The 144179-nt window shown below is 41.3% G+C and overlaps 2 protein-coding genes across 3 annotated transcripts; one reads left to right on the plus strand and one right to left on the minus strand.

The window, feature by feature from the left end:
* Positions 1-10616: 10616 nt before the first annotated feature.
* On the minus strand, positions 10617-71084 carry LOC139765871 (trehalose transporter 1-like protein). 2 transcript variants are annotated; one of them, XM_071693736.1, is made up of 11 exons: positions 71012-71084; positions 68455-68575; positions 68250-68349; positions 60079-60327; positions 42980-43108; positions 38517-38726; positions 35250-35446; positions 23088-23238; positions 20098-20241; positions 13349-13452; positions 10617-11109 (listed from the first exon to the last, which is right to left on the minus strand). In XM_071693736.1, exons 2-11 carry the CDS (start codon positions 68545-68547, stop codon positions 10936-10938), a joined length of 1551 nt encoding a protein of 516 aa, XP_071549837.1. In that variant the 5' UTR covers positions 68548-68575; positions 71012-71084; the 3' UTR covers positions 10617-10935. The 2 variants fall into 2 exon arrangements, with proteins under 2 accessions (XP_071549837.1, XP_071549838.1); XM_071693737.1 differs by lacking the exon at positions 71012-71084 and adding an exon at positions 70586-70608.
* Positions 71085-84016: 12932 nt separating this feature from the next.
* Positions 84017-108821, plus strand: LOC139765872 (uncharacterized). The gene is made up of 7 exons (XM_071693738.1): positions 84017-84586; positions 95871-98917; positions 99732-99966; positions 100244-100350; positions 104297-104446; positions 105248-105439; positions 105638-108821. The coding sequence occupies exons 2-7, from the start codon at positions 95885-95887 to the stop codon at positions 105914-105916; spliced, it is 3996 nt and encodes a 1331-aa protein (XP_071549839.1). The 5' UTR covers positions 84017-84586; positions 95871-95884; the 3' UTR covers positions 105917-108821.
* Positions 108822-144179: the final 35358 nt, after the last annotated feature.

Genomic DNA, 144179 nt, shown 5'->3' on the forward strand with positions numbered 1-144179 from the left:
ATGTGGTTCCATGGTTCGAGGTGTGGGTATGGATAGGTTGTGCGCAAGAGGGTGGATGTGCTGGAAATGAGATGTTTTTAGGAAATATGTGGTGTGAGGGGGTTTGATTGGGGTAATAATTAAAGGGGAAGAGAGATGTGTGGAATTTAAAAAAAGGTTTGGGTTTAGAGAGCAGAAAAGGGTGTTTTGAAATGGTTTTTGGGGGCATGGAAAAGAAGATGAGGAAAGAAATTTACCAAGAGGATAATGTGTCGGGGGGGAGGGAACGAGGAGAAGTGGGAGACCAAATTTAAGGGGGGGAAAAATGGGGTGAAAAAGATTTTGAGTGATCGGGACCTGAACATGCAGGAGGGTGAAAGGCGTGCAAGGAATAGAGTGAACTGGAACGATGTGGTATACCGGGGTCGACGTGCTGTCAATGGATTGAACCAGGGCATGTGAAGCGTCTGGGGTAAACTATGGAAAGTTCTGTGTGGCCTGGATGTGGAAAGGGAGCTGTGGTTTCAGTGCATTATTACATGACAGCTAGAGACTGAGTGTGAACGAATGGGGCCTTTGTTGTCTTTTCCTAGCGCTACCTCACACACATGAGGGGGGGAGGGGGTTGTTATTTCATGTGTGGCGAGGTGGTGATGGGAATGAATAAAGGCAGACAGCGTGAATTATGTACATGTGTATATATGTATATGTCTGTATGTGTATATATATCTGTATACGCTGATATGTATAGGCATGTATATTTGCGTGTGTGGACGTGTATGTATATCCATGTCTATGTGGGTGGGTTGGGCCATTCTTTCGTCTGTTTCCTTGCGCTACCTTGCTAATGCGGGAGACAGCGACAAAGCAAAATAAATAAATAAATAAATAATGTCAATATGTGTTAAAGTGTGTGTTACGTACCATAATGCATAAATGATGATATTATAAGATGTTTTTGATGAATGTTTATGAGATGGCTACAAAGGGCTGCTTAGCATCCCTGTAAATCCTACACTTTAATTTTCTTCACACCATATATAATTTGTTCATCATCATGTGTTATGTATCATAATGCATTAATATAAATATAAAATGATAACATACAATGTTTTTGAAGTGCTCATGAGTTGGCAATGTGGTGATGCGGTGTCTCTTTAAATTTGTTTGTTTGATTTTCTTCATACCCTGCATAGTTTGTTCATCATTATGAGTGTAGGGTCAAGAATCTGTTTACACTTGAGGAAGTTTATGCCATCCTGCAGGCATCAGCCATATATAATGCATTTTCATTTATCTTCATTCACACTCTTGCAGTTAGATATTTTTAAGAAATATAAATTCCAGGGCATGGGAAGTGTTCAGAGTAAACAATGGAGATATTTTTAAGAAATATAAATTCCAGGGCATGGGAAGTGTTCAGAGTAAACCATGGAAAAGTCTGTGGGGCCTGATTATGGATAGGGAGCTGTGGTTTTTGTGTGGTACAGATTACAGCTAGAGAATGAATGAGTGAATATGGCCTTTCTTCGTCTATTCCTAGCGCTATCTCATTATCGAGGGAAACAGTGACCAAACTATGTTCTCACTGGTCCCTTTTTCACATCTATTTATAATCTCCACTCACAATTACGATTCAAAGGTGGTGTGATTGCTTACTCCAACATCAACTAACCCGTTGCATGTCTCAAGGCCCTTGAATCTCCAAACTTTGATGTTATGTGGCTCAGGGTTTGCCTCCCTATTTCCACTTTTTTCCTGTTTCACCCATTGCTCTCCTTATTCTTTAAACCTTATATCCTTCTCCGAATATCTAAACTCCTGCCATGAGATGGTGACATCCTCTCACCTGCAGAGATCTTCTTTCTTGAGGATTTCAGCATTCACCATAGGTAACGTTGAATTCCTCCCGTACAGATGATGGAGGGATTGAAACCCTCATGTTCTCTGTTCTCAGTGATTTGGAGAAAATTATCTCCCATCCTAACCATAATCCTGACTGCTGAGACCACTCTCCCAATATTCTGGATTTCTTTTTCACCTATAATTCATCCTGCTATAAGTACACAATCTTGCCCCAATTGGTTAATCTGATCACTCTCTCATGAATATATCTATTCTAATGGCACCTTTCCCTCCAGTAGCCCCTTCTAAACATATATACTGTTACCTCAACATAGCTGACTGGAGTAATTTACATAATTTCTTTTTCATTGGGCAAATTACTGTCTCTTACATGGTGATGCTTCTGCCTCTGCCAAATGCATAGCAGAGCTTATTCTACCTCCAAGAAGACCTCTTCATCTAATCCCTGGTTCAACTGTTTATGTTCTGAGGCCATTCAGGCAAGGGATCAGGCATATAGGGCTTGGAAAAACTCTCCTTCCTCTGGCTCCCATTCAGGCCATAATTGCTGCAAGCATGTTATCTGAGGCAAAGTATTCCTTTGTTCAAAGGAAGTGCAATAACTTCTCCTTGTCATCTACTGGTAGGTCTTTCTGATCTTTATTAGCTAAGGGCATCTCTAACAACTTTTGTTGCTCTACCTTCCCTTCACTTTTTCACTCTGACAGTACTATAGCTGTCTCTTCTATTGACAAAGCAACTCTCTTTGGTTCCTGTTTCTCTTCTAACTCCACCTTAGATGACTCTAACATTCCTTCATGCCCTGATATCCTCTAACTAATCCTATGCCCCTTTCATGTAATCTCTTTTCAGACTGTCCGAAAAGCGCTTCTTTCTCTGGACACAAGCAAGGCTTATGGTCCTGATGGTGTCCATCCCTGTGTACTGAAAGAGTGTGCCTCTGAGCCTGCACCTGTGTTTGCTTGTTTGTTCTGTTTCTGTCTAAAAACCAAAACTTTTCCTTCTCCTTGGAAGCATGCACTGATACATCCCATCCGTAAGGGTTACTTTTCTGACCCCTCTAACTATCGTCCTATTGCTTTGACATCTACCATTTCCAAAGTCCTCTAATCCATCCTTAACTCCATATCTTAGACACCTCAAAATCCAGTCTTCTCTCTGATCACCAGTATGGCTTCTGTTAGGCAAGATCCACTGGTGATATTCTTTCTTATCTTACTAATGTCTGGTCATCATCCCTGAAAGATTTTGGGGAGTCATGTGTTGTTGCCCTTGATATATATTTAAGGCTTTTGGTGGGGTGTGGCATTGGAGTCTCATCTTTAAGCTTCCCTCCTTTAGCCTCCCTCCCTCACTTTGCTCCTTCATATCTAGCTTCCTCTCTGGCTGCTCTATCTCTGTGGTTGTTGGTGGATCAGCCTCACCCCTTTCTTCCATTATCAGTGGCATCCCTTAAGGTTCTGTCCTGTCACCTACTTTTTCTCTTTTTTCAACAATTTCCTCTCTTCAACAAATAATCCAATGCATTCATACACTGGCTATGCAACACTGCATTCATTCACATCCTTCAATTCTACCCCTTCTTCTTGCACTCGATCTGCATCTCATCTTGACAAAGCTTCCTCAATAAACTCTGACTGGACAGGATATCTCCGTGGGGTAGACAAAATCTTAAACTTAATGCCTCCATGATCCAGTTTCTATTTAAATCTCCATCAAAAACTCCTCACAACTCTTGTATCTCCTTTGATGGTTCCATAATTCCACTTCGACTCAGTGATTATACATTACAGGAATAGCTAAGTCTGCCTCTGAGAAACTGGGTGACCTGTTTAGATGTTGAAACTTCTTCTCGTCCAAACAGTTGTTCCATTTATACAAAGGATTGATTTGTCCCTGTATGGAGTATTGCTCTCACATTTGGGGTGGTTCCACCTCTACATCCTTACTTGACAGAGTTGAGTTGAAAGTGATCTCCCTTATGAGCTGTCCCAGGCTGACTTCAAATTTGACCCCCTTTGCCCTACATTGCAATGTTGCTCTACTTTGCCTCTTATATAGATATTACTTTGGATTTTGCTACCGAGAGCTGGCTGCTTGTGTGTCCACACCACTAGCTAGACCATGCAATACTCGGCAAACTGCTGCATCATGTGATTATTGTGTGGCCATCTGCAACGTAAGGTTGGGCTGTTTTGATACCTGCTTCTTTCCATTTGCATCGAAACTTTGGAACTCTCTACCTTCTCATGTCTTTCCCAATAATTATGATCTGGCACATTTTAAAAGACAGGTTTATCACTTTCTCAAAAATTCATAAATACTTTCTCTTGTCTTTCCTTTTTCTGTTTCATAATTCTTTCCATACTTCAATTAAGGCCCAACCTTGATGTGGATTTCTATCTGTGACTGGAGCCTTAAGCATAAAAAAAATACATTCCAGATATGAAAAAAAAGTAGAGGAGGTAATAACAAGTAGTGTTGAAGTGACAGGGAGATGGAGTGAGTATTTTCAAAGTTTGTTGAATGTGTTTGAGTGGCAGATATAGGGTGTTTTGGTCGAGGTAGTGTGTGAAGTGAGAGGGTCAGGGAGAATGATTTGGTAAACAGAGAAGAGGTAGTGAAAGCTTAGCGGAAGATGAAAGCCGGCAAGATGGCAGGTTTGGATGGTATTGCTATGGAATTTATCAAAAAAGGGGGTGACTGTGTTGTTGACCGGTTGGTGAGGATATTGAATATATGTATGGTTCATGGTGAGGTGCTTGAGGATTGGCAGAATGCATCGATAGTGCCATTGTACAAAGGCAAAGGGGATAAAGATTCAAATTACAGAGGTATACGTTTGATGAGTATTCCTGGGAAATTATATGGGAGGGTATTGATTGAGAGGGTGAGACATGCACAGAACATCAGATTGGGGAGGAGCAGTGTGGTTTCAGAAGTGGTAGAGGATGTGTGGATCAGGTGTTTGATTTGAAGAATGTATATGAGAAATACTTAGAAAAGCAGATGAATTTGTATGTAGCATTTATGGATCTAGTGAAGGCATATGACAGAGTTGACAGAGATGCTCTGTGGAAGGTATCAAGAGTATATGGTGTGGGAGGTAAGTTGCTAGAAGCAGTGAAAAGTTTTTAAAGTTTTTACTGAGGATGTAAGGCATGTGTACGAGTAGGAAGAGAGGAAAGTGATTGGTGCCCAGTGAATGTCGGTTTGCGGCAGGGGTGTGTGATGTCTCCATGGTTGTTTAATTTGTTTACGGATGGGCTTGTTAGGGAGGTGAATGCACGAGTTTTGGAGAGAGAGGCAAGTATGCAGACTGTTGTGGATGAGAGGGCTTGGGAAGTGAGTCAGTTGTTGTTCGCTGATGATACAGTGCTGTTGGCTGATTCGGGTGAGAAACTGCAGAAGTTGGTGAATGAGTTTGGTAAAGTGTGTGGAAGAAGAAAGCTGAGAGTAAATGTGAATAAGAGCAAGGTTATTAGGTTCAGTAAGCTGAGGGACAAGTAAATTGGGAGGTAAGTTTGAATGGAGAAAAACAGGAGGAAGTGAAGTGTTTTAGATATCTGGGAGTGGATTTGGTAACGGATGGAACCATGGAAGCGGAAGTAACCACAGGGTGGGGAAGGGGGTGAAGGTTCTGGGAGCGTTGAAGAATGTGTGGAAGGCGAGAACATCATCTTGGAGAGCAAAAATGGGTATGTTTGAAAGAAAAGTGGTTCCAACAATGTTATATGGTTGTGAGGCATGGGCAATAGATAGGGTTGTGCAGAGGTGGGTGGATGTGTTGGAAATGAGATGTTTGAGGACAATATGTGGTGTGAAATGGTTTGATCGAGTAAGTAATGAAAGGGTAAGAGAGATGTGTGGGAATAAAAAGAGTGTGGTTAAGAGAGAAGAAGAGGGTGTATTGAAATGGTTTGGTCACATGGAGGGAATAAGTGAGGAAAGATTGACAAAAAGGATATGTGTGTCAGAGGTGGAGGGAACGAGGAGGAGGGTGAAAGGCGTGCAAGGAATAGAGTGAACTGGAATGATGTGGTATACCGGGGTCAACGAGGTCAATGGATTGAATCAGGGCATGTGAAGCATCTGAGGTAAACAACGGAAAGTTTTGTGGGGCCTGGATATGTAAAGGGAGCTGTGGTTTCAGTGCATTATACATGACAGCTATAGACTGTGAACGAATGTGTCCTTTGTTGTCTTTTCCTAGTGTTACCTCACACACATGCGGGGGGGAAGGGGGTGTCATTTCATGTGTGGCGGGGGGAATGGATGAAGGCAGCATGTATGAATACGTACATGTGTATATATGAATATGTCTGTGTATGGGAAGTGAGTCAGTTGTTGTTCGCTGATGATACAGCGCTGGTGGCTGATTCATGTGAGAAACTGCAGAAGCTGATGACTGAGTTTGGTAAAGTGTGTGAAAGAAGAAAGTTAAGAGTAAATGTGAAGGTTATTAGGTACAGTAGGGTTGAGGGTCAAGTCAATTGGGTGGCAAGTTTGAATGGAGAAAAACTGGAGGAAGTAAAGTGTTTTAGATATCTGGGAGTGGATCTGGCAGCGGATGGAACCATGGAAGCGGAAGTGGATCATAGGGTGGGGGAGGGGGCGAAAATCCTGGGAGCCTTGAAGAATGTGTGGAAGTCGAGAACATTATCTCGGAAAGCAAAAATGGGTATGTTTGAAGGAATAGTGGTTCCAACAATGTTGTATGGTTGCGAGGCGTGGGCTATGGATAGAGTTGTGCGCAGGAGGATGGATGTGCTGGAAATGAGATGTTTGAGGACAATGTGTGGTGTGAGGTGGTTGAGAGAGCAGAAGAGGGTGTTTTGAAATGGTTTGGGCACATGGAGAGAATGAGTGAGGAAAGATTGACCAAGAGGATATATGTGTCGGAGGTGGAGGGAACGAGAAGTGGGAGACCAAATTGGAGGTGGAAAGATGGAGTGAAAAAGATTTTGTGTGATCGGGGCCTGAACATGCAGGAGGGTGAAAGGAGGGCAAGGAATAGAGTGAATTGGATCGATGTGGTATACCGGGGTTGACGTGCTGTCAGTGGATTGAATCAGGGCATGTGAAGCGTCTGGGGTAAACCATGGAAAGCTGTGTAGGTATGTATATTTGTGTGTGTGGACATATGTATATACATGTGTATGGGGGTGGGTTGGGCCATTTCTTTCGTCTGTTTCCTTGCGCTACCTCGCAAATGCGGGAGACAGCGACAAAGCAAAAAAAAAAAAAAAAAAAGAAAAAAAAATGTATGTATACCTTGAAATGTATAGGTATGTATATGTGCATGTGTGGGCACTAATGTATATACATGTGTATGTGGGTGGGTTGGGCCATTCTTTCGTCTGTTTCCTTGTGCTACCTCGCTAACATGGGAGACAGCGACAAAGTATAATAATAATAAATTAAAAAAGACCAATTACTATCTTAATATTTTGCTGGAGAAATGGGAATTCAGGAATGCAGCTGGAAATTCATAATGCAGAGAAAGGCTGATTAGTGTTCATTCGGTCTTTCTGACAGTTTCGTTATACATCACGTCTTATCTTCATTCTTTGCTTTACTTATTCCCTAAAATGTAACTAAACTAGGAATGTTATCTCTCTCTCCTGTTCTGAAGGCTTTAAAACTGAATAGAAAAGTCACTAAATGCTAAAACATAACTGCTGAATAATTCTGTTTCTTGCTTTTGTTTTTGTAGAGCGAGCAATGACCTTAAATTTTACTATTATTCTTATATTTATTATACTTTGTCGCTGTCTCCTGTGTTAGTGAGGTAGTGCAAGGAAACAGACGAAAGAATGGCCCAATCCACCCACATACACATGTATATACATACACGTCCTCACACGCACATATACATACCTATACATTTCAACGTATACATATGCATACAAACACAGACATATACATATATACACATGTACATAATTCATACTTGCTGCCTTTATTAATTTTTACTATGAGGTGTAAATCAAAATGATGGGTAGCATTTAAGCACATAAGAAAACGAAGAAACAAAGACAATGCAAGATGAAGATATGAAGAAGAAAAATGGTGAATAATGTGGAGGTCGTATGGCAGACTATTTTGGGGTCAGTTATGTGTATCTAGTACAGTGTAAGTGACTGAAGGAAACTATCTTAGGAGAAAGGAAGCCTTAAGTATAAATATTTCCTTCTAGCAGGCATTCAATTCATCCATTGTTACTTCCTCAGGCAGAGGACAACCTATCTGCTGCAAACTAAAATAAATGCTAATGTTTTCATTTACTTGGAAAGTTAAATTGATGAAAACTGGAGGAAGTAATGTGTTTTAGATATCTGGGAGTGGATCTGGCAGTGGATGGAACCATGGAAGCGGAAGGGAATCATAGGGTGGGGGAGGGGGCGAAAATCCTGGGAGCCTTGAAGAATGTGTGGAAGTCGAGAACATTATCTCGGAAAGCAAAAATGGCTATGTTTGAAGGAATAGTGGTTCCATGGTTGCGAGGTGTGGGCTATGGATAGAGTTGTGCGCAAGAGGGTGGATGTGCTGGAAATGAGATGTTTGAGGACAATATGTGGTGTGAGGTGGTTTGATTGAGTAAATAATGTAAGGGTAAGAGAGATGTGTGGAAGTAAAAAGAGCATGGTTGAGAGAGCAGAAGAGGGTGTTTTGAAATGGTTTGGGCACATGGAGAGAATGAGTGAGGAAAGATTGACCAAGAGGATATATGTGTCGGAGGTGGAGGGAACGAGGAGAAGTGGGAGACCAAACTGGAGGTGGAAAGATGGAGTGAAAAAGATTTTGAGTGATCGGGGCCTAAACATGCAGGAGGGTGAAAGGCGGGCAAGGAATAGAGTGAATTGGATCGATGTGGTATACCGGGGTTGACGTGCTGTCAATGGATTGCATCAGGGCATGTGAAGCGTCTGGGGTAAACCATGGAAAGTTCTGTGGGGCCCGGATGTGGAAAGGGAGCTGTGGTTTCGGGCGTTATTGCATGACAGCTAGAGACTGAGTGTGAATGAATGGGGCCTCTGTTGTCTTTTCCTAGCGCTACCTCGCACACATGAGGGGGGAGGGGGATGGTATTCCATGTGTGGCGAGGTAGCGATGGGAATGAATAAAGGTAGACAGTGTGAAGTGTGTGCATGTGTATATATGTAGGTGTCTGTGTGTGTATATATATGTGTACATTGAGATGTATAGGTATGTATATTTGCGCTGATGATACAGCGCTGGTGGCTGATTCGTGTGAGAAACTGCAGAAGCTGGTGACTGAGTTTGGTAAAGTGTGTGAAAGAAGAAAGTTAAGAGTAAATGTGAATAAGAGCAAGGTTATTAGGTACAGTAGGGTTGAGGGTCAAGTCAATTGGGAGGTAAGTTTGAATGGAGAAAAACTGGAGGAAGTAAAGTGTTTTAGATATCTGGGAGTGGATCTGGCAGCAGATGGAACCATGGAAGCGGAAGTGGATCATAGGGTGGGGGAGGGGCGAAAATTCTGGGAGCCTTGAAGAATGTGTGGAAGTCGAGAACATTATCTCGGAAAGCAAAAATGGGTATGTTTGAAGGAATAGTGGTTCCAACAATGTTGTATGGCTGCGAGGCGTGGGCTATGGATAGAGTTGTGCGCAGGAGGATGGATGTGCTGGAAATGAGATGTTTGAGGACAATGTGTGGTGTGAGGTGGTTTGATCGAGTAAGTAACGTAAGGGTAAAAGAGATGTGTGGAAATAAAAAGAGCGTGGTTGAGAGAGCAGAAGAGGGTGTTTTAAAATGGTTTGGGCACATGGAGAGAATGAGTGAGGAAAGATTGACCAAGAGGATATATGTGTCGGAGGTGGAGGGAACGAGGAGAAGTGGGAGACCAAATTGGAGGTGGAAAGATGGAGTGAAAAAGATTTTGTGTGATCGGGGCCTGAACATGCAGGAGGGTGAAAGGAGGGCAAGGAATAGAGTGAATTGGATCGATGTGGTATACCGGGGTTGACGTGCTGTCAGTGGATTGAATCAGGGCATGTGAAGCGTCTGGGGTAAACAATGGAAAGCTGTGTAGGTATGTATATTTGCGTGTGTGGACGTATGTATATACATGTGTATGGGGGTGGGTTGGGCCATTTCTTTCATCTGTTTCCTTACGCTACCTCGCAAACGCGGGAGACAGCGACAAAGCAAAAAAAAAAAAAAAAAAAAAATATTTCCATGTGTGGACGTGTATGTATATACATGTGTATGGGGGTGGGTTGGGCCATTTCTTTCGTCTGTTTCCTTGCGCTACCTCGCAAATGCGGGAGACAGCGACAAAGCAAAATAAAATAAATAAAAGAATATATTTGGAATATCATATATCATGGTGAAATTTAGATTTTGATACCATTTGTATGAAACTGAATTAGATGACTAAGAATAAAGAAAGAAACAAGAAGTATCACCCATCACTTAGTGAAACAGGACTACAGTACTTTCTTAGAAATTGGAATGATTTACAATTATATAGGAATAATTTTTTCACACATATTTGCCTTATCCCACATTAGCAAGGTAGTGTTAAGAAAGAGGAATGAGCCTTAGAGGGTATATCCTCACTTGGACCACCTCTCCTTTCCTTCTTTTAGAAAATTATAAAAGGGAGGGGAGGATTTCCAGCGCCCCACTCCCTCCCCTTTCAGTCGCCTTCTATGACACTCTGGGAATACATGGGAAGTATTCTTTCTCCCCTATCCCAAGGGACAAGGAATAAATGTACTTAACACTAAATTCACACTACAATATTCCTTTTCAGAAGCCTATTTCATTTATTTGTGCATATTCTGGTACAATAAACTGTAACTACATAAAAATCAAGATTACTCACACAGGAACAAATTTCATTTAACATGTCAAAATAAATATTCCATTTCATTCCTACTTGATGTGGACTTTTGTCCATGACTGAAGCCTTCGACATCCACAAAAAGAAAAATAAATAAAAATGGAATAAGTCACACTGCCTAATGACTCATTCTTTCATATCTTTAAGTCAACTGTAACAAATAATAAGAGTCATCTGCACTTCTAACAGCACTTTATGAAACAAAAGACAGCCTAAAACTAGTTGGTCTCTCTTCTATTTGAACTTCCTGAAGATGAAGAACCCCCAAAATATGCATTTATTTCTTCTAGTGTCTTCCCCTTTGTCTCTGGCACAAAGGTAACACAGAATATGAGGTTGATGACACATACACTGGAGAAGAACCAGTACACTCCATGGTCCCCTATGGCAGACTGCGGGAAGTATATATCAAAGTTAATACTATATAATTGTCAAAAATCTCTGTTGTAAATATATTCTTTATCATTATCAATTTACATGTCTTTTAATCACTGCACATCTGAGATGACACTGAAATGCAATTACTTGATCATAATTTCCCACTTTAGCAAGGTAGTGTTAGGAAGAAACAAAGAAAGTTCTAGGGGATGAACCATCATTTCCCTGAAGGAGGTTGAGCCTTATGTGCTTACAAAACTCTTGCATTTACCTCCCTAACCACCACATCCAAAAGCAAATTAAACAACCATGGTGACATCACACAGCCCTACTGCAGACCAACCTTCACTGGGAACCAATCACTCTCCTGTCTTCCTACTCGTACACACACACACACACACACACACACACACACACACACACACACACGCACACACACATATATATGTACATGTGTGTGTGTGTATATATATATATACAGTTGTTGTCTGCTGATGATACAGCGCTGGTGGCTGATTCATGTGAGAGACTGCAGAGGCTGGTGACTGAGTTTGGTAAAGGGTGTGAAAGAAGAAAGTTGGGGGTAAATATGAATAAGAGCAAGGTTATTGGGTACAGTAGGGTTGGGGGTCAAGTCAATTGGGAGGTAAGTTTGAATGGAGAAAAACTGGAGGAAGTAAAGTGTTTTAGATATCTGGGATTGGATCTGGCAGCGGATGGAACCATGGAAGTGGAAGTGAATCATAGGGTGGGGGAGGGGGCGAAAATCCTGGGAGCCTTGAAGAATGTGTGGAAGTCGAGAACATTATCTCGGAAAGCAAAAATGGCTATGTTTGAAGGAATAGTGGTTCCAACAATGTTGTATGGTTGCGAGGCGTGGGCTATGGATAGAGTTGTGCACAGGAGGGTGGATGTGCTGGAAATGAGATGTTTGAGGACAATGTGTGGTGTGAGGTGGTTTGATCAAGTAAGTAATGTAAGGGTAAGAGAGATGTGTGGAAATAAAAAGAGTGTGGTTGAGAGACCAGAAGAGGGTGTTTTGAAATGGTTTGGGCACATGGAGAGAATGAGTGAGGAAAGATTGACCAAGAGGATATATGTGTCGGCGGTGGAGGGAACGAGGAGAAGTGGGAGACCAAATTGGAGGTGGAAAGATGGAGTGAAAAAGATTTTGAGTGATCGGGGCCTGAACATGCAGGAGGGTGAAAGGCGGGCAAGGAGTAGAGTGAACTGGATCGATGTGGTATACCGGGGTCGACGTGCTGTCAATGGATTGAATCAGGGCATGTGAAGCGTCTGGGGTAAACCATGGAAGGGTCTGTGGGGCCTGGATGTGGAAAGGGAGCTGTGGTTTCAGTGCATTATTACATGACAGCTAGAAACTGAGTGTGAATGAATGGGGCCTTTGTTGTCTTTTCCTAGCGCTACCCTGCACACATGAGGGGGAGGGTGTTGTTATTCCATGTGTGGCGGGGTGGCGATGGGAATGAATAAAGGCAAACAGTATGAATTATGTATATGGGTATATATGTATATGTCTGTGTGGGTATACATATGTATACATTGAGATGTATAGGTATGTATATTTGCAGATGTGGACATGTATGTATATATATGTGTATGTGGGTGGGTTGGGCCATTCTTTCGTCTGTTTCCTTGCACTACCTCACTAACGCGGGAGATAGCGACAAAGTAAAAACAAATAAATAACCAATATGATATCAATCACTGCTTAGATTGAGTCTACATTGTATACACATTTTCTTACCATAGAGTAGGGTTTCTTTTTGAACCCCTCCTTATACCATCATATTATTTGCACATTCCTATTTTCTAACACCACTTTCATGCACATATTCCTCAGACTGTCTTCCAGCCTCATAGATATTACCTCAATATCTGTTCCTACTATACTGACTATCAATTAAGTTTGAGTGATACACTGTAGTGAAAGGCACAAAGAGACATGGAAATATTGACAAAATCACCAAGTACACAAGGAATAATTACAGAAATAGTGTAAGAGTTGCGCAATAACTATGCTGTCTAGAAAAAAGTCTGTATAAAATGATTTGCTAAGGAGATAGGTATCTATATCAAATGAGCTCATCACTTAAATTAGCACAGGATTATTGAAGTGACTGAAGCGCTGCAAACGTGAGCTGTACAGAGAATCATGTCTAAACTCACCTGTATTCAGAATACAGTTTCTGTTACCTGAATAAACTGTAGTCGTTATAAATGATAACATACCTCCAGTGGAACAAAAGTTAGGGTGGCTACAAATGACAGAGTCCAATTGACCATGGTAGCTACACCTGCAGCTGTTTCCTTTATGTTAGGTGGAAACAGCTCACCTAGATAAAAATATTACATCAGATATAGTAATTTATATATACATATCTTTCATATCATTTTTGTTATCATATTTGATCACCGTTTCCTGTGTCAACAAAGCAGAGCCAAGAAAAAGACAAAGAATTGCCCATCCACCTACATACACACACTTTTTTTTTTTTTTTTTGCTGTCTCCCGCGTTTGCGAGGTAGCGCAAGGAAAGAGACGAAAGAAATGGCCCAACCCACCCCCATACACATGTATATACATATGTCCACACACGCAAATATACATACCTACACAGCTTTCCATGGTTTACCCCAGACGCTTCACATGCCCTGATTCAATCCACTGACATACACACATATATACATAAATGCCCATACATGCACATATACATACATATACATATCAACATATACACATATACATACACATATACATACACATACACAGACATATACACCTGTACACATTCACACTTGCCTGCCTTCATACATTCCTGGCACTACCCCGCCCCACACTCAGTCTCTAGCTTTCATGTGTAATGCACAGAAACCACAGCTCCCTATAAACATCCAGGCCCCACGGACCTTTCCATGGTTTACCCAAGACGTTTCACATGCCCTGGTTCAGTCCACCTCCAATTTGGTCTCCCACTTCTCGTTCCCTCTGACACATACATCCTCTTTCTCAATCTCTCCTCACTCATTCTCTCCATATGTCCACACCATTTGAACACACCTTCTGTTCTTTCAGCCACACCCTTTTTATCACCACACATTTCATCACCACACATCACTCTTGCCCTAGCATTACTTATTCGATCAAACCACCTCACACCTCACACTGCCATTAAAGATTTTATTTCCAACCCATCCACCCTCCTCCGTACAATCCTATCTATAGCCCGTGCCTTGCAACCATATAATATCATTGGAACTACTATTCCTTCAAACTTACCCATTTTTGCTCCAAAGATAATGTTTTCTCTCTTTCCACACATTCTTCATCACCCCCAGAACCTTTGCCTGATCCCCACCCTATGACATATTTCCACTTCCATGGTTCCATTTGCTGCCAAATCCACTCCCAGATATCTGAAACACTTCACTTCCTCCAATTTTTCTGCATTTAAATTTAAATCCCAATTAACTTGTCCCTCAACCCTGCTGAACCTAATAACCTTGCTCTTATTCACATCTACTCTGAACTTTCTCCTTTCACACACATTTCCAAACTCAGTCACCAACTTCTGTACATTCTCAGTCAAATCAGCCACCAGTGCTGTATCATCAGCGACAACAACTGACTCACTTTCCAGTCCCTCTCAACCCTAATAGACTGGGGAGGAGCAGTGTGATTTTAGAAGTGGCAGAGGATGTGTGGATCAAGTTTTTACTTTGAAGAATGTATACTGGGGTCGACATGCTGTCAGTGGACTGAACCAGGGCATGTGAAATGTCTGGGGTAAACCATGGAAAGGTCTGTGGGGCCTGGATGCAGATAGGGAGTTGTAGTTTTGGTGCATTATACATGACAGCTAGAGACTGAGTGTGAATGAATGTGGCCTCTGTTGTCTTTTCCTAGCGCTACCTCGCACACATGCTGGGGGAGGGGTTGTTATTTCATGTGTGGTGGGGGTGGCGACAGGAATGAAAAACAGATGGATTTGTATGAGATATTTATGGATCTGGAGAGGCATATGACAGGATTGATAGAGATGCTCTATGGAAGATCTTAAGAATATATGGTGTGGGAGGTAAGCTGCTAGAGTCAGTGAGAAGTTTTGGTCAAGGGTGTAAGGCAAGTGTACAAGTAGGAAGAAAGGAGAGTGATTGGTTCCCACTGAAGACTGGTCTATGGCAGACATGTGTGATGTCCCCATGGTTGTTTGATTTGTTTTTCTATAGATGGGGTGGTTAGGGAGGTAAATGCAAGAGTTTTGGACAGAGGAGCAATTTTGCAGTCTGTTGGGGATGAGATAGCCTGGGAAGTGAGTCAATTGCTCTTTGCCGATGATACAGCACTGGTGGCTCATTCGAGTGAGAAACTGGAGAAGTTGGTGACTGGCTTTGCAAAAGTTTATGAAAGGAGAAAGTTGAGAGTAAATGTGAATAAGAGCAAGGTTATAAGGTTCAGCAGGGTTGAGGTACAAGTTTGTTGGGATTTATGTTTGAATAGAGAAAAATTGGAGGAAGTGAAGTGTTTTAGATATCTGGGAGTGGACTTGGCAGCAAATTCAACCATGGGAGCTGAAGTGGGTCATAGGGTGGGGGAGGGGATGAAGGTTTTAGGAGCAATGACTAATGTGTGGAAAGAGAGAACATTATCGCAGAAAGCAAAGAATGGGCATGTTTGAAGGAATAGTTGTCCAACAATATTATATGGATGTGAGGCATAGGATATAGACAGGGTTGTACAGAGTATGGTGGATGTGTTGGAAATGATATGTTTGGAGACAACATGTGGTGTGAGGTGGTTTGATTAAGTAATGAAAGGGTAAGAGAGATGTGTGGAAATAAAAAGTCACTGAGAGAGCAGCAGAGAGTGTTGAAATGGTTTGGACCATATGGAGAGATTAGGTGAGGAAAGATTGACAAAGAGGATATACATGTCAAAAGTGGAGGGAATAAAAAGCAGGAGACCAAATTGGAGATGGCAGGATGGAGTGAAAAATATTTTGAGTGATAGGGGCCTGAACATGCAAGAGGGTAAGAGGCATGCAAGGAATATAGTGAACTGGAACAATGTGGTATACTGGGGTTGACATGCTGTCAGTGGACTGAACCTGGGCATGTGAAATATTTGGGGTAAACCATGGAAAGGTCTGTGGGGCCTGGATGTGGACAGGGAGTTGTAGTTTTGGTGCATTACACATGACAGCCAGAGACTGAGTGTGAACAAATGTGGCCTTTGTTGTCTTTTCCTAGCACTACCTTGTGCACATGCGAGGGGAGGGGGTTGTTATTTCATGTGGCGGGGTGGCGACAAGAATGAATAAGGGCAGGCAGCATGAATTACGTACATGTGTATATATGTATATGTCTGTGTGTATATATATATGCATACGTTGAGATGTATAGGTATGTATGTGGGTGCGTGTGGATGTGTATGTATATACATGTGTATGTGGGTGCGTTGGGCCATTCTTTCGTCTGTTTCCTTGCGCTACCTCACTAATGCGGGAGACAGCGACAAAGTAAAATATCAAAAAAAAATATATACATGTATAAGTCTGAGCATGTGTATGTATATGTATATGTGTATATGTTGATATGTATATGTTTTTTTTTTTTTTTTATACTTTGTCGCTGTCTCCCGCGTTTGCGAGGTAGCGCAAGGAAACAGACGAAAGAAATGGCCCAACCCCCCCCCATACACATGTATATACATACGTCCACACACGCAAATATACATACCTACACAGCTTTCCATGGTTTACCCCAGACGCTTCACATGCCTTGATTCAATCCACTGACAGCACGTCAACCCCGGTATACCACATCGCTCCAATTCACTCTATTCCTTGCCCTCCTTTCACCCTCCTGCATGTTCAGGCCCCGATCACACAAAATCTTTTTCACTCCATCTTTCCACCTCCAATTTGGTCTCCCTCTTCTCCTTGCTCCCTCCACCTCCGACACATATATCCTCTTGGTCAATCTTTCCTCACTCATCCTCTCCATGTGCCCAAACCACTTCAAAACACCCTCTTCTGCTCTCTCAACCACGCTCTTTTTATTTCCACACATCTCTCTTACCCTTACGTTACTCACTCGATCAAACCACCTCACACCACACATTGTCCTCAAACATCTCATTTCCAGCACATCCATCCTCCTGCGCACAACTCTATCCATAGCCCACGCCTCGCAACCATACAACATTGTTGGAACCACTATTCCTTCAAACATACCCATTTTTGCTTTCCGAGATAATGTTCTCGACTTCCACACATTCTTCAAGGCCCCCAGAATTTTCGCCCCCTCCCCCACCCTATGATCCACTTCCGCTTCCATGGTTCCATCCGCTGCCAGATCCACTCCCAGATATCTAAAACACTTCACTTCCTCCAGTTTTTCTCCGTTCAAACTCACCTCCCAATTGACTTGACCCTCAACCCTACTGTACCTAATAACCTTGCTCTTATTCACATTTACTCTTAACTTTCTTCTTCCACACACTTTACCAAACTCAGTCACCAGCTTCTGCAGTTTCTCACATGAATCAGCCACCAGCGCTGTATCATCAGCGAACAACAACTGACTCACTTCCCAAGCTCTCTCATCCCCAACAGACTTCATACTTGCCCCTCTTTCCAAAACTCTTGCATTCACTTCCCTAACAACCCCATCCATAAACAAATTAAACAACCATGGAGACATCACACACCCCTGCCGCAAACCTACATTCACTGAGAACCAATCACTTTCCTCTCTTCCTACACGTACACATGCCTTACATCCTCGATAAAAACTTTTCACTGCTTCTAACAACTTTCCTCCCACACCATATATTCTTAATACCTTCCACAGAGCATCTCTATCGACTCTATCATATGCCTTCTCCAGATCCATAAATGCTACATACAAATCCATTTGCTTTTCTAAGTATTTCTCACATACATTCTTCAAAGCAAACACCTGATCCACACATCCTCTACCACTTCTGAAACCACACTGCTCTTCCCCAATCTGATGCTCTGTACATGCCTTCACCCTCTCAATCAATACCCTCCCATATAATTTACCAGGAATACTCAACAAACTGTATACAAACTGTATGTACACATATATATATGGTGTGGGAGGTAAGTTGTTAGAAGCAGTGAAAAGTTTTTATCGAGGATGTAAGGCATGTGTACGTGTAGGAAGACAGGAAAGTGATTGGTTCTCAGTGAATGTAGGTTTGCGGCAGGGGTGTGTGAAGTCTCCATGGTTGTTTAATTTGTTATGGATGGGGTTGTTAGGGAGATGAATGCAAGAGTTTTGGAAAGAGGAGCAAGTATGTAGGCTGTTATGGATGAGAGAGCTTAGGAAGTGAGTCAGTTGTTGTTCGCTGATGATACAGTGCTAGTGGCTGAATCGTGTGAGAAACTGCAGAAGCTGTTGACTGAGTTTGGTAAAGTGTGTGAAAGAAGAAAGCTGAGAGTAAATGTGAATAAGAGCAAGGTTATTAGGTACAGTAGGGTTGAGGGACAAGTCAATTGGGAGGTAAGTTTGAATGGAGAAAAACTGGAGGAAGTGAAGTGTTTTAGATATCTGGGAGTGGATTTGGCAGCGGATGGAACCATGGAAGCGGAAGTGAAGTATAGGGTGGGGGAGGGGGTAAAAGTTTTGGGAGCATTGAAGAAAGTGAGGAAGTCAAGAACATTATCTCGGAAAGCAAAAATGGGTACGTTTGAAGGAATAGTGGTTCCAACAATGTTATATGGTTGTGAGGTGTGGGCTATAGATAGAGTTAAGCAGAGGAGGGTGGATGTGCTGGAAATGAGATGTTTGAGGACAATATGTGGTGTGAGGTGGTTTGATCGAGTAAGTAATAATAGGGTTAGAGAGATGTGTGGTAATAAAAAGAGTGTGGTTGAGAGAGCAGAAGAGGGTGTTTTGAAATGGTTTTGTCACATGGAGAGAATGAGTGAGGAAAGACTGACCAAGAGGATATATGTGTGACAGAGGTGGAGGGAACGAGGAGAAGTGGGAGACCAAATTGGAGGTGGAAAGATGGAGTGAAAAAGATTTTAAGTGATCAGGGCCTGAACATGCAGGAAGGTGAAAGGCGTGCAAGGAATAGAGTAAACTGGAACGATGTGGTATACCGGGGTCGATGTGCTGTCAATGGATTAAAGCAGGGCATGTGAAGCGTCTGGGGTAAACCATGGAAAGTTCTGTGGGCACTGGATGTGGAAAGGGAGCTGTGGTTTCGGTGCATTATTACATGACAGCTAGAGACTGAGTGTGAACAAATGTGGCCTTTGTTGTCTTTTCTTAGCGCTACCTCATGCACATGAAGGGGGAGGGGGTTGTTATTTCATGTGTGGTAGGATGGCGATGGGAATGAATGAAGGCAGACAGTATGAATTATGTACATGTGTATATATGTATATGTCTGTGTGTGTATATATATGTATACGTTGAGATGTATAGGTATGTATATGTGCGTGTGTGAACGTGCATGTATATACATGTGTATGTGGGTAGGTTGGGCCATTCTTTCATCTGTTTCCTTGCGCTACCTCGCTAACACAGGAGACAGCAACAAAGCAAAATAAATAAATATAATAAATAACATATATATGAGTGAATGGGCCATTCTTTATCTGTTTCCTGGCACTACCTTGCTGACATGGGAAATGGCGATCAAGTATAATAAATAAAATATAAACTATTTTCATTTATGAATATATAGCATTAATGAGATGGCCTTGGCCTACATTAGGGTCTCACTTAACTGTGCCATCCCAGCTAACATAAAAAAAGGAATTATATGATTATTTGACACAGAAAATCATGATGGAAATATCCATACTACTAAGAACTTCGGAATAAAAACCCAAAACAAGTTACATCCTACAGAATACAACACTGTACTTAATAAAAATGCTTGATTTATCCAATGAATCAATACAGTGTGTGGATTAAGGCTCTTAGTGTACCACTTACCCAACATAAGCCAAGGAATAGGTCCATACCCAAGGGAGAACACTGTTATGAAGACAATAAGTGAGACAAGAGGCAGCCATCCCAAGTTTTCTATGGCCCATTTTTTATCTTCCATCTTTAAATAAAAGAACTCCCCAAGTGAAACTGAAAAAAGAAAGTTGATAAACTGTATGACGGGATGAGTACTTCACTTCTTATAAAATTTTGCAAAACAGATGATAGCAACTTACTGAGACAGGATAGCTGTGACAATTCTGCCAAACCATTGATTCATTAGATTCCCTAATTCAGGTAGTCAGTTGAAATTTACATATCCATTGAGCTATTCAACATATGTACAGTCCAAGCACAGCTGCCTGCAGACTAGCAGAATGCCTGTATTGTCCCATTATTAGGAAAAAAGGGGCCAAAAATAAATGCACAAATTACATAGGTATAGGTATGCTGTAGAAGGCCTTAAGAATATACAGTGTGGGAGGAAAGCTGCTGGAAGCAGTGAGAAATTTTTTTAAAGGGTGTAAGGAAGGTGTACAAGTTGTAACAGAGGAGAGTGAATGTTTCATAGTGAAGGTTAGTCTGTGGCAAGGTCTGTGATGCCACCAAGGTTATTTAATTTGTTTTATGATGAGGTAGGGGGGATCATAAATGCGAGTCTTGGAGGGAGAGAGGCGAGTATGCAGTCTGTGGGGTGTGAGAGGATCCCGGTTTGATTTCAGTATGAAATAAAAGGGTAAGATAGAGGTGTGGAATAAAAAGAGTATGATTGAGAGAGCTGAAGAGGGTGTGCTGAAATGGTTTGGGCAAATGGAGAGAATGAGTTGAGAAAGGTTGTCAAAGAAGATATAGGTGTCAAAAGTGGAGGTAACAAGGAGAATGGGATGACCAAACTGGAAGATGGAGTGAAAAAGATTTTGAGTGATCAGGGCCTGAATGTGCAGGAGCATGAAAAGCATGCATGAGATGGAGCAAACTGGAGCAATATGTTATATTGGGGCCGAAATATTGTCAACGGACTGATTCACGGCATATATGCATCCAGGGTGAATCAAGGAAAGGTATGTGGGGCCTGTTTGTGGATAGGGACCTGTGGTTTTGGTGTATTACACATGACAGCTAGAGAATGGTTATGTACAAATGTGGCCTTTGTTTGTTCCTGGCACTACCTCGCTAATGTGGGAAATGGCGATCAAGTATGAAAAAAAGTATGTTGAGTATATTAGGTGCATTATATATGACAGCTAGAGACTGAGTGTGAATGAATGTGGCATTTGTTGTCTTTTCCTAGCGCTACCTTGTGAGCATGTGGGGGCAGGGGGTTGTCATTTCATGTGTGGCGGGGTGGCGATGGAAATCAATAAAGGCAACAAGAGAACAGAGAATTGGGCCAGGTGAGGGTATTCCCTCAAAGGCCCAGTCCTCTGTTCTTAATGCTACCTCGCTAACGCGGGAAATGGCGAATAGTTTAAAAGAAAAGAAAAAGAAGTATATATGTATATGTCTGTGCATGTATATATATATGTATACGCTGAAATGTATAGGTGTATATGTGCGTGTGTGGATGTGTATGTGTATACATGTGTATGTGGGTGGGTTAGGCCATTCTTTCGTCTGTTTCTTTGCGCTACCTCACTAACGCGGGAGATAGCAACAAAGTATAATAAATAAATATGAATATACAAGAGTGGTGGCTGAAATGGTGGTGGAATGCACAAAGCATCAGATTAAGAAAGTGCAAAGTGGCTTCAGGAAAGAAAAATCATGTGTGGACTACAGCTTTGCTTTGAAAGCTCAGTGTGACAAACACTTGGAGAAAGAGAGGGATTTACATGTGGCATTTACTGTCCTGGAGGAAGCATATGAAGCATCATAACTAAACAACTTATTCATTCCACAGATACTTGTTGCACATGTTGCACCTCATTATAAAATCCGTTTGCTGCCTTTAGTAGGTTTTCTCCAATCCTGTACACTAAATAGATATGCATGCACTTCTATAATGCATCACAAGATTCCAAAAGCAGAAATTGCCTTTCTTTTTCTTTTTCTAGCAACTGTTCCCTATCTCTGGTTTCCATAAACACATTTTTCCATTAATCCTTATTTCTTGTTTCATCACCTGCAATCCAATTTTCTTTTACCATCTTGGCATACACTCTACTTCCTACATTACAAATGGAGATATCACTATATTCATTCCATTCATTCCCTACTTCTTTTCCTTTACAGTGGAATTTTTTGTTTCCATTTGGCTGCTGGCACAGTATCTCCCTTCTGTACTCTCATCATGCAAAAGAAAAAATGAAAAACTCTGCATTGTATGTCCTTCTGCACTATTCATCTTTCCAATTACTTGGGCTATTACAGGTGCCTTATCCTATTTCATTTTTTGTAAAACATTTTTTTCACGAACTCACTCTCACCATCTGTACTTGTTGCCTACTTAAGGAGAATATTTCTCTTTACTTCTGTCTTTAGCAGCATAAAAAATAATCAAAATATTTCTATTTTTTACTGATGCCACTTGGTTCACCCATTTCTCCTTGGGCAACTCATTCTCCTTTCCTAACCCCACATTACACTTTAATACATCCATCATTCCTCATTATATTATTCTCTTTCAACATGGGTCATTCCCACCCTCTTGTCACTATTCCTCCCAGCCATTTTTTCACCAAAATCATACTTCCTCTGATGTAGTCACCTCATCTGATATGCATCATCATTCTTGCATGGCTTAGCTAAACCCATCTTTGTTCCAACATGCTGCTTTATCTATTTTCACTTTAAGTTTTTCATTGAAGAATTCTAGTATTATTTCAAAGCACGACATATTCTATATCTACTAACCCTGATTAAGTAATACTGTCAACAAACCTGGAAACAAAGCTAAAAACTTCCTAACCACCAAATTCATGCATAATTGATAATTACTGTGAAATGGTTCAAAAGAACCTATTAGTCAATGAAGTAAATAGAATTAAAATGCTAACCAAGAGAGAGAGCCATGATGGATGAAGACACAATCAGCAGCAATTTTCGGCCAGCTCTGTCCATGAGAAGAGCAGCAAGAAATGTTGCAACCACTTGCACGGCACCAATACTGATGGAACTCACATCATCCGAAATACTAGACCCTGAGTCCTGGTGAATAACGTTTCACCATTAGTGACAGATGGACTTAGTCATAAATGTCTGTAGAATAATGGTTATCATGAAAATTTATGCAAAGTCATATCAAAGAAATATTGCTTTGAGAGAGAGAAGCTAAGAAGCTACTTTCAGTCTGTGATGTGAGGGGTAGTTGTTCCTAAAACCAGTAACAAGAGTCCTCAACTTACAAGTGTCCAACCTACAGAAACCCATATTTATGAACAAGCTCCAGAAAATACTATTCAATTCCTTGTCCAAAATATAATAATTATTCACTTAAGAACTGTGTAACTACTTGAATGTGCATTTTTTTATTAGATGTTGTTCAATATGATGCTTTATCAACTTTATATATTTCAGAATAAGCCTTATTCTTTACCTGTTCCTTGTGCTACCTCGCTAATGCAGGAAATGGTGAAAAAGTATGAAAGAAATGAATAATGTTCAACACATACTCTAATGTTAAATGAGTTATCATTTCCTTATATTTTCTAACTTACAAACAGGGTCTAGGAACTTAGCCAGTTAACAAGATGGAGATACCCACTATTATATATGACACTATATGACACGAGATCCTTGAGACAGGACTAGAACAAAATTCCTAACAAAATATCTACTGAGAAACTTTATGATTATCAAGCTATCTGAAAGTGTACTAAAACTCAGCTTACACCCCTACATATAATTAACAAAATTCCAGAAACAAAGGTCAGCATGGAACTGTACTAGACAGACAAAAGTAAACAAATACAACTAATAGTTCAATACAATGGCATATACGAAATTCTTTTGCAAAGCTTGATAACTATCAATGGCTATCAAAGTTTGTATGTAATATACTTCTATCAAATTACAACTATCAAATCTGTGTATCACATGCACAGTACTTGCATGTCACTTCTAGAAACTTCCATGATGAAGTAAAAGGTCACAAAAGAATGCACTCCTACCAAAACATACAGTCAGCATTATTTGTACTCCCACTGGTCTGTGGAAAATAAGAGCTAGATAGGTGTGAGGGTGACACTGGTGTTGGTCATCTATTACCTTTATGGACAGTGTACATATAATATTCATTCATGAATACCAAGGATCTGTGGTTTCGGTGCATTACACATGACAGCTAGAGACTGTGTGAACGAATGTGGCTTTGTTGTCTTTTCCTAGCGCTACCTCACGTGCGCAGGGAAGGGGCGTACTATTTTATGCGTGGTGGGGTGGTGATGGGAATGGATGAAAACAGCAAGTATTAATATGTACATGTGTATATATGTATATGTCTGTGCATGTATATGTACACGTGTATATATGTATATGTCTGTGCATGTATATGTACTTGTGTATATATGTATATGTCTGCGTATGTATATGTATGTATATGCTGAAATGTACAGGTATGTACATGTGCGTGTGTGGGCGTGTATGTATATACATGTGTATATGGGTGGGTTGGGCCATTCTTTCATTTGCTTCCTTGCGCTACCTCGCTAACACAGGAGACAGTGACAAAGTATAATAATAATAATATCCACATATATCCAAGAGGATATATGTGTCGGAGGTGGAGGGAACGAGGAGAAGTGGGAGACCAAATTGGAGGTGGAAAGATAGAGTGAAAAAGATTTTGAGTGATCGGGGCCTGAACATGCAGAGGGTGAAAGGCGGGCAAGGAATAGAGTGAATTGGATCGATGTGGTATACTGGGGTCGACATGCTGTCAATGGATTGAATCAGGGCATGTGAAGCGTCTGGGGTAAACCATGGAAAGTTCTGTGGGGCCTGGATGTGGAAAGGGAGCTGTGGTTCCGGGCATTATTGCATGACAGCTGGAGACTGAGTGTGAGCGAATGGGGCCTTTGTTGTCTTTTCCTGGCGCTGCCTCGCGCACATGAGGGGGGAGGGGGATGTTATTCAGTGTGTGGCGGGGTGGCGATGGGGGTGAGTAGGGGCAGACAGTGTGAATTGTGTGCATGTGTGTATATGTGTGTGTCTGTGTGTGTATATATGTGTGTACGTTGGGATGTGTAGGTGTGTGTGTTTGCGTGTGTGGACGTGTGTGTGTGTATGCATGTGTATTGGAGGTGGAAAGATAGAGTGAAAAAGATTTTGAGTGATCGGGGCCTGAACATGCAGGAGGGTGAAAGGCGGCCAAGGAATAGAGTGAATTGGATCGATGTGGGTTGGGCCATTTCTTTCGTCTGTTTCCTTGCGCTACCTCACAGGCGCGGGAGACAGCGACAAAGCAAAAAAAAAAAGATAATAATAATAATGATAGAAATAAAATAATATATCTCTATCCCCAGGGGATCGGGTAGAAAGAATACTTCCTGCGTATTCCCTGCGTGTCGTAAAAGGTGACTAAAAGGGGAGGGAGCAGGGGGGCTGAAAATCCTCCCCTCTCATTTTTTTTTTATTTTCCAAAAGAAGGAACACAGAAGGGGGCCAGGTGAGGATATTCCCTCAAAGGTCCAGTCCTCTGTTCTTAACGCTATCTCACTAAACGGGAAATGGCGAATAGCATGAAAGAAAAAAAAGAAGAAATAAAATACACAGGCAGTAGAGCTTTGGTGTCAAATTCAAACTTTTAATATAGCGTATAAAATCTATACCCAAAAAAACAATGAAAAACTACTGAATCTCATGAAGCACATCACTGAAATATCATTAAGTACTGTTTTACATATGTTGACCCTCGCTAGAACTCAGCAAAGCTAATATAATTGACCCTTTTTTCTAAATACTAATAAGCACTTAAGAACATAAGAAGTAAAGACACTGCAAGAGGCATATTGGACCATGCCAATAGTTCCATTACAGAAAGTGGCAGAACAAGATATGAGATATAAACTAGGAAAAATGAATTAAAGACTTTTTAACAGAATACTCGAGAACAGTGGCACAGGAAACATGTCTACTGGAGAGGACTTCTTGTCGGATGTACCACATGGAACATACTAAGATCAATGATGTTTGTAGCAATGATTTTGCAGATGTTACAGGAGTGAAATGGGAGCATCAGAAGATGACCAAGAAAAATGGCAGACCTGGATATAGTCTACAAACACACAGAAGAGAATCAAATGAAACTTGATGAAGAGAGCTTTGAGCAAGTGAGTCATGGAAAGAATAAAAATATGTCAGGATGCTTTTACTACGGTAATGGTTCTCATACTCATTTGTCTATTATACTTTGTCGCTGTCTCCCATGTTAGTGAGGTAGGGCAAGGAAACAGACGAAAGAATGAAACAACCCACCCACATACACATGTATATACATACACGTCTACACACGCACATATACATACCTATACATTTCAACGTATACATATATATACATACACAGACATACACATATATACACATGTACACAATTCATACTAGCTGCCTTTATTCATTCCCGTCGCCATCCTGCCACACATGAAATGACAACACCCTCCCCCCGTACGCACACAAGGTAGCGCTAGGAAAAGACAACAAAGGCCACATTCGTTCACACTCAGTCTATAGCTGTCATGTATAATGCACTGAAACCACAGCTCCCATTCCACATCCAGGCCACACAAAGCTTTCCAAGGTTTACCCCAGATGCTTCACATGCCCTGCTTCAATCCATTGACAGCACGTCGACCCCGGTATACCACATCATTCCAATTCACTCTATTCCTTGCACACCTTTCATCATCCTGCATGTTCAGGCCCCAATTGCTCAAAATCTTTTTCACTCCATCCTTCCATCTCCAATTTGGTCTCCCACTTCTCCTTATTCCTTCCATCTCTAACACATATATCCTCTCTGTCAATCTTTCCTCACTCATTCTCTCCATGTGACCAAACCATTTCAATACACCCTCTTCTGCTCTCTTAACCACACTCTTTTTATTACCACACATCTCTCTTACCCTTTCATTACTTACTCGATCAAACCACCTCACACCACATATTGTCCTTAAACATCTCATTTCCAACACATCCACCCTTCTCTGAACAACCCTATCTATAGCCCATGCCTTGCAACCATATAACACTGTTGGAATCACTATTCCTTCAAACATACCCATTTTTGCTTTCCGAGATAATGTTCTCGCCTTCCAAACATTCTTCAATGCTCCCAGAATTTTTGCCCCCTCCCCCACCCTGTGACTCACTTCCACTTCTATGGTTCCATCCGCTGCCAAATCCACTCCCAAATATCTAAAACACTCCCTTCCTCCAGTTTTTCTCCATTCAAACTTACCTCCCAATTGACTTGTCCCTATACCTAATAACCTTACTCTTATTCACATTTACTCTCAGCTTTCTTCTTTCACACATTTTACCAAACTCAGTCACCAGCTTCAGCAGCTTCTCACGTGAATCAGCCACCAGCGCTGTATCATCAGCAAACAATAACTGACTCACTTCCCAAGCCCTCTCATCCACAACAGACTGCATATTTACCCCCCCTCCAAAACTCTTGCATTCACCTCCCTAACAACCCCATCCATAAACATATATGTATATAAATGAATGATGAAGAATATGTGGAAGGAAAGAACATTGTCTCAGCGAGCAAAATTGGGTATGTCTGAAGGAATAGTAGTTCCAACAATATTATATGGTTGCGAGGGTTGTATGGAGAAGGGTGGATGTGTTGGAAAGGAAATGTTTGAGGACGATATGTGGTGGGAGGTGGTCTGACCAAGCAATTAATGAAAGAGTAAGAAAGATGTGTGGAAATAAAAAGTGTGGTTGAGAGAGCAGAAGTGGGTGTGTTGAAATGGTTTGGACATATGGAGAGAATGAGTGAGGAAAGATTGACAAAGAGGATGCATGTGTCAGAGGTGGAGGAAAGAAGAAGAAGCAGGAGACCAAATTGGAGGTGGAAGGATGGAGGGAAAAAGATTTTGAGTGGTCAGGACCTGAACATACAGGAGGGTGAAAGGCGTGCAAGGAATAGAGTGAACTGGAATGATGTGGTATACTGGGGTTGACATGCTGTCAATGGACTGAGCCAGGGCAAATTAAACGTCTGGGGTAAACCATGGAAAGGTGTGTGGGGTCTGGATGTGGATAGGCAGCTGTGGTTTCGGTGCATTACACATGACAGCTAGAGACTGATTGTGAACGAATGTGGCCTTTTTTTCTGTTTTCATGGCGCTATCTCGCTGAAGCAGGAAGTAAGCAATGCTGTTTCCTGTGGGGTAGGGTAGTGCTGGGAATGGATAAAGGCAAGCAAGTATGAATATGTACATGTGTATATATGTCTGTTTTGTATGTATTTATATGTATATGTGTACATGTTGATATGTATATGTATGTATATGTGTACAGGTTGATATGTACATGTATGTATATGTGTGTATATGTGTGGATGGGCCATTCTTCGTTTGTTTCCTGGTGCTACCTCGCTGACGAGGGAAATGGTGATCATGTATGATAACAAAATATATATATATTATCATTATTACACTTAATTGCTGTTTCCCGTGTCACTAAGGTAGCACCAAGAAACAGACGAAGAATGGCCCATCCACTCATATACATATATCTATTATTTATCATACCTTGTCGCCGTCTCCCTTGTTGGCGAGGTAGCACAAGGAAACAGACGAAAGAATGGCCCAAACCCTATCCCTGGGGATAGGGAACAAAGAATACTTCCCACTCATTCCTCACGTGTCGTAGAAGGCGACTAAAGGGGACGGGAGCGGGGGGCTAGAAACCCTCCCCTCCTTGTATTTTAACTTTCTAAAAGGGGAAACAGAAGAAGGAGTCACACGGGGAGTGCTCATCCTCCTCGAAGGCTCAGATTGGGGTGTCTAAATGTGTGTGGATGTAACCAAGATGAAAAAAAAGGAGAGATAGGTAGTATGTTTGTGGAAAGGAACCTGCATGTTTTGGCTCTGAGTGAAACGAAGCTCAAGGGTAAAGGGGAAGAGTGGTTTGCGAATGTCTTGGGAGTAAAGTCAGGGGTTAGTGAGAGGACAAGAGCAAGGGAAGGAGTAGCACTACTCCTGAAACAGGAGTGGTGGGAGTATGTGATAGAGTGTAAGAAAGTAAACTCTAGATTGATATGGGTAAAACTGAAAGTGGATGGAGAGAGATGGGTGATTATTGGTGCATATGCACCTGGGCATGAGAAGAAAGATCATGAGAGGCAAGTGTTTTGGGAGCAGCTGAGTGAGTGTGTTAGTAGTTTTGATGCATGGGACCGGGTTATACTGATGGGTGATTTGAATGCAAAGGTGAGTTATGTGGCAGTTGAGGGAACAATTGGTGTACATGGAGTGTTCAGTGTCGTAAATGGAAATGGTGAAGAGCTTGTAGATTTATGTGCTGAAAAAGGACTGGTGATTGGGAATACCTGGTATAAAAAGAGAGATATACATAAGTATATGTATGTAAGTAGAAGAGATGGCCAGAGAGCGTTATTGGATTACGTGTTAATTGATAGGTGCGCGAGAGAAACTTCTGGATGTTAATGTGCTGAGAGGTGCAACTGGATGTCTGATCATTATCTTGTGGAGGCGAGGTGAAGATTTGTAGAGGTTTTCAGAAAAGAAGAGATTGTTGGGGTGAAGAGAGTGGTGAGATTAAGTGAGCTTGGGAAGGAGACTTATGTGAGGAAGTACCAGGAGAGACTGAGTACAGAATGGAAAAAGGTGAGAACAAAGGACGTAAGGGGAAAGGGGGAGGCATGGGATGTATTTAGGGAAGCAGTGATGGCTTGCGCGAAAGATGTTTGTGGCATGAGAAATGTGGGAGGTGGGCAGATTAGAAAGGGTAGTGAGTGGTGGGAAGAAGAAGTAAGATTATTAGTGAAAGACAAGAGAGAGGCATTTGGACGATTTTTGCAGAGAAATAATGCAAATGACTGGGAGATTTATAAAAGAAAGAGGCAGGAGATCAAGAGAAAGGTGCAAGAGGCAAAAAAGAGGGCAAATGAGAGTTGGGGTGAGAGAGTATCATTAAATTCTAGGGAGAATAAAAAGATGTTTTGGAAGGAGGTAAATAAAGTGCGAAAGACAAGGGACCAAATGGGAACTTCAGTGAAGGGGCTAATGGAGAGGCGATAACAAGTAGTGGTGATGTGAGGAGATGGAGTGAGTATTTTGAAAGTTTGTTGAATGTGCTTGATAATAGAGTGGCAGATATAGTGTGTTTTGGTCGAGCTGGTGTGCAAAGTGAGAGGGTTAGGGAGTATGATTTGGTAAACAGAGAAGAGGTAGTAAAAGCTTTGCGGAAGATGAAAGCTGGCAAGGCAGCAAGTTTGGATGGTATTGCAGTGGAATTTATTAAAAAAGGGGGAGACTGTATTGTTGACTGGTGGGTAAGGTAATTTAATGTATGTATGGCTCTTGGTGAGGTGCCTGAGGACTGGCGAAATGCTTGCATAATGCCATTGTACAAAGGCAAAGGGGATAAGAGTGAATGCTCAAATTACAGAGGTATAAGTTTGTTGAGTATTCCCAGGAAATTATATGGGAGGGTATTGATTGAGAGGGTGAAGGCATGTACAGAGCATCAGATTGGGGAAGAGCAGTGTGATTTCAGAAGTGGTAGAGGATGTGTGGATCAGGTGTTCGCTTTGAAGAATGTATGTGAGAAATACTTAGAAAAGCAAATGGATTTGTATGTAGCATTTATGGATCTGGAGAAGGCATATGATAGAGTTGACAGAGATGCTCTGTGAAAGGTATTAAGAATATATGGTGTGTGAGTAAGTTGTTAGAAGCAGCGAAAAGTTTTTATCGAGGATGTAAGGCATGTGTACGTGTAGGAAGAGAGGAAAGTGATTGGTTCTCAGTGAATGTTGGTTTGCGGCAGGGGTGTGTGATGTCTCCATGGTTGTTTAATTTGTTTATGGATGGGGTTGTTAGGGAGGTGAATGCAAGAGTATTGGAAAGAGGGGCAAGTATGCAGTCTGTTGTGGATGAGAGAGCTTGGGAAGTGAGTCAGTTGCTGTTCGCTGATGATACAACGTTGGTGGCTGATTCGTGTGAGAAACTGCAGAAGCTGGTAACTGGGTTTGGTAAAGTGTGTGAAAGAAGAAAGCTGAGAGTAAATGTGAATAAGAGCAAGGTTATTAGGTACAGTAGGGTTGAGGGACAAGTCAATTGGGAGGTAAGTTTGAATGGCTGGGAGTGGATTTGGCAGCGGATGGAACCATGGAAGCAGAAGTGAATCATAGGGTGGGGGAGGGGGCAAAGGTTCTGGGAGCGGTGAAGAATGTGTGGAAGTCAAGCACATTATCTCGGAAAGCAAAAATGGGTATGTTTGAAGGAACAGTGGTCCCAACAATGTTGTATGGTTGCGAGGCATGGGCTATAGATAGAGTTGTGCGGAGGAGGGTGGATGTGCTGGAAAAAAGATGTTTGAGGACTATGTGGTATGAGGTGGTTTGATAGAGTAAGTAATAATAGGGTAAGAGAGATGTGTGGTAATAAAAAGAGTGTGGTTGAGAAAGCAGAAGAGGGTGTTTTGAAAGGGTTTGGTCACATGGAGAGAATGAGTGAGGAAAGATTGACAAAGAGGATATATGTGTCAGAGGTGGAGGGAATGAAGAGAAGTGGGAGACCAAATTGGAGGTAGAAGGATGGAGTGAAAAAGATTTTGAGCGATTGGGGCCTGAACATGCAGGAGGGTGAAAAGCATGCAAGGAATAGAGTGAATTGGAATGATGTGGTATACTGAGGTCGACATGCTGTCAATGGATTGAACCAGGGCATGTGAAGCGTCTGGGGTAAATCATGGAAAGTTCTGTGGTGTCTGGATGTGGAAAGGGAGTGGTTTCAGTGCATTATTACATGAAAGCTAGAGACTGAGTGTGAACAAATGAGGTCTTTGTTGTCTTTTCCTAGCGCTACCTCACACACATGTGGGGGGAGGGGGTTGTTATTTAATGTGTGGCGGGGTGGCAATGGGAATGAATAAAGGCAGACAGTATGAATTATGTTTTTTTTTTTTTTTTTTTTTTTTTTTTTTTTACTTTGTCGCTGTCTCCCGCGTTAGCGAGGTAGCGCAAGGAAACAGACGAAAGAAATGGCCCAACCCCCCCCCATACACATGTACATACACACGTCCACACACGCAAATATACATACCTACACAGCTTTCCATGGTTTACCCCGGACGCTTCACATGCCTTGATTCAATCCACTGACAGCACGTCAACCCCTGTATACCACATCGCTCCACTTCACTCTATTCCTTGCCCTCCTTTCACCCTCCTGCATGTTCAGGCCCCGATCACACAAAATCCTTTTCACTCCATCTTTCCACCTCCAATTTGAATTATGTACATGTGTATATATGTATATGTCTGTGTGTGTATATATATATATATGTATACTTTGAGATGTATAGGTAAGTATATTTGCGTGTGTGGACGTGTATGTATATACATGTGTATGTGGGTGGGTTGGGCCATTCTTTTGTCTGTTTCCTCGCGCTACCTCGCTAACGCGGGAGACAGCGACAAGGTAAAATAATAATGATAATAATAATAATTATATATCATATTATATTTATACATACATAAGCATTCACACCTACTTACCTTCATCCATTCCTGGCATTATCTTGCACCACAGGAACCTCCATCACTACCCCCTGCTTCAGCGTGGTAGCAACAGGAAAACAGACAAAAAAGGCAACATTCGTTCACACTCAGTCTCTAGCTGTTATGTATAATGCTTACCTTCATCTATTCCTGGCATCATCTCATCCCACAGGAACCAGCATCACTACCCCCTGCTTCAGCATGATAGCAACAGGAAAACAGAAAAAAAAGGCAACGTTCGTTCATACTCAGTCTCTAGCTGTTATGTGTAATGCGCTGAAACCACAGCTCCCTATCCACATACAGGCCCCACAGATCTTTCCATGGTCTACCCCATACATTTCATATGCCCTGGTTCAGTCCATTGACAGCCCATCAACCCCGGCATACTACATTGTTCCAATTCACTCTATTCCTTGCACGCCTCTTATCCTCCAGTATGTTCATGCCCCTATTGCTCAAAATGTTTTTCACTCCATCCTTCCACATCCAATTTGGTTTCCTGTTTCTCCTTGTTCTCTCCACCTATGACACATATATCCTCTTTGTTGATCTTTCCTCACTCATTCTCTTCATATGTCCAAACCATTTCAACACACCCTCTTCTACTCTCTCAACCACATTCTTTTTATTTCCACACATCTCTCTTACCCTTTCATTACTTACTTGATCACACCACCTCACATCACATACTGTCCTCAAGCACTTCATTTCCAACACATCCACCCTCCATACAACCCTATCTATAGTCTATGCCCCGCAACCATTTAACATTGATGGAGCTACTGTTCCTTCAAACATACCCAATTTTACTCTCCCAGATAATGTTCTCCCCCTCCACACATTCTTCATCGCTCCCAGAACCTTTGCCCCCTCCCCTACCCTGTGACTCACTTCCGCTTCCATGGTTCCATTCGCTGCTAAGTCCACTTCCAGATATCTAGAACACTTCACTTCCTCCAATTTTTCTGCATTCAAACTGATTTCCCAATTAACTTGTCCCTCAACCTTACTGAACCTAATAACCTTGCTCTTATTCACATTTACTCTCAACTTTCTCCTTTTATACACTTTTCCAAACTCAGTCACCAACTTCTGTAGTTTCTCACTTGAATCAGCCACTAGAGCTGTATCATTGGTGAACAACAAATAACTCACTTCCCAGGCCCTCTCATTCCCAACAAATTGCATTCTCACCCCTCTCTCCAAAACTCTTGCACATACCCCCTAACCACCCCACACCCCATCTACAAACAAATCAAACAACCATGAAGAGATCACACACTCTTGATGCAGACTGACCTTCACTGGGAACCAATCACTCTCCTCTCTTCCTACTTGTACACATGCCTTACTTCCTTGGTAAAAACTTTTCAGTGCTTCTAGCAACTTACCTCCCACACCATATACTCTTAAGACTTTCCAAAAAGCACTTATTAACCCACTATGCATTCTCATTTACACAGTCAAGGATTTTGATGGATAAAAATGAAAAATCTTTTAGAAATATAAATGTAAAATTAATGTCAGCATAAATCTACTCACCTCTCTATTAAGAAATGAAAGGACACCATAACAGAGCTACCACCATTCTTCTTAAATTCAAATAAAACATCCAAGGCCAAGGACTGTATTCATCTTTACAAGCACTACCAGGCATCTTGCTTGTATGCTAGACTGCATTAACTGAGAGTTTGGGTGGCAGTGTGATTGGGAAAGGACAAAACAAAAGATGGCCTCTTATCAGAATGAAATCTGCTCCTTCTTTTAGAAATTAAGGTACATCAAGGCAGGGTTTCCAGCCCCTGCTCCCACTCCCTTTAGTCACCTAGGACATGCAGGGAATCTAGAGGTAAAATTCTTTCTTCCCTAACCCAGGAATAAGGGAGACAGCTAATGAGGGTGTACTGTAATGGCTCAGACATAGGGAGAGAATTAATGAAGAAAGGTTGACAAAAAGGATAAATGCGTCAGAAGTGAAGGGAACAATGAGAACAGGGGGATGGAAGAATAGAGTGAAGAAGATTTTGAGTGATCAGGCCACAACATGCAGAAGGGTGAAAGGCATGCATGGGATGGAGAGAATTGAAATGTGGTATACTGGGGTCAATATACTGTCATTGGACTGAGCCAGGGCATGTTAAGAGTCTGGGGTAAACCATGGAAAGTTCTGTGGGGCCTGGTTAAAAACAAGAAGTGGTGTTGGTGTATTTCATACGAAAGCTAGAGAATAGATGAGAGTGGATGTGCTGTTTCTTTGTCTGTTCCTGGTGCTACCTTGCTAATATGGGAAACACTGATCAAGTAAGAAAAAATAAAAGAATACTATCTCTGTACACACGAGAATTTGACTTTGAAATTAGGTGCTGCTGCATTCTTTCAATCAAATGAGTTGGTGGCAACATAGTGACACATGATATTCCTAGCATCTAATTACCAAGCTTCTGGCACAACTCACACTAAATATGGTGGTCAAGTTGAATAGTACAGGATTAACTCCTGAGAACTGCTGGAAGAACATGAGGCTGAGGGAGATCATGAGAGGCTTTAGAATGTAAGGCTTCAAAAGGTCTCTTATAGATGTCTTATTCTGACGAGCATCCTCAATGGACTCTCTCATCATGTCTAGCTCTGTCTGGATGTTGTAGTCCTTACCTGTCAAATGGCCATAAGACAGTTAATTACACTACTATTGTACTTATATTTCCCATGATAAAAAATAATGTTCTTGATAAAGATGCAGCTTTGGGAATGCTAACTCTTGCCACAAAAATGGTAGGTAAGTCATACTCTTTGTCATGTTAGTCTTCAACCTGACAAATCAACAATGGTAGAAAGAATGAGTCTAATTAATACAAGCTATCCATTGCTTTTATGGTCTAAAAGCCAAACTACAATGTAAAAGCTCCTAATGGTTAAGATTAGGTAGAGAACAGCAACTATTGTGAAAATACACCTACTGTTCACTAAAGACAACTGAACAAATTTCAGTTTTGAAGTAACACTTATACAAAGAGAAAATAAGTCAAATTCTTCACATCCATACAACATCGTTGGGATTATCATATCTTCAAAAATACTCATTACTGCCCACCCAAATAGTGACCTCTCTTTTCACATATTCTTCAATGCTCTCAGAACTTTTGGCCCCTCACCCACCAAATGATTCACTTCTGCTTTCATAGTTCCATTTGCTGCCATGTCCACTTCCAAGTACCTAAAACACTTCAATTCCCCAATTTTTTTCCATTCAAACTCACACTCTTAATACCTGTCCCTCCACTCTGCTAAAATTAATAACCCTGCTTTTATTCACTTCACTCTCAACTTCCTCCTTTTGGACACTCTCCTGAACTCAAAAACCAACTTCTGTAGTTTCTTAGTCAAATCTGCCACCAGCGCTGTATGAACAGTATACATCAGCTGACTCAATTCCCAAATCCCTTCCTTCACCCCCTATACATTGCATACTCACCCTTCTCTCCAAGACCCTTACATTTACCTCTCTCACCACCCTATCCACAAACAATACAGTGACATAACACACCCCTACTGTAGACCCATCTTTACCTAGAACCACTCACTCACCTCTCTTCCTACTTGCACACATGCCTTGCCCTTTTGATAAAAACATCACACTGCTTCTTGAAGCTTTCTTCCCAAGCCACAAGGCATATCTATCAATCCTAACAAGTTTTCTCCAGATCCATAAATGCCATATAAAAATCCTGTTTGTCTTGGCATGATTCACGAACATTCTTTAAGGCAAATACCAGATCAACTTATTCTCTATCACTCCTACAACCACATTTTTCCTTTCCAATCTGATGCTCTGTACATGCCTTCAACCTTTTAATCACTACATTCCTATACAACTTACCAATGACACTCAAATAACATACAACACTGTAGTTTAAAAACTCACCTTTATCCCCCTTGCCTTTATACAGTGGCATTATGCATGCATTGTTAATCCTCAGGCTTCTCACCATGATCCATACATACGCTGAAAATCCTAACCAACTAATCAACAAAGTAGCCACCCCCTTCCAGAAGACATATCATCCACTCCAGCTGCCTTGCCACGTTCCATCTTATGTAAGGCTTTCAGCATCTCTTCTCTTTATCAAAACACTCTCCATGACTCCCACTTTGCATACCACCCCAAAACAAACATCCTACATCTACCAATCTATCATCAAACACATTTAATAGTCCTCTTCACTGCATCAGTACCAGTTACTATTTCCCTATTTACCCCTTTATAAATGTTCCCATTTGTTCTCTTGTTTTTTGCATGCTATAAACCTCCTTGCAAAACATCTTCTCCCTGAAATTTATTGATACTCGCTCACCCCAACTCTAATTTGCCCTCCTCTTGACAGCCACTTTCTCTTATATATCTCTCAATCATCTGCATTCCTTCCCGGTAAGTACTGCCCATATACCTCTTTTCACTTTTATAAGCAACTTTATCATCCCACCATTCACCATCATTTGTTCCTTGCCCAACTCCCATTAAGCATGCATCTCTTGCATATGCCAGCACTGCTTTGCTAAATATCTCCCATTCTTCACCCACTCTCCTAGCTTCATTTAATCTCACATTCTGCCAATCCACACACAATCTCTGCTAGTTTTTCTTCACACAAGTGTCTTTTCCAATCTTACTTACTTTCCCCAATCTCTTCTCACCCATAACATTTCCTTTTTTCTGAAACCCTCTACAAATCACCACCCTTGCCTCCACATGGTATTGAAAATACTCCCTCCAGCTGCCCCTTTCAGCACATTCGCATCCACAAATCTCTCTTCTGCATGCCTATCATAGTGCGTAATCCAATGATGCTTAATAACCATCTTTCCAACACATATATGTATACTTGAGTATGTCCCTTTTTAAACTATGTATCCTTGATCATCAGTTCTTTTTTTAGCACACAATCCTACAAGGTGTTTACCATTTCAGCTCACATCACTGAATACCCCATGCCCCACCAATTACACCCTTAACTGCCAAATTACTCTCCTTTGCAGTCAAATCACATATCACTAATGCCCAGTCTTTTGCATCGAAACTGCTGACACACTCACTCTGCTGCTCCAAAAACACTTGCCTCTTACGATCTTTCTTCTGTGGCCAAATGCATAAGCACTAATAATCGAATAATAACCCATATCTCAAAATCCATTTTTATCTTTGTCCACATCAATCTGAAGCTCACTCCCTTATACTCTTTCACATACTCCCACAACTCCTCAGCTTTTCCTGACTTTACTCCTTGGATATTTCTGAACCATTCTTCCCATTTACCCTTGGGCTTTGTTTCATTGAGAGCCAGAGCATTCAGGCTCTTTTCCTCAATCATTCAACCCATCTCTATTTCCTTCTCATCTTGCTTACATCCACATACATTCAGACACCCCAATCTAAGCCTCCAAGGAAGATGAGCATGCCTTTCTTGGCTCTTTCCTCTTTTCCTTCTTCTAGAAATTGAAATACAGAAAGGGTGAGGGGTGGTTCCTATTCCTCCCCCATTTTGGCCCAATTTAATTGTTTTCTAAGACATGCAGGGAATATGGAGGTAAAATTCTTTTTTCTCTTGCCTTACATACAAATTCTTTTTCTTTTTTTCACTATCTCAAGACCTTCAGACAATCAGACTGGGGGACTGGGTGAACTCTAACTGTGAATCTGAAATGATTAGAATACACTCTTCATTACCCCTGAAGAACTGAAGGGAAGCTGCTGCTTGTTCTTCTTTGCCTTTGGAGAGGAGGAAACTCGGGGACTCTTTTGAAAATAACATACATATAAAGTAGATAACTGGTGGGATTATACACAATCCTGCTAGCACCTGCCAGGTTGAGACAACTGCTCCTAATGCGTACGAGTACAATACACCAATTGTTACCATCAACTGGAATCCACTTCCTGTGAAAAAAATGAACTGAGAGAATCAACTATTCCTGATGGCATATTTCTATAGTATAACTAGTCTCTTTACTTATACCATTGTTTCATATGCTATCAACAGTATTTACCAACATGTTCCAATCTGGATCCCATCTGGATATCACAAGTGTAACAGTACCATCTAACCCTTTATACATATGATTCCTCACTCAGTCCCCTCTGACAATCCCAGAGACACACACACTCATACTTAAGTATGTTAGATGTTGATGCCAACGTCATGAGAGGAAGAAAGAATGCAAAATGAATCAACTTATATGCATATATACCATATATATATATATATATTATCCCTGGGGATAGGGGATTAAGAATACTTCCCACGTATTCCCTGCATGTCGTAGAAGGCGACTAAAAGGGGAGGGAACGGGGGGCTGGAAATCCTCCCCTCTCGTTTTTTTTTTTTTTTTTTTTTTTTTTTTTTCAAAAGAAGGAACAGAGAATTGTGCCAGGTGAGGGTATTCCCTCAAAGGCCCAGTCCTCTGTTCTTAACGCTACCTCGCTAATGCGGGAAATGGCGAATAGTTTGAAAGAAAGATATATATATATATATATATATATATATATATATATATATATATATTTTTTTTTTTTTTTGCTTTGTCGCTGTCTCCCGCGTTTGCGAGGTAGCACAAGGAAACAGATGAAAGAAATGGCCCAACCCACCCCCATACACATGTATATACATACGTCCACACACGCAAATATACATACCTACACAGCTTTCCATGGTTTACCCCAGACACTTCACATGCCCTGATTCAATCCACTGACAGCACGTCAATCCCGGTATACCACATTGATCCAATTCACTCTATTCCTTGCCCTCCTTTCACCCTCCTGCATGTTCAGGCCCCGATCACACAAAATCTTTTTCACTCCATCTTTCCACTTCCAATTTGGTCTCCCACTTCTCCTCGTTCCCTCCACCTCCGACACATATATTCTCTTGGTCAATCTTTCCTCACTCATTCTCTCCATCTGCCCAAACCATTTCAAAACATCCTCTTCTGCTCTCTCAACCACGCTCTTTTTATTTCCACACATCTCTCTTACCCTTACATTACTTACTCGATCAAACCACCTCACACCACACATTGTCCTCAAACATCTCATTTCCAGCACATCCATCCTCCTGCGCACAGCTCTATCCATAGCCCATGCCTTGCAACCATACAACATTGTTGGAACCACTATTCCTTCAAACATACCCATTTTTGCTTTCCGAGATAATGTTCTCGACTTCCGCACATTCTTCAAGGCTCCCAGAATTTTCGCCCCCTCCCCCACCCTATGATCCACTTCCGCTTCCATGGTTCCATCCGCTGCCAGATCCACTCCCAGATATCTAAAACACTTTACTTCCTCCAGTTTTTCTCCATTCAAACTTACCTCCCAATTGACTTGACCCTCAACCCTACTGTACCTAATTACCTTGCTCTTATTCACATTTACTCTTAACTTTCTTCTTCCACACACTTTATCAAACTCAATCACCAGCTTCTGCAGTTTCTCACATGAATCAGCAACCAGCGCTGTATCATCAGCGAACAACAACTGACTCACTTCCCAAGCTCTCTCATCCCCAACAGACTTCATACTTGCCCCTCTTTCCAAAACTCTTGCATTCACCTCCCTAACAACCCCATCCATAAACAAATTAAACAACCATGGAGACATCACACACCCCTGCCGCAAACCTACATTCACTGAGAACCAATCACTTTCCTCTCTTCCTACACGTACACATGCCTTACATCCTCGATAAAAACTTTTCACTGCTTCTAACAACTTGCCGCCCAAACCATATATTCTTAATACCTTCCACAAAGCATCTCTATCAATTCTATCATATGCCTTCTCCAAATCCATAAATGCTACATACAAATCCATTTGCTTTTCTAAGTATTTCTCACATACATTCTTCAAAGCAAACACCTGATCCACACATCCTCTACCACTTCTGAAACCACACTGCTCTTCCCCAATCTGATGCTCTGTACATGCCTTCACCCTCTCAATCAATACCCTCCCATATATATATATGGATGTGCTGGAAATGAGATGTTTGAGGACAATGTGTGGTGTGAGGTGGTTTGATCGAGTAAGTAACGTAAGGGTAAGAGAGATGTGTGGAAATAAAAAGAGCGTGGTTGAGAGAGCAGAAGAGGGTGTTTTGAAATGGTTTGGGCACATGGAGAGAATGAGTGAGGAAAGATTGACCAATAGGATATATGTGTCGGAGGTGGAGGGAACGAGGAGAAGAGGGAGACCAAATTGGAGGTGGAAAGATGGAGTGAAAAGGATTTTGTGTGATCGGGGCCTGAACATGCAGGAGGGTGAAAGGAGGGCAAGGAATAGAGTGAATTGGAGCGATGTGGTATACAGGGGTTGACGTGCTGTCAGTGGATTGAATCAAGGCATGTGAAGCATCCGGGGTAAACCATGGAAAGCTGTGTAGGTATGTATATTTGCGTGTGTGGACGTGTGTATGTACATGTGTATGGGGGGGGGTTGGGCCATTTCTTTCGTCTGTTTCCTTGCGCTACCTCGCAAACGCGGGAGACGGCGACAAAGTATAAAAAAAAAAAAAAAAAAAATATATATATATATATATATATATATATATATATATTTTTTTTTTTTTTTTTTTTCATACTATTCGCTATTTCCCGCGATAGCGAGGTAGCGTTAAGAACAGAGGACTGGGCCTTTGAGGGAATATCCTCACCTGGACCTCTTCTCTGTTCCTTCTTTTGGAAAAAAAAAAAAAAAAAAAAAAAAAAAAACGAGAGGAGAGGATTTCCAGCCCCCCGCTCCCTTCCCTTTTAGTCGCCTTCTACGACACACAGGGAATACGTGGGAGGTATTCTTTCTCCCCTATCCCCAGGGAATCCCTATCCCCAGGGAATATATATATATATATATATATATATATATATATATATATATATATATATATATATATATATATATATGCATATATGACATATTCCAAAGTAGGTTCAATCTATAAGAAAAAAAGACATTCAACCCATGTGAATGAGGATGGGATGTAGTGACAGAGGGCTTTGATGATAGTGTTATCTAAAAGGATAACGTTACACTGATCTGTATGAGAGAGACATGGGAGTCAGCATTCTACCTAACCTGTTGCCAAAGCTCCATGAGAATTATAAAGGAGACAACCTGTATGATGGCAGCTGAGATAACTGATTTTCAGCATATCAGTATGGAGATGTTTAACAACTATTCACTAAATACATTAGGCGAAAACTAGAATATGTTTCACAAGTTTGGTCTCTACATTTCATGAATTGCCATCCAATGACAACCAGGTGTAAAGTCTCATGCCAAATTCCTTGTTTCCTAACACAACCAAAACCCATGTAAAACTGAAAAGACAACATAGTTAAATTCAGAAAACTTATGATACTGTCTCCTACAGGAGAGTGATGAAGTTAGATCTCAAAGTAGGGATCATGCGACAATCACAACGCCAAAAACTATGTGGAGCTGGTTGAGACTACGGTGAAGAACTACGGCAAAATGGGCTGCAGGATGGAAGCGTATTTGGAGGCACAAGGCAAGCGTTTCCACCAGGATATTCTGGACTTTGAATGCTGTTACTGAGGAACATATAAGAACATGATGGCAGATTACATTTGGGTCTGATTCGTGAAAGCGATTTACAGTACAATTGTAAATCTCAAAAAACTACTCACTTCTAAATTTTTTGTAATCTTTTTTAAGAATAGTGTAAATACGTTAATTTTGATTTATACATTGTTTTTCTGACTTTATGTGAATAAAAATGTGCAAATTTGCCCACTGTCCAACTGGAAATAGATAAATTTCATAGTATCACTGTTCTGGTCACAAAAGCAAAGTCTGAAGGGAATAATAGCCTTTTTCTCTACTTTTTATCTATAAGCAATTAGGATAAGCAATTAGGAAATAACACTTATTACCCATATACAAAAACTGTTACACAGTATGCCTTCCAACTTCTACCACACTAATCTGTAAGTTCCTGATATCTTATACTATCACAAACATCCTAGATGGGATCAAATGGTCAGTTGCTGTTTGAATTCTTTTGTATATCACCGCAACTTAGTTATAATCAAACTGCCCATAGCATTACGCAGCAAGAAATCCCTGCATTAAAGAAAACAGTAATTCATTAATAAGGTTATTCAGAGACTCACCAAGAGTTCCTCTCACACTAGCTGAGGCATACTCGCCAATGTAAGTGGGGACAACTAAGGAAGTGACACCAGCACAGAAACCTGTCACAACACGTCCAGTAATCAGCATACTAACATTACGTGCAAAGGCTGTGGAAATGCAATCTTGTTAGAAGCTGCATAGCTTAAAAAGTGAAAACATATATTTAATTTTTTTAATTCTTATTCATCATTTTCCCTCTTGAAAGATAGCACAAGAACAAATTACAACAGTCCTATTTACTTACAGCCAAGCTAGCTGTCATCTACAATGCATTAAAATGGATCCCAGGTGTTCTCAGACTCCACCTCCATTTGGTTCTTCCAAGGGAGAAAAGTCACCTTAAGTGAGACTATATCATCAATGAGTAAAAAAAACTCAAGAAACTTCTCACTCCAAAGCAAACCATCTATTCCTGTTACAAATTGTAACACCCTTGAAGCTGCAGTAGCTTTATAATGCATTTTCCTGGGGTTACACAATTAAATTGAACAAGAGCCCAACATCTACAGTCAAGCCAAACATACTATTCCATGGTTTACCCTGATTACTCCACATGCCCAGATTCAACCCAATAACAGTACATCATCCCCATAAACCAGAATAGTTCAGTTTTTTAAGCCATGCTTGCTTCACCATCCAGAATGTTCAGACCCTAATATCTCAAAGCCACTTTCACTCCAAAGGCTTTTCATTTCATATTTTTACCTCCTCAGACACCCTGTCCTCCTTGTTCCTTTATCTACTGTTATATACCTTCTCAGTCAATCTATTTTTGCTCAGCCTCTCCTTAAGTCCAAACATTTTCAGCAAACTCTGGTCTGCTCTCTTCGTCATACTCTTACTACTGCACCTCTTGCCTACACTGTTATTCATCATACTTATATGCTTGAAGACTGCATTTGATTTAGAGGCTGTTCTTATAGAATATTTATGTTATATTCATGGTTGAATCTTTAAAGGTGAGGATTCAACAATAAAAATATCTAAGGACAGCCTCTGAATCAAGTCCAATTTCCAAAAGTACAGAGATTCATTTCCATTCAAATAAATTGGGAAATTATTTCTTATTTATAAATAGGTTTACCATACAATCCTCTTATTACAGTTACTAGTACTGTACTATAAACATCAATAAAGTTTTTTAATGATAATGACCAACAAGGCATGAGAAAAACATACCCAAATCAAAGGTCATTTTGATACAGAGAGATAGAGCAACAGAAAAAGAGAGAAGAAATTAATTAGGGCTCAACAAGAGTTTGCAAACCTAACTCCTGAAGATATAAAAGTTATATGAAAAAGGAAATACAACTGAATAATCTAATTAAATGTGTATATGATGCAGATTAAACTATGAGAGTCTTAAAGTTATGCTGCAGCAAATCTGACAGCCTTTCCTTATACACTCAACTATTCCAAATTCCTTAGGTAAGCAGTTATGCACTCCTCAAACAGAGTAAGTTATGGTTTTGCATACACTTTTCTGTCTCTATCCTCGGTAATGCCTTGAAATACAGTCAAAAGCTTGGGGTTCTGGGTCTATCTTTTCTGGAGAATTTTCTCATACATATATAGGACATAATGAGGACAATACATGGTGTGAAGTGTGTTTGATCAAGTAAGTAATGAAGAGGTAAAGAGAGGTGTCGTTAAAAGAAGAGTGTGGTTAAGAGAGCTGAAGAAGGCATGCTGAGATGGTTTGAGCATACAGTGAGAATGAGTGAGGAGAGGTTGAAATGAAAAAAAAAGGTTTATGTGTCAGAAACAGAGGAGACTAGAAGGGGAAAACCAAATTGGAGATGGATGGATGGAATGAAAAAGATTCTGAGTGACAGGGCTGAACATGCATTAGGGTGAAAAGGGGGCACGGGATGGAGTGAACTAGAATGATGTGGTATACAGGAGGTGACATGCTGTCAATGAACTGAACCAGGGCATGAGAACTGGTCCCATGGAAAGGTCCATGGGGTTTGGTTGTGGATAGTGGGCTTTGGTTTAAGCACATTGGACATGACAGCAAGAAATAGGATGTGAGTGAATGAGGCCTTTCTTTGTCTATTCCTGGTGCTACCTCTTTAATTAGGGGAAACCGAACAAGTATGAATAAAAACTATATTTTATATACTACTACTATTATCATACATAATCGCTGCTTTCTGCATCAGCGAGGTAGCACCAGGAAACACATGAAGAAAGGCCCATCCACTCATATACACACATATATACATAAACGCCCATATATGCACATATATATACATACATATAAATATCAACTTATACATACATATACATACACATACACAGAAATATACATATATACACATGTACATATTCATACTTGCATGCCTTCATCCATTTTTGTCACTATCCCGCCCCACAAGAAACAGCATCGCTACCCCTAGCTTCAATGAAGCAGTGCCAGGAAGACAGACAAAAAGGCTACATTTGCTCACACACAGTCTCTAGCTGTCATGTGTAATGCACCAAAACCACAGCTCCCTAACCACATCCAAGCCCCACAGACCTTTCCGTGGTTTTCCCCAGATGCTTCATATGCCCTGGTTCAGTCCACTGACAGCACGTCGACCCCAGTATACGACATTGTTCCAATTCACTCTATTCCTAGCAAGCCTCTCACCCTCCTGTATGTCCAGGCCCTGATCGCTCAAAATCTTTTTCACTCCATCCTTCCACCTCCAATTTAGTCTCCCACTTCTCCTTGTTCCCTCCACCACTGACACAGATATCCTCTTTATCAATCTTTCCTTATTCATTCTCTCCATGTGTCCAAATTATTTCAATACACCCTCTTCTGCTCTCCCAACCAGACTGTTTTAATTTCCACACATCTCTCTTAGCCTTTCATCACTCACTTGATCAAACCACCACACACCACATGTCCTCAAACATTTTGTTTCCAACACATCCACTCTCCTCTGTCCAACCCTATCTATAGCCCATGCCTCACAACCATATAACATTGTTGGAACTAATATTCCTTCAAACATATCAATTTTTGCTCTCTGAGATAATGTTCTTTCTTTAAACACATTCTACATTGCCTCCAGAAATTTTGCACCCTCCCCACCCTATGACTCCCTTCCACTTCCATGGTTCCAGCTGCTGCTAAAGTCCATTCCCAGACATCTAAAACACTTCACTTCCTCCAATTTTCCTCTATTCAAACTTACATCCCATTTAACTTGTCCCTCAACCCTACTGAGCCTAATAACCTTGCTCTTATTCATATTTACTCCCAACTTTCTCCTTTCACACACTCTTCCAAACTTTTGCAGTTTCTCACACAAATCAGCCACTAGAGCTATATCATCGGCAAACAACGAATGACTCTTTCCCAAGCCCTCTCATCTTCAACAGACTTTATACTCGCTCCTCTCTCCACAATTCCTGCATTCCTGGCAGCGGATGGAACCATGGAAGCGGAAGTGGATCATAGGGTGGGGGAGGGGGTGAAAATTCTGGGGGCCTTGAAGAATGTGTGGAAGTCGAGAACATTATCTCGGAAAGCAAAAATGGGTATGTTTGAAGGAATAGTGGTTCCAACAATGTTGTATGGTTGCGAGGCGTGGGCTATGGATAGAGTTGTGCGCAGGAGGATGGATGTGCTGGAAATGAGATGTTTGAGGACAATGTGTGGTGTGAGGTGGTTTGATCGAGTGAGTAACGTAAGGGTAAGAGAGATGTGTGGAAATAAAAAGAGCGTGGTTGAGAGAGCAGAAGAGGGTGTTCTGAAGTGGTTTGGGCACATGGAGAGGATGAGTGAGGAAAGATTGACCAAGAGGATATATGTGTCGGAGGTGGAGGGAGCAAGGAGAAAAGGGAGACCAAATTGGAGGTGGAAAGATGGAGTGAAAAAGATTTTGTGTGATCGGGGCCTGAACATGCAGGAGGGTGAAAGGAGGGCAAGGAATAGAGTGAATTGGAGCGATGTGGTATACCGGGGTTGACGTGCTGTCAGTGGATTGAATCAAGGCATGTGAAGCGTCTGGGGTAAACCATGGAAAGCTGCGTAGGTATGTATATTTGCGTGTGTGGACGTATGTATATACATGTGTATGGGGGGGGGGGGGTTGGGCCATTTCTTTCGTCTGTTTCCTTGCGCTACCTCGCAAACGCGGGAGACAGCGACAAAGTATAAAAAAAAAAAAAAAAAAAATATATATATATATATATATATATATATATATATATATATATATATATATATATATATATATATATAAGTTTGTTGAGTATTCCTGGTAAATTATATGGGAGGGTATTGATTGAGAGGGTGAAGGCATGTACAGAGCATCAGATTGGGGAAGAGCAGTGTGGTTTCAGAAGTGGTAGAGGATGTGTGGATCAGGTGTTTGCTCTGAAGAATGTATGTAAGAAATACTTAGAAAAGCAAATGGATTAGTATGTAGCATTTATGGATCTGGAGAAGGCATATGATAGAGTTGATAGAGATGCTCTGTGGAAGGTATTAAGAATATATGGTGTGGGAGGAAAGTTGTTAGAAGCAGTGAAAAGTTTTTATCGAGGATGTAAGGCATGTGTACGTGTAGGAAGAGAGGAAAGTGATTGGTTCTCAGTGAATGTAGGTTTGCGGCAGGGGTGTGTGATGTCTCCATGGTTGTTTAATTTGTTTATGGATGGGGTTGTTAGGGAGGTAAATGCAAGAGTTTTGGAAAGAGGGGCAAGTATGAAGTCTGTTGGGGATGAGAGAGCTTGGGAAGTGAGTCAGTTGTTGTTCGCTGATGATACAGCGCTGGTGGCTGATTCATGTGAGAAACTGCAGAAGCTGGTGACTGAGTTTGGTAAAGTGTGTGGAAGAAGAAAATTAAGAGTAAATGTGAATAAGAGCAAGGTTATTAGGTACAGTAGGGTTGAGGGTCAAGTCAATTGGGAGGTGAGTTTGAATGGAGAAAAACTGGAGGAAGTGAAGTGTTTTAGATATCTGGGAGTGGATCTGGCAGCGGATGGAACCATGGAAGCGGAAGTGGATCATAGGGTGGGGGAGGGGGCGAAAATTCTGGGGGCCTTGAAGAATGTGTGGAAGTCGAGAACATTATCTCGGAAAGCAAAAATGGGTATGTTTGAAGGAATAGTGGTTCCAACAATGTTGTATGGTTGCGAGGCGTGGTCTATGGATAGAGTTGTGCACAGGAGGATGGATGTGCTGGAAATGAGATGTTTGAGGACAATGTGTGGTGTGAGGTGGTTTGATCGAGTGAGTAACGTAAGGGTAAGAGAGATGTGTGGAAATAAAAAGAGCGTGGTTGAGAGAGCAGAAGAGGGTGTTTTGAAGTGGTTTGGGCACATGGAGAGGATGAGTGAGGAAAGATTGACCATGAGGATATATGTGTCGGAGGTGGAGGGAGCAAGGAGAAGAGGGAGACCAAATTGGAGGTGGAAAGATGGAGTGAAAAAGATTTTGTGTGATCGGGGCCTGAGCATGCAGGAGGGTGAAAGGAGGGCAAGGAATAGAGTGAATTGGAGCGATGTGGTATACCGGGGTTGACGTGCTGTCAGTGGATTGAATCAAGGCATGTGAAGCGTCTGGGGTAAACCATGGAAAGCTGTGTAGGTATGTATATTTGCGTGTGTGGACGTATGTATATACATGTGTATGGGGGGGGGTTGGGCCATTTCTTTCGTCTGTTTCCTTGCGCTACCTCGCAAACGCGGGAGACAGCGACAAAGTATAAAAAAAAAAAAAAAAAAAAAATAATAATAAAAATACTTTGGTTATTGCACTGAAATACGTATTCCACTACATCTGTATACAATTAAATGCAGACACCATTGGGCATGCTTTACCTACACTTCACTTTTGTTTTTCTTCCCATACTTTTACATTTCACATGCCCTGGTTCAGTCCATTGCTAGCTTGTCGACCCCAGTTTACCATATTGTTCCAGTTCACTCTATTCCTTTCAAGCCTCTCACCCTCCTGTATGTTCAGGCCCTGATTGCTCAAAATCGTTTTCACTCCATCCTTCCACCTTTAGGTTGGTCTCCCGCTTTTCCTTGTTTCCTGCACCTCTGACACAGACACACACAGGCACACACACACACACACACACACACACACACACAGTGTGAATTGTGTGCATGGGTATATATGTGTGTGTCTGTGTGTGTATATGTATGTGTGCGTTGAGATGTATAGGTATGTGTATTTGCGTGTGTGGACGTGTATGTATATACGTGTGTATGGGGGTGGGTTGGGTCATTTTCTTTCATCTGTTTCCTTGCGCTACCTTGCAAATGCGGGAGACAGCGACAAAGCAAAATAAATAAATAAATTAATAAATATATATATATATATATATATAGGGGAGAAAGAATACTTCCCACGTATTCCCTGCGTGTCGTAGAAGGCGACTAAAAGGGGAGGGAGCGGGGGGCTGGAAATCCTCCCCTCTCATTTTTTTTAATTTTCCAAAAGAAGGAACAGAGAATTGGGCCAGGTGAGGGTATTCCCTCAAAGGCCCAGGCCTCTGTTCTTAACGCTACCTCGCTAATGCGGGAAATGGCGAATAGTTTGAAAGAAAAGAAAAGAACTTATTTTTTTTTTTTTTTTTTTTTTTTTTTTTTTTATACTTTGTCGCTGTCTCCCGCGTTTGCGAGGTAGCGCAAGGAAACAGACGAAAGAAATGGCCCAACCCCCCCCATACACATGTACATACACACGTCCACACACGCAAATGTACATACCTACACAGCTTTCCATGGTTTACCCCAGACGCTTCACATGCCTTGATTCAATCCACTGACAGCACGTCAACCCCTGTATACCACATCGCTCCAATTCACTCTATTCCTTGCCCTCCTTTCACCCTCCTGCATGTTCAGGCCCCGATCACACAAAATCCTTTTCACTCCATCTTTCCACCTCCAATTTGGTCTCCCTCTTCTCCTCGTTCCCTCCACCTCCGACACATATATCCTCTTGGTCAATCTTTCCTCACTCATTCTCTCCATGTGCCCAAACCATTTCAAAACACCCTCTTCTGCTCTCTCAACCACGCTCTTTTTATTTCCACACATCTCTCTTACCCTTACGTTACTTACTCGATCAAACCACCTCACACCACACATTGTCCTCAAACATCTCATTTCCAGCACATCCATCCTCCTGCGCACAACTCTATCCATAGCCCACGCCTCGCAACCATACAACATTGTTGGAACTACTATTCCTTCAAACATACCCATTTTTGCTTTCCGGGATAATGTTCTCGACTTCCACACATTATTATTATTATCATTATTACTATACTACATTATTACTATATTACTATATTATTACTATACTATACTTTGTATGAAGTCTGTTGGGGATGAGAGAGCTTGGGAAGTGAGTCAGTTGTTGTTCGCTGATGATACAGCGCTGGTGGATGATTCATGTGAGAAACTGCAGAAGCTGGTGACTGAGTTTGGTAAAGTGTGTGGAAGAAGAAAGTTAAGAGTAAATGTGAATAAGAGCAAGGTTATTAGGTACAGTAGGGGTGAGGGTCAAGTCAATTGGGAGGTGAGTTTGAATGGAGAAAAACTGGAGGAAGTGAAGTGTTTTAGATATCTGGGAGTGGATCTGTCAGCGGATGGAACCATGGAAGTGGAAGTGGATCATAGGGTGGGGGAGGGGGCGAAAATTTTGGGAGCCTTGAAAAATGTGTGGAAGTCGAGAACATTATCTCGGAAAGCAAAAATGGGTATGTTTGAAGGAATAGTGGTTCCAACAATGTTGTATGGTTGCGAGGCGTGGGCTATGGATAGAGATGTGCGCAGGAGGATGGATGTGCTGGAAATGAGATGTTTGAGGACAATGTGTGGTGTGAGGTGGTTTGATCGAGTAAGTAACGTAAGGGTAAGAGAGATGTATGGAAATAAAAAGAGCGTGGTTGAGAGAGCAGAAGAGGGTGTTTTGAAATGGTTTGGGCACATGGAGAGAATGAGCGAGGAAAGATTGACCAAGAGGATATATGTGTCGGAGGTGGAGGGAACGAGGAGAAGAGGGAGACCAAATTGGAGGTGGAAAGATGGAGTGAAAAAGATTTTGTGTGATCGGGGCCTGAACATGCAGGAGGGTGAAAGGAGGGCAAGGAATAGAGTGAATTGGAGCGATGTGGTATACAGGGGTTGACGTGCTGTCAGTGGATTGAATCAAGGCATGTGAAGCGTCTGGGGTAAACCATGGAAAGCTGTGTAGGTATGTATATTTGCGTGTGTGGACGTATTGTACATGTGTATGGGGGGGGGGGTTGGGCCATTTCTTTCGTCTGTTTCCTTGCGCTACCTCGCAAACGCGGGAGACAGCGACAAAGTATAAAAAAAGAAAAAAAAAAAAAAAACTTTGTCACTGTCTCCCACGTTAGCAAGGTAGCACAAGGAAATAGATGAAAGAATGGCCCAACCCACCCACATACACATGTATATAAATACACATCCACACATGCACACATACATACCTATACATTTCCAAGGTTGTTTAATTTGTTTATGGATGGGGTTGTTAGGAGGTGAATGCAAGAGTTTTGGATAGACTGGCAAGTATGCAATCTATTGTGGATGAGAGGGCTTGGGAAGTGAGTCAGCTGCTGTTCGCTGATGATACACCTCTGGTGGCTCATTCGGGTGAGAAACTGCAGAAGCTGGTGACTGAGTTTGGTAAAGTGTGTGAAAGAAGAAAGCTGAGAGTAAATGTGGATAAGAGCAAGGTTATTAGGTATAGTAGGGTTGAGGGGCAAGTCAATTGGGAAGTAAGTTTGAATGGAGAAAAACAGGAGGAAGTGAAGTGTTTTAGATGTCTGGGAGTGGATCTAACAGTGGATGGAACCATAGAAGCGAAAGTGAGTCACAGGGTGGGGGAGGGAGTGAAGGTTCTGGTAGCATTGAAGAATGTGTAGAAGGCGAGAACATTATCCTGGAAACCAAAAATGGGTATGTTGGAAGGAATAGTGGTTCCAACAATGTTATACGGTTGCAAGGCATGGGCTATAGATAGGGTTGTGCAGGGGAGGATAGATGTGATGGAAATGAGATGTTTGAGGACAATATGTGCTGTGAGGTGGTTTGATCGAGTAAGTAATGAAAGGGTAAAAGAGATGTGTGGTAATAAAAAAGAGTGTGGTTGAGAGAGCAGAAGAGGGTGTATTGAAATGGTTGGTCACATGGAGAGAATGAGTGAGGAAAGATTGACAAAGAGGACGTATGTGTCAGAGGTGGAAGGAACGAGGAGAAGTGGGAGACCAAATTGGAGGAGGAAGGATGGAGTGAATAAGATTTTGAGTGATTGGGGCCTGGACATGCAAGAGGGTGAAAGGCATGCAAGGAATAAAGTGCATTGGAACGATGTGGTGCACTGGGGTCAACGTGCTGTCAATGGATTGAACCAGGGCATGTGAAGTGTCTGGGGTAAAACCATGGAAAGTTTCATGAGGCCTAGATGTGGAAAGGGAGCTGTGGTTTCGGTGCATTACACATGACTGCTAGAGATTGAGTGTGAACGAATGTGGTCTTTGTTGTCTTTTCCTAGCGCTACCTCGCGTGCATGCGGGGGGAGGGGGTTGCCATTTCATGTGTGGTGGGGTAGCGATGGGAATGGGTGAGGGCAGCAAGTATGAATATGTACATGTGTATATATGTATTTGTCTGTGTATGCATATGTATGGATACATTGAAATGAATAGATATGTATATGTGCATGTGTGGGCGTGTATGTATATATATGTGTATGTGGGTTGGTTGGGCCATTCTTTCCTCTGTTTCCTTGCGCTACCTCACTAACACGGGAGACAGCGACACAGTATAAAAAGTAAATACTGTGTATACCACATCCTTCCAATCCACACTATTCCTTGCATGCCTTTCATCCTCCTGCATGTTCAGGCCCTGATCACTCAAAATCTTTTTCACTCCATCCCTCCACCTCCAATTTGGTCTCCCACTTCTCCTCATTCCCTCCACCTCTGACTCATATATCCTCTTTGTCAATCTTTCCTAACTCATTCTCTCTATGTGACCAAACCATTTCAATACATCTTCTACTCTCTCAACCACACTCTTTTTATTATTACACATCTTTCTTACAATTTCATTACTTACTCGATCAAACCACCTCACACCACATATTGTCCTCAAACATCTCATTTCCAACACATCCATCCTCCTTTGCACAACCCTATCTATAGCCCATGCTTTGCAACCATATAACATTGTTGGAACCACTTTTCCTTCAAACATACACATTTTTGCTTTCCAAGATAATGTTCTCGCCTTCCACACACTTTTCAACGCTCCCAGAACTTTTGCCCCCTCCCCCACCCTGTGACTTATTTCCGCTTCCATGGTTCCATCCGCTGCCAAATCCACTATCAGATATCTAAAACACTTCACTTCCTCCAGTTTTTCTCTATTCAAACTTATCTCCCAACTGACTTGTCCCTCAACCCTACTGTACCTAATAACCATGCTCTTTATTCACATTTACACTCAGCTTTCTTCTTTTACACACTTTACCAAACTCAGTCACCAGCTTCTGCAGTTTCTCACCTAAATCAGCCACCAGCGCTGTATCATCAGCAAACAACAACTGACTCACTTCCCAAGCCCTCTCATCCACAACAGACAGCATGCTTGCCCCTCTCCAAAACTCTTGCATTCACCTCCCTAACAACCCATCCATAAAAAATTAAACCATGGAGACATCACGCATCCTAGCCATAAACCGACATTCACTGGGAACCAATAATAATAATGATAATTTATTCATTTATATATTTTGCTTTGTTGCTGTCTCCCGTGTTTGCGAGGCAGCGCAAGGAAACAGATGAAAGAAATGGCCCAACCCACCCCCATACACATATACATACATACACGTCCACACACGCAAATAAACATACCTATACATCTCAATGTACACATATATATACACACACAGACATATACATATATACACATGTACATAATTCATACTGTCTGCCTTTATTTATTCCCATCGCCACCTCGCCACACATGGAATACAATCCCCCTCCCCCCTCATGTGTGCGAGGTAGCGCTAGGAAAATTCAACAAAGGCCCCATTCGTTCACACTCATTCTCTAGCTATCATGTAATAATGCCCGAAACCACAGCTCCCTTTCCACATCCAGGCCCCACAGAACTTTCCATGGTCTACCCCAGACGCTTCACATGCCCTGAATCAATCCAATGACAGCACGTCGACCCCGGTATACTATATATATATATATATATATATATATATATATATATATATATATATATATATATATTTTTGCCGCTGTCTCCCGCGTTTGCGAGGTAGCGCAAGGAAACAGACGAAAGAAATGTCCCAACCCACCCCCATACACATGTATATACATACGTCCACACACGCAAATATACATACCTACACAGCTTTCCATGGTTTACCCCAGACGCTTCACATGCCCTGATTCAATCCAATGACAGCACGTCAACCCCGGTATACCACATCGATCCAATTCACTCTATTCCTTGCCCTCCTTTCACCCTCCTGCATGTTCAGGCCCCGATCACACAAAATCTTTTTCACTCCATCTTACCACCTCCAATTTGGTCTCCAACTTCTCCTCGTTCCCTCCACCTCCAACACATATATCCTCTTGGTCAATCTTTCCTCACTCATTCTCTCCATCTGCCCAAACCATTTCAAAACACCCTCTTCTGCTCCCTCAACCACGCTCTTTTTATTTCCATACATCTCTCTTACCCTTACGTTACTTACTCGATCAAACCACCTCACACCACACATTGTCCTTAAACATCTCATTTCCAGCACATCCATCCTCCTGCGCACAACTCTATCCATAGCCCACGCCTCGCAACCAAATGGATTTGTATGTAGCATTTATGGATCAGGAGAAGGCATATGATAGAGTTGATAGAGATGCTCTGTGGAAGGTATTAAGAATATATGGTGTGGGAGGCAAGTTGTTAGAAGCAGTGAAAAGTTTTTCTCGAGGATGTAAGGCATGTGTACGTGTAGGAAGAGAGGAAAGTGATTGGTTCTCAGTGAATGTAGGTTTGCGGCAGGGATGTGTGATGTCTCCATGGTTGTTTAATTTGTTTATGGATGGGGTTGTTAGGGAGGTGAATGCAAGAGTTTTGGAAAGAGGGGCAAGTATGAAGTCTGTTGGGGATGAGAGAGCTTGGGAAGTGAGTCAGTTGTTGTTCGCTGATGATACAGCGCTGGTGGCTGATTCATGTGAGAAACTGCAGAAGCTGGTGACTGAGTTTGGTAAAGTGTGTGAAAGAAGAAAGTTAAGAGTAAATGTGAATAAGAGCAAGGTCATTAGGTACATTAGGGTTGAGGGTCAAGTCAATTGGGAGGTGAGTTTGAATGGAGAAAAACTGGAGGAAGTGAAGTGTTTTAGATATCTGGGAGTGGATCTGGCAGCGGATGGAACCAAGGAAGCGGAAGTGGATCATAGGGTGGGGGAGGGGGCGAAAATTCTGGGAGCCTTGAAGAATGTGTGGAAGTCGAGAACATTATCTCGGAAAGCAAAAATGGGTATGTTTGAAGGAATAGTGGTTCCAACAATGTTGTATGGTTGCGAGGCGTGGGCTATGGATAGAGTTGTGCGCAGGAGGATGGATGTGCTGGAAATGAGATGTTTGAGGACAATGTGTGGTGTGAGGTTGTTTGATCGAGTAAGTAACGTAAGGGTAAGAGAGATGTGTGGAAATAAAAAGAGCGTGGTTGAGAGAGCAGAAGAGGGTGTTTTGAAATGGTTCGGGCACATGGAGAGAATGAGCGAGGAAAGATTGACCAAGAGAATATATGTGTCGGAGGTGGAGGGAACGAGAAGAGGGAGACCAAATTGGAGGCGGAAAGATGGAGTGAAAAAGATTTTGTGTGATCGGGGCCTGAGCATGCAGGAGGGTGAAAGGAGGGCAAGGAATAGAGTGAATTGGAGCGATGTGGTATACCGGGGTTGACGTGCTGTCAGTGGATTGAATCAAGGCATGTGAAGCATCTGGGGTAAACCATGGAAAGCTGTGTAGGTATGTATATTTGCGTGTGTGGACGTATGTATATACATGTGTATGGGGGTGGGTTGGGCCATTTCTTTCGTCTGTTTCCTTGCGCTACCTCGCAAACGCGGGAGACAGCGACAAAGCAAAAAAAAAAAAAAATAATAATGGGGGTCTTTGTTGTCTTTTCCTAGCGCTACCTCGTACACGAGGGGGGAGGGGAATGTTATTCCATGTGTGGCGAGGTGGCGATGGGAATGAATAAAGGCAGTGTGAATTGTGTGCATATGTATATATGTATGTGTCTGTGTGTGTATATATATGTGTACAATGAGATGTACGGGTATGTATATTTGCGTGTGTGGACGTGTATGTATACACATGTGTATGGGGGTGGGTTGGGCCATTTCTTTCCTCTGTTTCCTTGCGCTACCTCGCAAACGCGGGAGACAGCGACAAAGCAAAATAAATGAAATATATTTTTTTTTTTTTTTTTTTTTTGCTTTGTCGCTGTCTGCCGCGTTTGCAAGGTAGCGCAAGGAAACAGAGGAAAGAAGTGGCACAACCCACCCCCATACACATGTATATACATACGTCCACACACGCAAATATACATACCTACACAGCCTTCCATGGTTTACCCCAGACGCTTCACATGCCTTGATTCAATCCACTGACAGCACGTCAACACCGGTATACCACATCGCTCCAATTCACTCTATTCCTTGCCCTCCTTACACCCTCCTGCATGTTCAGGCCCCGATCACACAAAATCTTTTTCGCTCCATCTTTCCACCTCCAATTTGGTCTCCCTCTTCTCCTCGTTCCCTCCACCTCCGACACATATATCCTCTTGGTCAATCTTTCCTCACTCATTCTCTCCATGTGCCCAAACCATTTCAAAACACCCTCTTCTGCTCTCTCAACCACGCTCTTTTTATTTCCACACATCTCTCTTACCCTTACGTTACTTACTCGATCAAACCACCTCACACCACACATTGTCCTCAAACATCTCATTTCCAGCACATCCATCCTCCTGCGCACAACTCTATCCATAGCCCACGCCTCGCAACCATACAACATTGTTGGAACCACTATTCCTTCAAACATACCCATTTTTGCTTTCCGAGATAATGTTCTCGACTTCCACACATTCTTCAAGGCTCCCAGAATTTTCGCCCCCTCCCCCACCCTATGATCCACTTTCGCTTCCATGGTTCCATCCGCTGCCAGATCCACTCCCAGATATCTAAAACACTTCACTTCCTCCAGTTTTTCTCCATTCAAACTCACCTCCCAATAGACTTGACCCTCAACCCTACTGTACCTGATAACCTTGCTCTTATTCACATTTACTCTTAACTTTCTTCTTTCACACACTTTACCAAACTCAGTCACCAGCTTCTGCAGTTTCTCACATGAATCAGCCACCAGCGCTGTATCATCAGCGAACAACAACTGACTCACTTCCCAAGCTCTCTCATCCCCAACAGACTTCATACTTGCCCCTCTTTCCAAAACTCTTGCATTCACCTCCCTAACAACCCCATCCATAAACAAATTAAACAACCATGGAGACATCACACACCCCTGCCGCAAACCTACATTCACTGAGAACCAATCACTTTCCTCTCTTCCTACACGTACACATGCCTTACATCCTCGATAAAAACTTTTCACTGCTTCTAACAACTTGCCTCCCATACCATATATTCTTAATACCTTCCACAGAGCATCTCTATCAACTCTATCATATGCCTTCTCCAGATCCATAAATGCTACATACAAATCCATTTGCTTTTCTAAGTATTTCTCACATACATTCTTCAAAGCAAACACCTGATCCACACATCCTCTACCACTTCTGAAACCACACTGCTCTTCCCCAATCTGATGCTCTGTACATGCTTTCACCCTCTCAATCAATACCCTCCCATATAATTTACCAGGAATACTCAACAAACTTATACCTCTGTAATTTGAGCACTCACTCTTTTCCCCTTTGCCTTTGTACAATGGCACTATGCACGCATTCCGGCAATCCTCAGGCACCTCACCATGAGTCATACATACATTAAATAACCTTACCAACCAGTCAACAATACAGTCACCCCCTTTTTTAATAAATTCCACTGCAATACCATCCAAACCCGCTGCCTTGCCGGCTTTCATCTTCCGCAAAGCTTTTACTACCTCTTCTCTGTTTACCAAATCATTTTCCCTAACCCTCTCACTTTGCACACCACCTCGACCAAAACACCCTATATCTGCCACTCTATCATTAAACACATTCAACAAACCTTCAAAATACTCACTCCATCTCCTTCTCACATCACCACTACTTGTTATCACCTCCCCATTTGCGCCCTTCACTGAAGTTCCCATTTGGTCCCTTGTCTTACGCACTTTATTTACCTCCTTCCAGAACATCTTTTTATTCTCCCTAAAATTTAATGATACTCTCTCATCCCAACTCTCATTTGCCCTTTTTTTCACCTCTTGCACCTTTCTCTTGACCTCCTGTCTCTTTCTTTTATACGTCTCCTACTCAATTTCATTTTTTCCCTGCAAAAATCGTCCAAATGCCTCTCTCTTCTCTTTCACTAATACTCTTACTTCTTCCTCCCACCACTCACTACCCTTTCTAATCAACCCACCTCCCACTCTTCTCATGCCACAAGCATCTTTTGCGCAATCCATCACTGATTCCCTAAATACATCCCATTCCTCCCCCACTCCCCTTACTTCCATTGTTCTCACCTTTTTCCATTCTGTACTCAGTCTCTCCTGGTACTTCCTCACACAAGTCTCCTTCCCAAGCTCACTTACTCTCACCACCCTCTTCACCCCAACATTCACTCTTCTTTTCTGGAAACCCATACAAATCTTCACCTTAGCCTCCACAAGATAATGATCAGACATCCCTCCAGTTGCACCTCTCAGCACATTAACATCCAAAAGTCTCTCTTTCGCGCGCCTGTCAATTAACACGTAATCCAATAACGCTCTCTGGCCATCTCTCCTACTTACATAAGTATACTTATGTATATCTCGCTTTTTAAACCAGGTATTCCCAATCATCAGTCCTTTTTCAGCACATAAATCTACAAGCTCTTCACCATTTCCATTTACAACACTGAACACCCCATGTATACCAATTATTCCCTCAACTGCCACATTACTCACCTTTGCATTCAAATCACCCAACACTATAAATGAATAAATAAATAAATAATAATAATGATAATATATATACCCTAGCCTCAGCCAGGTACCCATTTTATTGACCAACCCCTATAAGGGTGAATGAACAGCTGGGTTAGCTGTGGACCTACTGCTATAGCCAGGATTAGAACCTATGTGGTTGCCCCTGGGAAGCCTGTGAATGGGTTATGGTCAGGAATGCTAACTGCTCCACCTAGGGAGTCATGGGGCAATAATGAAAGAATGAGAAATGGTAATGAGAGGTGGAATGATGAAATAAAGTTGCCAGTGAGAGACAAAAAGAAAGATGAAGGAAGGGAAGGTGTGTGAGTGCAGGTGACTGGGAGATATACAAGAGAAAGCAGGAGAAAGTCAAGGAAGATACAAGGGCTAAAAAATAGGGCAAATGAGTTAGGGTGAGTATCAGCAAAATTCAGGGAAAATAAGATCTTTGGGATGAAATAGTGTGAGAAAAACAAATGAACACATGAGAACTTTGGTGAAGGGGACATATAGGAAGTGGTAACAGGTAGGGATGAGGTGAAGAGGAGATGGAAAGAGCACTTTTGGGGGTTTGCTGAATCTATGATGGTAGGGTGGCAGATGTAAGGGGCTGTGCTTTCAATGGATTGTACATGACTACTCAAGAATGGATGAGAGTGAATGTACACTTTCTTCATCTGTTTCTAGCACAACATTACTAATTAGGGAATTGACAGACAAGTATGAAAGAAAGAAAAGATATATGTATAGTCTCTTACACACGACATTTTTATTACACAGCTGGTACCAGTTACTTACGAATGATAAAAAAAAGACTAACAAAGAAAGCAAATGCACATACCTATGAGAAGCCAGCCAACAATATAGGGTAATACTGAGGCTAGCATGGTGCCCCGTCTACCCAGAATGTTGAGAGACACACCACCGACAGGACCTCCTAAAAGTGCTCCCAGATTCATTGAGGATGAGAACCACATATTTTCAGTTGTGGTTAAGTGCAGTGATCCATCAGTTGAGTTGGCTAGCAACTGTGCCCCAGCAGGTGATGAATACCCTAAAACAGTTCCCACAGCCAGAGCACCCACGGTGGCTGATGGTGCAGTATTAGTATTAGTGTACATAATATCACATTTTCCTACGCAAAAATCTATCACTGCCTTCAGTAACCTGTTGAGGGCCTCTGTAATTTTTTCATGGATATTTCAAATGAAAAAAGGTTAATGTGATTATTAGCTTACTTTCTCTAGATTAAATACACTTTCCATACTAGTTTCTTAACTGACAACCTCTGCATATTCAAAATTTCACCTTCCTATTGATCTACCTTTCTCTTTTCGTACATATCATCACCTACTTTCTGGGCAAAATACCGAATGAACAATCTTCCCCAAACACAAAATCATAAGCCATCTCCATGCATGCTAGGGCTAAAAGACCAACTACAGTAGTAACATAAAGAATGTAAGAGAACTCTGCATGACATCTCAGCTATTCTTTAATTAAACAGCTATCAAATGCCTCCCATCAGAAGAAATAAAAACAGATATATCATATCCATTCTCAATAAATATCCTAGTTTCCCCATTTCTCAAAATCTAGTAAAAAAAAAGTCTGTGCATGTTTTTCTCCTATATCTCTGCATGCTTCTCTATGCCAACACTTCTCAAACACTACATATTCTCTTGTTTTTAACTTTTACCTCACATTCCATTTTCTTTTTCCTTATTGATTTCTCTTTTGAGGTAGTAAATTTAGGATTCAGAAACAGGGTGCATTCTTCAGGAATCCAGGGAGGGTCTTTTGTAAGCCCCAAGAAAACAGAGAAATATTGTTTCTATTTCACAAAATGCTGCTATACATATTTTTCAAATAAAAATGATTTTTGCACATGATAATCCCAGAGAACAATCAGTAAAACAATTACTAAAATAATACTTACCAAACAACTCTATCAATTAGCTAAATCAAATCTTTTCCCACTTGATATGTAGTCCATTTTCAGGGGAAGCCCTAATAAATGTAAATCATCCACCAAAAAATGAAATCATCAGTATGAAATTTTTAGTATCTTTCCTATATCAAACGGAGATATATTTTTCTGAATCTGGCAATAAACTTCCTTGAAAACCCTATATACTAGATAAAAATGATTTAAATGAAAAGCAGGAAAATATGAAAAACTATTTTACCATAAAAGGTACATAATTTACTCACATAGGATTATAAACAGCTAAAATCATCATTCATCATACAAATTTAACTAGAATACCAATTAGCTTTATATATTATCATTAACTTACATAAAAAGTGGAGGATCAAAGAAAAAAGACAATCATCTTGCAAAACACTGAAGCTGCTATTTTGCCATGATTTCTATCTTTATAAAAATGGTGAGCAGCTTACTCCATAACCAGTGATCTATATCAGCATAATAGTGCTGTCGCTTGATTGAACCAGGGCATGTGAAGCGTCTGGGGTAAACCATGGAAAGTTTTGTGGGGCCTAGGTGTGGAAAGGGAGCTGTGATTTTGGTGCATTACACATGACAGGTAGAGACTGAGTGTGAAAGAATTTGGCCTTTGTTGTCTTTTCCTAGCGGGGTGGCAACGGGAATGGATGAAGGCAGCAAGTGTGAATATGTACATGCGTATATATGTATATGTCTGTGTATGTATATCCCTGGGGATAGGGGAGAAAGAATACTTCCCACTTCCCACGCATTCCTCGCGTGTCGTAGAAGGCGACTAGAGGGGACGGGAGCGGGGGGCCAGAAATCCTCCCCTCCTTATATTTTTAACTTTCTAAAATGGGAAACAGAAGAAGGAGTCACACAGGGAGTGCTCATCCTCCTCGAAGGCTCAGACTGGGGTGTCTAAATGTGTGTGGATGTAACCAAGATGTGAAAAAAGGAGAGATAGGTAGTATGTTTGAGAAAAGGAACCTGAATGTTTTGGCTCTGAGTGAAACGAAGCTCAAGGGTAAAGGGGAAGAGTGGTTGGAAATGTTTTGGGAGTAAAGTCAGGGGTTAGTGAGAGGACAAGAGCAAGGGAAGGAGTAGCACAACTCCTGAAACAGGAGTTGTGGGAGTATGTGATAGAATGTAAGAAAGTAAATTCTCGATTAATATGGGTAAAACTGAAAGTTGATGGAGAGAGATGGGTGATTATTGGTGCATATGCACCTGGGCATGAGAAGAAAGATCATGAGAGGCAAGTGTTTTGGGAGCAGCTGAATGAGTGTGTTAGTGGTTTTGATGCACAAGACCGGGTTATAGTGATGGGTGATTTGAATGCAAAGGTTAGTAATGTGGCAGTTGAGGGAATAATTGGTATACATGGGGTGTTCAGTGTTGTAAATGGAAATGGTGAAGAGCTTGTAGATTTATGTGCTGAAAAAGGACTGGTGATTGGGAATACCTGGTTTAAAAAGCGAGATATACATAAGTATACGTATGTAAGTAGGAGAGATGGCCAGAGAGCATTATTGGATTATGTGTTAATTGACAGGCGCGCGAAAGAGAGACTTTTGGATGTTAATGTGCTGAGAGGTGCAACTGGAGGGATGTCTGATCATTATCTTGTGGAGGGTAAGGTGAAGATTTGTGGGGGTTCTCAGAAAAGAAGAGTGAATGTTGGGGTGAAGGGGGTGGTGAGAGTAAGTGAGCTTGGGAAGGAGACTTGTGTGAGGAAGTACAAGGAGAGACTGAGCACAGAGTGGAAAAAGGTGAGAACAATGGAAGTAAGGGGAGTGGGGGAGGAATGGGATGTATTTAGGGAATCAGTGATGGATTGCGCAAAAGATGCTTGTGGCATGAGAAGAGTGGGAGGTGAGTTGATTAGAAAGGGTAGTGAGTGGTGGGATGAAAAAGTAAGATTATTAGTGAAAGAGAAGAGAGAGGCATTTAGATGATTTTTGCAGGGAAAAAATGCAATTGAGTGGGAGATGTATAAAAGAAAGAGACAGGAGGTCAAGAGAAAGGTGCAAGAGGTGAAAAAGAGGGCAAATGAGAGTTGGGGTGAGAGAGTATCATTAAATTTTAGGGAGAATAAAAAGATGTTCTGGAAGGAGGTAAATAAAGTGCGTAAGACAAGGGACCAAATGGGAACTTCAGTGAAGGGCGCAAATGGGGAGGTGATAACAAGTAGTGGTGATGTGAGAAGGAGATGGAGTGAGTATTTTGAAGGTTTGTTGAATGTGTTTGATGATAGAGTGGCAGATATAGGGTGTTTTGGTCGAGGTGGTGTGCAAAGTGAGATGGTTAGGGAAAATGATTTGGTAAACAGAGAAGAGGTAGTAAAAGCTTTGCGGAAGATGAAAGCCGGCAAGGCAGCAGGTTTGGATGGTATTGCAGTGGAATTTATTAAAAAAGGGGGTGACTGTATTGTTGACTGGTTGGTAAGGTTATTTAATGTATGTATGACTCACGGTGAGGTGCCTGAGGATTGGCGGAATGCGTGCATAGTGCCATTGTACAAAGGCAAAGGGGATAAGAGTGTGTGCTCAAATTACAGAGGTATAAGTTTGTTGAGTATTACTGGTAAATTATATGGGAAGGTATTGATTGAGAGGGTGAAGGCATGTACATAGCATCAGATTGGGGAAGAGCAGTGTGGTTTCAGAAGTGGTAGAGGATGTGTGGATCAGGTGTTTGCTTTGAAGAATGTATGTGAGAAATACTTAGAAAAGCAAATGGATTTGTATGTAGCATTTATGGATCTGGAGAAGGCATATGATAGAGTTGATAGAGATGCTCTGTGAAAGGTATTAAGAATATATGGTGTGGGAGGCAAGTTGTTAGAAGCAGTGAAAAGTTTTTATCGAGGATGTAAGGCTAAGGCATGTGTACATGTAGGAAGAGAGGAAAGTGATTGGTTCTCAGTGAATGTAGGTTTGCGGCAGGGGTGTGTGATGTCTCCTTGGTTGTTTAATTTGTTTATGGATGGGGTTGTTAGGGAGGTAAATGCAAGAGTTTTGGAAAGCAGGGCAAGTATGCAGTCTGTTGTGGATGAGAGAGCTTGGGAAGTGAGTCAGTTGTTGTTCGCTGATGATACAGCGCTGGTGGCTGATTCATGTGAGAAACTGCAGAGGCTGGTGACTGAGTTTGGTAAAGTGTGTGAAAGAAGAAAGTTGAGAGTAAATGTGAATAAGAGCAAGGTTATTAGGTACAGTAGGGGTGAGGGTCAAGTCAATTGGGAGGTGAGTTTGAATGGAGAAAAACTGGAGGAAGTGAAGTGTTTTAGATATCTGGGAGTGGATCTGTCAGCGGATGGAACCATGGAAGCGGAAGTGGATCATAGGGTGGGGGAGGGGGCGAAAATTTTGGGAGCCTTGAAAAATGTGTGGAAGTCGAGAACACTATCTCGGAAAGCAAAAATGGGTATGTTTGAGGGAATAGTGGTTCCAACAATGTTGTATGGTTGCGAGGCGTGGGCTATGGATAGAGATGTGCGCAGGAGGATGGATGTGCTGGAAATGAGATGTTTGAGGACAATGTGTGGTGTGAGGTGGTTTGATCGAGTAAGTAACGTAAGGGTAAGAGAGATGTGTGGAAATAAAAAGAGCGTGGTTGAGAGAGCAGAAGAGGGTGTTTTGAAATGGTTTGGGCACATGGAGAGAATGAGTGAGGAGAGATTGACCAAGAGGATATATGTGTCGGAGGTGGAGGGAACGAGGAGAAGAGGGAGACCAAATTGGAGGTGGAAAGATGGAGTGAAAAAGATTTTGTGTGATCGGGGCCTGAACATGCAGGAGGGTGAAAGGAGGGCAAGAAATAGAGTGAATTGGAGTCATGTGGTATACAGGGGTTGACGTGCTGTCAGTGGATTGAAGCAAGGCATGTGAAGCGTCTGGGGTAAACCATGGAAAGCTGTGTAGGTATGTATATTTGCGTGTGTGGACGTGTGTATGTACATGTGTATGGGGGGGGGGGGCTGGGCCATTTCTTTCGTCTGTTTCCTTGCGCTACCTCGCAAACGCGGGAGACAGCGACAAAGTATAAAAAAAAAAAAAAAAAAAAAATATATACATTAAAATGTATAGGTATGTATTTGTCCGTGTGCTGATGAGTATGTATTTACATGTATATGTGGGTGGGTTGGGCCTTTCTTTCATCTGTTTCCTTGCACTACCTCGCTAAAACAGGAGACAGCAACAAAGTATAATAAATATAAATAAATAAATTTTCTTTTATGTTAGCTGAGGCAGCATGGGCAATGAGGCCCTAATCAAGGCCATCCCATTAATGCTATATACAGCTGAGTGAGTGTGCTAGCAGTTTTGGTACACAGGACTGGGTATTAGTGAAGGTGATGTGAATGTGAAGGTGAGTAAATTGGCATTTGAGGATATGATTGGTATGCATGGGGTATTCAGTGTTGTGAATGGAAATGGTGAAGAGCTTGTGTTTGTGTGCTGAAAAAGGACTGGAGATTGGGAATAACTGGTTTAAAAAGAGACATCTAATTATCATACTTTGTCGCTATCTCCAACATTAGTGAGGTAGCGCAAGGAAACAGAGGAAAGAATGGCCCAACCCACCCCCATACGCATGTATATACATACACGTCCACACACGCATATATACATACCTATACATTTTAACATATACTTATATATATACATACAATGTGAATAAGAGCAAGGTTATTAGGTACAGTAGGGTTGAGGGTCAAGTCAATTGGGAGGTGAGTTTGAATGGAGAAAAACTGGAGGAAGTGAAGTGTTTTAGATATCTGGGAGTGGATCTGGCAGCGGATGGAAACATGGAAGCGGAAGTGGATCATAGGGTGGGGGAGGGGGCGAAAATTCTGGGAGCCTTGAAGAATGTGTGGAAGTCGAGAACATTATCTCGGAAAGCAAAAATGGGTATGTCTGAAGGAATAGTGGTTCCAACAACGTTGTATGGTTACAAGGCGTGGACTATGGATAGAGTTGTGCGCAGGAGGATGGATGTGCTGGAAATGAGATGTTTGAGGACAATGTGTGGTGTGAGGTGGTTTGATCGAGTAAGTAACGTAAGGGTAAGAGAGATGTGTGGAAATAAAAAGAGCATGGTTGAGAGAGCAGAAGAGGGTGTTTTGAAATGGTTTGGGCACATGGAGAGAATGAGTGAGGAAAGATTGACCAAGAGGATATATGTGTCGGAGGTGGAGGGAACGAGGAGAAGAGGGAGACCAAATTGGAGGTGGAAAGATGGAGTGAAAAAGATTTTGTGTGATCAGGGCCTGAACATGCAGGAGGGTGAAAGGAGGGCAAGGAATAGAGTGAATTGGAGCGATGTGGTATACCGGGGTTGACGTGCTGTCAGTGGATTGAATCAAGGCATGTGAAGCTTCTGGGGTAAACCATGGAAAGCTGTGTAGGTATGTATATTTGCGTGTGTGGACGTATGTATATACATGTGTATGGGGGTGGGTTGGGCCATTTCTTTTGTCTGTTTCCTTGCGCTACCTCGCAAACGCGAGAGACAGCGGCAAAAAAAAAAAAAAAAAAAAAAATATACATACACAGACATATGCATATATATACATGCACATAATTCATACTTGCTGCCTTTATTCATTCCCGTCGCCACCCTGCCACACATGAAATAGCATCGCCCCTCCCCCACAAGGAAGCGCTAGGAAACGACAAAAGGCCACATTCGTTCACACTCAGTCTCTAGCTGTCATGTGTAATGCACCAAAACCATAGCTCCTAAAAAAAAGAAAAAAAAAAAATATACATGAATATACATATGTGAGTAGGAAAGATGGTCAAAGGGCATTATTAGATTACGTATTAACTGATAAGCGTGTAAAAGGGATACTTTTGGATGTAAATGTGCTGAGAGAGGCAGCTGGTGAGATGTGTGATCACTGTCTTGTGGAGGTGAAGGTCATAATTTGTAGAGGTTTTCGAAAAAGAAGAGAGAATGTCAGGGAGAGGAGAGTGGTGAGAGTGAGTGAGCTTGGAAAGGAGACCCTTGTGAGAAAATACCAGGAGAGATTGAGTGTACAATGGCAAAAGGTAAGAGCAAATGAAGTGAGGGGAGTGGTAGGAATGGGATGTATTCAGGGAAGTAGTGATGGCATAAGCATGAGATGCATGTGCATAAAAAAGGTGGGATTGGGAAAATCAGAAAGGGTAGTGAATGGTGGGACGAAGAAGTAAAGTTGTTGGTGAAAGAGAAAAGAGAGGCGTCTGGATGATAAGTGACTCACTTCCTAGGTCCTCTCATCCTCAACAGACTGCATACTCGCCCCTCTCTCCAAAACTCCTGCATTTACCTCCCTAACCGACCAATCCATAAACAAATTAAACTATAGGAACATCACACACCTCTGCCATAGACTGACCTTCACTGGGAACCAATCACTCTCCTCTTTTCCTACTCATTCACATGCCTTACACTCTCGATGAAGGCTTCTCACTGCTTCTAGGTGCAAATACAAATGATTTGAACTAAGGGTTGAAATGTTTACTGGTACTTCATCTTAAGAGTAACATTAGCATATCTGAGTCACATTTCAAAATTCTAGGCCACACAGAACCTTGTAAGCATGAATTTCTCATCAAAAACTTGTTCAACTTTGGAGGCTGAAACTCTTCCAGATTGTTGGGACAACATGAATGCTCCTTAGTTAATTTCCATCTCTCTGCACCAAGTCTTCAATCAGGGAACAGAAATTACACTACAAATACTGAAAGGGAATATGAGAACAATAGTTCAACAAGCTAACCAGAGGCTATGATTTGCCAGAGAGAATTCCAGGTGGCCTAAAGCCATGTGAGGCAGCCTGTTATCTGCTAAATCTTTCACTTAAAATCACTGGAACATAACAGAGTGAAAAAATTGATAATAAACCCAGGTAATCAACATAACATATCAAAATAATATACTAATCATGCTGTTATACTGTATTTGGGTAGCAAATAACTTCTGTCTCTCTTAAAAGGATACTAATTTTCAAGCTAATCTACTGTTCATCACATAAGCAATCACTCACAAACAAAACTGGTCATATGGCTCACCTGAGGCAGCAGTGAGGTACTGGGTGGTCAGGGCCACTGAGCTACCCTCCACAAGTGAAGACGTTGACCTACTGTCTTCCATGCTGCCTCCCAACCTAGTCTGAGAAACCAGAAGAGCTCTTATGAGACAAATTCCAATCATAGCACAAATATGGAGTCAGCCCAATTACAATTCTTTTACCATCTTATTACCAAGTGTACTCACCTGTGGATGTTGTGCAACTGTGTTAATCAGTGGCTGCTCCAATTCTTCTCCTCCCCATGGACTCCATTCCCCTTCACTTTCAGTATTACTCATGAGTGTTATCACAGGTTTATCTGCTAATCTGTAAACACAATATGTATATGATTAAAGGAATCAGCAGCCCCTTTATCTACAGCACCTATTATTTCATTACTTCTGATATCAACATGTTCAGGACATCAGCAGAATTCTATATCCTTATGCCTTAAATGGATTCTTACAATCTAATTCTGAACTTTCTGAACACTGGAATGCTCTGAAACATATCTGAAACATTCTGTTCTTGGCTTGGGGAACACTTGTTTTTAGTACTGGAACAGACTAAATTTCTTAAATGGGAACGCTCTGAAACATAAGTGTTCTTTGGGTTGGAGAACACCTTTTTCAGAACTAGAATAGACTAAATTTCTTTTAGGGAGACTTCTAAATCAATCTCAGTGCAGCTTGATTACAATATAGTTCTACAATAAATAAAGATGGTTCTCTTGATAGTTTTGCTGGGTAATTTCTCTTTTGATAACTATGGCAAAGCCGATACTTTTATTCGTCAGGTTTATTGGTGTTATGTTTAATGTGGGTAGAAGGATTTATAACAAGAGGTTATTGAAGAGTGAGCATGGATAGATTTTATATTTGAACTAGGAGATTAGTGTTTGCTACAGAGTGGTTTGTGTGGGAGTTTAATGTTGTTGCAAAAAATTAAGTGCTGAGCATGCCAAGGCGGGACTGTACTGGGAGGATCTTCATTTCATTATGGCGGTGAGTATTAGCAGTTGCTAGGCAGCCTATGACTGTTCTCCATTTTGTGTCGTTTGCAGCTTATTTCATTAGCTTTAAGAAAGTTAAAGACCAAGTAGATGAGACATAGATTAAATTGTTGCAGAAGAGTAGTTTGAATAGGATGCAGAGGGACTTCTTTTCTTGTACAAATCTGATGCCAGTTCCTGTTCTGAGCAGATTTACTTTGTCTTGCTTTTATGGTGATGTTATGGGTTTGAGAAGTGAATATGATGCCTAATATGCTTCTTATTTTGCTAAGTGGAGGAGACTGTCCATTCAAGGCAACTGGAGGGTATAAGCTGGGTTCATGACTGTTTGGGCTAAAAGAGTGATTGAAGACTTCTCTGGTGATGCAGACATTCTGTTATTTAGAGACATTGTTCCAAATGTGTAATGGACTGCTGCATGTTTGATGTCGCTACTTGTTGTCAGGGTGTTGTGATGTGATTACAATTAATTTTTTTTTTTTTTTTTTTTTATACTTTGTCGCTGTCTCCCGCGTTTGCGAGGTAGCGCAAGGAAACAGACGAAAGAAATGGCCCAACCCCCCCCCCCCATACACATGTACATACACACGTCCACACACGCAAATATACATACCTACACAGCTTTCCATGGTTTACCCCAGACGCTTCACATGCCTTGCTTCAATCCACTGACAGCACGTCAACCCCTGTATACCACATGACTCCAATTCACTCTATTTCTTGCCCTCCTTTCACCCTCCTGCATGTTCAGGCCCCGATCACACAAAATCTTTTTCACTCCATCTTTCCACCTCCAATTTGGTCTCCCTCTTCTCCTCGTTCCCTCCACCTCCGACACATATATCCTCTTGGTCAATCTCTCCTCACTCATTCTCTCCATGTGCCCAAACCATTTCAAAACACCCTCTTCTGCTCTCTCAACCACGCTCTTTTTATTTCCACACATCTCTCTTACCCTTACGTTACTTACTCGATCAAACCACCTCACACCACACATTGTCCTCAAACATCTCATTTCCAGCACATCCATCCTCCTGCGCACATCTCTATCCATAGCCCACGCCTCGCAACCATACAACATTGTTGGAACCACTATTCCCTCAAACATACCCATTTTTGCTTTCCGAGATAGTGTTCTCGACTTCCACACATTTTTCAAGGCTCCCAAAATTTTCGCCCCCTCCCCCACCCTATGATCCACTTCCGCTTCCATGGTTCCATCCGCTGACAGATCCACTCCCAGATATCTAAAACACTTCACTTCCTCCAGTTTTTCTCCATTCAAATACCCCATAGGCGGGAGGGAAAGAAATCTATCCCTGTACCTCCTGAGTATTGTAGAACAGAAGGAGCTACGCTGGGAGTGCTCATCCTCCTCGAAGGCTCAGGTGGGGTATCTAAATGTGTGTGAATGTAGCCAAGATGAGAAGCGAGGAGAGATTGGTAGTATGTTCAAAAAAAGAAACCTGGATGTTTTGGTTCTAAGTGAACAACATAAATATTATCTAAGTGGCAACCCTAAACTTTGTATCATCAGGATACATCTAAATCACATTGAATTCTACATGCATGGAAATGGCCCGATAAGTAATCCTTTTGGGTCATCTAAATTTACCAAATGTAACAGATACTAAAACTACCAATGATTTTAGGCTAAGATTATACAAAACCAATAACAAAATTCATACAAAGATTTTGAACCAAACCTTTGCCCAGTAACCAAAAAGTATCAATGTAATACAAATAAAAACCTTTACTGAAGCCGTTTTATTGTGATAGTATATGCAACACGACAGCGATAAACAAATGGCCGCGTTCCATTCTGAGTGCTTTATTCAGATACAAATATATAAAGTGAACTCATACATTTCTTTTAGAAAGTTCGCCATAATTATCTGAAGTCAGTCTTGTAAGTTTTATTGGTTTTGTCAACCTCCTTGCAGTGATTACTTATGTACTGAAGCGAAGAGAAAATCATTTACAAGTACTTTGAATCCCCAATTTGAATTTTTTTTCGTAATGCGCTCTCTTTTTATCTCCTCAACAGGGGCGTAATCCAGTGTGTGAGTTGAGGGTTGTGTTCTTTCTCTCCCCCTTCCTTAAGCCATACGTTATATCTGATATGAATGATGAATAGGCGTAAGAATATAATTATGGAGAAATTCTTACTAATATAAAAGATTGGATGGAAACATAGAGTAAATTTTGAAAAATGAAAAATATAATAGGTTTCGCTGAAAAAATACACTTTTCAACGTTACATCTTCTAGATTTAAATTGAGAGATGGTATGATCAATAGTGCTGTCAGGTATTTAGAAATGCATTAAACTGGTTGTTAAAGTTTGGAGATAATGTGTATTGTACATTGTTAGTCAAGCCTCTAAGTGTAATGCCAGCAACCATCGGTAATAATGTACGTAATGTAGGCACCTACCTAAACGTAAAGTGGGTGAGGTCCTGAACAATAAATGAATTTTAAAAAGTTGTCCCACAATGCTTGCACAATTGTTTAACCCCTTCTAGTCCATCTGAAGGATAGGGGACAGGGGAGAAAGAATGCTTCCCACGTATTCCCCGCGTGTCGTAGAAGGCAACTAAAGAGGCTGAGTGGTGGGGCTGGAAACCCTCCCTTTCTTGAATTTCAGTTTCTAAAAGGGGAAACAGAGGAAGGAATCAAGCAGGGAGTGCTCATCCTCCTCGAAATCTCAGACTGGGGTGTCTGAATGTCTGTTGATGTAACCAAGATGAGAAGAAAGGAGAGATAGGTAATATGTTTGAGGAAAGAAACCTGGATGTTCTGGCTCTGAGGGAAGCGAAACTCTAGGGTAAAGGGGAAGAATGGCTTGGAAGTCTTGGGAATAAGGTCAGAGGTTGGTGAGAGGACAAGAGCTAAAGAAGAAGTAGCACTACTCCTGAAGTAGGAGTTGTGAAAGTGCTGAGAGGGACAGCTGGAGGGATGTTTGATCACTATCTTGTGGAGGCGATGAAGATTTGTAGAGATTTTTCAAAAAAGAATGTTGGGGAGAGTAAGTGAGCTTGGGGAGGAGACGTGTGAGGAAGTGTCAGGAGAGATTGAGTGTAGAATGGCAAAACGGATATAAAATAATGGGATTTTCAAGATCTATGTGGTGATCATTTTCACGACAATGGTTAACGATCACATTTTTGAGGTCATGCTCCATACTGACCGTTGATGCCAATAACACCTCTACGTTACAGTCTTACCGGTCTGGCCTACATAGATATATTTACATGCCTTGCATTTAATGGCCTAAACACTCCCAATTGTTCCTTTTGGACTTTTACAGAAATGAGTTGCTGTGTATGCTTGTTTTCTATATTTGTTGGCTTTGGGTTTGTGATATGCAGCAACTCTTCTGTAGAGTAAACTGACAAGTGGTGGTTGGCACAAGTTGATCCTCATCTTAGGGGCAGATGGCGAGATATTTCTACATTATTCCTAGAGAGTAGGGTTCTCTTATTCCCATTGCCCACTAACTTTCATGATTTCAAAACTTTTTTTCATAAGATTCCAACAGTATTTGAAATGTGGTACATTTTATTCGAGTACCTTAGAAGACTGGCAATATGATTAGCTCACAGCCCAATCAAGCTCAACTTAAGAGAAGGTTGTAATTTTTTTATGTAACAAACTCTCTTTTAAAGTTACTCTCAATAATTTTTTTTATATAAAATTAATCAGATTAATTGATGTGGTGGTCATTACAATATTAAGAAAAAATTTTCAGTTAAGAAAGCTGATTAGAAAGCCTGAATTCATTTAAATACCATACAAATGATATAAAATCTTATATAGTCTCCATTGCTTTGCCTTTTCCTTTCTTTGTTTACTATAAAGTACTGTGAATTATGGAATAAAAGAATGGCATAATATGGCAAAGAGATTGAGAGGAAATTAGGATAGGGAGTAAGTAATTAAGAGTGGAAACAGAGAATCAGAAAGTAGGATAAGAGAAAGTATAAGGTGGGAGGCAACCAACGAATAGGCAGGTGTATAATCAGTACCAACCCCCTCAGTATTGGGAGGGTTAGTGTCTGCTGTGTAGTGAGCCAGCATTTCATTGGTTAAGTTGCACTCCTCTGTCTTTTGACAAAACATGAAAAAAAAAATATTAATCATGATACACCCAGCTACCCCACGTGAAAGCTGGATGGGGTTGTTAGGGAGGTGAATGCAAGAGTTTTGGAAAGAGGGGCAAGTATGCAGTCTGTTGTGGATGAGAGGGCTTGGGAAGTGTCAGTTGTTTTTCGCTGATGATACAACGCTGGTGGCTGATTCGCGTGAGAAACTGCAGAAGCTGGTGAATGAGTTTGGTAAAGTGTGTAAAAGAAGAAAGCTGAGAGTGAATGTGAATAAGAGCAAGTTTATTAGGTACAGTAGGGTTGAGGGACAAGTCAATTGGGAGGTAAGTTTGAATGGAGAAAAACTGGAGGAAGTGAAGTGTTTTAGATATGTGAGATTGGATTTAATAGCGGATGAAACCATAGAAGCAGAAGTGAATCATAGGGTGGGGGAGGAGGCGAAAGTGCTGGGAGCGTTGAAAAATGTATGGAAGGCGAGAACATTATCTCGCAAAGCAAAAATGGGTATGTTTGAAGGAATAGTGGTTCCAACAATGTTACATGGTTGCGAGGCGTGGGCTATAGATAGGGTTGTGCAGAGGAGAGTGGATGTGGTGGAAATGAGTTGTTTGAGGACAATATGTGGTGTGAGGTGGTTTGATCGATTAAGTAATGAAAGGGTAAGAGAAATGTGTGGTAATAAAAATGGTGTGGTTGAGAGAGCAGAAGAAGGTGTATTGAAATGGTTTGATCACATAGAGAGAATGAATGAGGAAAGATTGACAAAGAGAATATATGTGTCCAAGGTGGAGGGAACGAGAAGTGGTAGACCAAATTGGAGGTGGAAGGATGGAGTGAAAAAGATTTGGAGCGATCGGGACCTGAACATGCAGGAGGGTGAAAGGTGTGCAAGTAATAGAGTGAATTGGAACGATGTGGTATACTGGGGTCGACAAGCTGTCAATGGATTGAACCAGGGCATGTGAAGCGTCTGGGATAAACCATGGAAAGTTTTGTGGGGCCTGGATGTGGGTTGGGAGCTGTGGTTTTGGTGAATCATACATGACAGCTAGAGACTGAGTGTGAACGAATGTGGCCTTTGTTGTCTTTTCCTAGCGCTACATCTCGCGCGTGCGGGGGAGGGGGTTGTTATTTCATGAGTGGCGGGGTGGCGACGGGAAATGAATATATATATATATATATATATATATATATATATATATATATATATATATATATATATATATATATATATATATATGGATGGGGTTTATATTTATGGATGGGGTTGTTAGGGAGGTGAATGCAAGAGTTTTGGAAAGAGGGGCAAGTATGAAGTCTGTTGTGGATGAGAGAGCTTGCGAAGTGAGTCAGTTGTTGTTCGCTGATGATACAGCGCTGGTGGCTGATTCATGTTAGAAACTGCAGAAGCTGGTGACTGAGTTTGGTAAAGTGTATGAAAGAAGAAAGTTAAGAGTAAATGTGAATAAGAGCAAGGTTATTAGGTACAGTAGGGTTGAGGGTCAAGTCAATTATGAGGTAAGTTTGAATGGAGAAAAACTGGAGGAAGTAAAGTGTTTTAGATATCTGGGAGTGGATCTGGCAGCGGATGGAACCATGGAAGCGGAAGTGGATCATAGGGTGGGGAAGGGGGCGAAAATCCTGGGAGCCTTCAAGAATGTGTGGAAGTCGAGAGCATTATCTCCGAAAGCAAAAATGGGTATGCTTGAAGGAATGGTGGTTCCAACAATGTTGTATGGTTGCGAGGCGTAGGCTATGGATAGAGTTGTGCGCAGGAGGGTGGATGTGCTGGAAATGAGATGTTTGAGGACAATGTGTGGTGTGAGGTGGTTTGATCGAGTAAGTAACGTAAGGGTAAGAGAGATGTGTGGAAATAAAAAGAGCGTGGTTGAGAGAGCAGAAGAGGGTGTTTTGAAATGGTTTGGGCACATGGAGAAAATGAGTGAGGAAAGATTGACCAAGAGGATATATGTGTCGGAGGTGGAGGGAACGAGGAGAAGTGGGAGACCAAATTGGAGGTGGAAAGATAGAGTGAAAAAGATTTTGTGTGATTGGGGCCTGAACATGCAGGAGGGTGAAAGGAGGGCAAGGAATAGAGTGAATTGGATGGATGTGGTATACCGGGGTTGACGTGCTGTCAGTGGATTGGATCAGGGCATGTGAAGCGTCTTGGGTAAACCATGGAAAGCTGTGTAGGTATGTATATTTGCGTGTGTGGACGTGTATGTATATACATGTGTATGGGGTGGGTTGGGTCATTTCTTTCGTCTGTTTCCTTGCGCTACCTCGCAAACGCGGGAGACAGCAACAAAGCCAAAAAAAAAAAAAAGAATATATATATATATATATATATATATATATATATATATATATATATATATATATATATATATATATATATATGTAAACGCCCATAAACGCACATATACATACATATACATACTCATGCACAGACATATATACACGTGTACATATTCATGCTTACCTCCATCCATTCCTGTCGCTACCCCGCCCTACAGGAAACAGCATCGATACCCCTCGCTTCAGCGAGATAGCGCAAGGAAAACAGACAAAAAAGGCATCATTTGTTCTCACTCAGTCCCTTGCCGTCATGTATAATGCACCGAAAGCACAGCTCCCTTTCAATCCAGGCCCCACAAAACTTTCCATGGTTTACCTCAGACGCTTCCCATGCCCTGGTTCAGTCCATTGACAGCACGTCGACCCCGATATACCGCATAGTTCCAATTCTCTCTATTCCTTGCACATCTCTCACCCTCCTGTATGTTCAGGCCCCGATATGTACATACATACATAAATCTTTTTCTTTCTTTCAAACTATTCGCCATTTCCCGCATTAGCGAGGTAGCGTTAAGAACAGAGGACTGCGCCTTTGAGGGAATACCCTCACCTGGCCCAATTCTCTGTTCCTTCTTCTGGAAAAAAAAAAAAAAAAAAAAAAAAACCGAGAGGGGAGGATTTCCAGCCCCCCGCTCCCTCCCCTTTTAGTCGCCTTCTACGACACGCAGGGAATACGTGGGAAGTATTCTTAATCCCCTATCCCCAGGGATAACATATATAAATATATATATATATATATATATATATATATATATATATATATATATATATATATATATAGATATAGATATAGATATATATATATATATATATATATATTATTATATTTTTTTATTATACTTTGTCGCTGTCTCCCGCGTTTGCGAGGTAGCGCAAGGAAACAGACGAAAGAAATGGCCCAACCCCCCCCTCCCATACACATGTATATACATACGTCCACACACGCAACTATACATACCTACACAGCTTTCCATGGCTTACCCCAGACGCTTCACATGCCTTGATTCAATCCACTGACAGCACGTCAACCCCGGTATACCACATCGCTCCAATTCACTCTATTCCTTGCCCTCCTTTCACCCTCCTGCATGTTCAGGCCCCGATCACACAAAATCTTTTTCACTCCATCTTTCCACCTCCAATTTGGTCTCCCTCTTCTCCTCGTTCCCTCCACCTCCGACACATATATCCTCTTGGTCAATCTTTCCTCACTCATTCTCTCCATGTGCCCAAACCATTTCAAAACACCCTCTTCTGCTTTCTCAACCACGCTCTTTTTAATTCCACACATCTCTCTTACCCTTACATTACTTACTCGATCAAACCACCTCACACCACACATTGTCCTCAAACATCTCATTTCCAGCACATCCATCCTCCTGCGCACAACTCTATCCATAGTCCACGCCTCGCAATCATACAACATTGTTGGAACCACTATTCCTTCAAACATACCCATTTTTGCTTTACGAGATAATGTTCTCGACTTCCACACATTCTTGAAGGCTCCCAGGATTTTCGCCCCCTCCCCCACCCTATGATTCACTTCCGCTTTCATGGTTCCATCCTCTGCCAGATCCACTCTCAGATATCTAAAACACTTTAGTTCCTCAAGTTATTCTCCATTCAAACTTACCTCCCAATTGACTTAACCTTCAACCCTACTGTACCTAAGACAAGGGAGCAAATGGGAACTTCAGTGAAGGGCGCAAATGGGGAGGTGATAACAAGCAGTGGTGATGTGAGAAGGAGATGGAGTGAGTATTTTGAAGGTTTGTTGAATGTGTTTGATGATAGAGTGGCAGATATAGGGTGTTTTGGTCGAGGTGGTGTGCAAAGTGAGAGGGTTAGGGAAAATGATTTGGTAAACAGAGAAGAGGTAGTAAAAGCTTTGCGGAAGATGAAAGCCGGCAAGGCAGCAGGTTTGGATGGTATTGCAGTGGAATTTATTAAAAAAGGGGGTGACTGTATTGCTGACTGGTTGGTTTAATGTATGTATGACTCATGGTGAGGTGCCTGAGGATTGGCTGAATGCGTGCATAGTGCCATTGTACAAAGGCAAAGGGGATAAGAGTGAGTGCTCAAATTACAGAGGTATAAGTTTGTTGAGTATTCCTGGTAAATTACATGGGAGGGTATTGATTGAGAGGGTGAAGGCATGTACAGAGCATCAGATTGGGGAAGAGCAGTGTGGTTTCAGAAGTGGTAGAGGATGTGTGGATCAGGTGTTTGCTTTGAAGAATGTATGTGAGAAATACCTAGAAAAGCAAATGGATTTGTATGTAGCATTTATGGATCTGGAGAAGGCATATGATAGAGTTGATAGAGATGCTCTGTGGAAGGTATTAAGAATATATGGTGTGGGAGGCAAGTTGTTAGAAGCAGTGAAAAGTTTTTATCGAGGATGTAAGGCATGTGTACGTGTAGGAAGAGAGGAAAGTGATTGGTTCTCAGTGAATGTAGGTTTGCGGCAGGGGTGTGTGATGTCTCCCTGGTTGTTTAATTTGTATATATATATATATATATATATATATATATATATATATATATATATATATATATATATATATATATATATATATATATATATATATATTTATTTATTTATTTTATTTTATTATACTTTGTCGCTGTCTCCCGCGTTTGCGAGGTAGCGCAAGGAAACAGACGAAAGAAATGGCCCAACCCACCCCCATACACATGTATATACATACGTCCACACACGCAAATATACATACCTACACAGCTTTCCATGGTTTACCCCAGACGCTTCACATGCCCTGATTCAATCCACCGACAGCACGTCAACCCCGGTATACCACACCGCTCCAATCCACTCTATTCCTTGCACGCCTTTCACCCTCCTGCATGTTCAGGCCCCGATCACACAAAATCTTTTTCACTCCATCTTTCCACCTCCAATTTGGTCTCCCTCTTCTCCTCGTTCCCTCCACCTCCGACACATATATCCTCTTGGTCAATCTTTCCTCACTCATTCTCTCCATGTGCCCAAACCACTTCAAAACACCCTCTTCTGCTCTCTCAACCACGCTCTTTTTATTTCCACACATCTCTCTTACCCTTACGTTACTCACTCGATCAAACCACCTCACACCACACATTGTCCTCAAACATCTCATTTCCAGCACATCCATCCTCCTGCGCACAACTCTATCCATAGCCCACGCCTCGCAACCATACAACATTGTTGGAACCACTATTCCTTCAAACATACCCATTTTTGCTTTCCGAGATAATGTTCTCGACTTCCACACATTCTTCAAGGCCCCCAGAATTTTCGCCCCCTCCCCCACCCTATGATCCACTTTCGCTTCCATGGTTCCATCCGCTGCCAGATCCACTCCCAGATATCTAAAACACTTCACTTCCTCCAGTTTTTCTCCATTCAAACTCACCTCCCAATTGACTTGACCCTCAACCCTACTGTACCTAATAACCTTGCTCTTATTCACATTTACTCTTAACTTTCTTCTTCCACACACTTTACCAAACTCAGTCACCAGCTTCTGCAGTTTCTCACATGAATCAGCCACCAGCGCTGTATCATCAGCGAACAACAACTGATTCACTTCCCAAGCTCTCTCATCCCCAACAGACTTCATACTTGCCCCTCTTTCCAAAACTCTTGCATTTACCTCCCTAACAACCCCATCCATAAACAAATTAAACAACCATGGAGACATCACACACCCCTGCCGCAAACCTACATTCACTGAGAACCAATCACTTTCCTCTCTTCCTACACGTACACATGCCTTACATCCTCGATAAAAACTTTTCACTGCTTCTAACAACTTTCCTCCCACACCATATATTCTTAATACCTTCCACAGAGCATCTCTATCAACTCTATCATATGCCTTCTCCAGATCCATAAATGCTACATACAAATCCATTTGCTTTTCTAAGTATATATATATATATATATATATATATATATATATATATATATATATATATATATATATATATATATATATATATATATATATATATATATGTATATATATATATATATATATATATATATATATATATATATATATATATATATATATATATATATATATATATATATATATATATACATATATATATATATATATATATATATATATATATATATATATATTTTTTTTTTTTTTTTTTTTTTTTTTATACTTTGTCGCTGTCTCCCGCGTTTGCGAGGTAGCGCAAGGAAACAGACGAAAGAAATGGCCCAACCCCCCCCCCCCCCATACACATGTACATACACACGTCCACACACGCAAATATACATACCTACACAGCTTTCCATGGTTTACCCCAGACGCTTCACATGCCTTGCTTCAATCCACTGACAGCACGTCAACCCCTGTATACCACATGACTCCAATTCACTCTATTTCTTGCCCTCCTTTCACCCTCCTGCATGTTCAGGCCCCGATCACACAAAATCTTTTTCACTCCATCTTTCCACCTCCAATTTGGTCTCCCTCTTCTCCTCGTTCCCTCCACCTCCGACACATATATCCTCTTGGTCAATCTCTCCTCACTCATTCTCTCCATGTGCCCAAACCATTTCAAAACACCCTCTTCTGCTCTCTCAACCACGCTCTTTTTATTTCCACACATCTCTCTTACCCTTACGTTACTTACTCGATCAAACCACCTCACACCACACATTGTCCTCAAACATCTCATTTCCAGCACATCCATCCTCCTGCGCACATCTCTATCCATAGCCCACGCCTCGCAACCATACAACATTGTTGGAACCACTATTCCCTCAAACATACCCATTTTTGCTTTCCGAGATAGTGTTCTCGACTTCCACACATTTTTCAAGGCTCCCAAAATTTTCGCCCCCTCCCCCACCCTATGATCCACTTCCGCTTCCATGGTTCCATCCGCTGACAGATCCACTCCCAGATATCTAAAACACTTCACTTCCTCCAGTTTTTCTCCATTCAAACTCACCTCCCAATTGACTTGACCCTCACCCCTACTGTACCTAATAACCTTGCTCTTATTCACATTTACTCTCAACTTTCTTCTTCCACACACTTTACCAAACTCAGTCACCAGCTTCTGCAGTTTCTCACATGAATCAGCCACCAGCGCTGTATCATCAGCGAACAACAACTGACTCACTTCCCAAGCTCTCTCATCCCCAACAGACTTCATACTTGCCCCTCTTTCCAGGACTCTTGCATATACCTCCCTTACAACCCCATCCATAAACAAATTAAACAACCATGGAGACATCACACACCCCTGCCGCAAACCTACATTCACTGAGAACCAATCACTTTCCTCTCTTCCTACACGTACACATGCCTTACATCCTCGATAAAAACTTTTCACTGCTTCTAACAACTTGCCTCCCACACCATATATTCTTAATACCTTCCACAGAGCATCTCTATCAACTCTATCATATGCCTTCTCCAGATCCATAAATGCTACATACAAATCCATTTGCTTTTCTAAGTATTTCTCACATACATTCTTCAAAGCAAACACCTGATCCACACATCCTCTACCACTTCTGAAACCACATATATATATATATATATATATATATATATATATATATATATATATATATATATATATATATATATATATATATATATATATATATATATATATATATATATATATATATATATATATATATATATATATATATATATATATATATATATATATATATATATATATATATATATATATATATATATATATATATATATATATATATATATATATATATATATATATATATATATATATATATATATATATATATATATATATATATATATATATATATATTTATATATATATATATATATATATAAATATATATATATATATATATATATATATATATATATATATATATATATATATATATATATATATATATATATATATATATATATATATATATATATATATATATATGAATGAATAGCAGTCCCAACAATATCATATGGATGCGAGGCATGGTCTATAGATAAGGCTGTACGGAGGAGGATGGATCAATTGGAAACGAGATGTTTGAGAACAAAATGTGTTGTGACGTGGTTGAGAGATCAGAAAAGGGTGTGCTGAAATGGTTTGGGCACATCAAAAGAATGAGTATGGAAAGGTTGACAAAGCGGATATATGTATCAGAAGTGGAGTGAACAAGGAGAACGGGGAGACCAAACTGGATAAAGAAAGACAAAGTGAAAAAGATTTTGAGTGATCGGGGTCTGAATATGCAAGAAGAAAGGCGTGCACGGGATAGAATGAATTGGAACTATGTGGTATACTAGGGTCGGCGTGCTGGCGATGAGCTAAACCAGGGCATGTGAAGCGTCCAAGGTAAACCATGGAAAGGTTTGTGAGGCCTTGTTGTTGATAGGGAGCTGTGGTTTCGGTGCATTACCCATGACATCTACAGAATAGAAATGAGTAGATGTGGCCTTTCTTCGCCTGTTCCTGTCTCTGGTGAAGGTGCAGGTGGTTTTAGCACAATAGTGGTGGGAGCACATTGGTGGTAGGGTGCAAGTGGTGATAGTACAGTAGATGTAGAGTGTAGATGGTGGTATGGTGCTAGTGCTTATTCCAACATCGACACACATATTGCATGACTCGAGGATCTTGAGTCTTCAAAATTTCATGCTATGTAGCTCTAAGTTTGCTTCCCAAATTTCATATTTTCCCCTGTTTCGCCTAATGCTTCCCTAATTCTATAAGTTTTGTATCTTTTTTCCTACTATCTAAACTACTGCCATGAGATAATGGCATCCTCTCACTCGCAAGCTGAGATCCTTCAAGGGAAATTCAACTTTCGCCATGAGGAATGGTTGAATTCCTCTCATGCGGATGGTGGGAGGACTACAACATTCAATTTCCCCATTCTCAATGATCTAAAGCAAATTATCTCCCATCCTACCCATATTCCTGACCGCTGTGACCACTCTCCTGATATTCTGGATCTGTATTTCACCTCTAATACAGCCTAAGTACAAAATCTCGCCTCTAGTTGGTTCATCTGATCACACTTTCATAAATGTATCCATTTTAACGGCACCTTCCCATCCAGCAGCTCTTTCTAAGCGCAAATATTAGCACCTCAACAAAGCTGACTGAATTAATTTACGAAAATTTTTTTCTGACTTTCCACATTATGGAAAAAGCTGTCTGTTTAAAAGAAATTGGGAGTACTATTTAGATGTCGAAATTTCTTTTCTTCTGAACCGTTACTCCGTCTATACAAAAGATTTATCCGTCTTTGCATAGAGTGCTGCTCTTATATCTAGAGCGGTTCTAGCTCTGCATCCTTACTTGACAAAGTTGAGTCGAAAGCGGTCCGACTTATAAACTCTCTCAGGCTAACTTCAGCACCTGACCCGCTTGCCCTTCGCCGTAATGTTGGTTCACTCTCCATCTTCTCGAGGTATCACTTTGGTGTTTTCTCCCAGAAGCTGGCCACTTGTGTTCCCCCATCACAAGTTAGACCGTGCACTACTCGGCAAACTGCGGCGTCGCATGATTACTGGTGGCCGATGGCAACTCAGGGGTTGGCCGTTTTAATAACTGTTTCTTTTCCTACACCTCGAAGCATTGGAAATTTCTACCTTCTCATGTCTTTCCCAATGACTATGACCTGACACACTTTAAGATGTCATCAATACTTTCTCTTGTCTCTTCTTTTTCCCTTTCATAACTCTCTACATATTTAAGTCAAGGCTTGATCTTGATGTGGACTTTCGTCCGTGACTGGAACCTCCAACGTAAACAAAAAGTAGTGTTAGGGTGCACTTCTTAGTAGCATAATGGTGCTTGGGTGCAGTGGTGGTACCACAATGGCAATAGGGTGAACGTGGCAGTAGTACAGTGTCGATAGGGTGCAGGTGGTGGTAGCACAGTGGTGGTTGGATTTGGATGGTGGTAGCACTGTGGTTGTAGGGTGCAGGTTGTGATGGTAAAGTGGCGTTTGGGTGCAGATGATTATAATACAGTGGTGGTAAGGTTCATGTGGTGGTAGTACAGTGGTGATAGGATGCAGGTGATGTTACTGCAATGAAGGTGGAGGTGGTGTTTGTATAGTGGTGTAGGTTGTGGTTGGTGGTGGTATAGCGGTGGTAGGGTGTAGGCGGTGTTAGTAAAGTGGCGGGAGGGTGCAAGTGGTGGTAGTGAAGAGGTGGTAGGGTGAAATGGTGGTTGGGTGCAGGTTGATGTCATGGCGGGCGGCCAGGCGTGCGGTGGGTGCCTACTGCTAAGGCGCGTCAGTACCCTGTGGAACGTCAGGACGAAAGTATGCGCCACCGTAGCTCCCTTGGCTTCTGACTGACTCGTCACCAAATAATCAACGGATACTTTGCTCGGTGTACATCAGTTCGTCTCGCTAATATTTCCGAAGCAGATAATAGTGAAATGTGTCGTGGTGACGAAATATCTTAAAAGTATGAAATATGAGAGGAACGAAGTGAAGAAACTTTGCTTTGAAGAGATATACAGATGTGAGTGCGCCAATTAACATTCGGCACAGCAAGACGGGTGCTCGGGGGAAAAGCAACAGAAGCTTCTAAAGTTATCTTGGTTCTTTGTTTATAACAACTGGATTATGATGCATGATTTAAAGGTGCACATTTTCTTAAAGAATGTACCGAAAGGTATATGAAAATGACGTAAAAGTGTTGAGATGATTATAGATGTAGAGTGGTCGATAATGATATAATAATAAATTTAGTGAAGTAATCGGAAAGAAAAGATAATAAAAGATAAAACAGTTCGAGGAAATCTGCAACAGCGACGGACACCTCAGCCAGGACCTCTCCACGGCCATTGATAACGTGCGGTAAGCTCAAGAAACTTCGTTGTCCTTTGAATAAACTGGAGAAAGTAGATAAGCACAACCCCCATTAAGTTTTCCTTGAGCTTAATACATTCAATCTCTCGGTGAGACTAGAGCGCTATGATAAACCCTAATTGAATTTCCATTCTTAATTATACCAATGAGAATTTTCTTGCTTTGAAAAATGTAAAAGTGAATACAAAGATTCGCCATTTTTCCCAACTCGTTTAGGAGCTTAAAGTTAGTTTTCCATAATGAATCATATGATTTTATCGAAATTTATTACCAGTTTAATGTTACATACTGGTAGCACCTGTGGATGATAATGGACGCATTGTCATGCTTTCTCAGCCAACTGGAAGGCTTCACATATTTCTCCAGTACGGAAGCAAACATCTTCACAGTCTCATTCGTGATGAGCTACGACTCATTATCACCCTAACGTCCAAACTATAATGCAAAATATTTGTATGTGACATACATTACATAGGCAATGCAAATCTCACTGACCCTCAACTGTTTGGTAATATTTAGGCTACTGCGAACCACTGCCGCCTCACTAGCTTCGCAGACTTTAGATCCTGCAGTCTAAAAAAAACGCAAGACCTTTGTTGCTCTTTCCTTAAGTGACTTCACCCAAGCTTTCGACCTAGTTTCCATGGCTCGTTGACTTACTGAGTATCGTCAGGCTATATATTTCCTGTAGCTCCATCTTTTTCATAGTCTTTAGCTTGCATTTTCCCCATGAATGATGCCCTGATGGATACACCAGTTCGATAATAGTAGTGACAGGTCCATCCTTAGTGTTTGCGTCCCTCAACAAACTCCAGAATGGCTACCCTCGCGTCCGACCATGCCTCATTAGGCCGCAATTCCTTCAAGATTTTACAGTCCACCAGATTTCTCTGTTTCATTCTGGACAAGAAACATGAAAGGAGCACGTCAGTGGCAGCATTTAATCTACTATCTATTCTTTGTCCATTCAAGACACTTGGACTCCAAGAGCCTAAATTCTAAGATATCGAATCAGTTTTCATTCTTTCCAGACTCACTTGTGCTCTTCCTGCTTGTTGTTCTTCCTTCCCTGTCTATGTTACATTAACACGGTACTACATATAACCTATCTGTTACATAAACACTCTGCTATATATAGCCTGCCTCTGTTACATTAACACGGTGCTGAATACAGCCTGTCTACATATAGCCTGTCCCTGTTACTTTAATACGATGCTACATATAGCTTGCCTCTGTTGATGCTACATACACTCTACCACTATTACAATAATACGATGCTACACATAGCCTGCCTCTGTTACATTGACACGATGTTACATGTAACCTGTTTATGTTACATTAGGACTGTGTTGCAGTAGCTTTTCTCTGTTACAATAACAGAGTGTACACATAGCTTGTCTCTGGTACAGTAACACGATGCTACATATATCCTGCCTCTGTTACATTAACACAGTGCTACATATAGCCTGTCTCTGTTACAGGAACACGACGCTACACATTAGCATGATGCTACATATAGCCTGCCTCTGTTACACTAACACGGTGCTATTGTAACATCGGGTTTGGACAGTATTGCACTGGAATTTATCAAAAAAGGGAGTGACTGCGTTGGTGATTGGTTGGTAAGGATATTCACTGTATGTACGGATCATGGTGAAGTGCCTGAGGATTGGCGAAATACATGCATAGTGCTATTGTATAATGGAAAAGGGGATAAAGGTATATATATATATATATATATATATATATATATATATATATATATATATATATATATATATATATATATATATATATATAATAACAAGTAGTGGTGATGTGAGAAGGAGATGGAGTGAGTATTTTGAAGGTTTGTTGAATGTGTTTGATGATAGAGTGGCAGATATAGGGTGTTTTGGTCGAGGTGGTGTGCAAAGTGAGACGGTTAGGGGAAATGATTTGGTGAGCACAGAAGAGGTAGTAAAAGCTTTGCGGAAGATGATAGCCGGCAAGGCAGTGGGTTTGGATGGTATTGCAGTGGAATTTATTAAAAAAGGGGGTGACTTTATTGTTGACTGGTTGGTAAGGTTATTTAATGTGTGTATGATTCATGGTGAGTTGCCTGAGGATTGGCGGAATGCTTGCATAGTGCCATTGTACAAAGGCAAAGGGGATAAGAGTGAGTGCTCAAATTACAGAGGTATAAGTTTGTTGAGTATTCCTGGTAAATCATATGGGAGGGTACTGATTGAGAGGGTGAAGGCATGTACAGAGCATCAGATCGGGGAAGAGCAGTGTGGTTTCAGAAGTGGTAGAGGATGTGTGGATCAGGTGTTTGCTTTGAAGAATGTATGTGAGAAATACTTAGAAAAGCAAATGGATTTGTATGTAGCATTTATGGATCTGGAGAAGGCATATGATAGAGTTGATGGAGATGCTCTGTGGAAGGTATTAAGGATATATGGTGTGGGAGGCAAGTTGTTAGAAGCAGTGAAAAGTTTTTATCGAGGATATAAGGCATGTGTACGTGTGGGAAGAGAGGAAAGTGATTGGTTCTCAGTGAATGTAGGTTTGCGGCAGGGGTGTGTGATGTCTCCATGGTTGTTTAATTTGTTTATGGATGGGGTTGTTAGGGAGGTGAATGCAAGAGTTTTGGAAAGAGGGGCAAGTATGCAGTCTGTTGTGGATGAGAGAGCTTGGGAAGTGAGTCAGTTGTTGTTCGCTGATGACACAGCGCTGGTTGCTGATTCATGTGAGAAACTGCAGAAGCTGGTGACTGAGTTTGGTAAAGTGTGTGAAAGAAAAAAGCTGAGAGTAAATGTGAATAAGAGTAAGGTTATTAGGTACAGTAGGGTTGAGGGTCAAGTCAATTGGGAGGTAAGTTTGAATAGAGAAAAACTGGAGGAACTAAAGTGTTTTAGATATCTGGGAGTGGATTTGGCAGCGGATGGAACCGTGGAAGCGGAAGTGAATCATAGGGTGGGGGAGGGGGCAAAAATTCTGGGAGCCTTGAAGAATGTGTGGAAGTCGAGAACATTATCTCGGAAAGCAAAAATGGGTATGTTTGAAGGAATAGTGGTTCCAACAATGTTGTATGGGTGCGAGGCGTGGTCTATGGATAGAGTTGTGCGCAGGAGGGTGGATGTGCTGGAAATGAGATGTTTGAGGGCAATGTGTGGTGTGAGGTGGTTTGATCGAGTAAGTAACGTAAGGGTAAGAGAGATGTGTGGAAATAAAAAGAGCGTGGTTGAGAGAGCAGAAGAGGGTGTTTTGAAATGGTTTGGGCACATGGAGAGAATGAGTGAGGAAAGATTGACCAAGAGGATATATGTGTCGGAGGTGGAGGGAACGAGGAGAAGTGGGAGACGAAATTGGAGACGGAAAGATGGAGTGAAAAAGATTTTGAGTGATCGAGGCCTGAACATGCAGGAGGGTGAAAGGCGTGCAAGGAATAGAGTGAATTGGAACGAGGTGGTATACTGGGGTCGACGTGCTGTCAATGGATTGAACCAGGGCATGTGAAGCGTCTGGAGTAAACCATGGAAAGTTGTGTGGGGCCTGGATGTGGAAAGGGAGCTGTGGTTTCGGGCATTATTGCATGACAGCTAGAGACTGAGTGTGAACGAATGGGGCCTTTGTTGTCTTTTCCTAGCGCTACCTCGCAAACATGAGGGGGGGAGGGGATGGTATTCCACGTGTGGCGAGGTGGCGATGGGAATGAATAAAGGCAGACAGTGTGAATTGTGTGCATGGGTATATATGTATGTGTCTGTGTGTGTATATATATGTGTACATTGAGATGTATAGGTATGTATATTTGCGTGTGTGGAGGTGTATGTATATATATGTGTATGGGGGTGGGTTGGGCCACTTCTTTCGTCTGTTTCCTTGCGCTACCTCGCAAACGTGGGAGACAGCGACAAAGCAAAATAGAATTTAGATATATATATATATATATATATATATATATATATATATATATATATATATATATATATATATATATATATATATATATATATATATATATATATATATATATATATATATATGGAATGGAAAAAGGCGAGAACAATGGAAGTAAGGGGAGTGGGGGAGGAATGGAATGTATTTAGGGGATCAATGATGGATTGCGCAAAAGATGCTTGTGGCATGAGAAGAGTGGGAGGTGGGTTGATTAGAAAGGGTAGTGAGTGGTGGGATGAAGAAGTAAGAGTATTAGTGAAAGAGAAGAGAGAGGCATTTGGACGATTTTTGCAGGGGAAAAATGCAATTGAGTGGGAGATGTATACAAGAAAGAGACAGGAGGTCAAGAGAAAGGTGCAAGAGGTGAAAAAAAGGGCAAATGAGAGTTGGGGTGAGAGAGTATCATTAAATTTTAGGGAGAATAAAAAGATGTTCTGGAAGGAGGTAAATAAAGTGCGTAAGACAAGGGAGCAAATGGGAACTTCAGTGAAGGGCGCAAATGGGGAGGTGAAAACAAGTAGTGGTGATGTGAGAAGGAGATGGAGTGAGTATTTTGAAGGTTTGTTGAATGTGTTTGATGATAGAGTGGCAGATATAGGGTGTTTTGGTCGAGGTGGTGTGCAAAGTGAGAGGGTTAGGGAAAATTATTTGGTAAACAGAGAAGAGGTAGTGAAAGCTTTGCAGAAGATGAAAGCCGGCAAGGCAGCAGGTTTGGATGGTATTGCAGTGGAATTTATTAAAAAGGGGGGTGACTGTATTGTTGACTGGTTGGTAAGGTTATTTAATATATGTATGACTCATGGCGAGGTGCCTGAGGATTGGCGGAATGCGTGCATAGTGCCATTGTACAAAGGCAAAGGGGATAAGAGTGAGTGCTCAAATTACAGAGGTATACGTTTGTTGAGTATTCCTGGTAAATTATATGGGAGGGTATTGATTGAGAGGGTGAAGGCATGTACAGAGCATCAGATCGGGGAAGAGCAGTGTGGTTTCAGAAGTGGTAGAGGATGTGTGGATCAGGTGTTTGCTTTGAAGAATGTATGTGAGAAATACTTAGAAAAGCAAATGGATTTGTATGTAGCATTTATGGATCTGGAGAAGGCATATAATAGAGTTGATAGAGATGCTCTGTGGAAGGTATTAAGAATATATGGTGTGGGAGGCAAGTTGTTAGAAGCAGTGAAAAGTTTTTATCGAGGATGTAAGGCATGTGTACGTGTAGGAAGAGAGGAAAGTGATTGGTTCTCAGTGTATGTAGGTTTGCGGCAGGGGTGTGTGATGTCTCCATGGTTGTTTAATTTGTTTATGGATGGGGTTGTTAGGGAGGTAAATGCAAGAGTTTTGGAAAGAGGGGCAAGTATGAAGTCTGTTGGGGATGAGAGAGCTTGGGAAGTGAGTCAGTTGTTGTTCGCTGATGATACAGCGCTGGTGGCTGATTCATGTGAGAAACTGCAGAAGCTGGTGACTGAGTTTGGTAAAGTGTGTGGAAGAAGAAAGTTAAGAGTAAATGTGAATAAGAGCAAGGTTATTAGGTACAGTAGGGTTGAGGGTCAAGTCAATTGGGAGGTGAGTTTGAATGAAGAAAAACTGGAGGAAGTGAAGTGTTTTAGATATCTGGGAGTGGATCTGGCAGTGGATGGAACCATGGAAGCGGAAGTGGATCATAGGGTGGGGGAGGGGGCGAAAATTCTGGGGGCCTTGAAGAATGTGTGGAAGTCGAGAACATTATCTCGGAAAGCAAAAATGGGTATGTTTGAAGGAATAGTGGTTCCAACAATGTTGTATGGTTGCGAGGCGTGGGCTATGGATAGAGTTGTGCGCAGGAGGATGGATGTGCTGGAAATGAGATGTTTGAGGACAATGTGTGGTGTGAGGTGGTTTGATCGAGTGAGTAACGTAAGGGTAAGAGAGATGTGTGGAAATAAAAAGAGCGTGGTTGAGAGAGCAGAAGAGGGTGTTTTGAAGTGGTTTGGGCACATGGAGAGAATGAGTGAGGAAAGATTGACCAAGAGGATATATGTGTCGGAGGTGGAGGGAACGAGGAGAAGAGGGAGACCAAATTGGAGGGGGAAAGATGGAGTGAAAAAGATTTTGTGTGATCGGGGCCTGAACATGCAGGAGGGTGAAAGGAGGGCAAGGAATAGAGTGAATTGGAGCTATGTGGTATACCGGGGTTGACGTGCTGTCAGTGGATTGAATCAAGGCATGTGAAGCGTCTGGGGTAAACCATGGAAAGCTGTGTGGGTATGTATATTTGCGTGTGTGGACGTATGTATATACATGTGTATGGGGGGGGGGGTTGGGCCATTTCTTTCGTCTGTTTCCTTGCGCTACCTCGCAAACGCGGGAGACAGCGACAAAATATAATAATAATAATAATAATAATATATATATATATATATATATATATATATATATATATATATATATATATATATATATATATATATATATATATACACATAGACTTATACATATATACACATGTACATAATTCATACTTGCTGCCTTTATTCATTCTCGTCGCCACCCCGCCACACATGAAATGACAACGCCCTCCTCCCGCACGCGCGCGAGGTAGCGCTAAGAAAAGACAACAAAAGCCACATTCGTTCACGCTCAGTCTCTAGTTGTCATGTATAATGCACCGAAACCAAAGCTCCCTTTGCACATCCAGGCCCCACAAAACTTTCCATGGTTTACCCCATACGCTTCACCTGCCCTAGTTCAATCCCGGTATACCACATCCTTCCAGTTCACTCTATTACTTGCACACCTTTCACCCTCCTGCATGTTCAGGTCCCGATCGCTCAAAATCTTTTTCACTTCATCCTTCCACCTCCAATTTCGTCTCCCACCTCTCCTCGTTCCCTCCACCTCTGACATATATCCTCTTTGTCAATCTTTCCTCACTCATTCTCTCCATGTGACCAAACCATTTCAATATATCCTTTTCTGCTCCCTCATCCACACTCTTTTGATTACCACACATCTCTCTTACCCTTTCATTACTTACTCAATCAAACCACCTCACACCACATATTGTCCTCAAACATCTCATTTCCAGCACATCCACTCTCCTCCGCACAACTCTATCTATAGCCCACGCCTCGCAACCATATATCATTGTCGGAACCGCTATTCCTTCAAGCATACACATTTTTGCTTTGCGAGATAATGCTCTCGCCTTCCACACATTTTTTAATGCTCCCAGCACTTTCGCCCCCTCCCCCACCCTATGACTCACTTTCGCTTTCATGGTTCCATCCGCTGCCAAATCCACTCCTAGATATCTAAAACACTTCACTTCCTCTAGTTTTTCTCAGTTTAATCCAACCTCCTAATTGACTTGTCCCTCAACCTTACTGTACTTAATAACCTTGCTCTTATTCACATTTACTCCTAGCTTTCTTCTTTCACACACTTTACCAAACTCAGTCACCAGCTTCTGCGGTTTCTCACGCGAATCAGCCACCAACACTGTATCATCAGCGAACAGCAACTGACTCACTTCCCAAGCCCTCTCATCCACAACATACTGCATACTTGCCTCTCTCTCTCTCTCTCTCTCTCTCTCTCTCTCTCTCTCTCTCTCTCTCTCTCTCTCTCTCTCTCTCTCTCTCTCTCTCTCTCTCTCTCCAAAACTCTTGCATTCACCTCCCTAACAACCCCAGCCATAAACAAATTAAACAACCATTGAGAGATCACGCACCCCCTGCCGCAAACCGACGTTTACTGAGAACCAATCACTTTCCTCTCTTCCTACTCGTACATTTGCCTTACATCTTTGGTAAAAGCTTTTCACTGCTTTTAGCAATAGAAGTTCAGGTATATTTATTTAACAAGTGATATTTCTATACATGCAGCACTACATGTTTCACGGAGACAATCCGCCTCATCAGGTGCAAACAATTCATAAAGCTTTTTAACTCCCAAAACCATCACAAAAAATTTCGTCTCTCGTGTGCCATTCTTGGCCGAGAATGACACTTAAAGGTACATATGTAAATGCTGAATAGGACGTCGTAACATTTGAATAGTTACGACAATGCAAACATAATGAGACATTATGCATGGGTAAAGGTGCTAAACCAAATATCGAGGAATAGGTGTGGCACATTGATGTCAGTATTATCAGTTATTGCAATTGAGGAACTCAAACAATAAAGAACTGATGGACAAAGGAAGATTATTGGAGGTGCACTTAATCCAGTTACATAGCGAAACAAGCTGACTACTGTAATTCCTGCCGCCCAGAATGATAATGACCGGCGGTTCGACCTCAGGTCTTTAGTGTTACAAGTCACATCATGAAGCATCAAATCGTTGCATATATCCTTGAAATATGATCTTATATGTGGATTGTAGAGGGACAGTGTCCGTGTCTCTGCGCGATTACAGGTCCGTGACCCAACGACGGACCTCGCTCTCCAGGTCAGGCTGGTCCGCTGGGTCAAGCACGCCCTTATTACGGCTCACCTACTCCATCTCCACGTAACTAAGACTTTCTTCCTGGATGGAAGCCCTGTCAAAGTACAGGCCATCAGTGCACCTGTAGGCACATTACTGGCACGTTACATACACAGAGAATGAGCCTTACAAACTAAACACGTTGACAATGCAAAGTATGACACGCAGGGATTAGTATGAATGTATGTCCTCTCCACTCCCCGGGCTAAGCGAATAGTCTTAGACCCTGACGATAAGAGCGCCCACCTCCTTGGGAGTAATGCTCCAGGGAAACTGCCCAGACAGTTCTTGTCTCTGTTCTGAGGCGTGATAGATGACCAGTGGTGTTAATTCACTTTCCTTAATTAATCACTATTCTAATTCATACTCTCAGTCTTCCACGCTTGATACACTTTCGTTGTGTCATTAATTGTTATGTTCCCATTGTATTTTCTTGTTTGAACACTGTGAATACAGCATTTTACAGTTTCCTTGATCTTATAGGGGACCTGCTTTGGACGATGTCATGTCTTGTGTGAGCCCAACAATCTAACCTCTACATTTAACTTACAGCTACGTTATTGATACAAACTATGAAAGAACCTAAACATAACGTCACTTCCGTTATTCTTACCTTTTGATATTTTGCCCACGAGGCGCCTAATAATTTCTGAAGGAGAGCTGGTGATTGACATTTTTGTCGACACGAGGACAAGGTGTCGGAGGACCATGAGCAATGATGACCCCTGACCCTGGCGCTAGATGCCGCGCTGTTGTCAGCAGTTGCTTTTACCTCGTCTGATCATTCAGAATGCAGAAGTGTCTGCAGTAATGCTACTGCAAAGCACTGGCAAGAAAACGATCACGTTTAAGACCTTAACAACCCAGTCATGTTGTACCCTTATCGAATGAGGCTACCCGTAATGTTTCTGAATCTATCTTGATTGCTAATATCAGTAACTTTAATCTATCTCAAGGTAACTTAAAAGCACATCCTGTTATCAATCAAACCATCATGAAAAAATTATCAAGACAAGATTGCATAAAACGAGTAGTTGACCGCGCATCTCGCTACCGATGCCGACCACCCCCTGACCTCCACCCCCTTTTACCCATTGTACCTGCATCATGAACACTGGTGGGTCAGCCCACTTTACCTGCATCAGGAACACTACTAGGCCAGTCCACTGTACCTGCATCAGGAAAAACATTGCACAAGAGACAAAATGGAGACTGATGCATTAACCTTAGTCCAAAGCTACTTTTACTGTAAGAGTTCTGTCTTTTTTCTTTCTTTTTGTGAGCTTCTCTATCTTGATGCAGAAAATACGAGCAGGTAAAGCTACAGGGTCTGACGGGATGCCTGCAAGGGTACTTAAACGCTGTGCTAAACAACTGACACCTGCACTGGCCACATTATTTCAGGACTCAGTAGATCAGGGAGTGGTGCCTTATAAATGGAAAGAATCGGAAGTGAAACCTATTGCAAAAATTAATTATCCGAAAGATCCCAAAGATTTTAGACCTGTAGTATTGACATCTAACATTATGAAAAATTTAGAAAGTATATTGAAAAACTACATCTGTGAAAGAACAAATAATTCAAAAGACCCTATGCAGTTTGCTTATCGCTATAATAGGAGTGTACAGGATGCAACACTTACATTATTAAATGATGTTAACGAGCACTTAGATAAGACTAAATCACAAATTAGAGCACTGTTCATCGATTTTAGTTCAGCATTTAACACAATGCAACCTCATATTTTGCTTAATAAAATGTTACAAATGAGTGTAAATAGAAACATCTTATTAACGCAGAGACCTCAATATACCAATGTAAATAATGTCAAGTCTAATGTGGTAGTTACCAACACAGGAGCCCCCCAAGGTTGTGTATTGTCCCCTGTTCTCTTTACCTTGTACACAGATGATTGTAGGAGTGGAACTGATGACTGTACTATTATGAAATATGCCGATGATATAGTTATCCTAGGAAAAGTTGTCAATGATAATTATGAACCCTATTTAACTCGTCAAAAAATTTGTTGACTGGAGTAAGCAAAATTCTTTGGAGCTTAATGTTAAGAAAACTAAGATGATATTCAATTTCGGAACTAAAAATAAACATGTACCCGACTTATCAACAATTGAGGAAGAACACGTTCAAAGAGTAAACCAGTATTTGGGACTTATGATTGATGACCAGTTGAAAGGCAGTGTTAATACGGATATGGTGTCAAGGAAATGTAACCAAAGACTACACTTTGTACGTATATTGCGCAACCTAAAAAAAGATAAAGTTATCATTCACTTATGTTACAAATCAATATTAGAATCAGTTCTAAATTTTTCAGTGACTGCCTGGTATGGGAAACTTACTTGTAAAGATAAAAATAAGTTGGGAAGAATTGTTAAAAAAGCAGGAAAATTAGGTGCGTCGACCACATCACTAGATAAGCTTTATCAGACAGGCGTAATGAAACAAGTAGATAGGATTATGAAAGATGTAACCCATCCGCTATACAATTGTTACACTTATTTAAAATCAGGAAGGAGGTTAGCTTTGCCCATGCAGCGTACTGATAGATACAGAAAGTCTTTTGTACCTAAAAGCATCCTCCTTTTCAATCATTTGTCATCACAATAGAAAAGTAAAATATTAAAGTGTTTCCTTTAATATTTTATTGCTTTATTGATTTTATTATTCTTTTAATGTAGAAACACTAGGGAGCTCTCAAAGCCAAGAAGAATTTCATTTTGTAATATATCTTGTATTACAATTTGACTAATAAAAACTTACATATTTTATGTGAACACGACTGATAAGGAAGGCTTAGCGTCCCCGTAACTTCAAGACTCCGTATTGTGCTTTCAGGTTATCTTGGCGAGATGATGATGCAGAGCTGCAGAATGTTGGTGGCGGTGTTGGCGTTGGCCTGGCCTCTGATGACCTTAGCCCAGGAGGTCCTTGTGTCAGCATGCCCCAGCTGGGAGGATAACCCCTGGTGTCCCTGCTACAACAACGACGATGGAGTCTTCCTGGAGTGTCCTATGGTGTCTCTGGACACGGTGGCAAGCGTCCTCAGTCTTGTCCATCAATCTGTTAAGTCCCTCAGAATCTATGATTTGGAAACCGTTGTAACGTCCCTTCCGCCGGGTACGTTTAATCGCAGCGCTGGCGTGAGTAACCTGCAGATCTCTCACTCTAACCTTCAGAGTGTAGGGGTCGACAGCTTTAGAGGGCTGGAAGAGTCTCTCGAGAGCCTTACCATTAAGCACTGCAAGCTGTCGGCCGTGCCTCAAGCAGCGCTCTACAGGCTGATACAACTCCAGGAATTAAACCTCGAGTCCAACAACATTACGGAACTTCCCAGCTTTGGGTTTACGAAAATAAACATCCAAAGACTGAACCTCAAGGGTAATATGATCAGTTTGATATCTGATTTTGCGTTTGATGGCTTAGAAGAATCGTTACAGGAGCTCAACCTGATAAGTAATGATCTAAGAGAATTACCTGTGACTTCGCTGCAGAAGATGAAGAATATTAAGAAACTGGATTTAGCCTGGAACCACATTTCAGAGCTTAACACAGGGGCTGTCTCGCCTCTCAGCACTGTTGAATACATCGACCTCAGTAGTAATGAAATCCGGAAAATAAAGAGCAAGAGTCTAGCTGGCATGCCAGGACTTCTGTCGTTGTCTCTGTACATGAATTCCATTTCCTCTGTGACCAAAAATGCATTCAGGGAAAACTCAGCACTGGAAACGTTGTTTCTAGGGCACAACAACATAATGCATCTAGACTCAGAGACCTTCTCTTACACTCCAAGGATGAGGATCCTTGATCTCAGTTGCAACAATATCCAGGCCATTCACGGTGGTCTCTTTTGTAACCTTCCAAATCTTCAGGAACTTGTGCTTTCCAGGAACAACATACGGGAGGTGATACAACAAACTTTTGAAAATTCCTCGAGCATTAGAATTCTCAACTTGGAGCACAACGCTATTCGATTTGTGGTGTTGGAGACCTTCAGGAATATGATACAGTTGGAGACTTTACTTCTCAGTCATAATAACATTCATGAAATATATCCGCATTTATTCATGGCTAATGTTAACCTGTACAACCTGAAGCTTGATCACAATAAAATAAATGACCTTGATGAAATAACATTTAAGAATACGACACAATTGAGAAAGCTCTTTTTGCAAAACAACAGACTGACGATGATAAAGAGAGGTTTGTTCTCACGTGTGTCACAACTCCGCGAGCTTCACCTTCACAACAACAAGATCGAAGTGGTGGCCACGGGAGCATTTTCCAGTCTTCGTAATCTGGAATATCTAAGTTTACAGGATAATGAGATTCTGGCTCTCCCTGATACCCTGAGCCATGATGTCAGTGCCTTAAGGTACCTGAGGGTGTCCGGCAACAACCTCAATAGCCTTCACCAGCAAGCTCTTAGGGGCCAGAAACACCTAGATGTTGTCTGGCTGGATCGTAACAACATCTCAGTGCTTACAGAAGGGGTCTTCAGCGACCTTACTTTACTCAGACAGCTGCATGTGGAGGAGAATCACATCACAAGTATTCGAGACAATGTGTTCATGAATATGACCGATTTACGGAGACTGTATCTCTCTAACAACTATCTGGAGACCATCAGTGAGCGGGCGTTTTCTGGTCTCACTACCCTGGTAGAACTAAATCTAGACAATAATGATATCAGAGGAATTTTTCCGAATGCTTTCCAAAGTCTAACGAGTTTAGAAAAGTTGAATTTATCATGGAATGAACTTTCTACAATCAAAAAGGAGTATTTTGAAACGGAGATTCCAATAAGGCACCTCACCATCGACCACGCACAAGTCGGAGAAATAGAAGAGGGTTCTTTTGAAGCTCTTGTGTACTTGGACAGCCTAAGTTTACGAGGCAACAACCTTCACCATCTTCACAAAGGTTATCTTAAGTTGACTCAGTTGAGGAATCTTGACTTAAGCAGCAACAGTTTTTCAACACTGGACGTCAATAGTCTTGCTGGTCTTCCAAACCTTGAGACTCTGGATCTGAATGGCTGCAATATTGACAGCATACCTGAGAAGTTTTTTGACGCCAGCATGGCTCTAAAGTCTCTCAACCTTGGGGGAAACAGACTCACGTATCTCAAACCGGCAACATTTCTTGGTCTCTCTGATCTCACAAAGATTGACCTCTCTGGAAATAGTTTAGGACTAAACAGCTGTAGATCTCTTATGATCACAACAAAACTGGAACATCTCTCCGTCAGTGGCAACCCCATGATGGATATATGTCCTGCTCTAGGACTGCTGAAGAACCTGAAGGAGCTCTATGCTTCTAACATCTTTATGACTGAGGTAACCACGGCGATGGCACAGTTGCAACATCTTGAGGTCTTAGATGTTTCTAACAACATGGTTAGGGAGTTCTATAGAGGGAGTTTTCAAGGTTCTCTCCTGAGAAGATTGAACCTCGCCGAGAACCAGCTCTCACAGCTCCCCGACGCGATGTTCTTTGACGGGATGACTCATCTGAAGAGTCTCAACATGTCGGGAAACCCTCTCCACCGTCTGACGGGTCTGGCAGTAGTCAAAGGCATGGTTTTACCTGCCCTGGAGCTGCTGGAAGCGACGCACACAAACCTCACAGTACTGACGAGCCTCGAGCTCACACACATGCCCGTCCTAAGGTCCCTGAATCTCCGACACGGGGCCATCAACAAGGTGTCGCCGGGAGCCTTCAGTACTCTCTCTCAGCTCTCTCAACTTGACCTTGGATTTAATTTGCTTAGAATTTTGCCCAGGGAGCGGCTGCGTGGGATGTCCTCTCTCACTCATCTCAACCTTACCCACAACAGACTCGAAGACCTCGACCAGCTGCCCACCGACTCAAAACATTTAAAGGTAAGCTGTTACAGATTTTGCTGTAATATATATAACTCCAACCCAGTCAAGATAACCTCCACTTTGCGTGCACTGTACAAGTGGACTCCCGTAGTGGAGCGGTTAACGTTCCTGATCGTGACGCATTCACAGGCCGCCCAGGGTCGAGAGCATAGTTTCGAACCCTGGTTGCGGCCGTCGGTCCACAGTCAACCTAGCTCTTCATCCACCCCTGGGGGTTGGTCGATAAACCGGGTACCTGGCTTAGGCTAGGGTATATATATATATATATATATATATATATATATATATATATATATATATATATATATATATATATATATATATATATATATATATATATATATAAAATCAGCTGCTCGTGCCGTCTCAACTAACATAAAAAAGTGTATAACTAAATAACATCATAACTGTATGATATTCTGTCATCATTGTATGGAAACAACTTCAAGGCTGCACCACTCAAGATCACTGTATTACCTTGAAACTGTTATAGCAGGTGTCGCAGTGTACTGGCCCTGTCAGACGGTGTTCCAATTCCTGCATGATTGTATGGAAATGTTCATTAGTGATATAAGTGTATGGCCGAATGACATCATCACATAATTATGTAAGTGCATCGTTTCTTAACTGTATGAGTTTAAAACTATATGGACGTATGACTTTGTAATTAAATGGCTTCATTAACGTATAATTACATATTCATGACCTGTGACTTTATAGCTATATGACTGTACGACTTTATGGATGCATGGACTGTATGCGTGTATGATCGACTGTGCGTATAAGTGTAATAGTGTACCCACCATCGCAGGTGCTGGACGTGTCGGTCAATATGCTAACGGAGGTGGAGGAAACGACGCTGCGGTACACTGAGGCACTGGAGGAGGTCATCCTACGGGACAACTGGGTCACTATCATTCACCCGAGAGCTTTCCAGCATCTGCCCCGCCTCACCAGCCTCGACCTCAGCTACAACAACCTAGAGGTGCTGAGGCCGACCGTCCTCGAGCCTGTGGAGAGGACGATTGAGAAACTTTACCTTCATGGTGAGTCTTTTTTTTCTTTTTTTAAGTAGGATCAAGGAATCTGACGGTTAAGGGGAAGTGCAAGGATAGAGATTCCTTGATGCCATAGATCCTCACACTGATTTAGTCTATAGTCTAAAGACCAGAAAACCTATTTCTGGAAAGGGTCTTCTGATTATATGATTATATTCGGATGAGTTACTAGAGCTGTGTTTGAAGGTTTCCTGTCATATATAACATAAGACTGTATAATTTATTATCCCATCATCATTCAAGAGTGACTCGCTCTCCCTAACAGGTAACCCGATGAGGTGTGGGTGTGAAAGCGTGGATCTCTGGGAGTGGCTCCTCAACCATCCCGCCCAGGTTCAGCAGCCCATCGACCTCATCTGTGACCAACCTAAGGTACGATATGATTTTTCAGGTTTATTTGGTTGTAGCTATTAGTTGTAGCAGACCACTCATCTCTGGTGGAAACTTAACTAGATAGTGTCTGTTGCTTGTGACAGATCCTTATATGACTCACACGTGCCTAGGGAGTGACTGGGACTCACCTAAAAATAGGCTCTGAAGTACAGCTTCCTCAGCGTCAGAAGTAGCCTCAGAAAGTCCATCTCTCAAGTATTTCACTCAGCAGTTGTTCTAGGCAGTGAGTGTTTCCTACTATACCCAGGTGGCCACTGCGGAGGAAATGTATCAAGATGTCTTCATGAGTGTAGGCTTATCAAGATACTATAAAGCATATTTCATATATCTTGAACAATTCATCTTTTACCTGGACATAAAGATTTTGGGTCACACCTGGTCATCATACAATGAATCATATTGTGATGACCTTGAAGCCCTATGAGTCCCATGTTATGGATGGAAGATGTTGAAGCCCCATGTTATGAGAGGAAGATGTTAAAGACCCATTTAATGACTCGAAGAACCTGAATCCCTATGTTGTGGCTGAGAGATGCTGAAGCCTCATCTTATGGATGAAAGGCGATGCAGATTCACCTTCGCCGGGAACCCTTTCCTTCCTCCGTTCCCATTTGCACGAATGTCTTTCTGTCCTGGTATAAACTCTTCATTGGTACCAGTAGCTTTTCATTTACCGCTTTCCACGAGGTCTTTTTGTCAACCATACTATACGTTTTCTCGAGATCCATAAATGCCATATACGATTCACTTTCTTTGTATTTCTCACAAGATTTCTTCACATCTACCTTTCCTGAAGCCATACCATTATTCCCCACTCATTTGTTCTTTGCATGCTACCACTCTCTGATTTGCAATTCTCCTATATACCTTACTACTACAATCCACAGAAATATACCCCATTAATTCGAACATTCACTTTTGTCCCTCTTGTCTTTAAGTAAGGGCATTCTGAATGCATTCTGCTAGTCCTCAGGCACCTCTTTATTCGTAGAAAAGTAAAGAAAAATTGAAGAGATGGAACAGGTGAAGGTAAAGTTGTGGGAAAGAAGAAGGAAAGTTGAAGAGAGACAGTTGGTGGGCAATTCATTTTGCTAATCTAAATCTATGTTATCTGGTTAAATAAAGGGTTTAAAGGTATTTTCATTTGTACATTGGAAGGGGTGGGTTGGTGATTTTTGTAAGGCTGCTGGGAAGTTAATTCTTTATGGAATCTTTGTATCGTTTCGAGGGATGTTTTTGATTTTTGAAATGTTTCGTTGTCTCGAGCTTCTAGTTTTTTTCCCAGGCTCTAACTGCGGCACTGTCTGTTATCATGTTGAAAGGTTGTGTTTGTGTTATTTCGTGAATTTGTTCTGTGTTGAGAGTGAAAGGGTATCTTTGATTAGTGGCAAATATCGGTGCTTTGTTTTGAATTATCTGGAGTGAGTTAAGTTGTGTGTTGCTGAGTGTGTGAGTAGTTATAGAGGATAGTCCAGTATAGGAAGAACTACGGCTTTGAAGAGATGTGTTTTTATATCTTATTGGCATATTTCTAGGTCTATAAAGCTTGGTGAGAACGATCATACTTTTCTGTCTACGATCTTTTACATTACATAAGTAAACTCTGGAGTTAATGTTGAGGTCAATCATTTTTTCTGACTCTTGAAAGTCCGTCGGTTCATCACTGACTATAAGTAGGCGTGTGACTTTGCCCCCAGGTGTACTGGGGTGAACTTTCAGGTGTTTTAATTTTCCATTTCTTTTCTCAAATTCATTGATTATAGTAATAACCTTTGCTGTCATTTTACTTATCATGTCTTTCGATCTCCCATGGTATCCAACTATTTGTGTTATGTCATCAGCATAGCAGATGTTGAGGCTTTTGATGGTTTGGGAATGTCTCCGGTGTGTATGGTAAAGAGTGTTGGGGACAGGACACTCCCCTGTGGTACTCCGCATTCTAAATAAAAAAGTATGCTAATGAAATCTTCGCCTCCTTGTCATCGAAGAAATCACATAACAGTTTTTCTAGGGTTATTGGTCTGTTAAGGTGAAGGATTTTATATTTCAAGCCTAAGTGCCAGACTTTGTCGAAAGCTATCGTAATGTCTCTGAAAATTATTTGACACTGTCCCCCGTCTGCTTATTTTGTGCAATCTGTTCTGTTGTGAGTGCTATTGCTTATTGTGTCCTCCTGTCGTATCTTATTTTATTTGAGCCGAACTAACGTAAGATAGCATGACCAATCAATCAACAAAACTGTTATCCCCTTTCTAAGTACTGACTAAAATCCCATTCACTATTGTCGCTTTGCTACACTTTATCTTACGCAAGGATTTCCCTAACTTCCTCCCTTTTCATCATGCCATGTACCAGGACTGTTTCACTCTGAAACGCTCCCTCCAGAAACACCACATCCACCGGTATATCATATATCACATTTGAGAATCTTTCAAATAATCACTGAATCTCTTTTACACTTCGTCTTTGCCTGTTATTATTTTCTTTCTACTGCCCTCTTTGGTACTCAGATTTGTTCCTTAATTTCCCTTACTTTCTAAAAAATTTTCTTATTCTCTCAGAAGTTCGTCGTTACTCTCTCACCCAATTTATCATTTACCCTCTTATTCAGCACCTGTACCTTCCTTTTGCTTCCTGCCATTTTCTCTTGTACTCCTCAGTTATTTGCACTCTGTTCCTCCAGGATAACTTCCGTACACCTCTCTTTTCTTTTTCATTACTAATTTAAGTTCCTCTGTCCACCACTCACTACTCTTCCTGAGATTTCCACATCTCACATAGTACACTTGCGTATGTAAAGCGTTGCTCCCCCAAATACTTTCTGCTCCTCATCCAGTCCTCCTGTTACATTCAATTTTACCCTAAGCCACTCTTAACTCATTTTCGCTTGGTATCTCCACACAAAGGCCGAATATAAACAGATGAAAACGTATAATGAGGTATCAAGGGTAAAACTATGGGACGAGGTGTCTTATAGAATGTCTTTACTTAGGTATAAGTTATAACACTTCTATAAGGCGTTCTCAGCGGATGGACGAAGGCTGGTCATATAATCCAACATATTCTTCACATTTGTAGGAAGGATGCTTTGAGAGAAAACAGTTAATATGAATCAACATGTGGGAAGTTAATATGAACTAACATGTGGGAAGTTAATATGAGCTAACAAGTGGGTTACAAATATGTAACATTCTAACTTGCACTATATTGTATTTAAGTGTATTCGATGAGGTTGAGACAGTCTTTCAAGGAAATATCGAATTCGACAGTTCCAAAATTGTTTTTTTGCCCTCCTAATACATACAAACATTTATGGCTGATTACATGTACTTGCTACTGAGATAGTTTTCAGATTATCACAGCATTGTTTAATGTTTAATGATCTAGATTGTTAGTGATGTGGTGAGTTGTTAAACTATCCCCTGTGATGTGGTGAGTTGATAGGGTATGCCTTGTGATATTTTGAATTGACAGAGCATACCTTGTGATGTGGTGAGTTGACAGAGTATACCTTGTAATGTGGTGAGTTGATAGAGTACATCTTGTAATGCTGTGACCAGATACGATTTACCTTAAGATGTGGTGAGTTGATAGATTATACTTTTTGATGTGGTTAGTTTGTAGAATATACCTTGTGGTGTTTTGAGCTGATAAAGTATACCTTTTCATGCAGTGACCTGATAGGGAATACCTTATGATGTGCCGAGCTGACAGAATATACTTAGTGGTATGGTTAGTTGATAGAGTATACCCTATGTTGTTGTAAGGCGATAGAGTGTACCTTGTAATGCGTTGGGCTGATGAGTATACCTTGTGATGTGGTGAGCCGATGCAGTATATCATGTGATGTGGTGAGATTTCACAAATAAAGGAACTGCAGACGACAGTTGAGAGTATAATGGTCGTTTTGTTCTTGTCTTGCCAGGCGTTGAATGGGCAGTCGTTCCTGCTGATGTCGTCCTCGTCCTTCTGTCCGCAGCCGATCATCTTGCGGGTGGCCATACAGGACATCCAGAGCCAGTCTTTCCTCGTGTCCTGGCAGGCTACCAACTCCTCCGCCGTCTACGGCTTCAAGGTCAGCCTTGAAACTTTAAGGTTCACCAAGTCCTTCCTAATCTCAGGGGACAAGGATCACTCAATGTCCTTTAGTGTCAAGGATCAAGTGACAGAGTGTCTCTCTTAATATCAGGGGTCAAAGATCAATCAGCATATTCCACCGTCAGATGGCATGGGTCACCAAGTCTATCTTATTGTCGGATCATGGGTCACTTAGACTTCATTGTGTATAACCTAGTTTCACGGGTCAAATGTTAATCAGTATTCTCCAGTGTCGGATGTTACTCCTCATCAAGTGACAGTCCCAATTTCAGGGGTCGAAGATCACTCATTGTCCTCTAGTGTCAGGGGTTCAAGGCTCAATCATTGACCTCCATTGTTAAAAGCCAAAGGTCACTCAAACTGCCACTGTTCTAATGACAGAAACAATAAGAGCCTCACTACCTTTAGTGATAGACGTTAAGAGCCTTAATATCTCCAGTGAAGGAACCATTAAAAGCTTTATTGTTTCTGATGACAGACATCAAGAGACTCACTGCCTCTGATGACAGAGACATCGAGGGACTCACTACCTCTGAGGACAAGACATTAAGATTCTCACTACCTCTGGTGACGGAGACTCATTATTTCTTGTGAGAGACAATTAAAGACTCATTGCCTCTAGTGACAGACATTAAGAGCCTCATTAACTCTGGTGACGGAGTCTTACTACCTTTGGTGACTGAGACACTGAGAGACTGCCATCATCAATCTGTGTATCAACCTATGTGTTAATATAGATATTTATAGTTGCAAAGTAAGAGTGTTGTTGCTACTTCAGGTGACGTACCAGTCAGCTGAAGAAGAGGCCGAGCTGTCTTCCTCGCCGACGCTGGGTCTAACCTCCAGGACCTACCTGCTAGAGGATCTGCTGCCTAGCACGCAGTATCAGGTGTGCGTCCATGGCCTCACCAAATCCCTGAGTCGCCGTGCCCGCGCTCACACCCGCACTGCCGCCCACCAGGACCACCAGGTGAGCTCCTTCCTCCTTTGGTTATTCATTACGATTGACTGAGGAGGTATTCACTTCAGTGGTCATGAATAGCAGATGCATTAGAAAACTGAAGTAATTTTGGAATGTTGCATACATTTTGAAAAATATAAAGTTTCAGATGATTTGCAATTGTAAATATTTACATCTCATTATGGTTCCTGCCACCTTCCATGTTAGGAGAAGGGCGCCCTGTGCAGCGAGGGCCAGACGCTGCCACTGCCAGCATCATCGGCCACAAGTACTGCTGGGGGACGCCTCTGGCTCATCCTGGGAGCGACATTGGCGGTTGCCCTCCTACTGGGGGTAATTGTCGCCCTCGTGTGGTACCGTAGGTGTCGTGCTGGTGTCGACCATGAACCTACCAAGAGACCCAACGGCGTCCCTCCCGATTATTACAGCCACTACCACGGACGACCCTCTCATCCCCACCACGACGAAGAAGAGTTCGCCTGCTAGTGACAGGTCTCTCACAGTTCCCTTGTGGTAGGGGCTCATGACACTTCTGCTGGTGACATGGGTTTCTTAAAGTCCTCCCGTGGTGAGAAATTGTGACACACCTACTGTTGACATGGCTTTCTTACAGCTCTCTGTGGTGAGAATTCGTGACACACCTGCTGGTGATATGGGTTTCTTAGAGTCCTCCCATGGTAAGAGCTCATGACACACCTGCTGGTGACATGGGTGCCTTATAACCCTCCTGTATGAGTGCTCACACCGCTGGAGGTGTGTACTCTTAACTGACGCCACTGGAGGCGTATACTGTCAGCTGACACCGCCGGAGGCATGTACCGTGAACTAAAGCCGCTGGAGGCGTGCACTGTCAGCTGTCACCGCTGAAGGCGTGTGATGTGACTGACACCGGTGGAGGAGCGTATTGTGAGCTGACACCGCGGAAGGAGCATATTGCAAGCTGACACTGCTGGAGGCTTGTATATGAAGTGACACCGTTGGAAGCGTGTGGTGTAAGCTAACACCGCTCGCTGGAGGAAGCTTGAAAATGAAAGACACGAGCCAAGAAAATGTATAAGACAGAGGTGATAATGTGATGTACATATCTGGTAACATGATATGCCACATGACAACCTAGTCATCCTAGGAAATATTTACGGAGCTGTTAGCTTATGTGATGACTGCAAAATGCCTGGCATAGAAGTGTGGGTGCTGAATGGTTGCTCTGCCGCAAGAACCTTGTTCTGGTACAGTTAACAAAAAATCTTGAGGGCTTCAAGACTGGGAAAGATATTCTTTTATTTCAAAACTGTTACACGAAAACAAATCTATTGAAAAGGTGGACTATGTACTCTGAGCTCCTCCTGAAAGAGTCTAAGGGCTGGGTGTGTCTGTAGGCCTCTGGAGGTCGCGTATAGCTTTACAGATGACCAGGAGGGTGTCCTAAACGGGACGACCAGTGTAGCTGTCTCAGGGTCAGGCACAAGAGGTATTTAAGATTCAGATTTCATCACAACTTGGCGTAATACGAGACGCAGAATGATGAAAGTGAAGTGGAGGGAAAATGTGGAGAAGTGGTACATTTCGATGAGTAATGGACAGTGAGAGGAAAGTGCAAATAAAGTAAATTTGATGAAAAGAGAAATATGAAGGGGGAAAAGGGCAAAACAGCACATCTTATTATTTACAAGAATTTGAAACGACAAAGTGGCCATCACTGCAATGAGTCAAGGAAGTGTGAGGAAACAATGGGTTAGTTTTGTTACGACCAGGAATATGAGTGAAGTAAATGGAACGTGTTCCTTTTGGAATTTCATCGATGTCATTTAGCTTTATTGCCTTCCCTCGTCAGTAGACCTTGGCAAAAAGCCACTTTTTGAATATCTCCTGTGTTGAAACATGGAAAATTAGTTGCGAATAAATATTCAAAGACTCATTGCGAAGCACGGTAGATGTTCATATTAATGGTTAACACTCCCTCTGAAAGTTCATTATGAGAGAAGGACATCCCTATGATGACTCATTATTAGGGGAGAGCATCCCCTGAAGGCTCATTATGAGGGATAGGCATCTCCCTGATGGTTTGTTATAAGGGATAGGCATCTTCCTGAAGGTTCACTATAAGGGATGGGAATCCCCTTAAAAGTTTATTATGAGAAATACGCGTAACCACCCTGAAGGTTCATTATGGGGGAAAGATGTCTCCCTGAAGGTTTACTATGAATGGTGGGCATCTCCCCTGAAGATTTATTACGATGGATGGGTATACCAAAAATGTTCATTATGAGGGGCTTGGTATATACATGAATCTTCAGTATGAGGGGTTGGCATCCCCATTATAGGAGTGGGCATTCCCTTTGAATATTCATTATGAGGAGTGGGCATTCCCATTATAGGTTAATCGTGAGGAATGGGCATCCCCTCACGGTTCATTATGAGAGTTGGTATTCCCCATAAGGTTCATTAAGAGGAAAGAGAATCCTCCTGAAGGTTTGTTATGAGGGAAAAGCATCCCCCTGAAGGTTCATTATGAGGAGAGGGCACTCCCACTGAGGTTTGTTATGAAGAGAGGCCACGTCCTGAAGGTTCATTATGAGGGCTGGGCATACCTCATAAGGGGTCATTATGGGAGAAGACAACCTCCAATGAAGGGTGCTCTTAACTCAGGCATGTTCACAATACACGATGTGCCTTTGCGTAAAGCATTTTATGTGTATCTGAAGTTTAGAAAATATTTTAGGGAAAAGTATGCCTCTATCAGGAGAGGTCAGTATTTAATTTTTCATTGGAAAGTTTTCACTGGCGCGTAACACTCTATCATCTACTACTCTACCATTTTTATGTGACACTCCGATAGGACACGGAAAAATTTTTGTCTCTTCCCATAACACTTTTCCTTAATCATCTACCTTCACTTGTTCCACTTTATACAGGGCGTGCCGGCAAGGGTTCTTCTACCTGGCACAGTTACTCTTGAAAACTTTTCTACAGCCCATGGGTCGTAGATCGGGTTCTTATGGTTTGCTCACCTGTATAAACATTATGTCTATCACTTGGTAGTGATTATATCTTGGTAGTGAATTATAACTTAGTGTTGAATCATAACTTAGTAGTGAATGATTTTATTCTTAAGGGACGTGAAATGCTAAAAGTATTCCAAAGATAATGTTTAAGAACTGGTGGAAGTCTGAGCACAAGCATGTGTAGTGATGGCTGACAAAAGTCTCTGAACAGTGAATGTGAATGGATGTATGTTTGTGTGTATGTGGGTGTGTAGATATAAGAAGTTCTAAACTTTACGGACCATATTCTAAAGATAGAAATTACAAGAAAAACCTTTATATCGTTTTCTACGGTTCAGTGAGGTAAGAGTTTGTGTGAGAAGTTACATGAAAATAAACAATGAATACTACGTAATTTTTGTGTCCTTCCTTGCCACGAGAGTGTCAAGACACTCGATGATTAAGGTCAATGATATATAGAACAACATCTTATGTTCTACACTTTTTATCATTTCATTATGCCCATTGGGAGCCAAGAGTTGATGATAATCGTGGTAATATGAGCTCCACACGTAGTTCTGTACGCATCTGCATTTCTTACGTTACCTGCCTCCTTCATCAATAGTTTTCTTCATGCTTATATATATATATATGTATATATATATATATATATATATATATATATATATATATATATATATATATATATATATATATATATATATATATATATATATATATATATATATATATATATATATATATATATATATATATATATATATATATATATATATATATATATATATATATATATATATATATATATATATATATATATATATATATATATATATATATATATATATATATATATATATATATATATATATATATATATATATATATATATATATATATATATATATATATATATATATATATATATATATATATATATATATATATATATATATATATATATATATATATATATATATATATATATATATATATATATATATATATATATATATATATATATATATATATATATATATATATATATATATATATATATATATATATATATATATATATATATGGGAGGGTATTGATTGAGAGGTTGAAGGCATGTACAGAGCATCAGATTGGGGAAGAGCAGTGTGGTTTCAGAAGTGGTAGAGGATGTGTGGATCAGGTGTTTGCTTTGAAGAATGTATGTGAGAAATACTTAGAAAAGCAAATGGATTTGTATGTAGCATTTATGGATCTGGAGAAGGCATATGATAGAGTTGGTAGAGATGCTCTGTTGAAGGTACTAAGAATATATGGTGTGGGAGGCAAGTTGTTAGAAGCAGTGTATAGTTTTTATCGAGGATGTAAGGCATGTGTACGTGTAGGAAGAGCGGAAAGTGATTGGTTCTCAGTGAATGTAGGTTTGCGGCAGGGGTGTGTGATGTCTCCATGGTTGTTTAATTTGTTTATAGATGGGGTTGTTAGGGAGGTGAATGCAAGAGTTTTGGAAAGAGGGGCAAGTATGAAGTCTTGGGGATGAGAGAGCTTGGGAAGTGAGTCAGTTGTTGTTCGCTGATAATACAGCGCTGGTGGCTGACTCATGTGAGAAACTGCAGAAGCTGGTGGCTGAGTTTAGTAAAGTGTGTGAAAGAAGAAGGTTAAGAGTAAATGTGAATAAGAGCAAGGTTATTAGGTACAGTAGGGTTGAGGGTCAAGTCAATTGGGAGGCAAGTTTGAATGGAGAAAAACTGGAGGAAGTAAAGTGTTGTAGATATCTGGGAGTGGATCTGGCAGCGGATGGAACCATGGAAGCAGAAGTGAATCATAGGGCAGGGGAGGGGGCGAAAATCCTGGGAGCCTTAAAGAATGTGTGGAAGTCGAGAACATTATCTCGGAAAGCAAAAATGGGTATGTTTGAAGGAATAGTGGTTCCAACAATGTTGTATGGCTGCGAGGCGTGGGCTATGGATAGAGTTTTGCACAGGAGGGTGGATGTGCTGGAAATGAGATGTTTGAGGACAAAATGTGGTGTGAGGTGGTTTGATCGAGTAAGTAATGTAAGGGTAAGAGAGATGTGTGGAAATAAAAAGAGCGTTATTGAGAGAGCAGAAGAGAGTGTTTTGAAATGGTTCGGGCACATGGAGAGAATGAGTGAGGAAAGATTGACCAAGAGAATATATGTGTCGGAGGTGGAGGGAACGAGGAGAAGTGGGAGACCAAATTGGAGGTGGAAAGATGGAGTGAAAAAGATTTTGAGTGATCTGGGCCTGAACATTCAGGAGGGTGAAAGGCGGGCAAGGAATAGAGTGAATTGGATCGATGTGGTATACCAGGGTCGACGTGCTGTCAATGGATTGAATCAAGGCATGTGAAGCATCTGGGGTAAACCTTGGCAAGTTCTGTGGGGCCTGGATGTGGAAAGGGAGCTGTGGTTTCGGGCATTATTGCATGACAGCTAGAGACTGAGTGTGAACGAATGGGCCTTTGTTGTCTTCCTTGTGCTACCTCGCACACATGATGGGGGGGGGGGGTTGTTATTTCATGTGTGGCAGGGTGGCGATGGGAATGAATAAAGGCAGACAGTATGAATCATGTACATGTGTATGTATGTATATGTCTTTGTGTGTATACATATATATATATATATATATATATATATATATATATATATATATATATATATATATATATATATATATATATATATATATATATATATATATATGTATATATATATATATATATATATATATATATATGTATACGTTGAGATGTATAAGTATGTATTTGCGTGTGTGGACGTGTATGTATATACATGTGTATGTGGGTGGGTTGGGCCATTCTTTCGTCTGTTTCCTTGCGCAACCTCGCAGACCCGGGAGAGAGCGACAAAGCAAGCAAAATAAGAATGAAAAAATAATATATATATATATATATATATATATATTGGAAAGGACCACAATTTTGCGCGTGATCAAGATATTCCTATGAGTCCAGGGGGAAAATGAAACACGATAAGTTTCCAAGTGCACTTTCGTGTAATAATCATATCATCAGGGGAGACACAAGAAAGAAATATAAGTCAGTTGATACACATCGAAGAGAGAGAGAGAGAGAGAGAGAGAGAGAGAGAGAGAGAGAGAGAGAGAGAGAGAGAGAGAGAGAGAGAGAGAGAGAGAGAGAGAGAGAGAGAGAGAGAGAGAGAGAGAGAGAGAGAGAGAGAGGTATGGGGAAGGGAGGAAGGACGGAGATAGATGGCTGGTGTCAGGGGGAAGATCCTCTACAGATAAGTTATTTTTGGGGATAGAACGCATGGGGAGGGCAGGGAATTTGTCGGCTGGTAGAGGTGAGGAGCAGGGGATGGACGGGAAGGGGGATGATATCGGAGGAGGTAGGGGAGGGGATAGGGGAGGGAGACATAGTGACACGCGTTAGGATGAAGGAGCGTCAGACAACAAAAGCTGTGTGGAGGCCAAGACATCACTACGCTGACAACACTACACTACATTAAGAAGCACTACCTTGACAACGCTTAATTGATTATGATAATGCTATTTTGACCATACTTCACCACGATGACTTGACGATAATGACACTACGATGGCTACACTACCTATAGCACCACAGTAGAAACACCACACTGACAGCACTCCACTCCTCTGGCAACACTGCCCTAACACTGACAGCAATATCATTAATAATGAGTTCATGACGATAGCATTATTCTAATATTTATAGTTTCAACGATATGGTAGAGATCTGAGGTGATAACAGCAGATTAAAGATCTAAACAGTATTTTTGATAATTACACTTTGACAACAGTATCAAGTCGCTGTAGACATCGACAGCAATAACCCTTAATCTTAAAGTGAAAAATTGGTAATGAAGCAGAGGACACCTTAATGCAGTACATGTGATACAATGAGAGGTCACCGTATTCCAAATAATCATACAAGGAAAGGGATCCTACTGTTGTAAACATAAAGTGAATTTAATGGTTAGGTTCTGGACTATACAGTGAGAGGCTAACAGTATGCTCACTGAAGGGTTATGGAATGCCATAATATTATACAGTGCAAGAATAGCAACACAGTTAATGGCTATGTAATATCAAAGAGCTATACAGTGAAAGAAAAACAATTATTTTGGAATCAAGGAGTGAAAATGTCAAGGTGTTTTATGGTAATGTCCAGGTGTCTTTCAGTAATGCCCAGATGTTTTACAATAATGTCCAGATGTCTTACGATAATGTTCAGGTGTCTTACAGTAGTGTTTAGGTGTCGTAAAATAATGTTCAGGTGTCTTAGAGTTAGGTGTCTTACAGTAATTTAAGGCGACAATATTCCCTTGAAATGGCCATTGGAAAACCATTAAGCCCTTACAGTTATACAGGTTAAGTAAAAGGCAAAAATATCTGCTTAACATTATGTAAAAACATCCATGGATTGAACGAAATAGGATGTCATCTACCTATATACGAAGGCAGGCCTCATTCGCTCACGTCCATTCTCTAACTGTCATGTGTAATGCTCCGAAAGCACAGCTGTTCATCCACATCCAGGCCCCACAGACTTTTTCAAGGTTTTTCCCGGTCGCTTCACATGCTCTGGTTGTCTATTGGCAGCTCGTTGACCCTTGTATATCACATCGTTCCAGTTCTCTTTGTCACATGCAGGCTTTTGAACCTCCTCTATGTTCAGGCCCGCATCATTCAAAATCATTTTCACTCTAACTTTCCCATCTCCGGTATGCTCTTTCCCTTTTCCTTGTTGCCTTCACTTCTGACACATACATAGTTTTTGTCAACTTTTCCTCGCTCATCCTCTCCATATGTCCAAACCATTTCAGCATACCTTCTTCAGCTCTCTCAACCAAGCTCGTTTTATTACCATACCTCTCTTCTCCTTCTTTTCCTTATTCGATCAAATCACCTCACCCCACATATTGTCCTCAAACATTTCATTTCCAACACATCCACCCTCCCCAGCACATCCTCGTTTATAGACTCATGCCTCGCATTCATATAAAGTTGGAGCTGCTGTACCTTCAAACATACTCATTTTCGCCCTCCTAAAACCTTCGCCCCTTCATCTTCCCTATCACTAATTCCACTGCCATGGTTCCATTTGCCGCTTCCAGATATCTAAAACACTTCACTTCTTCCAACCTCTATCCAGTTACTCTCAAACCCCATCTAGCCTGTCCCTTTATCTTGCTAAACCTAATAGATTTGCTTTTATTCACATTTACTCGCATCTTCCTCCTTTCATACATAGTATCAAACTCAGTCACAACTTTTGCAAATTCTCACTCGAATCTGCCACCGGAGCTGTGTCATCAGCAAACAACAAATGACTTGCCCGTTATTCCCTACATACTGCATCATTGCTCCTCTCTCTAACGCTCTTGCATTTACATCTATCACCACCCCATCCATAAACAAATAAAACAGCCATGATGAGCCCTCACCCATTCACTATTCCCTCACACAACTTACCAGGCACACTGAACAAACTTATACCTCTGTAGTATGAACGCTTACCTTTATCTTCCTTACCTTTATACAGTGTCACTATACATCTATTTTGCCAGTCCTTAGGCATCAACCACGATCCATGCATACACAGAAAATTTTTAATTGATCAGTCAACAACACAGTCACCCTCTTTCTTAAGAAATTCATCTGCAATACTGTCCACTCCAGCCGCCTTGTCACCTTTAATCTGGTTGTGGATAGGGAGCTGTGGTTTTGGTGCATTACACATGAAAGCATGAGCATGGATGTGAGATGTGGCTTTTCTTCGGTTGTTCCTGGCGCTACCTCGCTAACGCGGAAGTGGCGATCAAGTATGAAAATATGATAATGATAATGATAATGATAATAATGATAATAATAGTAATGATAATGATAATAATAATGATATTAATGATAATGATAATAATGATAATAATAATGATAATAATAATAATAATAATAATAATAATAATAATAATGATAATAATAATAATGATAATAATAATAATAATAATAATAATAATAATAATAATAATAATAATAATAATAATATTAATAATGATGATAATAATGATAATAATGATAATGATGATAATGATAATGATAATGATTATGATAATAATGATAATAATGATAATGAGGATAATGATGATGATAGGAATAATGATGATAATGATAATAATGATGATAATAATCATAATTATAGTAATGATAAGACGAGTGATAGAGATAATGATGAGAATAATAATAAGCATGAGATCAATAATAATAAGAAAAGATAAAACGGAGACAGGGAACCTTCATGAATGGGAATGTGGGTACATTGCTACTCTTATATATAAAACCTTGGTGATGATTGGCCTGGCGCTCTAGTACGCTGGGTAACGGAGTCCTGAGTTCCTGGTAACCCCACAGATATAACGTAGGACGGAGGATGTTCAGCTGCCAGGTTACATAAAATATTGGGCGTGGGTGCCTGCTTATGTTAACCATGCCAGGGAACCACGCTACATTATGCTAGGTTATCACAACCCATTACGGGAAATTATAGTCGGCAGAAGGGAGGACGGCGACATGGGATGACTTGTGGTCGTTTATGATTGTGGTGGTGGTGGGCGGTGGAGCCTGAACAGTTTGCAGAAACCAAAACCACACAAAATTTAATTAACTCTGTATTGCGCTCCTTAAGTACCCTGACAAGAATGAAACTCGTTTGCCTCTGAAGCCAGAAGTAAATATGTGAACATTATCAATGTGGATTCTCTCTCACATAGGTCTCCGAGAACAGGATCAAATTAATGGCTATACCAAACTTGCTCTAAATAGATCGGCTTCTGAACATGATATTCGGTTGTCAGATGGAAGTTTAAAGGATGCAGCCAGGTAGCAACTGGGTGATGTATATGAAGGATGTAGAAGAGTACATTTAAGTACTAGCAAAGCCATTCTCCATCATGTACCAAGTAAAGCAAATATACAGAAACAGTTACAAGATAGTAGACTACAAGATGTAACTGCTAAAATAAGGATAGGATAAAGATACTACAGGCACCTCAGCCTATTTGGGGATATAAATCACATGAATTGTAAAATTTGTGGCCAGAGATGTAGATACACACTAAAACAACATGTCTTACATCATGAAAAGAGATAAATCATCCGAGATATGCCTAAACAACACTTGAAAAGATGACGTAGCATCTGATTGCATCTGGTTAATGAGTCCTCTGTATGGAAAGAGTGTAAGCATGGATGGTGAACTAATTTTACAGCATATGATATCATAATAATTTGACTTATGGGGTATGACACAGATCATTTTTGACTTTAGTAAAGCTTTTGCGTGGCCGACCTTCACAATGAATCACCGGCGGCAAGGCTAACTAACCAGCCATTCATCAGCATCATTTAACCGCAGGGCTTTATCATAAAGAATAAAGGAAGTTTTCACTTATGCAGTTTTTCTTTTTCCGATAAAGCTTCTGGAGTTCTGGAGAGCCAGAGATTCGTCCAGTACGTCTACTGGTGAGAGTATTAGAGAAATGATCGATTTGTGCTGGTCGGTCTGTAGGATGATTACTTGTTATTTTCACCTGTGATCAAGAATTATACTCTTGCCCTCAAGTATCATCCTCAATGGGTGGCCCCGTGATGTTATCCTCGCCGAGTATCAACAACAGCAGTTGTTAAGGCTGTGGCTCCAGAATCTATGGCTATCCTTAACAAGTAGCATAATTCCTTCTGGTATCAACAGAGAGGCACACTCAGATGCCATCCTCACTAAGAACTGAATTCTTCACCTGGTCACGGTGAGGGGATTTCTGCACGTCAACATCCTCTCTCACTGGTATTTCAACTCGTTAATGTAGACATCGAGGAGCCCTCATATTCATTGTCGCCCTCATTAAATGTAGTTCATGTCCAGTGCTTTCCTACAGAGCAGCGAGACCAGCCATCTTCAACCTTACTAACTGGCTCTTTCACGCTTGTGACTAATCTCAGTGAGTGGCTCTTGTTAACTCGTGATTCTTTTTGCTGAGTGGCACAATGTGATTATTTTCAATCAATGAATCCAGCCTTTCTGATTATCCTCACAAGGTGACTTTCGCGATTGCGATTATCCTCGCTGATGGCTCCCGTTCTTGTTATTATCCTTACTCAGTGACTCCCGTACTTGTTATTGTCCTCGTTTAGTGATCCCCGTACTTGTTATTATCCTCAATGAACAGCAACTGTCAGACTTCGCTCTCACTGAGTGGCCCTAGACTCTGTTATCATCCCTAGTGAGTGTTCTGAAGCAGCTGCTCCACACTTTATGTCTTGGTAAATATCTTGTCAGTATCTGATATCATGACGTATGGTCAGGTTTCATGATAGTTTTTATACTGACCATCAGATACTGGTAACCATTGCATCCAATGACATTTTTACACAGTTTTCATTCAGTTCATCAATGCCTCTCCCCCTCCCCTTCTCACTCCTTTCCCCATCCTTTTTCCATCTCCCAGTCACTCTCCTTACCCTCTCTTCCATTGCTACCTCTTCCCCTCTCCGAGTTATTGCCCACTGTTGTTATGTTTGGACGGCTTAAAGTGTGCCATAAGTCTTGCCTGAGGCGCCACTGTTTACACTCATAACATGAAGATATTAGAGGCTGAGTCCCCCGAGTGCCTCACAGGAAAGAACTATGTCTTATTTCAAGTACCTGAGAGGTGCGGCCCATGTCTTATTTCAAGTGCATCACAGGTAAGTACTGTCTCGCCTCGAGTGCCTCATAGTTTACGAATTATGTTTTGCCTGGAGTGCATCACAGGTACGAAATGTCTCGCAGATTAAGACTAACAACTAATCAAGAATAGAGAGCAACCCAGGAATGGGTACATCTAACATTCACATGAAACTCACCACCATAATGATAGTTGTCGGTTGGTTAGTCAAGAAGCGCTGATTTCTGAAGACTTTAACTGGGTCATTGCTTACTATTGATACACGTAAGATATATCAAGGCCTGCTGGTAACATCACATCAAGGATGGTTCATAACAATGTACCGGGGTTGATCTATATCAAGGATGGCTAATGAAGCTATATGATACTTCATGAGGAGGAATTAAAGGCAGTTGATAAGAAACTATCAAGGAGAGCGGTGGAAGGTGTGCCAAGTCTCCGCTAGAGTAAGCATGGCAGACTAGGGACTGACCTAGTCTCATTACATTCTCTATCCCAGTGTTAGCTTATATCTCAATAGAAACTAAACATTTAGAATAGGCAAGTTAACAATGTTAATTCCTCCATGTTTTCATAGCATTCGTTATAGCACGATCAAAAACATGCACCAGTCATGGCCATCTCCGACGAAAGCAAAATAAAGTTCGACAAAAAGGACGAAATCACTCATAACGCTACAGGTATTTGTAAATCTGATTCTTAAAGTTAGAATTGTTGTAGAAACACATCAAGAGAATCCTGCAGCTTTGCTGTTCGAGAATAAGAAGTATCATAACGTTAGTCGTCGTTTGGGTGATCTCTTCTCACAATCTGTGGGAAGTAACTGCCAAATCTTCGGTTAATCTTCGTTTGAAATGGATCTACACACACACACACACACACACACACACACACACACACACACACACACACACACACACTCACACATATCAGAAGCAGCAGCATTATTGCCAAGATTAAGAGGGATTTCAGCTCTGCGGGACTTTGTATAAGTAAAGGTAGGGACAACATCTATAGTTGGACGGGGCAAAATGTCACTTGAGCACAGCATATTTCTGATACAGGTTGAGTAAATCAGATAGCACTGAATGCGGGAAGACCAGCTGATTCAACTCGAATGACGTTAGGACCATCAACATATCTTCCAGCCATAGTGTCCTCACTTTTCGTACTCAAGACACTTGGACTATTCAGCAGCTGAACTTAAGAACATCTACACAACTTTGATTCTTCTCAGCATTACCTACGCCTTCCTCACCAGGCCCTCTGTCCTATCCACCACACAACAGGATCCACCAGATAAGGCACAGATAAGGACATGCAAGATCATCCTTGATCTTTCCTACAGGAACTACACATTTATCAAGGGCTGCTCAAAACACTGGTACTCCCGGCTCGTTTCAACCACTGTCTGGACTTCATCCAGCAGGTTGGGAAAAAGCTTGATTTTTTTTTTTCTCAGCAAATTACATGGATTTATTGCGCACCCCAACCCATCCTGTGTACGGTGGAGCAAATGATGATACAGATTCCATGAAAGATCCACGGACGAGACGTCTTTGATTCTGAGAAGCAGATCAACACAACAAATCTGTCGAACTCGGGGTTCGTGCGGACCGCTATAAGAATAGCTCCATCCCAGCCATTGTAAACGCCGTGACTGATCAGTAGAAAGCCACAATCATGTTGGTTTAAAACTGCTTAAATCCCGTCCCTCCTCATTATGGCTCCACTCTCTGCATTGTGTGGGTTTTCTTTGTATATTTTAAACTTTTGTCTGCATTTGATTCAATAAACCAATAATAATCATCGTTACTGTTATCATCATTACAAACACACACAGACACACAGACACACAGACACACACACACACACAGACACACACACACACCACACACACGCTGAGCGGTAGGGATGCCGTAACGGGTGTGGGTGATTGTGAGGGATGGTGGAGGCACAGAAGAGTGGAGGGTGGCATTTAGCGGCGGAGGTGGCATTAAGGGAGGGGAGTGTCACTGGCATTGGCGGGTGTGGGTAGTGGAGGCACTAATGATACACACTAGCCGGCAGCTACAGGAGGATACCACCATCTCTGGCGGGAGGGGTCATACTGGCCTACTTCAGAGGTCGCCGTTGATCGTCGTCTCAGATGTAGATGGTTACCTCTCTCTCTCTCTCTCTCTCTCTCTCTCTCTCTCTCTCTCTCTCTCTCTCTCTCTCTCTCTCTCTCTCTCTCTCTCTCTCTCTCTCTCTCTCTCTCTCTCTCACTCTCTCTCTCTCTCTCTCTCTCTCTCTCTCTCTCTCTCTCTCTCTCTCTCTCTCTCTCTCTCTCACTTATGTCGTGGCCAGGGACCATACTTCCCAGCCAGGCCTTCTCCAAGTAGGTATGTAATCATCAACGAATGTGACATTCTTATGTCTGGATATCCCCGGACCCTTAGGACGGTATGATTAATTAACTGTACAATTTGTGTCTGAATGTTAACATAGCTGGCCAGGAGCGTGGGAAACCAATCTAAAGTTTGGCGTTATTCATTCTACAGTTTCTGCAAGTTTCTGATGGAAGATATACGAACATAGGGCAATGCACGCGCACTTTCATATATATATATATATATATATATATATATATATATATATATATATATATATATATATATATATATATATATTTATATTCTATTTATTTTGTTTTGTCGCAGTCTCCCGCGTTTGCGAGGTAGCGCAAGGAAACAGACGAAAGAAATGGCCCAACCCACCCCGATACACATGTATATACATACACGTCCACACTCGCAAAAATATATACCTATACATCTCAATATACACATATATATACACACACAGACACATACATATATACCCATGCACCCAATTCACACTGTCTGCCTTTATTCATTTCCATCGCCACCTCGCCACACATGGAATACCACACCCCTCCCCCCTCATGTGTGCGAGGTAGCGCTAGGAAAAGACAACAAAGGCCCCATTCGTTCACACTCAGTCTCTAGCTGTCATGCAATAATGCCCGAAACCACAGCTCCCTCTCCACATCCAGGCCCCACACAACTTTCCATGGTTTACCCCAGACGCTTCACATGCCCTGATTCAATCCACTGACAGCACGTCAACCCCGGTATACCACATCGATCCAATTCACTCTATTCCTTGCCCGCCTTTCACCCTCCTGCATGTTCAGGCCCGATCACTCAAAATCTTTTTCACTTCATCTTTCCACCTTCAATTTGGTCTCCCACTTCTCCTCGTTCCCTCCACCTCCGACACATATGTCCTCTTGGTCAATCTTTCCTCACTCATTCTCTTCATGTGACCAAACCATTTCAAAACACCCTCTTCTCCTCTCTCAACCACGCTCTTTTTATTTCCACACATCTCTCTTACCCTTACATTACTTACTCGATCAAACCACCTCACACCACACATTGTCCTCAAACATCTCATTTCCAGCACATCCACCCTCCTGCGCACAACTCTATCCATAGCCCACGCCTCGCAACCACACAACATTGTTGGAACCACTATTCCTTCAAACATACCCATTTTTGCTTTCCGAGATAATGTTCTCGACTTCCACACATTCTTCAAGGCTCCCAGGATTTTCGCCCCCTCCCCCTCCCTATGATTCACTTCCGCTTCCATGGTTCCATCCGCTGCCAGATCCACTCCCAGATATCTAAAACACTTTACTTCCTCCAGTTTTTCTCCATTCAAACTTACCTCCCAATTAACTTGACCCTCAACCCTACTGTACCTAATAACCTTGCTCTTATTCACATTTACTCTTAACTTTCTTCTTTCACACACTTTACCAAACTCAGTCGCCAGCTTCTGCAGTTTCTCACATGAATCAGCCACCAGCGCTGTATCATCAGCGAACAACAACTGACTCACTTCCCAAGCTCTCTCATCCACAACAGACTTCATACTTGCCCCTCTTTCCAAAACTCTTGCATTCACCTCCCTAACAACCCCATCCATAAACAAATTAAACAACAATGGAGACATCACACACCCCTGCCGCAAACCTACATTCACTGCGAACCAATCACTTTCCTCTCTTCCTACACGTACACATGCCTTACATCCTCGATAAAATCTTTTCACTGCTTCTAACAACTTGCCTCCCACACCAAATATTCTTAATACCTTCCACAGAGCATCTCTATCAACGCTATCATATGCCTTCTCTAGATCCATAAATGCTACATACAAATCCATTTGCTTTTCTAAGTATTTCTCACATACATTCTTCAAAGCAAACACCTGATCCACACATCCTCTACCACTTCTGAAACCACACTTCTCTTCCCCAATCTGATGCTCTGTACATGCCTTCACTCTCTCAATCAATACCCTCCCATATAATTTCCCAGGAATACTCAACAAACTTATACCTCTGTAATTTGAGCACTCACTCTTATCCCCTTTGCCTTTGTACAATGGCACTATGCATGCATTCCGCCAATCCTCAGGCACCTCACCATGAGTCATACATACATTACATAACCTTACCAAACAGTCAACAATACAGTCACCCCCTTTTTTAATAGATTCCACTGCAATAACATCCAAACCTGCTGCCTTGCCGGCTTTCATCTTCCGCAAAGCTTTTACAACCTCTTCTCTGTTTACCAAATCATTTTCCCTAACCCTCTCACTTTGCACACCACCTCGACCAAAACACCCTATATCTGCCACTCTATCATCAAACACATTCAACAAACCTTCAAAATACTCACTCCATCTCCTTCTCACATCACCACTACTTGTTATCACCTCCCCATTTGCGCCCTTCACTGAAGTTCCCATTTGCTCCCTTGTCTTACGCACTTTATTTACATCCTTCCAGAACATCTTTTTATTCTCCCTGAAATTTAATGATACTCTCTCACTCCAACTCTCATTTGCCCTCTTTTCCACCTCTTGCACCTTTCTCTTGACCTCGTGTCTCTTTCTTTTATACATCTCCCACTCAATTGCATGTTTTCCCTGCAAAAAACGTCCAAATGCCTCTCTCTTTTCTTTCACTAATAATCTTACTTCTTCATCCCACCACTCACTACCCTTTCTAATCAACCCACCTCCCACGCTTCTCATGCCACAAGCATCTTTTGCGCAATCCATCACTGATTCCCTAAATACATCCCATTCCTCCCACACTCCCCTTACTTCCATTGTTGTCACCTTTTTCCATTCTGTACTCAGTCTCTCCTGGTACTTCCTCACACAAGTCTCCTTCCCAAGCTCACTTACTCTCACCACCCTCTTCACCCCAACATTCACTCTTCTTTTCTGAAAACCCATACAAATCTTCACCTTAGCCTCCACAAGATAATGATCAGACATCCCTCCAGTTGCACCTCTCAGCACATTAACATCCAAAAGTCTCTCTTTCGCGCGCCTGTCAATTAACACGTAATCCAAAAACGCTCTCTGGCCATCTCTCCTGCTTACATACATATATATATATATATATATATATATATATATATTTTTTTTTTTTTTATTATACTTTGTTGCTGTCTCCCGCGTTTGCGAGGTAGCGCAAGGAAACAGACGAAAGAAATTGCCCAACCCACCCCCCATACACATGTATATACATACGTCCACACACGCAAATATACATACCTACACAGCTTTCCATGGTTTACCCCAGACGCTTCACATGCCTTGATTCAATCAACTGACAGCACGTCAACCCCGGTATACCACATCACTCCAATTCACTCTATTCCTTGCCCTCCTTTCACCCTCCTGCATGTTCAGGCCCCGATCACACAAAATCTTTTTCACTCCATCTTTCCACCTCCAATTTGGTCTCCCTCTTCTCCTCGTTCCCTCCACCTCCAACACATATAACCTCTTGGTCAATCTTTCCTCACTCATTCTCTCCATGTGCCCAAACCACTTCAAAACACCCTCTTCTGCTCTCTCAACCACGTTCTTTTTATTTCCACACATCTCTCTTACCCTTACGTTACTCACTCGATCAAACCACCTCACACCACACATTGTCCTCAAACATCTCATTTCCAGCACATCCATCCTCCTGCGCACAACTCTATCCATAGCCCACGCCTCGCAACCATACAACATTGTTGGAACCACTATTCCTTCAAACATACCCATTTTTGCTTTCCGAGATAATGTTCTCGACTTCCACACATTCTTCAAGGCCCCCAGAATTTTCGCCCCCTCCCCCACCCTATGATCCACTTCCGCTTCCATGGTTCCATCCGCTGCCAGATCCACTCCCAGATATCTAAAACACTTCACTTCCTCCACTTTTTCTCCATTCAAACTCACCTCCCAATTGACTTGACCCTCAACCCTACTGTACCTAATAACCTTGCTCTTATTCACATTTACTCTTTACTTTCTTCTTCCACACACTTTACCAAACTCAGTCACCAGCTTCTGCGGTTTCTCACATGAATCAGCCACCAGCGCTGTATCATCAGCGAACATATATATATATCCCAAACGCGGGAGACAGCGACAAAGCAAAATATATATATATATATATATATATATATATATATATATATATATATATATATATATATATATATATATATATATATACATATATATATATATATATATATATATATATATATATATATATACATATACATAATGCTATTTATCTAATTTCTTTTTATCATACTTGATCTCCGTTTCCTGCGGAAACAGGCTGGTAAAGAGTGGCCTAATCTTTCATATATATACATATATATATATATATATATATATATATATATATATATATATATATATATATATATATATATATATATATATATATATATATATATATATACATATATATATATATATATATATATATATATATATATATATATATATATATATATATATATATATATATATATATATATATATATATATATATATATATATATATATATTGGATAGGATCACAATTTTGTGCGTGATCAAGATATTCCTACGAGTCCACTGGGAAAATGAAACACGATAAGTGTTACCGTGTTTCATTTTCCCCGTAGACTCATAGGAATATATATATATATATATATATATATATATATATATATATATATATATATATATATATATATATATATATATATATATATATATATATATATATATACATATATATATATATATATATATATATATATATATATATATATATATATATATATATATATATATATATATATATATATATATATATATATATATATATATATATATTAGTGAAAGAGAAGAGAGAGGCATTTGGACGATTTTTGCAGGGAAAACATGCAATTGAGTGGGAGATGTATAAAAGAAAGAGACAGGAGGTCAAGAGAAAGGTGCAAGAGGTGAAAAAAAGGGCAACTGAGAGTTGGGGTGAGAGAGTATCATTAAATTTTAGGGAGAATAAAAAGATGTCCTGGAAGGAGGTAAATAAAGTGCGTAAGACAAGGGAGCAAATGGGAAGGGAGGTGATAACAAGTAGTGGGGATGTGAGAAGGAGATGGAGTGAGTATTTTGAAGGTTTGTTGAATGTCTTTGATGATAGAGTGGCAGATATAGGGTGTCTTGGTCGAGGTGGTATGCAAAGTGAGAGGGTTAGGGAAAATGATTTGGTAAACAGAGAAGAGGTAGTAAAAGCTTTGCGGAAGATGAAAGCCGGCTAGGCAGCAGGTTTGGATGGTATTGCAGTGGAATCTATTAAAAAAGGAGGTGACTGTATTATTGACTGTTTGGTAAGGTTATTTAATGTATGTATGACTCATGGTGAAGTGCCTGAGGATTGGCAGAATGCGTGCATAGTGCCATTGTACAAAGGCAAAGGGGATAAGAGTGAGTGCTCAAATTACAGAGGTATAAGTTTGTTGAGTATTCCTGGGAAATTATATTGGAGGATATTGATTGAGAGGGTGAAGGCATGTACAGAGCATCAGATTGGGGAAGAGCAGTGTGGTTTCAGAAGTGGTAGAGGATGTGTGGATCAGGTGTTTGCTTTGAAGAATGTATGTGAGAAATACTTAGAAAAGCAAATGGATTTGTATGTAGCATTTATGGATCTGGAGAAGGCATATGATAGAGTTGATAGAGATGCTCTGTGGAAGGTATTAAGGATATATGGTGTGGGAGGCAAGTTGTTAGAAGCAGTGAAAAGTTTTTATCGAGGATGTAAGGCATGTGTACGTGTAGGAAGAGAGGAAAGTGATTGGTTCGCAGTGAATGTAGGTTTGCGGCAGGGGTGTGTGATGTCTCCATGGTTGTTTAATTTGTTTATGGATGGGGTTGTTAGGGAGGTAAATGCAAGAGTTTTGGAAAGAGGGGCAAGTATGAAGTCTGTTGGGGATGAGAGAGCTTGGGAAGTGAGTCAGTTGTTGTTCGCTGATGATACAGCGCTGGTGGCTGATTCATGTGAGAAACTGCAGAAGCTGGTGACTGAGTTTGGTAAAGTGTGTGGAAGAAGAAAGTTAAGAGTAAATGTGAATAAGAGCAAGGTTATTAGGTACAGTAGGGTTGAGGGTCAAGTCAATTGGGAGGTGAGTTTGAATGGAGAAAAACTGGAGGAAGTGAAGTGTTTTAGATATCTGGGAGTGGATCTGGCAGCGGATGGAACCATGGAAGCGGAAGTGGATCATAGGGTGGGGGAGGGGGCGAAAATTCTGGGAGCCTTGAAGACTGTGTGGAAGTCGAGAACATTATCTCGGAAAGCAAAAATGGGTATGTTTGAAGGAATAGTGGTTCCAACAATGTTGTATGGTTGCGAGGCGTGGGCTATGGATAGAGTTGTGCGCAGGAGGATGGATGTGCTGGAAATGAGATGTTTGAGGACAATGAGTGGTGTGAGGTGGTTTGATCGAGTAAGTAACGTAAGGGTAAGAGAGATGTGTGGAAATAAAAAGAGCGTGGTTGAGAGAGCAGAAGAGGGTGTTTTGAAATGGTTTGGGCACATGGAGAGAATGAGTGAGGAAAGATTGACCAAGAGGATATATGTGTCGGAGGTGGAGGGAACGAGGAGAAGAGGGAGACCAAATTGGAGGTGGAAAGATGGAGTGAAAAAGATTTTGTGTGATCGGGGCCTGAACATGCAGGAGGGTGAAAGGAGGGCAAGGAATAGAGTGAATTGGAGCGATGTGGTATACCGGGGTTGACGTGCTGTCAGTGGATTGAATCAGGGCTTGTGAAGCGTCTGGGGTAAACCATGGAAAGCTGTGTAGGTATGTATATTTGCGTGTGTGGACGTATGTATATACATATGTATGGGGCGGGTTGGTCATTTCCTTCGTCTGTTTCTTGCGCTACCTCGCAAACGCGGGAGACAGCGACAAAAAAAAGAAAAAAAAATACATATATATATATATATATATATATATATATATATATATATATATATATATATATATATATATATATATATTATCCCTGGGGATAGGGGATTAAGAATTCTTCCCACGTATTCCCTGCATGTCGTAGAAGGCGACTAAAAGGGGAGGGAGCGGGGGGCTGGAAATCTTCCCCTCTCGTTCTTTTTTTTTTTTTTTTCCAAAAGAAGGAACAGAGGGTGTGCCAGGTGAGGATATTCCAAAAAAGGCCCAGTCCTCTGTTCTTAACGCTACCTCGCTAACGCGGGAAATGGCGAATAGTTTAAAAGAAAGAAAGAAAGAAATAATATATATATATATATATATATATATATATATATATATATATATATATTATATATATATATATATATATATATATATAAATTATATATTATATAGGAATGGTTTGTTTAAAGGAATAGTGCTTCCGACAATGTTAGATGGTTGCGAGGCGTGGGCTATAGAGCTGTGCGGAGGAGGGTGGATGTGCTGGGAATGAGATGTTTGTGGACAATATGTGGTGTGAGGTGGTTTGACCGATTAAGTAATGAAAGGGTAAGCGAGATGTGTAGTAATAAAAAGAAGAGGGTTTTTTGAAATGGTCGGGTCACATGGTGAGAATGAGTGAGGGAAGATTGACAAAGAGGATGAATGTGTCAGAGGTGGAGGGAACGACGTGAAGTGGGAGACCAAATTGGAAGTGAAAAGATGGAGTGAAAAAGATTTTGAGTGATCGGGGCCTGAACATGCAGGAGGGTGAAAGGCGTTCATGGAATAGAGTGAATTGGAACGATGTGGTATACCGGGGTCGACGTGCTGTCAATGGATTGAACCAGGGCATGTGAAGCGTCCGGGGGTAAACCATGGAAAATTTTGTGGCGCCTGGATGTGGAAAGGGAGCTGTGGTTTCGGTGCGTTATGCATGACAGCTAGAGACTGAGTGTGAACGAATGGGGCCTTTGTCGTCTTTTCCTAGTACTACCTCGCGCCATGCGGGGGGAGGGGATTGTCATTTCATGTGTGGCAGGGTGGCGACGGGAATGAGTAAGGGTAGACAGTATGAATTATGTACATGTGTATATATATATATATATATATATATATATATATATATATATATATATATATATATATATATATATATATATATATATATATATATATAATATATATATATATATTTTTTTTTTTTATTATACTTTGTCGCTGTCTTCCGCGTTTGCGAGGTAGCGCAAGGAAACAGACGAAAGAAATGGCCCAACCCCCCCCCCATACACATGTATATACATACGTCCACACACGCAAATATACATACCTACACAGCTTTCCATGGTTTACCCCAGACGCTTCACATGCCTTGATTCAATCCACTGACAGCACGTCAACCCCGGTATACCACATCGCTCCAATTCACTCTATTCCTTGCCCTCCTTTCACCCTCCTGCATGTTCAGGCCCCGATCACACAAAATCTTTTTCACTCCATCTTTCCACCTCCAATTTGGTCTCCCTCTTCTCCTCGTTCCCTCCACCTCCGACACATATATCCTCTTGGTCAATCTTTCCTCACTCATTCTCTCATGTGCCCAAACCATTTCAAAACACCCTCTTCTGCTCTCTCAACCACGCTCTTTTTATTTCCACACATCTCTCTTACCCTTACGTTACTTACTCGATCAAACCACCTCACACCACACATTGTCCTCAAACATCTCATTTCCAGCACATCCATCCTCCTGCGCACAACTCTATCCATAGCCCACGCCTCGCAACCATACAACATTGTTGGAACCACTATTCCTTCAAACATACCCATTTTTGCTTTCCGAGATAATGTTCTCGACTTCCACACATTCTTCAAGGCTCCCAGAATTTTCGCCCCCTCCCCCACCCTATGATCACTTCCGCTTCCATGGTTCCATCCGCTGCCAGATCCACTCCCAGATATCTAAAACACTTCACTTCCTCCAGTTTTTCTCCATTCAAACTCACCTCCCAATTGACTTGACCCTCAACCCTACTGTACCTAATAACCTTGCTCTTATTCACATTTACTCTTAACTTTCTTCTTCCACACACTTTACCAAACTCAGTCACCAGCTTCTGCAGTTTCTCACATGAATCAGCCACCAGCGCTGTATCATCAGCGAACAACAACTGACTCACTTCCCAAGCTCTCTCATCCCCAACAGACTTCATACTTGCCCCTCTTTCCAAAACTCTTGCATTCACCTCCCTAACAACCCCATCCATAAACAAATTAAACAACCATGGAGACATCACACACCCCTGCCGCAAACCTACATTCACTGCGAACCAATCACTTTCCTCTCTTCCTACACGTACACATGCCTTACATCCTCGATAAAAACTTTTCACTGCTTCTAACAACTTGCCTCCCACACCATATATTCTTAATACCTTCCACAGAGCATCTCTATCAACGCTATCATATGCCTTCTCTAGATCCATAAATGCTACATACAAATCCATTTGCTTTTCTAAGTATTTCTCACATACATTCTTCAAAGCAAACACCTGATCCACACATCCTCTACCACTTCTGAAACCACACTGCTCTTCCCCAATCTGATGCTCTGTACATGCCTTCACTCTCTCAATCAATACCCTCCCATATAATTTACCAGGAATACTCAACAAACTTATACCTCTGTAATTTGAGCACTCACTCTTATCCCCTTTGCCTTTGTACAATGGCACTATGCATGCATTCCGCCAATCCTCAGGCACCTCACCATGAGTCATACATACATTACATAACCTTACCAAACAGTCAACAATACAGTCACCCCCTTTTTTAATAGATTCCACTGCAATAACATCCAAACCTGCTGCCTTGCCGGCTTTCATCTTCCGCAAAGCTTTTACAACCTCTTCTCTGTTTACCAAATCATTTTCCCTAACCCTCTCACTTTGCACACCACCTCGACCAAAACACCCTATATCTGCCACTCTATCATCAAACACATTCAACAAACCTTCAAAATACTCACTCCATCTCCTTCTCACATCACCACTACTTGTTATCACCTCCCCATTTGCGCCCTTCACTGAAGTTCCCATTTGCTCCCTTGTCTTACGCACTTTATTTACATCCTTCCAGAACATCTTTTTATTCTCCCTGAAATTTAATGATACTCTCTCACTCCAACTCTCATTTGCCCTCTTTTTCACCTCTTGCACCTTTCTCTTGACCTCGTGTCTCTTTCTTTTATACATCTCCCACTCAATTGCATGTTTTCCCTGCAAAAAACGTCCAAATGCCTCTCTCTTTTCTTTCACTAATAATCTTACTTCTTCATCCCACCACTCACTACCCTTTCTAATCAACCCACCTCCCACGCTTCTCATGCCACAAGCATCTTTTGCGCAATCCATCACTGATTCCCTAAATACATCCCATTCCTCCCACACTCCCCTTACTTCCATTGTTGTCACCTTTTTCCATTCTGTACTCAGTCTCTCCTGGTACTTCCTCACACAAGTCTCCTTCCCAAGCTCACTTACTCTCACCACCCTCTTCACCCCAACATTCACTCTTCTTTTCTGAAAACCCATACAAATCTTCACCTTAGCCTCCACAAGATAATGATCAGACATCCCTCCAGTTGCACCTCTCAGCACATTAACATCCAAAAGTCTCTCTTTCGCGCGCCTGTCAATTAACACGTAATCCAAAAACGCTCTCTGGCCATCTCTCCTGCTTACATACATATATATATATATATATATATATATATATATATTTTTTTTTTTTTTATTATACTTTGTTGCTGTCTCCCGCGTTTGCGAGGTAGCGCAAGGAAACAGACGAAAGAAATTGCCCAACCCACCCCCCATACACATGTATATACATACGTCCACACACGCAAATATACATACCTACACAGCTTTCCATGGTTTACCCCAGACGCTTCACATGCCTTGATTCAATCAACTGACAGCACGTCAACCCCGGTATACCACATCACTCCAATTCACTCTATTCCTTGCCCTCCTTTCACCCTCCTGCATGTTCAGGCCCCGATCACACAAAATCTTTTTCACTCCATCTTTCCACCTCCAATTTGGTCTCCCTCTTCTCCTCGTTCCCTCCACCTCCAACACATATAACCTCTTGGTCAATCTTTCCTCACTCATTCTCTCCATGTGCCCAAACCACTTCAAAACACCCTCTTCTGCTCTCTCAACCACGTTCTTTTTATTTCCACACATCTCTCTTACCCTTACGTTACTCACTCGATCAAACCACCTCACACCACACATTGTCCTCAAACATCTCATTTCCAGCACATCCATCCTCCTGCGCACAACTCTATCCATAGCCCACGCCTCGCAACCATACAACATTGTTGGAACCACTATTCCTTCAAACATACCCATTTTTGCTTTCCGAGATAATGTTCTCGACTTCCACACATTCTTCAAGGCCCCCAGAATTTTCGCCCCCTCCCCCACCCTATGATCCACTTCCGCTTCCATGGTTCCATCCGCTGCCAGATCCACTCCCAGATATCTAAAACACTTCACTTCCTCCACTTTTTCTCCATTCAAACTCACCTCCCAATTGACTTGACCCTCAACCCTACTGTACCTAATAACCTTGCTCTTATTCACATTTACTCTTTACTTTCTTCTTCCACACACTTTACCAAACTCAGTCACCAGCTTCTGCGGTTTCTCACATGAATCAGCCACCAGCGCTGTATCATCAGCGAACATATATATATATCCCAAACGCGGGAGACAGCGACAAAGCAAAATATATATATATATATATATATATATATATATATATATATATATATATATATATATATATATATATATATATATATATACATATATATATATATATATATATATATATATATATATATATATACATATACATAATGCTATTTATCTAATTTCTTTTTATCATACTTGATCTCCGTTTCCTGCGGAAACAGGCTGGTAAAGAGTGGCCTAATCTTTCATATATATACATATATATATATATATATATATATATATATATATATATATATATATATATATATATATATATATATATATATATATATATATATATATACATATATATATATATATATATATATATATATATATATATATATATATATATATATATATATATATATATATATATATATATATATATATATATATATATATATATATATATTGGATAGGATCACAATTTTGTGCGTGATCAAGATATTCCTACGAGTCCACTGGGAAAATGAAACACGATAAGTGTTACCGTGTTTCATTTTCCCCGTAGACTCATAGGAATATATATATATATATATATATATATATATATATATATATATATATATATATATATATATATATATATATATATATATATATATATATATATATATACATATATATATATATATATATATATATATATATATATATATATATATATATATATATATATATATATATATATATATATATATATATATATATATATATATATATATATTAGTGAAAGAGAAGAGAGAGGCATTTGGACGATTTTTGCAGGGAAAACATGCAATTGAGTGGGAGATGTATAAAAGAAAGAGACAGGAGGTCAAGAGAAAGGTGCAAGAGGTGAAAAAAAAGGGCAACTGAGAGTTGGGGTGAGAGAGTATCATTAAATTTTAGGGAGAATAAAAAGATGTCCTGGAAGGAGGTAAATAAAGTGCGTAAGACAAGGGAGCAAATGGGAAGGGAGGTGATAACAAGTAGTGGGGATGTGAGAAGGAGATGGAGTGAGTATTTTGAAGGTTTGTTGAATGTCTTTGATGATAGAGTGGCAGATATAGGGTGTCTTGGTCGAGGTGGTATGCAAAGTGAGAGGGTTAGGGAAAATGATTTGGTAAACAGAGAAGAGGTAGTAAAAGCTTTGCGGAAGATGAAAGCCGGCTAGGCAGCAGGTTTGGATGGTATTGCAGTGGAATCTATTAAAAAAGGAGGTGACTGTATTATTGACTGTTTGGTAAGGTTATTTAATGTATGTATGACTCATGGTGAAGTGCCTGAGGATTGGCAGAATGCGTGCATAGTGCCATTGTACAAAGGCAAAGGGGATAAGAGTGAGTGCTCAAATTACAGAGGTATAAGTTTGTTGAGTATTCCTGGGAAATTATATTGGAGGATATTGATTGAGAGGGTGAAGGCATGTACAGAGCATCAGATTGGGGAAGAGCAGTGTGGTTTCAGAAGTGGTAGAGGATGTGTGGATCAGGTGTTTGTTTTGAAGAATGTATGTGAGAAATACTTAGAAAAGCAAATGGATTTGTATGTAGCATTTATGGATCTGGAAAAGGCATATGATAGAGTTGATAGAGATGCTCTGTGGAAGGTATTAAGGATATATGGTGTGGGAGGCAAGTTGTTAGAAGCAGTGAAAAGTTTTTATCGAGGATGTAAGGCATGTGTACGTGTAGGAAGAGAGGAAAGTGATTGGTTCGCAGTGAATGTAGGTTTGCGGCAGGGGTGTGTGATGTCTCCATGGTTGTTTAATTTGTTTATGGATGGGGTTGTTAGGGAGGTAAATGCAAGAGTTTTGGAAAGAGGGGCAAGTATGAAGTCTGTTGTGGATGAGAGAGCTTGGGAAGTGAGTCAGTTGTTGTTCGCTGATGATACAGCGCTGGTGGCTGATTCATGTGAGAAACTGCAGAAGCTGGTGACTGAGTTTGGTAAAGTGTGTGGAAGAAGAAAGTTAAGAGTAAATGTGAATAAGAGCAAGGTTATTAGGTACAGTAGGGTTGAGGGTCAAGTCAATTGGGAGGTAAGTTTGAATGGAGAAAAACTGGAGGAAGTAAAGTGTTTTAGATATCTGGGAGTGGATCTGGCAGCGGATGGAACCATGGAAGCGGAAGTGGATCATAGGGTGGGGGAGGGGGCGAAAATCTTGGGAGCCTTGAAGACTGTGTGGAAGTCGAGAACATTATCTCGGAAAGCAAAAATGGGTATGTTTGAAGGAATATTGGTTCCAACAATGTTGTATAGTTGCGAGGCGTGGGCTATGGATAGAGTTGTGCGCGGGAGGGTGGATGTGCTGGAAATGAGATGTTTGAGGACAATGAGTGGTGTGAGGTGGTTTGATCGAGTAAGTAACGTAAGGGTAAGAGAGATGTGTGGAAATAAAAAAAAGCGTGGTTGAGAGAGGAGAAGAGGGTGTTTTGAAATGGTTTGGGCACATGGAGAGAATGAGTGAGGAAAGATTGACCAAGAGGATATATGTGTCGGAGGTGGAGGGAACGAGGAGAAGTGGGAGACCAAATTGGAGGTGGAAAGATGGAGTGAAAAAGATTTTGTGTGATCGGGGCCTGAACATGCAGGAGGGTGAAAGGAGGGAAAGGAATAGAGTGAATTGGAGCGATGTGGTATACCGGGGTTGACGTGCTGTCAGTGGATTGAATCAGGGCTTGTGAAGCGTCTGGGGTAAACCATGGAAAGCTGTGTAGGTATGTATATTTGCGTGTATGGACGTATGTATATACATATGTATGGGGCGGGTTGGTTCATTTCCTTCGTCTGTTTTCTTGCGCTACCTCGCAAACGCGGGAGACAGCGACAAAAAAAAGAAAAAAAAATACATATATATATATATATATATATATATATATATATATATATATATATATATATATATATATATATATATATATTATCCCTGGGGATAGGGGATTAAGAATTCTTCCCACGTATTCCCTGCATGTCGTAGAAGGCGACTAAAAGGGGAGGGAGCGGGGGGCTGGAAATCTTCCCCTCTCGTTCTTTTTTTTTTTTTTTTCCAAAAGAAGGAACAGAGGGTGTGCCAGGTGAGGATATTCCAAAAAAGGCCCAGTCCTCTGTTCTTAACGCTACCTCGCTAACGCGGGAAATGGCGAATAGTTTAAAAGAAAGAAAGAAAGAAATATATATATATATATATATATATATATATATATATATATATATATATATATATATATATATATATATATATATATATATAAATATATATATATATAGGAATGGGTTTGTTTAAAGGAATAGTGCTTCCGACAATGTTAGATGGTTGCGAGGCGTGGGCTATAGAGCTGTGCGGAGGAGGGTGGATGTGCTGGGAATGAGATGTTTGTGGACAATATGTGGTGTGAGGTGGTTTGACCGATTAAGTAATGAAAGGGTAAGCGAGATGTGTAGTAATAAAAAGAAGAGGGTTTTTTGAAATGGTCGGGTCACATGGTGAGAATGAGTGAGGGAAGATTGACAAAGAGGATGAATGTGTCAGAGGTGGAGGGAACGACGTGAAGTGGGAGACCAAATTGGAAGTGAAAAGATGGAGTGAAAAAGATTTTGAGTGATCGGGGCCTGAACATGCAGGAGGGTGAAAGGCGTTCATGGAATAGAGTGAATTGGAACGATGTGGTATACCGGGGTCGACGTGCTGTCAATGGATTGAACCAGGGCATGTGAAGCGTCCGGGGGTAAACCATGGAAAATTTTGTGGCGCCTGGATGTGGAAAGGGAGCTGTGGTTTCGGTGCGTTATGCATGACAGCTAGAGACTGAGTGTGAACGAATGGGGCCTTTGTCGTCTTTTCCTAGTACTACCTCGCGCCATGCGGGGGGAGGGGATTGTCATTTCATGTGTGGCAGGGTGGCGACGGGAATGAGTAAGGGTAGACAGTATGAATTATGTACATGTGTATATATATATATATATATATATATATATATATATATATATATATATATATATATATATATATATATATATATATATATATATATATATATATATATATATATATATTTTTTTTTTTTATTATACTTTGTCGCTGTCTTCCGCGTTTGCGAGGTAGCGCAAGGAAACAGACGAAAGAAATGGCCCAACCCCCCCCCCATACACATGTATATACATACGTCCACACACGCAAATATACATACCTACACAGCTTTCCATGGTTTACCCCAGACGCTTCACATGCCTTGATTCAATCCACTGACAGCACGTCAACCCCGGTATACCACATCGCTCCAATTCACTCTATTCCTTGCCCTCCTTTCACCCTCCTGCATGTTCAGGCCCCGATCACACAGAATCTTTTTCACTCCATCTTTCCACCTCCAATTTGGTCTCCCTCTTCTCCTCGTTCCCTCCACCTCCGACACATATATCCTCTTGGTCAATCTTTCCTCACTCATTCTCTCCATGTGCCCAAACCTCTTCAAAACACCCTCTTCTGCTCTCTCAACCACGCTCTTTTTATTTCCACACATCTCTCTTACCCTTACGTTACTCACTCGATCAAACCACCTCACACCACACATTGTCCTCAAACATCTCATTTCCAGCACATCCATCCTCCTGCGCACAACTCTATCCATAGCCCACGCCTCGCAACCATACAACATTGTTGGAACCACTATTCCTTCAAACATACCCATTTTTGCTTTCCGAGATAATGTTCTCGACTTCCACACATTCTTCAAGGCCCCCAGAATTTTCGCCCCCTCCCCCACCCTATGATCCACTTCCGCTTCCATAGTTCCATCCGCTGCCAGATCCACTCCCAGATATCTAAAACACTTCACTTCCTCCAGTTTTTCTCCATTCAAACTCACCTCCCAATTGACTTGACCCTCAACCCTACTGTACCTAATAACCTTGCTCGTATTCACATTTACTCTTAACTTTCTTCTTCCACACACTTTACCAAACTCAGTCACCAGCTTCTGCAGTTTCTCACATGAATCAGCCACCAGCGCTGTATCATCAGCGAACAACAACTGACTCACTTCCCAAGCTCTCTCATCCCCAACAGACTTCATACTTGCCCCTCTTTCCAAAACTCTTGCATTTACCTCCCTAACAACCCCATCCATAAACAAATTAAACAACCATGGAGACATCACACACCCCTGCCGCAAACCTACATTCACTGCGAACCAATCACTTTCCTCTCTTCCTACACGTACACATGCCTTACATCCTCGATAAAAACTTTTCACTGCTTCTAACAACTTTCCTCCCACACCATATATTCTTAATACCTTCCACAGAGCATCTCTATCAACTCTATCATATGCCTTCTCCAGATCCATAAATGCTACATACAAATCCATTTGCTTTTCTAAGTATTTCTCACATACATTCTTCAAAGCAAACACCTGATCCACACATCCTCTACCACTTCTGAAACCACACTGCTCTTCCCCAATCTGATGCTCTGTACATGCCTTCACCCTCTCAATCAATACCCTCCCATATAATTTACCAGGAATACTCAACAAGCTTATACCTCTGTAATTTGAGCACTCACTCTTATCCCCTTTGCCTTTGTACAATGGCACTATGCACGCATTCCGCCAATCCTCAGGCACCTCACCATGAGTCATACATACATTAAATAACCTTACCAACCAGTCAACAATACAGTCACCCCCTTTTTTAATAAATTCCACTGCAATACCATCCAAACCTGCTGCCTTGCCGGCTTTCATCTTCCGCAAAGCTTTGACTACCTCTTCTCTGTTTACCAAATCATTTTCCCTAACCCTCTCACTTTGCACACCACCTCGACCAAAACACCCTATATCTGCCACTCTATCATCAAACACATTCAACAAACCTTCAAAATACTCTCTCAATCTCCTTCTCACATCACCACTACTTGTTATCACCTCCCCATTTGCGCCCTTCACTGAAGTTCCCATTTACTCCCTTGTCTTACGCACTTTATTTACCTCCTTCCAGAACATCTTTTTATTCTCCCTAAAATTTAATGATACTCTCTCACCTCAACTCTCATTTGCCCTTTTTTTCACCTCTTGCACCTTTCTCTTGACCTCCTGTCTCTTTCTTTTATACATCTCCCACTCAATTGCATTTTTTCCCTGCAAAAATCGTCCAAATGCCTCTCTCTTCTCTTTCACTAATACTCTTACTTCTTCATCCCACCACTACTACCCTTTCTAATCAACCCAACTCCCACTCTTCTCATGCCACAAGCATCTTTTGCGCAATCCATCACTGATTCCCTAAATACATCCCATTCCTCCCCCACTCCCCTTACTTCCATTGTTCTCACCTTTTTCCATTCTGTACTCAGTCTCTCCTGGTACTTCCTCACACAGGTCTCCTTCCCAAGCTCACTTACTCTCACCACCCTCTTCACCCCAACATTCACTCTTCTTTTCTGAAAACCCATACAAATCTTCACCTTAGCCTCCACAAGATAATGATCAGACATCCCTCCAGTTGCACCTCTCAGCACATTAACATCCAAAAGTCTCTCTTTCGCACGCCTGTGAATTAACACGTAATCCAATAACGCTCTCTGGCCATCTCTCCTACTTACATAAGTATACTTATGTATATCTCGCTTTTTAAACCAGGTATTCCCAATCATCAGTACTTTTTCAGCACATAAATCTACAAGCTCTTCACCATTTCCATTTACAACACTGAACACCCCATGTATACCAATTATTCCCTCAACTGCCACATTACTCACCTTTGCATTCAAATCACCCATCACTATAACCCGGTCTCGTGCATCAAAACCACTAACACACTCATTCAGCTGCTCCCAAAACACTTGCCTCTCATGATCTTTCTTCTCATGCCCAGGTGCATATGCACCAATAATCACCCACCTCTCTTCATCAATTTTTTTTTTTTTTTTTATACTATTCGCCATTTCCTGTAATAGCGAGGTAGCGTTAAGAACAGAGGACTGGGCCTTTGAGGGAATATTCTCACCTGGCCCCCTTCTCTGTTCCTTCTTTTGGAAAATTGAAAAAAAAAAAAAAAAAAAAAAAAAACGAGAGGGGAGGATTTCCAGCCCCCCGCTCCCTTCCCTTTTAGTCGCCTTCTACGACACGCAGGGAATACGTGGGAAGTATTCTTTCTCCCCTATCCCCAGGGATAATATATATATATATATATATATATACATATATATATATATATATATATATATATATATATATATATATATATATATATATATATATATATATATATATATATATATATATATATATATATATATAAGTTGAGATGTATAGGTATGTATATGTGCGTGTGTGGACGTGTACGTATATACATATGTATGTGGGTGGGTTGGGCCATTCTTTCGTCTGTTTCCTTGCGCTACCTCGCTAACGCGGGAGGCAGCGACAAAGTATGATAATAATAATAATGTATATATATTGTTACGAACGTGTCTGCATGTGCCCACATGTTCGTGTATATAACGTGTGTGTGTCCTTGTGTATGGTGTTGTTGTTATTTCTTATCAGGGCGAGGAGTGATGTCTTCCTCTGAGACTGGCTCGGACCTTCTCTTCCCACCAAGCATTAGGCATAATAATTTTGTTTCGAAGCCAGATGGCGATCTGTCCTTGAGCACCCGGACTCTTTTCAGAGGCGTGACATTAAGTTGGCAATCAGCTACGGGGTATTTCACCACCGTACGGTACATGTCATCGCTTCTGTCGTAAACAAGAGGACAAAGGAGGCTGAACTGCGCAGAATGTGCGACGGACTTTAGGAGACTCCAACCAATCACAAATACTCTTAGTCCCATAGCCAATCAAGGGTAGCGTTGTATCAGCAGGGCGGACGCTCGTCTTTACTTGTAATAAATACCCCTGACACCCTCTGAGATTTGATTCCCTCTCTCTCTAGCCCAGCGAGTTCAGTGGTGTCCACTCTGCTGTACTGTAAGCCCATTATAATTGAGTATCATAGTATTATAACTCGTTATAAAACGGTCTAACTAAGTGTAATGTTATCGAAGACTTTGTCATAAAGGAAAGAGTTCTCCTGGTTTGAAATCTTATCTGGAATGTTAAATCATTTTCAATGTTAACTCATGTTCAATGTTAAACTTATGTTCAGTGTTAACGTAAATGAGTTGTACCTTCAGTGTGTTTATATTTGTACACTTCAATTCCTGTTCATTATAAGTAGTTGTAATGCTGGTCTTTGATTCAAGCCCATAACTTTCAGAGAGTGTTATCCTGTTGTGAAACATATCAAATCTAACGTCCTTGCAAGACAAGGATCAGTATAGTATTTGTAACATATATATATGTTACTGGCGACCTTGCTCGAATAAGTACTGAGTTCGTAACAATATCTATATATATATATATATATCTATATATATATATATATATATATATATATATATATATATATATATATATATATATATATATATATATATATATATATATTTTTTTTTTTTTTTTTTTTTTTTTATACTTTGTCGCTGTCTCCCGCGTTTGCGAGGTAGCGCAAGGAAACAGACGAAAGAAATGGCCCAACCCCCCCCCCCCCCATACACATGTACATACACACGTCCACACACGCAAATATACATACCTACACAGCTTTCCATGGTTTACCCCAGACGCTTCACATGCCTTGATTCACTCCACTGACAGCACGTCAACCCCTGTATACCACATCGCTCCAATTCACTCTATTCCTTGCCCTCCTTTCACCCTCCTGCATGTTCAGGCCCCGATCACACAAAATCTTTTTCACTCCATCTTTCCACCTCCAATTTGGTCTCCCTCTTCTCCTCGTTCCCTCCACCTCCGACACATATATCCTCTTGGTCAATCTTTCCTCACTCATTCTCTCCATGTGCCCAAACCATTTCAAAACACCCTCTTCTGCTCTCTCAACCACGCTCTTTTTATTTCCACACATCTCTCTTACCCTTACGTTACTTACTCGATCAAACCACCTCACACCACACATTGTCCTCAAACATCTCATTTCCAGCACATCCATCCTCCTGCGCACAACTCTATCCATAGCCCACGCCTCGCAACCATACAACATTGTTGGAACCACTATTCCTTCAAACATACCCATTTTTGCTTTCCGAGATAATGTTCTCGACTTCCACACATTCTTCAAGGCTCCCAGAATTTTCGCCCCCTCCCCCACCCTATGATCCACTTCCGCTTCCATGGTTCCATCCGCTGCCGGCAAGGCAGCAGGTTTGGATGGTATTGCAGTGGAATTTATTAAAAAAGGGGGTGACTGTATTGTTGACTGGTTGGTAAGGTTATTTAATGTATGTATGACTCATGGTGAGGTGCCTGAGGATTGGCGGAATGCGTGCATAGTGCCGTTGTACAAAGGCAAAGGGGATAAGAGTGAGTGCTCAAATTACAGAGGTATAAGTTTGTTGAGTATTCCTGGCAAATTATATGGGAGGGTATTGATTGAGAGGGTGAAGGCATGTACAGAGCATCAGATTGGGGAAGAGCAGTGTAGTTTCAGAAGTGGTAGAGGATGTGTGGATCAGGTGTTTGCTTTGAAAAATGTATGTGAGAAATACTTAGAAAAGCAAATGGATTTGTATGTAGCATTTATGGATCTGGAGAAGGCATATGATAGAGTTGATAGAGATGCTCTGTGGAAGGTATTAAGAATATATGGTGTGGGAGGCAAGTTGTTAGAAGCAGTGAAAAGTTTTTATCGAGGATGTATGGCATGTGTACGTGTAGGAAGAGAGGAAAGTGATTGGTTCTCAGTGAATGTAGGTTTGCGGCAGGGGTGTGTGATGTCTCCATGGTTGTTTAATTTGTTTATGGATGGGGTTGTTAGGGAGGTGAATGCAAGAGTCTTGGAAAGAGGGGCAAGTATGAAGTCTGTTGGGGATGAGAGAGCTTGGGAAGTGAGTCAGTTGTTGTTCGCTGATGATACATCGCTGGTGGCTGATTCATGTGAGAAACTGCAGAAGCTGGTGACTGAGTTTGGTAAAGTGTGTGAAAGAAGAAAGTTAAGAGTAAATGTGAATACGAGCAAGGTTATTAGGTACAGTAGGGTTGAGGGTCAAGTCAATTGGGAGGTAAGTTTGAATGGAGAAAAACTGGAGGAAGTGAAGTGTTTTATATATATATATATATATATATATATATATATATATATATATATATATATATATATATATATATATATATATATATATATATATATATATATATATATATATATATATATATATATATATATATATAAACACCCATACACTCACATATACATACATATACATGCACATACACAGGCATATACATATATACACACATGGTTCATACTTGCTTGCCTTCATCCACTCCTGGCGCTGCCCCGTTCCACAGGAAACAGCATCGCTACTCCTTGCTTCAGTGAGGTAGCGCCAGGAAGAAAGACAAAAAAGGCCGCATTCCTTCACATTCATTCTCTCGCTGTCATGTGTAATGCATCGAAACCACAGCTCACTATCCACATCCAGGCCTCACAGAACTTTCCATGGTTTACCCTAGACATTTCACACGTCCTGGTTCAGTCCACTGATAACACGTCGATCCCGATATACCACATCGTTCCAATTCGCTCTATTCCTTGCACGCCTCTCACCCTCTAGTATATTCAGGCCCCGATCGCTCAAAATCTTTTTCGCTACATCCTTCCAACTCCAGTTTGGTCTCCCGCTTCTCCTTGTTCCCTCCACCTCTGACACATATATCCTTTTTGTCAGTCTTTGCTCGCTCATTCTCTCCATATGTCCAAACCATTTCAACTCACCCTCTTCTGCTCTCTCAGCCACACTCTTTTTATTCTCACACATCACTCTCACCCTTTCATTACCTACTCGATCAAACCAACTCACACCACATATTGTCCTCAAATATTTCATTTCCAACACATCCGCCCTCCTCCGCACAACCCTATCTATAGACCATGCCTCGCAACCATATAACATTGTAGCAACTACTATTCCTTCAGACATACACATTTTCGCTCTAAGAGATAATGTTCCCTCTTTCCACACATTCTTCATCACTCCCAGAACCTTAGCCTACTCCCCAACCCTGTGACTCACTTCAGCTTCCATGGTTCCAATCACTGCTAAGTCCACTCCCAGATATCTAAAAGACTTCTCTTCCTCCAATTTTTCTCCATTCAAATTTACATCCCAACTAACTTGTCCCTCAACCCTACTGAACCTAATAAGCTTGCTTTTATTCGCATTTACTCCCCACTCACCTCGTGGCTTACCATACTGTGGCACTGTTTTAGTATAATGATTTTTTCTTCATGTGCCATGATTTGTTCTTTCAGGAACTGTTGTTTACTGAGTCGTTCTCAGCGGCTCAGCAAGCCAGCCCCAACCCTCTGATGAGGCCACTTCCTCCAATATCGCCAGATCTTCTGTTCATCCGTTTTTACCTCAACATCTTAAACTTTCAAAAACTCTTAGTTCAGTTGCTTCGTCTCTCTCTCTCTCTCTCTCTCTCTCTCTCTCTCTCTCTCTCTCTCTCTCTCTCTCTCTCTCTCTCTCTCTCTCTCTCTCTCTCTCTCTCTCTCTCTCTCTCTCTCTCTCTCTGACTGAAGGGAGAAAACAAAAATGGAAGAGGAGAACGGATGATAGACAAAGGAAAGGACAATTTCAAAGAAAATGATTATACAGAGAGATTAAGAAAAGCTGGGCGAAGGAACAAGGACGACAGAGACACTAAACAAGCCATAAACTTTTCCCACGAGGCGACAATCAGAAGGTCCAAGTCGGTCAGGTCCCTGCTTGTCCGTTTTCTCCCTTCCCTCTTCTCTCCTTCCCACCCACTGCCTCCCATCCCTGTCACTCCTACTGCCCTCCTCACAACCTTTTCCCTACCACAGACTTCTCGCCATCCCTCCCTTCTTCCCTCCCCTCTAATGCTTTATTAGGGGAATGAATAGTGAGGGAACACTTGGTGACGGTGGAGTGTTTCCCTCAACGTTATGACTACCAGTTGTGGCCCTTACCTCCTACCTTACCCACCCCTTAGCTAATTGTGTGGTCCTCTGTGGCCCTTACTTCATGCCCTCCACCTCTTAGTTTACTTCCTGGCCCACGTATATATGTGTATGTTGTAGCAAGGTCACTGAGATGCGCGTGATCTAGTATTAGCTGATAACCATGAGGCAAAACGATACATGATAAGTCCCATGGTCAGGGGTACCTAGTGACAGTACTAGGATCCTGATCCCCTATCAAGGAATAAAGTAATGACATTGATGGACATAATCCTGGATTATGTTTGCCAGCACCATGTCTTGCCTCCCCTGAAGATGCACAGAAATATATTATGAGAAATGTTACGTGTCTGCACCATGGACGCACCTTCCAGACTTTCGCAAGGCAAGCTGTACTACATGAACACATTCACGACAACAAATCGAAAGGACGAAGAGGTCGGGCGAGATGTTGTGGCCAGAAGCTGTAAAGCGATTGATGAAGACATAGATATCAGTCTGATAATATACTACAACAATCCGAAAACATGCTAGCTCGTAATGAACAACAATATGGTAGGTCGCTCTGGAAGTTTGAATCGTACCGATGTGGTATATGAGTACCGATACGTTATTGGGGACAGTCAGCCCTACCACATGAACTACATTGGACATACAACCTGCGCCCTGAGCCGCAGCCTCTCGCTTCTCTTACAAGAAGGTGGAACCAAACAACATCATGAACAAAAGCATGGAACGAGACTAACGAGGGAGATTATAGTGCATAACACCAAAATCATTACTAGTTGCAGTGATC

The sequence above is a fragment of the Panulirus ornatus genome, chromosome 56 (genome assembly GCF_036320965.1).
Source record: "Panulirus ornatus isolate Po-2019 chromosome 56, ASM3632096v1, whole genome shotgun sequence".
NCBI classification, from domain to species: domain Eukaryota; kingdom Metazoa; phylum Arthropoda; class Malacostraca; order Decapoda; family Palinuridae; genus Panulirus; species Panulirus ornatus.

Excerpts from the sequence above, each read along its gene's own strand:
- LOC139765871 (XM_071693736.1), bottom strand. The coding sequence starts at position 68,547 with ATGAGTAATACTGAAAGTGAAGGGGAATGGAGTCCATGGGGAGGAGAA. Across the intron at positions 23,239-35,249 it reads ACTTGACCACCATATTTAGT|GACTCAGGGTCTAGTATTTC; the intron begins GTGAGTTGTGCC and ends GTTATTCACCAG. Across the intron at positions 13,453-20,097 it reads TATTCCTTGGCTTATGTTGG|GTGAGCTGTTTCCACCTAAC; the intron begins GTAAGTGGTACA and ends ATTTTTATCTAG.
- LOC139765872 (XM_071693738.1), top strand. The coding sequence starts at position 95,885 with ATGATGATGCAGAGCTGCAGAATGTTGGTGGCGGTGTTGGCGTTGGCC. Across the intron at positions 99,967-100,243 it reads TGAGAAACTTTACCTTCATG|GTAACCCGATGAGGTGTGGG; the intron begins GTGAGTCTTTTT and ends TCTCCCTAACAG. Across the intron at positions 104,447-105,247 it reads CCGCCGTCTACGGCTTCAAG|GTGACGTACCAGTCAGCTGA; the intron begins GTCAGCCTTGAA and ends TTGCTACTTCAG.